The following is a 130,481-nucleotide window of genomic DNA, read 5'->3' on the forward strand; positions in this document are numbered from 1 at the left end:
CCAACGGGAGAAACCAAGTTATTAATGTCCTGAAATACTTTCAGTGATTGCTGTAATATTCGAGAGAGAAAATTCTATCAGCTCCGGGCTTTGATTCAGTTTGTTTCTCTCTCTCTCTGTTTGTGTTTAGACTGGGTGACAATAAACTGGGAGATTCAGGAGTGAAACTATTGTCTGTGGCTCTGAGGAACCCGGACTGTAAAATACAGACACTGCAGTAAGTACCAGACTGTGTGAGATTGTGTTTATAATAACTGGATGTCTGACACTGTACATTATTATTAGTATCAGTAACACTGTTATTAATAAACTCTGGGGATTTACTCTGATTCCTGTTATTTCTCTCTCTGATCCCCAGGCTGGGTAGTGTCGGTCTCACAGATTCTTGTGCCGAGGATCTCGCCTCCGCTCTCAGTACAAACCAGTCACTGAGGATTCTGACCCTGGGATCAAACTCCTTCACTGTCCCCGCTCTCCACTGCCTCATACTGACCTGCAGGAGTCTGGAGTGGATCGGATGAGTGTTTGTGTTAATGTTTAATATAATAAATAAAATATCAATGGGATTCAGTCACTTTTCTGGGTAATATTTGTCTGTAATTATTATTGAAATATTAACCCCTGTCTCGTGGTTGTTCACACTGATGTTCAATCTGTTTATTTCCTGTTTAATCTTTAATCTGTTTCAGGCCATAGAGGTATCAGTTCAGTTCATCTGGAGAGAGGCTCCTGAGGGTGCTGCAGGAAACAAGACCCGGACTGAGTGTGGCGTGTGACCATTCCAAGTGATGACATCACTGCTCCCATTGTGTGACCATTACAAGTGATGACGTCACTGCTCCCATTGTGTGACCATTACAATTGATGACCTCACTGCTCCCATTGTGTGACCATTTCCGGCCATTGATTTGATTTTAATATAATTTAAGGGTTTCCAGCTCGAGCTGATCACGTCATCTCCCATTGTGAGGTCAGAGGCCCAGCCACAGGGTCACATGACTCAACCGCTCCCAGGCTGCACCCCTTTCAAAATGGATGTGTGAATGTGAGTGTCTGCAAATTGCAGAGTCTGTCTGAGTGTGTCTGTATGTGAGTGAGTGTCTGTGTGTCTGCAAATTGTAGAGTCTGTGTGAGTGTGTCTGTATGTGAGTGGGTGTCAGTCATCGATGACAAAGTCCAACACCACCTTCAGTGTGCCAGTGCAGCCTTCGGTCGCCTGAGGAAGAGAGTGTTTGAAGACCAGGACCTCAAACCCAGCACTAAGCTCATGGTCTACAGAGCAGCAGTGATACCCACCCTGCTGTATGACTCAGAGACATGGACCATGTACAGCAGGCACCTCAAAGCACTGGAGAGGTACCACCAATGCTGCCTCCGCAAGATCCTGCAAATCCATTGGCAGGATAGGTGCACCAATGTCTGTGTTCTTGCTCAGGCCAACATCACCAGCAGCAAAGCTTTGACCACGCTCGATCAGCTCCGATGGACGGGTCACATTGTCCGCATGCCCGAAACGAGACTCCCAAAACATGCACTCGACTCGGAGCTCTGGCACTGCAAGGGAGCCCCAGGTGTGCAGTGGAAACGCTTCAAGGACACCCTCAAAACCTCCTTGAAAAAGTGTAACATCCCCACCGACACCCGTGAATCCCTGGCCCAAGACCGCACAAAGTGGAGGAGAAGCATCCGGAAATGTGCCAAACACCTCGCGTCTCATCACCAGGAGCAAGCGGAAGCCAAGCACAGGCAGCGCAAGGAGCACACATCAACCCAAGCACCCCACCCACCCGCCCCTTCAACCACCGTCTGCCCCATTCAGCTCCTTGAGCCTGCTCCGCCATTCAATGAGATCATGGCTGATCATACAAATTCAGTACCCTGTTCCTGCCTTCTCTCCATATCCCTTTAGCCTTAAGAAATATATCCAACTCCTTCTTGAATACATTTAATGAATTGGCCTCTACTGCCTTCTTTGGTAGAGAATTCCACAGATTCACCACTCTCTGGGTGAAGAAATTCCTCCTCATCTCTGTTCTAAATGGCTTACCCCTTACCCTTAGACTTTGACCCCTGACACGAAAACAGTAAAATTGTAAAACTATATAACAGGGGGTTGCAGACGGCGAAAATGAGGGATACAATGGCTACAATGTTATTTAAACAATCTTAGCCATTCCCTTAAATCACCATCCCCCAAACTCCTTAACTAGGTTGCCTTGTTGAGGAGTCAGAACACCCTGCTCACCTTTGGTCCAGTGAAGTAAGAGAGAGAGCGAGAGAGAGAGAGAGGCTCACCTATGGTCCCAGGAAGTCAAGCGAGAGCTGGCTTCTCAGCCCTTATCTTTATACCTGGTGAGCCCCTGCCGTTCTGCCTTGCAAGGGCTGTGTGCAAAATTCCCCACCCAAAAGGGTCAATACACAAGAGAAAGCTGTGATAGGCTAACTCAAAGTGGTTAGACTGAGTTCAAGTGATTTTCGGAGCTCCCTGGGCTGAAACAAAAGGTAGATACACCTGCTCTATTGTCCAGTACTGGATGATTTAAAATCCATTCAAATCCTAAACGTTTCCCATTCAAGGTGCAAAAGTCTCTTCTGCAGTTTAGATGTATCCACTCGATATACAAACAAATGCAAATAGCATTCAATTGCTTTGTAAACAAAGCATTGTCCTTTGTCTTCGGCCATGTGGTGTCAGCCATTTTTATCCCTGGAAATTTAAAAGCACATCGCCCAGGGATACTTTAATCAAAAAAATGAATCTTCAGGACTGTAAATTATTGCGAATTCTTACACGGATAGTGAATTTGGATGATCAGCCATGATTGCATTGAATGGTGGAGCAGGCTCGAGGGGCCAAATGGCCTACTCCTGCTCCTATCTTCTATGTTTCTACGTATGTTTACTATTTCTGGGGCCACTTCCTTAAGTACCCTAGGATGTAGATTATTATGTCCTGGGGATTTATCGGCCTTCAATCCCGTCAATTTCCCTAACAACATTTCCCTACAAATACTGATTTCATTCAGTTCCTCCCTCTCATTAGACCCTATGTTCCCGATATCTTTGGGAGGTTATTTGTGTCCTCCTTTGTGAAGACAGAACCAAAGTATATATTTAATTGGTCAGCCATTTCTTTGTTCCCCATTATAAATTTCCCTGATTCTGACCGCAAGGGACCAACACTTGACTTCACCAATCTTTTTCTCTTCACATATCTATAAAAGCTTTTACAGTCAGTTTTTATGTTGCCTGCATGCTTACTCTCATACTCCATTTTCCTCCTCTTAATTAATCCCTTTGTCCTCCTTTGCTGAATCCTAAACTGCTCCCAATCCTCAGGTTTACTGCTTTTTCTGGCCAATTTATATGTCCTCTCCTTGGACCTTATGCTATCCCTAATTTCCCTTGTTAGCCACGGTTGAGTCACCTTTTTTGTTTTATTTTTATGCCAAACAGGGATGAACAAATTCTGTAGTTCATCCATGCGATCTTTGAATGTTTGCCATTGCCTATCCACCGTCAACCCTTTGAGTAACATTCCCCAATCAATCCTACCCAACTCGCGCCTCAGACCATCGTAGTTTACTTTATTTAAATTCAGGACCCTAGTCTCTGAGTCAACTACTTCACTCTCCATCTTAATGAAGAATTCTATCATATTATGATCGCTCTGACGCAAGGGGCCTCGCACAACAAGATTGCTAATTAATCCTTTCTCATTACATAATACCCAGTCTAAGATGGCCTGATCTCTAGTTGGTTCCTCAACATATTGGTCCAGGAAACCATCCCGTATACACTCCAGGAATTCCTCCTCCACAGTATTGTTACTAATTTGGTTAGCCCAATCTATATGTAGATTAAAGTCACCCATGATAACTGCTGTGCCCTTATTGCACGTGTCTCTAATTTCCCGTTTAATGCCATCCCCAACCTCCGCATTACTGTTTGGAGGTCTGTATACCACTCCCACTAACGTTTTCTGCCCCTTGGTATTTCTCAGTTATATCCACATCATCAGAGCTAATATCCTTCCTTTCAATTGTGTTAATCCCCTCTTTAACCAGTAATGCTACCCCACCTCCTTGGTCACCCTGGAGCCATGTTTCTGTAATCCCAATCATATCATAGCCATTTACCTCTATTTGTGCAGCGAATTCATCCACTTTATTATGAATGCTCCTCGCATTAAGACATAAGGCCTTCAGGCTTGTTTTTTTTAACTCTCTTAGACCTTTTAGAATTATTATTTACTGTGACCATGTTTGATTTAAACTCTTGATTTCTCTGACTGCCACCTTTGTTTTTCTCCTTCCTGTCTTTTGCTTCTATCCTTCTTTCCCTTTCCTCTGTCTCCCTGCTCAGGTTCCCAACCTCCTGCCATTTTAGTTTAAACCCTCCCCCAGAGCACTAGCAAACACTCTCCCTAGGACATCAGTCCCGATCCTGCCCAGGTGCAAACCGTCCGGTTTGTACTGGTCCCACCTCCCCCAGAACCGATTCCAATGTCCCAGGAATTTGAATCCCTCCCCCTTGCACCATTCCTCTAGCCACGTGTTCACCTGAAATATCCTTCTATTTCCACTCTGACTAGCACGTGGCACTGGTAGCAAGCCTGAGATTACTACCTTTGAGGTCCTATTTTTTAATTTACCTCCTAACTCCCTATATTCAGCTTTTAGGACCTCATCCTGCTTTTTACCTATATCGTTGGTACCTATATGCACCACGACAACTGGCTGATCACCCTCCCCTTCCAAAATGTTCTGCAGCCGCTCTGAGACATCCTTGACCCTTGCACCAGGGAGGCAACACACCATCCTGGAGTCTCGTTTGCGGCCGCAGAAACGCCTATCAATTTCCCTTACAATAGAATCCCCTATTACTATAGCTCTCCCACACTTTTTCCTCCCGTCCTGTGCCGCAGAGCCACCCCTGGTACCAGGAAGTTGGCTGCTGCTGCCTTCCCCTGATAAGCCATCTCCCTCACCAATATCCAAACAGATCAGGACTACAGGAGGTCAAACAAGACAAGTGCATTCCTGACCAGAATGGCTGGTGGCTCAGCCTCAGGCCCATTCTGACTTTGTGTCCTTTCTGTTAGGACTCGTCCTTCTCATATTCAACACATATTCCAGGGCCATGTGATAGAAATGTTTAAAATGATGGAAGATGGGATGGGGTCGATAGAAGCAGGCTGTTTCCAGTGATTGAGGGATCAAGACAAGGAGCCATAGATACAAGATTAAATGTAGGAGATTTAGAACAGTGATCAGGAAAACCTTCTTCACACGGAGAGTTGTGAGGCTGTGGAATTCACTTCCAGGGTCAGTGGTTGGGTAACAAGGTTCTGTGCTGACAAGTGGTCCTCATGTTTTTATCCAGGACAGGCCTCAGCCCAGTCACTTGCTCCAAATGTTGATGCAATGGTTCAAGCTGAGAGGTGCCAGGGATCGGGAGCAGCAGCAGCTGTGAATAAAATCTAACTGTAAATCATCACCGATATAGTTTATCTTCATTTATTCCTATTTTAATAACTTTTGCTGAATGTGGCCAATGCCAAGTGCCAGGATATCGGATCACACCCATCATAGAAAATGAGTTTGACACCCCTGAGTTCGACAACATCAACTGGATTCCCCTCTGGACCTGGATTTTATCCAAGATGACAATCCCTTTCTATTTTAATATTGATGATGTTATTTTGTCGCCAGCACATCCCAAAGCTGGAATCTGAGCATCATCCACAGGAGTGTAGACTGACGTGAAATAGTCATTCAACAGCTGTCACAGCCTGGGAATCTGTTTCACTCTGTCCTGAACTGTCTTTCAGTGGCCTTAAACCATCTTTAATGGTCTTCTGACTCCTGACGTAGCTGGAAAAGCTTTTGCAATTATTACCACAATTGGGCAGCTTCTTCTTTTCCAAAGATCTCTGAGCTTCTCTAATGGCTGCTTTTGTCTCCCTCAATTCTGGGTGATCTTTGTCCCCATTCTCCTGTAAACTGAATTCATCTTGATCCAAACTGGGTTCAATGTAAGACAGTTCAGGGAGTCAGACATCATTCTCCCCTAGACCTACGCTGACAGGTAAAACCCCAGACGGTTCCTCAGTAAGGAGTCCTCTGGTTCCTCAGCATATATTTGTCAGGATACTGAAGCCCAGCTTCCCTACACTTCACTCCTGGAGGCCCCACTCCCTGAGCCTACAACCTTCAGCAGGGTCAGTGCTGGAGTTCCACAGCACGAGTGATCGCAGAGTAACTGTCGGGATCACACCCCCGTGGATGTTCCGGGTCATGTATTTTTAGTTATCCTGGTGTCTAACACACACACATCAATAAAACAGGGAATTCCTGGAAACATGCTGCAGGTCCTTCTTTATCTGGAGATCAAATGTCTGTTGTATAATTGCACCAGCAGTTAACAGGCTCCTGTGAACCCCTCCCTCTGCTATTATTAATGCTGACTTTAACCAATTTATTTTAAATGGTTTTTTTTTTAAATGAGTTAATGCCTGCCTTAAAATGGTAGACTCAGGACTGTCACACAAACATGTTGGGGCAGAAATTAGGATTGGGGGCTTGCCGTGTGTGCAAGCCCCCGATGTGCACTTACCCGACGCACCGGCCGTTGAGCTTCAGGGACGCCTGGAATTCCTGTTTTAAAATGATGACTCCCGGGCAGCGTCTGACGTCACGCCACCCAGGAGTGCAGCCAACGCGAAGCCTGGAGCGTGCAGTGCAAGTGAGACACGCCCCTTGAGGTCTCAGTGTATTAGGACACGCCCCTTGAGGTCTCAGTGTATTAGGACACGCCCCTTGAGGTCTCAGTGTATTAGGACACGCCCCTTGAGGTCTCAGTGTAATAGGACACGCCCCCAATGTTTCTCACAAGCTGCAAAGCATTTTTACATGTAGAGCAGCATTTTAAATAGGTTTTTGGTATTTTTATGAAGCTTTTGGTAACTTTTATAAACTTTTAAAAACGTTTACATTATTTTGAAGAATCTGAAGTCGTTTTAAACAGAATTAAAGCAATTTAAAGACTTTTAAAAGCATTTTTCTCATTCCATTTATTTAATTAGCAACGTCGTCGTCATACGTGTCTTCACACTGTTCCCTTTGGGGAACTGTATGAAGTGGTGGAAGGATTTATGGCCGTGGTTAACGCTCATTCTGTGACCGTAACCATCTTTGAACCAGCCATTAGGGTGGTTAGTCCTATGGCAGGAGGGTTTTATGGGCTCCCACAACCACGGACGCAAATATCCCACTGGATGTCAACCCAGAATTTAGAGCTGGAGCTCTGACTCCACTTGCCGGGACTGTCTGGAGCGGGGTTCGAAACCCTACCCCGTCTGGCCCAGCGGCGGGGATCCTACCGCTACGCCAAAGGCCCACTCCGATTAGCAACGTGAAATGGCTGGAATGAGCACAATTCACGGCATTAAAGGAACTCACAATTGAGCTGATGATGACCTCAGCAATCTCCTCAACGAGGTGGAGGCGCAGCGCCTGCTCATCATTGGTAATGAGAAGTCCAAGGTGCCGCAAAAAGGACAGATGATAGCTTGGTCTTTCAAGTGGCAGCATAGGGCTCCAGTCACGGGGAGGGAAAAGGCACAGGAAACGTATGGGTGTCATCTTTAGCGCGGAGTGGGCCTTTTGCGTAGCGGTAAGCATCCCCGCCGCTGGGCCAGAAGGAGTAGGGTTTCAAACCCCACTCCAGACAGTCCCGGCAAGTGGAGTCAGAGCTCCAACTCTAAATTCTGGGTGGACATCCAGCAGGATACTTGCATCCGTGGGTGTGGGTGGCCCCCCCCTCAGATGGGTTGTGGGAGCCCATAAAACCCTCGCGCCATAGGACTAACCACCCTAATGGCTGGTATGAAGATGGTTATGGTCACGGAAGGAGCGTTAACGTGGCCAGAAATCCTTCCACCACTTCATACAGTTCCCGAAAGGGAACAGTGTGAGGATACGTACGATGATGACCTCTTGCGCAATGCACCTCCTTGGACCCTCAGTTGCAGATGCGAGGGGGCAAATCGTGCAATTGTTAAATTTTTCATTTTATTGACATGTAAAATGTTGTGTTTGCTGTTTTCATTGAAATGTTTATTTGTGACTGAAAGGATATGTAACCTTTTCCTTTAAACAGTGCAGCCTGTAGTCAGTTTGAAAAAAATTAGCAACTTTTATTGGAGCCCAAGTATTTTTACAACAATTATTTGAAAATTAGAACATAGCTAGTTTCCACCTTGAATGTCTTTATTGCACTAAGAAAACAGAAAAAGTCACTTTAAAATGTTAACACATTTTTTTCTGAACTATTCATGTTTACAAATGTTTGAAAAGCAGGAAATAGCTAGTTAACATTTAAAAGTTATAAACTATCTACATCAATACTGACCCTGAAAACTGTTTTATGATGCAATAAAAGTTCACTGCTTCACTTTAAATTGTGTCGGCTCCTTTCTTTGCCTTGCGGGGGGAGGGGGAGGAACAAGGCGCCACTAGCTCGTGAAGGTGTTGGCTACTAGCAGTTCCCGGGCATTTTTCTCACTCACAGGCCTCCTGCTTACACATACGTCCTTGCAAGGAAGAAATGGAAAGAGTTGTTAAAGTAATTTTAATGAAGTGACTGGCTAGAAAATCACCCCGGCCTATGGCAGGAGAAACGCGTTATCGTCTTGGTAATACATCATACCCGCCTGATCAATTTCACAGCCCGAGATGATTTTCCAATGGCCCAGTAATTCCGTTCCAAATGCGTGAGTACGGTCGGGGTACTCACGCGTCTGACCAGAGGAAATGCCAGTTTTCAGCATGCACAGCGCATGTGGGGAAAACCGGCATTTCCTGTCCTCTGAACGAAGGGGTTCAGAGGCAGAACGCGTGCGACTGCACAGGCAATGCGTGCGCAGTAAAATTCGCCGGTTTCATTCATACTTTCAGTGAGATTAAGTCCTTACAACTTACACATGAAAAAAGCATGAGTACAGTTGCTCCAGAGGCTGCGGAGGAAGATATATTTTATCGTGGAGCTTCTGAAAGGCAATATTTTTGTTTGGGAAAGGGAGGAAAGTTATTTTAAGAAATGCTGAGGTAAGTTTTAAAGTTTAATTTTTTTTTTTTAAACGGGTTTTCAGTACTGTAGGTAGAAGGAGCAATTGTGGCTGTGTGAATTGAATTTGCTGTGTTTATTAAATGTGAAAATGACTGTTCTAAAATGAATAATGTAACATTGCCAACATTTTTAAGAAAGAAACTTTTCATCAGTAATATATTCTTTTAAGTAATTATGTATGTATGCCCATATATATTCCTTTATGTATATGTATGTATGTATATATTCCTTTACTTATGTGTATGAATGTATGTATTTAATTATGATTTTCCAATAAGTTACTTTCTCTGAAAGTCATAATTAAATACATACATTCATACACATAAGTAAAGGAATATATACATACATACATATACGCAAAGGAATATATACAGACATACATACATAATTACTTGAAAGAATATATTACTGATGAAAAGTTTCTTTCTTAAAAATGTTGGAAATGTTACATTATTCATTTTAGAACAGTCATTTTCACATTTAATAAACACAGCAAATTCAATTCACACAGCCGCAATTGCTCCTTCTACCTACAGTACTGAAAACCCGTTTAAAAAAAAATAATTAAACTTTAAAACTTACCTCAGCATTTCTTAAAATAACTTTCCTCCCTTTCCCAAACAAAAATATTGCCTTTCAGAAGCTCCACGATAAAATATATCTTCCTCCGCAGCCTCTGGAGCAACTGTACGCATGCTTTTTTCATGTGTAAGTTGTAAGGACTTAACCTCACTGAAAGCATGAATGAAACCGGCAAATTTTACTGCGCACGCACTGCCTGTGCAGTCGCACGTGCTGTGCCTCTGAACCCCTTCGTTCAGAGGACAGGAAATGCCGGTTTTCCCCGCATGCGCGCTGTGCATGCTGAAAACCGGCATTTCCTCCGGCCAGACGCGTGAGTACCCCGACTGTACTCATGCATTTGGAATGGAATTACTGGGCCATTAAATCTACATAGAATAATTACCACAGTCATTCTTAGACTGGAAACTTAAACCTGCCATTTCACTTTCAGTCAGGAATAGATCGCAGTTTTACACCAAACTCTGATTTGACAGCACGTTTCCAGCATTCACTGTTGTTCTTCCTGACTCTAAACACAGTTGTAAAGGAGTCTTCTGTTCCATGCCTAGGAGCTCTGAACCATGGGAGGGAGCGGCTGGGACACATTTCTTACACGCCTCAAGATTAACCCACATGGTGACTTTGCTGTCAGTGAAGAGAGATGAGGAATCCACACCAAGGTGTTTAAACCAAAGCTGATTTATTTGACAAATATCCAGAATATTAAACTCCAGCCCAGTTACAGGGGTTATTAACGTCAGCAGAAACAAACCCCAACTGTCAGAATGAATACAGTTCAGTCCTGGATGTGATTAACAGCAGCAAAAACAACAGAATCCAACCCCTGCTGTGACTTGTGAACTCGCTGGCGCCTCAGCAGATCATTTCTGCTTTTAAAGCTCTTCTCACAGACAGAACATTGAAAAGGTCTCTTATTGGTGTGAACATACTGGTGTGAAGTGAGGTGGGATGAGCGAGTGAATCCCTTCCCACACGCGAAGCTGGTGAATGGTCTCTCCCCAGTGTGGGTGCGCTGGTATACAGTGAGGTCAGATGATTGCTTGAACCCAGTCCCGCAGCGAGAGCACCTGAATGGTCTCTTGTCAGTGTGAACACGTTGATGGCATGTCAATTCCCCAGAACCTTTAAAGCACTTCCCATAGTCTGGGCATTTAAATGGTCTTTTATCAGAGTGAACAAGTTTGTGTTTCCGCAGGGTGGAAGAATGAGTGTATCTCTTCCCACACATGGCGCAGGTGAACGGCCTCTCCCCAGTGTGAACACGTTGATGGCATGTCAATTCCCCAGAACTTTTAAAGCACTTCCCACAGTCCGGGCATTTAAAAGGTCTCTCATCAGAGTGAACTCGCTGGTGTCTCAGCAGGTGAGATGACTGAGTGAATCCCTTCCCACACACGGAGCAGGTGAACAGCCTCTCCCCAGTGTGACTGCATTGATGAGTTTCCAGCTCAGTCAGGTAATTGAATCCCTTTCCACAGTCCCCAGATTTACAGTCCTCACGTTCCTCCATGGTGTGGGTGTCCTTGTGCCTCTCCAGGTTGGACGATCAGTTGAAGCCTCATCTGCACACAGAACACATGTACAGTTTCTCCCCGTTGTGAATGGGGTGATGTTTTTTCAGGCTGCGTAACTGGTTAAAGCTCTTTCCACACTCAGTGCACTGGAACACTCTCACTCGGGTGTGTGTGTCAATGATTGTCTCTCCTGGTCACTGGGACCTTGAAGCTCCGCCCACTCATTGTTCCGGCACAAGTCAGCCCTGCATGCGCTGTGATCCCGCCCTGTCCAAGATGGCGGCCAGTGACCCCTTGACCCAGGCGGCCGGGCCTGTCACCACGGTGCAAACACGGGGCCTGTGGGCTCTTATTCAGGGCCTGAGGCCTACCCTGGGTGTTTATGAGGCTACCCAGCCCACCAGCGGGTCCAATTCCTCCCCGAGCCCACAATCTCCTACCGCCTGCCAGAAGGGCATGCTCAGAGCAAGCCCTGTCCTGCGCCTGCACACTGGGCTCCTGTAGTCATTGATAGGGCACATTCTGCCATGCAGTGGATTCTGGGTAAACGCCCCGCCATTGAAAATCCCCATTGGTGACAGAAATAAATTTTTGTCATCCCATCAAGCTTGTGGGTGAAGAGGCAATAAACTAAGTCAATCAAGAAATTATACAGAAACCTGACTGGGCACCACTTTTCCGTCACCAACATCTTTCTCTGGCCCGCTTCTCGCAGCCTGGTTTAGTCACTAAATGTTTCCTAACTGTTTTCAAATCGAATTCAGGCCTGTTGTTCAAAGGAAAACTCTAGAGGCTTCATTCTTTGTGTGCCCTATCTGAGAGACTGTTAACGGGTTAAATAAGCTGGCAACAAGAGTTTATAAAAGACGGAAAGGGTTTAAAAATACCACTGGCAATGCCTCTAAACACACGGGACAGAATAATCCACTTCGTCAGCGCCCCTACCACATGTCTCAATATCCAACTCCTCCACCACTGGTGCCATATGTCTGCAGTATATACGGTTTACAAGATGAGCAAGATGGAGTCAAGGGCTGGGTAGCAGAATGGATGGAAAGATGGCTACAAAACAGAAATCAGAGGTTGAAGTTTAAGAACATTTCTCGGTGTGGCAGAAAGTGAGAAGTGGTGTCCCGCAGCAATCTGTGCTGCTGGGACTAGTGTTGTTTACCATGACACAGAAGCAAAATACTGCGGATGCTGGAAATCTGAAATAAAAACAAAATGCTGGAAATACTCAGTGGGCCAGGCAGCATCTGTGGAGAGAGAAACAGAGTTAACGTTCCAGGTCGGTGACCCTTCATCAGAACTGGGAAAAGCTGGAGATGGAACAGGTTTTTAAGCAGGTGTAGGGGCAGGGAAAGGGGGGAGGGGAGGAAAGGACAAAAGGGAAGGTCTGTGATAGGATGGAAGGCCGGAGAGATTGAGAGACAAAAGGGATGATGGTGCAAAGCAAAAGGAGATGGTAATGGGACAAGTTAAGCAACAAAAGATGGCTCTAGATGAAGTGTAAATGGCAATGGCAGGAAGATCAACAGCTGCCTTGTGAGAGAGGGGGGAAATGAAAAAAGAGATAGGGGCCGAGGTTATAGTCTGAAATTGTTGAACACGATGTTGAATCCGGAAGGCTGTAAAGTGCCTGATCGAAAGAAGAGGTGCTGTTCCTCGAGCTTATGTTGAGCTTCATTGGAACAATGTAAGAGGCCGAGGACAATGAGGTCAGAGTGGGAGTCGAGTGGAGAATTAAAGTGACAGGTGACCGGAAGCTCGGGGTCACGCGTACGGACTGAGTGGAGGTGTTCCACAAAGCGGTCACCCAATCTGCGTTTGGTCTCCCCAATGTTGAGGAGACCACATCGTGAGCAGCGAATACAGTTTACTAAATTGCAAGAAGTACAAGTAAATTGCTGTTTCACCAGGAAGGAGTGTTTGGGGCCCTGGACGGTTGGAAGGGAGGAGGTAAAAGGGTAGGTGTTGCAACTCCTGTGCTTGAACGTGAAGGTGCCAGGTGAAGGGGTGTTGGGGGTGATAGAGGAGTGGACCAGAGTGTTGCGGAGGGAGCGGTCCCTTCAGAATGCTGAAAGGGGGGGTGAGGGGAAGATGTGTTTGGTGGTGGGATCATGCTGGATGTGGCGGAAATGGCAGAGGATGTTCCGTTGCATGTGGAGGCTGGTGGGGTGAAAGGTGAGGACAAGGGGAACCCTAGCATGGTTCCGGGAGGGAGGGGATGGGGTGAGAGCAGAAGTGCGGGAAATGGAATGGACACAGTCAAGGGCCGTGTCAACCACAGTAGAGGGAAATCCTCGGTTGAGGAAAAAGGAAGACATGTCGGAAGCACTGGTATGGAAGGTGACATCATCAGAGCAGATGCGGCAGAGATGGAGAAACTGGGAGAATGGAATAGAGTCCTTACAGGAGGCGGGGTGGGAGGAAGTGTAGTCCAGGTAGCTGTGGGAGTCAGTGGGCTTATAGTGAATGTTTACCATGATTTGGACTCAGAACTTGGAGTATGGTGTCAGAGTTTGCAGATGGCTCCAAATTGGGTGGTGTAACTAATAATGTTGGGGACTGCACCAAAATACAGGAAAACATAAACAGGCTTGCAGACTTGGCAGATAAATGGGGAATGAAACTCAATATTGCAAAATGTGAGCTGGTTCATTTTGGTAGGAGGAATAAGGAGGCCACTTATTCCCTGTGCTCACTGACCTACATTGGCTCCCGGTTAAGCAGCGCCTCGATTTCAAAATTCTCATCCTTGTGTTCAAATCCCCACATGGCCGCGCTCTTTCCTATCTCTGTAATCTCCTTCAGCCCCACAACCCCCCGAGATATCTGCGCTCCTCTAATTCTGCCCCCTTGAGCAACCCTGATTATAATCGCTCAACCTTTGGTGGCCGTGCCTTCTGTTGCCTGGGCCCTAAGCTCTGGAATTCCCTCCCTAAACCTCTCTGCCTCGTTATCTCTCTCTCCTCCTTTAAGACGCTCCTTAAAACCTACCTCTTTGACCAAGCTTTTGGTCACCTGCCCTAATTTATTATTATGCAGATCAGTGTCAATGTTTTTTGTCTTAAAATACTCCTGTGCAGCACCTTGGGACGTTTTACTACGTTAAAGGCGCTATATAAATACAAGTTGTTGTTGTTGTTAGAAGGGAATGAATTAAATGGAATAAAAGTGCAAAGGGATCTGTGATTACAGACACATAAAAGTAGCAACACAAGTTGAAGAGGCCATAAAGAGTGCAAAGAAAGGACTGGGGCCCATTCCTAGAATAGAATACAAAAGCAGGGAGGTAATGTTGAATTAATATTGAACCTTGGTGAGACCACAGTTGGAGCACTGTGAGTGGTTCTGGTCTCCACTCTACAAAAGGATATTGAAGCACTGGAGAAAATGCTGAAAAGATTGACAAGAACGTTACCAGAATTGAGAGGATGCGACTCTCGGGCACGATTGAGCAGGTTTGGGCTCTTTTCTCTGGAAGAGAAGACTAAGAGGAGTCCTGATTGATATGAAGGGTTTATAGGGTTGATGTGGAGAAACTGTTTCCACTGATGGATGAGTCAGACAAGGGGGCAGAAATATAAGATCGTCACTAACAGATCAAATAAAGAAGTTCGGAGGAAGTTCTTCACACACAGTGTGGTGAGAATGTGGAACTCGCCGCCACACTGAGTGGCTGAAGCAGATAGCAATGGTGCATTTAAGAGCAGGGTTGATGTATCTATGAGAGAAGGGAATAAAGGAATATGAGGGCAGGGTAGGAAGAGGCCATTAGAGTGGGCGGAGGCTCGTGTAGAGTATAAACACTGGCACAGACCAGTTGGGCCAAATGGCCTGTTTCTAGGCTGTCAATTCTATGTACGTACAGCAGGGGTGGATTAATATTCGGGCCCTCGGGGCCCTGGGGTGGATTAATGCTCAGAGCTATGTGGCCCTTGCCCATGGGGTGGATTAATATTCAGGCCCTCGGGGCCCTGGGGTGGATTAATGCTCAGAGCTATGTGGCCCTTGCCCATGGGGTGCTTTAAGAACATACATAAGAACATAAGAATTGGGAGCAGGAATGGGCCATATGGCTCTTCGAGCTGGCTCTGCCATTCAATAAGATCATGGATGATCTTCGACCTCAACTCCACTTTCTCACCCGATCCCTATATTCCGTGATTCCCCTAGAGTCCAAAAATCTATCTATTTTAGCCTTGAATATACTCAAAGACTCAGCATCCACAGCCATTTGGGGTAGAGAATTCCAAAGATTCAGAACCCTCTGAGTGAAGAAATTTCAACTCATCCTTAAATGGCTGACGCCTTATCCTGAGACTGTGCCCCCTAGTTCTAGACTCTCCAGCCAGGGGAAACAACCTCTCAGCATCTACCCTGTCAATCCCCTTCAGAATCTTGTATGTTTCAATGAGATCACCTCTCATTCTTCTAAACTCCAGAGAGTATCGGCCCATTCTACACAATCTCTCATCATAGGACAGCCATCTCATCCCAGGAATCAATCTAGTGAACCTTCGTTGCACCGTCTCCAAGGCAAGTATATCCTTCCTTAGATAAGGAGACCAAAACTGTGCACAATACTCCAGGTGTGGTCTCACCAAGGCCCTGTACAATTGTAGCAAGACTTCCTTACTCTTATACTCCATCCCCCTTACAGTAAAAGCCAACATGCCATTTGCCTTCCTAATTGTTTGCTGTACCTGCATGCTAACATTCGGTGTTTCCTGTACGAGGACACCGAAATCTCTCTGAACACCAACATTTAATAGTTCCTCAATATTTAAAAAAAAACTGTTTTCCTATTTTTCCTATCAAAGTGAATAACCTCACAATTCTCCACATTATACTCCATCTGCTGTCTTATTGCCCCCTCACCTAACCTGTCTACATCCCTTTGCAGGCTGCTTGTGTCCTCCTCTCAGCTTACTTTCACACCTAGCTTTGTATTGTCAGCAAACCTGAATACATTGCACTCGGTCCCTTCACCTAATCATTGATATTGATTGTAAATAGCTGAGGCCCAAGCATCCTTGTGGCACCCCACGAGTTACAGCCTGCCAATCGGAAATTGACCTGTTTATTCCTACTCTCTGTTTTCTGTCAGTCAACCAATCCTCTCTCCAAGCTAATACATTACACTCAATCCCACGAGCTCTTATCTTGCTTAGCAACCTTTTATGTGGCACCTTATCGAATGCCTTTTGCAAATCCAAATATACTACATCCACTGGTTCGCCTTTATCTACCCTGCCAGTTACATCCTTAAAAAACCTAATACATTTGTTAAACATGATTTCCCTTTCATAAAACCATGTTCACTCTGCCTAAGTGCCCTGTTACCACTTCCTCAGTAATGGATTCCAGCATTTTCCCCACGACTGATGTCAGGCTTGTAGTTCCCTGTTTTTGCTCTCCCTCCTTTCTTGAATAGAATGCTTGGGCCGATGGGCCCTCCCTAGAGGAGGATTAATGCTCGTGCCTATGGGGCCCTCCCCTATGGATGGATGAATGCTGCTGATGGCCCACAGCGCCTTATGGGTACCCAGTTTTGAGCTGCTAGGTCTGTTCAAATTCTATCGCACTTAGCACAATGGATCATTTGCACAGTGTGAAGACACTTGGTGTAATCTGTTAATTCCAGCAACATGCCTCTAGTTTCTGAGTCCAAATGATAGTGAACACCAGTGGTCCCAGCACGGATCTGTGTGGTACACCAGTTCTCACTTTTTGCCAGTCCGAGAAACTCCCCTTAACTTCCACCCTCTGATTTCTGTTTTGTAGCCAGCTTTCCATCCATTCTGCTGCCTGGCCCTTCACTCCACACGGCCTGACCTGGGTCATCTTGTCGATCTTACATACTGTTTATGGATAGCAAGCTGGTCACAAAACAGAAAACAGAGAGTAGGGGTTGGGAGTAGCTACTCAGACTGGCAAAAGGTGGGAAGTGGTGTTCCACAGGGATCGGTGCTGGGATCACTATTGTTCACCATTTATATAAACGATTTGGACTCGGGAATCAGAAGAACAATTTCAAAGCTTGTCAATAACACCAAAAAAGGTAGAGTTAATACTGAGGAAGACAAAATGCAAGAAGATATTAATAAATTTCAGAATGGACGTGTAATTGGCAAATTAATTTCACTATAGATCAGTGTGAGGTGGTGTGTTAATGAATTTCACTATAGATCAGTGTGAGGTGGTGTGTTAATGAATTTCACTATAGATCAGTGTGATGTGGTGTGTTAATGAATTTCACTATAGATCAGTGTGAGGTGGTGTGTTAATGAATTTCACTATTGTTCAGTGTGAGATGGTGTGTTAATGAATTTCACTATAGATCAGTGTGAGCTGGTGTGTTAATGAATTTCACTATAGGTCAGTGTGAGGTGGTGTGTTTTGGTGGGAAGAATAAGGAGGCCACTCACTACTTGGACAAGGGGGTGAAATTGGGTTGCTTTGTGCCTCCTGTGATATTCAGCGGGAGGTTAGCGGTGGCGGTAGATGGTAGCTCCCTGCGGCACTGCACTGCCGGCAATGATGTCATCGCCATGCACAGCACCCTGGCTGCAACCTTGGGTATGCAACCCCTGACCTATCACCGGACGATATGTCAGAAAGGGTCAGGGGTCCTTCCTGCAGCCGCGGCGACGCCACTTAAAGGGCAGGTGTCGGGCGGCAACTTTTTATTTTGGCCGACTGCCAGCACCTGCTGACTTCCGCTTTCTTCTTCGGGATGTTGGCCACGATCGCTCAGCCCGGCGCTCCTCTTGATCCAACACCCCGCTCCCCAGTGGTCCAGCAGGGCCCGGTGTGCGCAGTGCTAGGCCCCTCCCCTTTCATCAGGGAGGGAGGTCTGCTATGACGCTATGTGCCGACAGGCATGGCTCTGTTGCACAAAGTGCCGCGGAATTCACTGGTCACACCCCAAGAGGGAGGGGAGCGCTTCCACTAGCACCCCTCCTCCTGCTTGGGGTGCCACCACTGAATTTAATGCGCAGGGGTGCTAACTTAGCCCCGGCGACGTTAGCAACCCAAATAGGCACCACCAAATTTTTCCCCCTAAGCGTCTAAATGGGCTGGAGGAGCAGAAGGATCCAGGGATACAGATAAACAAATCACTAAAAGTAGCGACACAGGTTAATAAGGCAATTAAAAAGAAAGCACTGAGTACATTCCTAAAGGAGCCTTCTGTTCCATGCCTAGGAGCTCTGAACCATGGCAGAGCGCGGATGGGACACGTTTCTCACATGCCTCGAGATTACCCGCACGGCGACTTTGCTGTCAGCAAAGAGAGACGAAAAAGACCAAAGTACCGTTTGCCCCTCTCAGTGTGGCCCTGAAGGACTGTGTCCAGGCTGCGGTTCTGTTCCCACCGTACGATCCTTCCCCAGGTTGTCCTTTCTGAGCTCCATCCAGGTGATGCTAAACACTCAGGTGGGAAGGAAGAAAATCTGCAACAAGGTGCTTAAAATAAAGCTGGGTTATTTGACATCTATCCAGAATATTAAATTCCAGCCCAGTTACAGGAGTTATTAACATCAGCAGAAACAAACCCCAACTGTCAGAATGAACATGGTTCAGTCCTGGATGTGATTAACAGCAGCAATAACAGCAGAATCCAACCCCTGCAGTCACTTGTGAACTCGCTGGTGTCTCAGCAGGTTGGATGACTGAGTGAATCCCTCCCCACACACGGAGCAGGTGAACGGCCTCTCCCCAGTGTGAGTGCGCTGATGTACAGTGAGGTCAGATGATCGCCTGAACCCAGTCCCACAGTAAGAGCACCTGAACGGTCTCTCATCAGTGTGAGCTCGCTGGTGTCTCAGCAGGTGGGATGAGCGAGTGAATCCCTTCCCACACACGGAGCAGGTGAACGGCCTCTCCCCAGTGTGAGTGCGCTGGTGTACAGTGCGGTCAGATGACTGCCTAAACCCAGTCCCGCAGTGAGAGCACCTGAATGGTCTCTCGTCAGTGTGAACACGTTGATGGCATGTCAGTTCCCAGGAACTTTTAAAGCACTTCCCACAGTCCGAGCAGTTAAAAGGTCTCTCGTCAGTGTGAACTCGCTGGTGATTCAGCAGGTTGGATGACTCAGTGAATCCCTTCCCACACACAGGGCAGGTGAACGGCCTCTCCCCAGTGTGAACTCGCTGGTGTCTCAGTAGGTGGGATGACTGAGTGAATCCCTTCCCACACACAGGGCAGGTGAACGGCCTCTCCCCAGTGTGAACTCGCTGGTGTCTCAGTAGGTGGGATGACTGAGTGAATCCCTTCCCACACTCAGAGCAGGTGAACGGCCTCTCCCCAGTTTGAACACGCTGGTGTGTCTGAAGGTCAGATGACTGAGTGAATCCCTTCCCACACTCAGAGCAGGTGAACGGTCTCTCCCCGGTGTGAACTCGCTTGTGTCTCGATAGGCCAGATGGTTGGCTGAAGCCGCGTCCACACACAGAACACGTGTACGATTTCTCCCCGCTGTGAACGGTGCTTTTTGCTTCCATGTTCAGAGGCCGATGATATTCAGATTGGATGAGTCGAGTGACTCTGTCAGATCTTGAAGTGATGTTTGGTTTGAGCTTACCATCTGTAAATCCTCCCCTTCCAGTGCCCTGTAAAATTAATTTAAAACAGGGAGCGTGAGAGACAACCCACAAGAAAACAAAGGCAGGTTGTGAAATTGAGCTCAACGAATCTGGTCAATTGTGGGGCCAGCACTAGAGAAAAGTGACCATGAAAGCTGCCGGATTGTCATAAAAACCCAACTGATTCACTGATGTCCTTCAGGGAAGGGAATCTGCCACCTGGTCTGGGCCTACACAAGACTCTGGCCTCTATGGGAGGAGAGAGAGAGAGAGGTGGGTGTGGGAGGGGGAGGGGGCGAAGGATAGGAACTTTATACATCTGCAACTCGACCAGAAATTTGATAGAACCTCCAAAACCCGCAACCTCCACCACCTGGAAGGACAAGGGCAGCTGTTGTATGGGAGCACCATCACCTCCAAGTTCCCCTCCAAGTCACACACCATCCTGACTCAGATATATTCATCGTTGCTGGGTCATAATCCTGGAACTCCTTACCGAACAACATTGTGGGAATACCTTCACCACACGGACTGCAGTAGTTCAAGAAGGTGACTCACCACCCCCTTCTCAATGGGAAACTGGGGATTGGCAATACAGGAAACTTTCGTTTAAATGGAGGTTAAATATCCGGAATGCTCTATCCACCGGCAAAATTCAGGAGTGGGTTCAGATAACATTTTTTACTTTTAGCTGCTTTTTTTCTCCATTTGTGGCTCTGCAAGCGTCTAGCTGAAGCTGTTGCTTAGCTACAGAGACGCTTGCAAGCTGCGCCGACTGTTTTGAAGCTGTTGCTAAGCAACAGGGTTTGTTGCTTCAGACAGAGCTCAAAAGCTCCGTATCTTTTAACTATAGCGCTCGTTTCTCCGGCAGTGTTGATTGACCGGCACCAGCTCAGTCCCGTCAGTGCCAGATACCAGAAAGTTTCCTGTACTTGCTGCTCTTGCTAGCTACGCCCACATCCCAAGAATGAATTAAAACAAACCTGTAGACGTAAACTGGATTAAAAGCCTGTACAGAAATACTGGTTCCTAAAACAATACTCTTTTACATTGTACGGACAGTGTCTGTGTAACAACCTAATCTCCCCTAGAATGCACCTCCCTTGACAGTCTCACATTGGAAATTGTTGGGTCCTCCTGGGCTCAGAAGTACTGGGGGTTAAACCCAGCAGCTTCTCCTCCATCTCCACTCCAGCTCAAACTGAAACATAGAAATATACAAACATAGAAACATAAAAGATAGGAGCAGGAGTCGGTTATTCAGCCCCTCAAGCCTGCTCCGCCATTCAATGCGATCATGGCTGATTATCCAAATTCAGTACCTGGTCCCTGCTATCTCCCCATACCCCTTGATCCCTTTAGCTTTAAGAAATATATCCAACTCCTTCTTGAATATATTTAATGTATTGGCCTCTACTGCCTTCTGTGGTAGAGAATTCCATAGGTTCACCACTCTCTGGGTGAAGAAATTCCTCCTCATTACTGTCCTAAATGGCTTTCCCCCTAACCTTAGACTGTGACCACTTGTTCTGGACTCCCTGACCAGCGGGAACATCCTTCCTGCATCTAGTCTATCCAGTCCTGTCAGAATTTTATAAGTTTCAATGAGATCCCCTCATTCTTCTAAACTCCAGTGAGTACAAGCCCAATCGTCCCAATCTCTCCTCATACGTAATTCCTGCCATCCCAGGTATCAGCCTGGTAAATCTTCGTTGAACTCCTTCCACGGCAAGAACATCCTTCCTCAGATAAGGCGACCAAAACTGCACACAATACTCACAATGTGGTCTCACCAAGGCCCTGTACAACTGCAGCAAGACATCCTTGTTCCTGTACTCAAACCCTCTCGCTACGAAGGCCAACATACCATTTGCCTTCTTAACCGCCTGCTGCACCTGCATGCTTACCTTCAGCGACTGGTGCACAAGGACACCCAGGTCTCGTTGCACTTCCCCTTCTCCCAATCTATTGCCATTCAGATAATAATCTGCCTTCCTGTTTTTGCCACCAAAGTGGATAACCTCGCATTTATCCACATTATACTGCATCTGCCATGCTTCTGCCTAATCACCCAACCTGTCCAAATCATCCTGGAGTTTTTCGGCATCCTCCTCACACACGCCCACCCTGCTTTGTGTCGTCTGCAAACTTGGAGATGTTACATCGAGTTCCCTCGTCTAGATCATTATTATATATTGTGAATAGCTGGGGTCCTAGGACCCATCCCTGCGGTACCCCACTAGTCACTGCCTGCCACTCGGAAAAAGACCCGTTTATTCCAACTCTTTGCTTCCTGTCTGCCAACCAGTTCTCTATCCAAGTCAGTACCTTGCCCCCAATCCCATGTGCCTTAACTTTACACGCTAATCTCTTATACGGTACCTTATCGAAAGCCTTCTGAAAGTCCAAGTACACCACATCCACTGGTTCTCCCTTATCTATTTTACCAGATACATTCTCAAAAAGTTCCAGTAGATTAGTCAAGCATAATTTACCTTTTGTAAATCCATGTTGACTTTGTCCGATCCTGTCACTGTTTTCCAAGTGCTCTGCTATTACATCTTTTATAATGGACTCTAGCATTTTCCCCACTATCGATATAATTCCCCGTTTTCTCTCTACCACCTTTTTTGAATAGTGGGGCAATATTAGCTGCCCTCCAACCCATGGGAACTGTTCCAGAGTCTATCGAATTTTGGAAGATGACCAGCAATGCATCTACTGTTTCTAGGGCTACTTCCTTAAGTACCCTAGGATGTCGATTATCAGGCCCTGGGGATTTGTCGGCCTTCAATCCCGTCAATTTCCCTAACATCATTTCCCTACAAATACTGATTTCTTTCAGTTCCTCCCTCTCATTAGACCCTATGTTCCCCGACATCTCTGGGAGGTTATTTGTGTCCTACTTTGTGAAGACAGAACCAAAGTATGTATTTAATTGGCCTGCCATTTCTTTGTTCCCCGTTATAAATTCCCCTGATTCTGACTGCAAGGGACGTATACTTGACTTCACCAATCTTTTTCTCTTCACATATCTACAGTTAGTTTTTATGTTCCTGAAAGCTTACTCTCATACTCTATTTTCCCCCATAATCCCTTTGTCCTCCTTTGCTGAATCCTAAACTGCTTCCAATCCTCAGGTTTACTACGTTTTCTGGCCAATTTATATGTCCTCTCCTTGGATCTTATGCTATCCCTAATTTCCCTTGTTAGCCACAGTTGAGTCACACTTTTTGTTTTACTTTTATGCCAAACAAGGATGAACAAATTCTGTAGTTCATCCATGCGATCTTTGAATGTTTGCCATTGCCTATCCACTGTCAACCCTTTGAGTAACATTCCCCAATCAATCCTACCCAACTCGCGCCTCATACCATTGTAGTTTCCTTTATTTAAATTCAGGACCCTAGTCTCTGAGTCAACTGCTTCACTCTCCATCTTAATGAAGAATTCTATCATATTATGATCGCTCTTACCCAAGGGGCCTCGCACAACAAGATTGCTAATTAATCCTTTCTCATTACATAATACCCAGTCTAAGATGGCCTGATCTCTAGTTGGTTCCTCGACATATTGGGTCCAGGAAACCATCCCGTATACACTCCAGGAATCCCTCCTCCACAGTATGGTTACTAATTTGGTTAGTCCAATTTATATGTAGATTAAAGTCACCCATGATAACTGCTGTGCCCTTATTGCATGCATCTCTAATTTCCTGTTTAATGCCATCCCCAACCTCCGCATTACTGTTTGGAGGTCTGTATAACACTCCCACTAACGTTTTCTGCCCCTTGGTATTTCTCAGCTCTACCCATACAGATTCCACATCATCAGAGCTAATATCCTTCCTTTCAATTGTGTTAATCTCCTCTTTAAAAAGCAATGCTACCCCACCTCCTTTTCCTTTTTGCCGATCTTTCCTGAATATTGAAAACCCCTGGATGTTGAGTTCCCAGCCTTGGTCACCCTGGAGCCATGTTTCCGGAATCCCAATCATATCATATCCGTTTACCTCTATTTGCGCAGATAATTCATCCACCTTATTACGAATGCTCGTTCTCCAATAAGGGATCACTCAAGCCCTTTTGGTTTGACCATGATCTGGTCTTCAGTCTGGCAGGCAAGTCCTGACTTGCCTCACTGCTGTGGGCACCGAACAATGGCTAGTCAGTCATTCTCTAGTCAGCAGTTAGGCTTTTTCAGTGGCCCTGATCTGGTCGTTAGCACTTCGTTAACACTTGGCCTCAGGCTGAGGCAAATTCTCTCTGTTCTGCTAGCTTTTGCACTTTGCAAAGCTGGGGCTGCTTTTTAATCTAATCTAGACTTTTCTTGTGTGAAGCCATTTTGTGAGCCAATTCATTGCCCATTTTATTCCCATTTCCAAATCCAAACCATTTTTGTAAGCCAATTCATTGTCCATTTTATTCACGTTTCCACACATAATACCCAGTCTAAGATGGCCTGATCTCTAGTTGGTTCGTCGACATATTGGGTCCAGGAAACCATCCCGTATACACTCCAGGAATCCCTCCTCCACAGTATGGTTACTAATTTGGTTAGTCCAATTTATATGTAGATTAAAGTCACCCATGATAACTGCTGTGCCCTTATTGCATGCATCTCTAATTTCCCGTTTAATGCCATCCCCAACCTCTGCATTACTGTTTGGAGGTCTGTATAACACTCCCACTAACGTTTTCTGCCCCTTGGTATATCTCAGCTCTACCCATACAGATTCCACATCATCAGAGCTAATATCCTTCCTTTCAATTGTGTTAATCACCTCTTTAAAAAGCAATGCTACCCCACCTCCTTTTCCTTTTTGCCGATCTTTCCTGAATATTGAAAACCCCTGGATGTTGAGTTCCCAGCCTTGGTCACCCTGGAGCCATGTTTCCGGAATCCCAATCATATCATATCCGTTTACCTCTATTTGTGCAGATAATTCATCCACCTTATTACGAATGCCCCTCGCATGAAGACACAAGCCTTCAGGCTTGTTTTTTTTAACACTCTTACACCTTTTAGAATTATTATTTACTGCGGCCATGTTTGATTTAAACCCTTGATTTCTCTGACCACCACCTTTGTTTTTCTCCTTCCTGTCTTTTGCTTCTATCCTGGTTTCCCTTTCCTCTGTCTCCCTGCTCAGGTTCCCAACCCCCTGCCATTTTAGTTTAAACCCTCCCCCACAGCACTAGCAAACACTCCCCCTAGGACAGCGGTCCCGGTCCTGCCCAGGTGCAAACCGTCCAGTTTGTACTAGCCCCACCTCCCCCAGAACCGGTTCCAATGTCCTAGGAATTTGAAACCCTCCCCCTTGCACCATTCCTCTAGCCACGCAGTCATCTAAAATATCCTTCTATTTCTACTCTGACTAGCACGTGGCACTGGTAGCAATCCTGAGATTACTACCTTGGAGGACCTATTTTTTAATTTACCTCCTAACCCCCTATATTCAGCTTTTAGGATCTCATCCCGTTTTTTTACCTATATCGTTGGTACCTATATGCACCACGACAATTGGCATTCTTGACCCTTGCACCAGGAAGGCAACATACCATCCTGGAGTCACGTTTGCGGCCGCAGAAACGCCTATTTATTCCCCTTACAATAGAATCCCTTATTGCTATAGCTCTCCCACTCTTTTTCCTCCCGTCCTGTGCAGCAGATCCACCCACATTGCCAGGAAGTTGGCTGCTGCTGCCTTCCCCTGATAAGACATCCTCCCCAACTATATCCAAAGCAGTATATCTGTTTGAGAGGGGGATGGTCACAGGGGAACCCTGCACTACCTGCCTGCGTCTATTGCTCTGCCTGGTGGTCACCCATTCTCTTCCTGCCTGTGTAGCCTTTACCTGCGGTGTGACCAACTTCCTAAACGTGCTATCCACGATGTCCTCAGCATCGCGAATGCTCCAGTATGTATCCACTCGCAGCTCCAGCGCCGCAATGCGGTCTGTCAGTAGCTGCAGCTGGATACACTTCCCGCACACATGGTTATCAGGGACACAGGAAGTGTTACAAGAATTACAGACACCCAATAAACTCCGCCGCCTCGCTCTTTATATCACCGCCGCCGCTCCTCACAGGTCCGCTGCTGTGGGGCTTACCTGCTCCACCACCTCACTTTATATCACCACCGCCGCTCCTCGCAGGTCCGCCACTGCCGTGAGGCGTACCTGTGCCTCAGATAATAGATACATGGAAGATAGGAGCAGGAGTTGGCCATTCGGCCCCTCGAGTACCTGAAGGAAATAAATTTGCAGGGTTACGGGGAAAGGGCGGGGAGTGGGACTTGCTGAAGTGATCTTGCAGAGAGCTGGCATGGGCTCGAGGGGCCGAATGGCCTCCTTCTGTGCTGTAACCATTCTATGATTGTATAAAATATTAGAAAGTTTGTTCCACAGAAGCACGAGGTTTATCTGCTTTTATTGATGAATTTAAAAAGTCTCTATTAAAACCTGAGCCAGTGTGTTGTGAGACAAAGAGCCTTGTGTCCAATGCGGGGAATAAAGGCCCACAGCCTCCCCGGGCCCCGGGCCCTGAACAAGGGACTGGAGAAACTCGCTGCCCTGCGGATCAGACAATCAGCCGGCGCTAGTCCCGCCCCTCGGGCTCCCCGATTGGTTGGAGGACCCGCCGCCGGCTCGCTCCTCCAGCCCCGCCCACTGGGTGCCGCTAGTCCCGCCCCTCGGGCTACCCGATTGGTTGGAGGACCCGCCGCCGGCTCGCTCATCCAGCCCCGCCCTCTGGGTGCCGCTAGTCCCGCCCCTCGGGCTCTCCGATTGGTTGGAGGACCCGCCGCCGGCTCGCTCCTCCAGCCCCGCCCACTGGGTGCCGCTAGCCCCGCCCCTCGGGCTCCCCGATTGGTTGGAGGACCCGCCGCCTTCTCGCTCCTCCAGCCCCGCCCACTGGGTGCCGCTAGTCCCGCCCCTCGGGCTCCCCGATTGGTTGGAGGACCCGCCGCCGGCTCGCTCCTCCAGCCCCGCCCACTGGTTGCCGGTAGTCCCGCCCCTCGGGCTCCCCGATTGGTTGGAGGACCCGCCGCCGGCTCGCTCCTCCTGCCCCGCCCCGCTCGCTCCCTATTGGTGGGAAGCTGCCGTCAATCAGGCGGCGGGCCCGGGTGACGTGTCCCCGAGGAGATCACGTGCACCGTCCGCCGCCGCTCGGTCCGGGGCCTCGCGGACTCTGAGGTTTTTCTATTTCTCTCGATTCTCTCCCGATCCACCCCGCGCCATTCTCCACCCAATCGGAGCGGAGAAAACTCACTTCGCGTCACCGATCGTGACTCTGGAACCGACACCAAGGCCTTTCCCCGGAATGGCCCTGCGCCGACTCCGTCCGGCAGGATCCGAGTGCGCAGGCGCAGCTCCGAGTGGGGGCGGGGTGTTGGTCTCCTCTGGGCATGCGCGGTCATTACCCGTGGTGACCGGGAGGGGTCGCTGTGCCGGACTCGGCCCGAACTCTGCTCCGTGTGCGCATGCGCGGGCTTTCGGCTGTCAATCCACCAACCGCCAGAAGAGGGCGCTGGTGAGACCAGTGAAGGAAGAAAGACTTGCATTTATATAGCGCCTTTCACCACCACCGGACGTCCCAAAGTACTTTACAGCCAATGAAGTACTTTTGCAGTGTAGTCACTGTTGTAATGTAGGAAATGCGGCAGTCAGTTAGCGCACAGCAAGCTCCCACAGACAGCACTGTGATAATCACAGAATCACAGAATCCCCACAATGCAGATAGAGGCCATTTCGGCCCATCGAGCCTGCACCAACACATATCCCACCCTATCCCCGTAACCCCACGTATTTAATCCCCGAACACTAAGGGTCAACTTATCATAGCCAAATCAACCTAACCCGCACATCTTTGGACTGTGGGAGGAAACCGGAGCACCCGGAGGAAACCCACACAGACACAGGGAGAATGTGCAAACTCCACACAGACAGTCACCCGAGGCTGGATTTGAACCCGGGTCCCTGGCGCTGTGAGGCAACAGTGCTAACCACTATGCCACCGTGACCAGATAATCTATCATTTTTTATGTTGATTGAGGGATAAACATTGGCTCGGACACTGGGGATAATTCCCCTGCTCTTTCCCACATTACAACAGTGACTACTTCATTGTAGTACTTCATTGGCTGTAAAGCCTTTAGGATATCTGGTGGCACTATATAAATGCAAGTCTTTCTTTCCTGAAATAATGCCATGGGATCTTTTACATCCAACTGAGAGAGCAAACAGGGCCTCAATTTAACATCTCATCCGAAAGACGGCACCTCCGACAGTGCCGCACTCCCTCAGCACTGCACTGGAGTGTCAGCCTGGATTTTTGTGCTCAAGTCTCTGGAGTGGGACTATGAACCCACAACTTTCTGACTCAGAGGCGAGAGTGCTGCCCACTGAGCCACTGGCTGACACTAAAGAGCAAGCAGTTCTGACGAATGGTCATCGACCTGAAACGTTAACTCTGTTTCTGTCTCCACAGATGCTGCCTGACCTGCTGAGTATTTCCAGCATTTTCTGTTTTTATTAAAGAAACGAGGGAGTGATTGCTGATGGGAAGAATGTTGGGTCGTCCTGCGCATGCGCACCTCCCTGGCGGCTGAGGCGAAACACCGACTCGCCCCCACCTGAGCCGCTCACGCGTACCAGATGTTGCGGCTCCGCATGCACGCCCGATGTTCCAACCGCGGGGTTTTGTGTGCTGAGCATGCGTGTTGCGGACTGATCGGGATGGGCGATTGTAGAGCAGGAGGGAGAGCGCGGGGGCCAAGAGCACCTGCGCGGGACTCAGAGTCAACAGAGCACTTTCTGCAGAGCCGGGGCCTTGTGGGTATTACAGCCGCCATTACTGCTGATCCTTTCAACCAACCTGTGCAGCAGCTGGGGCCTGAAAATCAGCTTCACTGCCCCTAGGTTCGGAAAGGGGAAAATTAAACAACAGTTTGCCTCTGATCCTTTTCTGATCTCAATTTCCAGGGTTATAGAAGTGGAGCAGTTACAGGCGGGAAGCTCAGACCAAACATCACGTCAAGATCTGCTCTACAAAGGTATGATCAGTAAGTTCGCGGATGATACAAAAATTGGTAGGGTGGTAAATAGCGAGGAGGGTAGCCTCAGTCTGCAGGACGATATAGATGGGTTGGTCAGATGGGCGGAACAGTGGCAACTGGAATTTAACCCGGAAAAGTGCGAGGTGATGCACTTTGGGGGGACTAACAAGGCAAGGGAATACACAATGAATGGTAAGACCCTAGGCAAGACGGAGGGTCAGAGGGATCTGGGTGTGCAAGTACACAGATCCCTGAAGGCGGCGGAACAGGTGGATAAGGTGGTAAAAAAGGCATATGGGATACTTGCCTTCATTAGCCGAGGCATTGAATATAAGAGCAAGGAGGTTATGATGGAGCTGTATAAAACACTGGTTAGGCCACAGCTGGAATACTGTGTGCAGTTCTGGTCGCCACACTACAGGAAGGATGTGATCGCGTTGGAGAGGGTGCAGAGGAGGTTCACCAGGATGTTACCAGGGCTGGAGCGCTTCAGCTATGAAGAGAGACTGGGCAGATTGGGTTTGTTTTCCTTGGAGCAGAGGAGGCTGAGGGGGGACATGATTGAGGTGTACAAAATTATGAGGGGCATAGATAGGATGGATGCTGAGGAGCTTTTTCCCTTAGTAGAGGGGTCAATAACTAGGGGGCATAGATTCAAGGTAAAGGGCGGGAGGTTTAGAGGGGATTTGAGAAAGAACTTTTTCACCCAGAGGGTGGTTGGAGTCTGGAACTCACTGCCTGAAAGGGTTGTGGAGGCAGGAACCCTCACAACATTTAAGAAGCATTTGGATGAGCACTTGAAATGCCACAGCATACAAGGCTACAGACCAAATGCTGGAATATGGGATTAGATTAGACAGGGCTTGATGGCCGGCGCAGACACGATGGGCCGAAGGGCCTCTATCCGTGCTGAATAGCTCTATGACTCTATGCGAGTCGCTGGATTCATCAGGACCTGAATATCATCGGCCTTTGCACATGGAAGGAGAGAGCAGGGATCGCAACGCAGACAAACCGCACACGTGTTCAGTGTGTGGACGCGGATTCAGCCGATCGCCTGACCTGGTGAGACACGTGCACCGTCACACCGGGGAGAAACCGGGTAAAGGTGGGGACGGGGGGAATGGATTCAGTTCCCCGTCTGCATTGGAAGTTCAACGGCGCAGTCACACCAGGGACAGTCTGTTCACCTGCTCCGTGTGTGGAAAGGGATTTGTTTGTTCATCCCACCTGCAAACTCACCAGGGAGTTCACACTGAGGAGAGACCATTTCAGTGTCCTGACTGTGGGAAGAGCTTTAAAAGCGCTCAGTATCTGAAGGGACACCAACTTGTCCACACTGATGAGAGACCATTTCAATGTTCTGACTGTGGGAAGAGCTTTAAAGGCCCCAGGGAACTAAAGCAACACCAACTTGTCCACACTGATGAGAGACCATTTCAATGTTCTGACTGTGGGAAGAGCTTTAAAAGCCCCAGGGAACTAAAGCAACACCAACTTGTCCACACTGATGAGAGACCATTTCAATGTTCTGACTGTGGGAAGAGCTTTAAAAGCGCTAAGTATCTGAAGGGACACCAGCTTGTTCACACTGATGAGAGACCATTTCAATGTTCTGACTGTGGGAAGAGCTTTAAAAGCGCTAAGTATCTGAAGGGACACCAGCTTGTTCACACTGATGAGAGACCATTTCAATGTTCTGACTGTGGGAAGAGCTTTAAAAGCCCTGGGGAACGAAAGCAACACCAACTTCTCCACACTGATGAGAGACTCGTTAAATGTTCTGACTGTGGGAAGAGCTTTAAATGCGCTCGGTATCTGCAGAGACACCAGCTTGTTCACACTGATGAGAGACCATTTCAATGTTCTGACTGTGGGAAGAGCTTTAAAAGCTCCCGGGAGCTGAAGGGACACTGGCTCCTACACACTGGGGAGAGGCTGTTCACCTGCTCTGTGTGTGGGAAGGGATTCGCTCATTTATCCAACCTGCTGACACATCAGCGAGTTCACACTGGGGAGAGACCCTTTAAATGTTCTGACTGTGGGAAGAGCTTTAAAAGCTCTGGGGAGCTGAAGGGACACCAGCGAGTTCACACTGGGGAGAGACTCTTGCAATGTTCTGAGTGTGGGAATAGTTTTAATAGCTCCGGGGCGCTCAAGAAACACCAACACCTACACACTGGGGAGAAGCCGTTCACCTGCTCTGTGTGTGGGAAGGGATTCACTCAGTTATGCCACCTGCTGACACATCAGCGATTTCACACTGATGAGAGGCCCTTTAAATGTTCTGACTGTGAGAAGAGCTTTAAAAGCTCCAGGGAGCTGAAGAGCCACCAGCGAGTTCACACTGGGGAGAGGCTGTTCACCTGCTCTGTGTGTGGGAAGGGATTCACTCAGACATCCCAGCTGCTGAGACATCAGCGAGTTCACACTGACGAGAGACCCTTTAAATGTTCTGACTGTGGGAAGAGCTTTATAGGCTCCGGGGATCTGAAGAGACACCAATACCTACACACTGGGGAGAGGCTGGTCACCTGCTCCATGTGTGGGAAGGGATTCGCTCGGCCCTCCTACCTGCTGGTACACCAGCGAGTTCACACTGACGAGAGGCCCTTTAAATGTTCTGACTGTGGGAAGAGTTTTAAAAGCTCCTGGGAGCTCAAGAGACACCAACACCTACACACTGGGGAGAGACCGTTCACCTGCTCCGTGTGTGGTAAGGGATTCAATCAGTCATCCTACCTGCTGGTACATCAGCGAGTTCACACTGGGGAGAGGCCGTTCACCTGCTCCGTGTGTGGTAAGGGATTCAATCAGTCATCCTACCTGCTGGTACATCAGCGAGTTCACACTGGGGAGAGACTGTTCACCTGCTCCGTGTGTGGGAAGGGATTCACTCAGTCATCCAACCTGCTGACACACCAGTGACTTCACACTGATCATAGAATCTAACAGCACAGAAGGAGGTGATTCGGCCCATCGTGTCTGTGCCCATCGTGTCTTTGAAAGAGCTGTCCAATTTAGTCCCAAACCCCAGCTTTATCCCCAGAACTCTGCAAACTAGTCCTCTTCAAGGACTCGTCCAATTACTGTTTGAAAGTTCCTGTGGAACCTGATTCCAGCATCCTTTCAGATGGTGCATTCCAGATCTGAACAACCCTCTGTGTGAAAACAATTCTCCTCATTTCACCTCTAGTTCTTTTAGTAACTATTTTAAATCTGTGACCTTTGGTTACCGACCCACTTGCCAGAGTGAACAGTTTCTCTCTACTTGCTCGATCAAAATCCCTCATCATTTTGAACACCTCCATTAGGTCTCCTCTTAACCTTCTCTGCTCTAAGGGGAACAATCCCAGCTTCTCCAGTCTCTCCACATAACTGAAGTCCCTCATCCCTGGTACCATCCTGGTCAACCTCCTCTGCACCCTCTCCATGGCCTTGACATCCTTCCTAAAGTGTGGTGCCCAGAACTGTACACAAGACTCCAGCTGAGGCCAAAACCCTGCAGCTGTACAAAACCCGGGTTAGACGACACCTGGAGCACTGTGAGCAGTTCTGGGCATCGCAACTTAGGAAGGATATATTGGCCTTGGAGGGAGTGCAGCGTAGGTTTACCAGAATGATACCTGGACTTCAAGGGTTAAGTTACGAGGAGGGATTACACAAATTAGGGTTGTTTTCCCTGGAATTTAGAAAGTTAAGGGGTGATTTGATTGAAGCTTTCAGGATATTAAGGGGAACAGATAGGGTAGATAGAGAGAAACTATTTCCGCTGGTTGGGGATTCTAGGACTGGGGGCAGAGTCTAAAAATTAGAGCCAGACCTTTCAGGAGTGAAATTAGGAAACACTTCTACACACAAAGGGTGGTAGAAGTTTGGAACTCACTTCCGCAAACAGCAATTGATGCTCGATCAATTGTTAATTTTAAATCTGAGATTGATAGGTTTTTGTTAACCAAAGGTATTAAGGGATATGGGCCAAAGGCGGGTGTATGGAGTTAGGTCGCAGATCAGCCATGATCTCATTGAATGGCGGAACAGGCTCGAGGGGCTGAATGGCCTCCTCCTGTCCGATGTTCCTAACCAGTGATTTGTAAAGGTTTAGTGTAACTTCCTTGTTTTTGTATTCAATGGCCCTATTTACAAAGCCAAGTATCCCATACACTTTCTGAACCGCCTCACCAACTTGCCGTGGCACTTTCAAAGACTTGTGAATATGGACCCCCAGGTCCCTCTGCTCTTGCACCCCCTCAAAATAGTCCCATTTAGATTATACGGCCTCTCCCTGTTGTTTCTCCCAAAGTGCATCACTTCACACTTATCCTCATTTAATGTCATCTGCCTTGTGTCTGCTCATTTCACAGTCTGTCTCTGTCCTTCTGAAGTCTGCTACTACTACACTCACAAAACTTGGCAACATAGTAAATAGTATCATCCATAAACTTTAAAATTGTTCACCTATACCCAAGTCCGCGTCAGTTATATCTAACAAGAAAAGCAATGGTCCTAATCCTGACCCCTGGGGGAGCCACTGCATACTTCCCTCCAGTCAGAAAAACATCCCTCAGCACTGCTCACTGCCTCCTCTCCCTTAGCCAATTATATACCCAAATTACCATCAGCCCTTTAATTCCCTCTGCTTCTATTTTCAGAGTAAGTCTCTTATGTGGTACTTTATCAAGTGCCTTCTGAAAGTCCATATATACAACATCTGATGCACTACCTTCATCAACCCTCTGTTACTTCATCAGAGAACTCAATCAGGTTAATCAGACACGATTTACCTTTAACAAATCCATACTGGCTGCCCCTTATTAATCCATGCTTCTCCAAGTGAGAATTAATTTTGTCCTTGACAATGGTCTCTAGTCGTTCACCCACCACTGACATTAGACTGATTGGCCTGTAGTTACCAGGTTTATCCCTCTTCCCTTTTTTTAAACAGGGTGTAACATTTGCAATCCTCCAGTCCTCTGGCACCACTCCCATATATCTGAGGGAGATTGAAAGATTGTGGTCGGAGCTTCTGCTATCTCCGCCCTAGCTTCCCTCAGCAATCTAGGATGCATCCACCTGGACTGGGTGACTTGTTAACTTTGAGTGATGACAACCTGTTTAGCACCTCCTTTCTATCCATTTTTATCAAATTTCTCTACTCCCCCCTCTTCTACTGCGACATTAACTTCATCCTCTTCTTTTGTGAAGACAGATGCTAAGTACTCATTCAGTACCTCAGCCACGCCCTCTGCCTCCGTATGATGAGCTCCTATTTGGTCCCTAATCGGCCCCACCATTCCTTTAACTATCCTTTTACTTTTCATATGTTTATAAAAGATTTTTGGGTTCCCTTTTACATTACCCACTAATCTTTTTTTGTATTCTGTCAGCTGTGGCTCAGTGGGTAGCACACTTGTTCTCTGAGTCAGAAGGTTGTGGGTTCTAGTCCCACTCCAGGGACTTGAGCACATAAAGCGAGGCTGACACTCCAGTGCAGTGCTGAGGGAGTGCTGCACTGTTTCTGATGAGACTTTAAACAGAGGCCCTGTTTGCTCTCTAAGGTGGATGTAAAAGATCCCATGGCACTCTTTTGAAGAAGAGTAGGGGAGTTATCCCCGGTGTCCTGGCCAATATTTATCTCTCAACCAACATAACAAAAACAGATTACCTGGTTATTATCACAATGCTGTTTGTGGGAGCTTGCTGAGCACAAATTGGCTGCCGTGTTTCCCACATTACAACAATGACTCCACTTCAAAAGTACTTCATTGGCTGTAAAGCGCTTTGAGATGTCCGATGGTCGTGAAAGGCGCTATATAAATGCAAGTCTTTCTTTCATATATCCTTTTTCAATTTCCCCCCACTCTCTGTATTCTCCTGGTTTTTGACTGTATTCTGTACCTGACATTTGTCGTAAACCTCCTTTTTCTGTTTTATTCTAACGTCTACATCCTTTGTCATCCAGGGAGCTTGAGCTTTGGACGCCCCATCTTTCCTCCGTATGGGAATATGCTTGGTTTGTACCTGGTGTCAAATTTTGTTTTATAACGCTCCCGTGAAGCATGTTGGGACATTTTACTACATTAAATACATTCTATAAATACAAATCGTTGTTATTGTCTGAAACTAACAAATTCCACAGAGGAAAAATAACAGTATTTTTACTCCCAAATATTAAATATTTTGTTCCACGAGATTTATCTGCTTTTATTGATGAATTTAAAAAGTCTCTATTAAAACCTGAGCCAGTGTGTTGTGAGACAAAGAGCCTTGTGTCCAATGTGGGGAATAAAGGCCCACAGCCTCCCCTGGCCCCGGGCCCTGAACAAGGGACTGGAGAAACTCGCTGCCCTGCAGATCAGACAATCAGCCGGCGCTAGTCCCGCCCCTCGGGCTCCCCGATTGGTTGGAGGACCCGCCGCCGGCTCGCTCCTCCAGTCCCGCCCTGCTCGCTCCCTATTGGTCGGAAGCTCCCGTCAATCACCCTGGCATTGTGAGCTGAGCATGCGTGGACCTTGGCAGCTGCCACTGACACATCAGGTGAGAGAGCTGAGGGAGCGGGTTAATGAACCCCAGGGGAGGCTGTGAGCTTCTCAGCAGCTCAGCTCTGGTCGGTGCTGTGTGAACGGGCTGCTCCACACCCCGGCTGCTCACGGGGAATGTCAATGTGGAGGGCCCAGTGCAGCAGGCCCAGGGTGGAAGGCCCAGAGGAGAGTGTCCTAGGCGGGAGGCCCAGCACGGAGGACCCCAGGCAGGGGGCCCAGCACGGAGGACCCCAGGCGGGGGGCCCAGCACGGAGGACCCCAGGCAGGGGGCCCAGCACGGAGGACCCCAGGCGGGGGGCCCAGGGTGGACGACCCCAGGCGGGGGGGCCCAGGGTGGAGCGGCTGGTCGACAGAAGCGGAGCCGGGAGATGCTGTGGGTGAGCATGCTGCACGGTTTCTAAAGTTGAAGAACGGTCTCCGGCCCGAATGAGTTCCAGCGGCCCCACCTGTGCTTCGTCTGGTGGCAGCTGTGAGGCTTTGTTTCGGTGATGGGATTGGGTTTGTGCGCTGCCATTTTGGTGGAGGAAAGACAGACTGTTCCTGTCTATAGTATGGTGTTCCTGGGACTAGGGACAGGGTCAGGGTCACTGGCAAGGCTTGGAACCTAAACAGAGCCAGGCCTGGTTAGTACCTGGAGGGGTGACCATCAGGGAAGACCAGGTGCAGAAGGTCACGGAAGGAGCCCCGAGGAGGGGCGGTTGGTGAGAAGGTCACGGAAGGAGCCCTGGGAGGGGCGGCTGGTGAGCAGGCCCGGGCTTTGGGCTGAAGATTGTCAGACAGGAGGAATGGTGGAAATGTAATGGCGGCGCTCACCGATGCAGCGGCTTTGCTTCTCCCAGGACGGTGCTATTTACGTTTAATGTTATTTGTACTGGACTCATGGGAGCTTGCAAGATCACATTTCGTTGTTCATGTACTTGTGCATTGTACAATGACAATAAAGTTGAATTATTATTATTATTATTGAACAGCCATAAGATGGGAAAAGAGAACGGGATACAAGTGAAAAAGGAAAATAAAAGACAAAACAAGGTATATCGGCAAGGAATAACCAATGTCTTGATGGCTGGGTCCTGTGAGTGATAACAGCAAGAAGAAGGACATTTGAGTACTCATTTTCCTCTTTTACGGGATTTGAGAAAGTGGTTGGCTTCTTTTCTGTGGAAACATTGAAGATTGTGGATAAGGATTATGACATTATATGGTTGGATAACATCACGTGAAGACGAGGAGTTATTAGAGTGCCAATAGGACTGGCGTTGAACTGGTATTGCTTGTTTTTTGAAGAAGTTTCAGGTTCTGGTTAAAAGTAGTTTACTTGAAGTCTTAAGTGATTTTTTGATATGGTTGTAGGACTTTGTATATTGTGGTGTTATTTAGTGTTAAAGCCTTCCTTAATCGAATGAACGAATGCTCTAGTGAACGCATGCATGCGGGTACAAATATATGCACGCACGCACGCATACACAGTGGAACTTACGTTCGACCGAATGAAGGGCCCGCTCCCCAGGACGGGGGTCACTCGGTGAGCGTGAGGCCTGCCGGACGGATGAACGAACGCACGCATGCACACAGGTAGACAAATGATATGCACGCATACACAATGGAACTTACGTTCGACTGAATGAAGGGCCCGCTCCCCAGGACGGGGGTCACTCGGTGAGCGTGAGGCCTGCCGGACGGATGAACGAACGCACGCATGCACACAGGTAGACAAATGATATGCACACATACACAATGGAACTTATGTTCGATCGAATGAAGGGCCCTCGCTCCCCAGGATGAAGGCCCGCTTGGTGAGCGTGAAGCCTGCCGGACGGATGAACGAATGCACGCATGCACGCAGATAGAAATGACACACATGTACGCAGTCATGCACAATGGAACTTACGCTTGAGCAAACGAACGGACGAATGGAGGAATGAATGATTGAACGATGCCAGTTGGACTGGTGTGTACGGATTCTTGGTTTATTAAATAGTTGCAGTTTGTACTGTAAACATTATTCATTTACCTGTAAAATTTATTTTTGTATTTATATTGTTGACCATAATTGGTCAATGAATGTAATGGATTTACTATGTAACTGATGAGTTGTATAAGTACTGTTGTACTTGAATGTTAAAATTTTAAAAAGGACAACAGGTTATACCAAGCAAAAATGAAGAGTTACTAGATTGCCAGTAGGACTGGGATGTATGTTTTTTACTACGGGTACCTGTATTGTTGACATTGGTTTTGTCTGGAAAAATTTATTATTGTATTTGTACTGTTAATCTTAAAGCTGTTTTTTAAGGCTTAGCCTTATTGTGGTTAATGAATGTAATGGATTTATCATGTAATTAATGAGTTGTAACAAGTACTACCAGATTTAAATAACAGAGAAAAAATGAACCTCGGGATCCCTGATAGCCAGCCAGGAATCTTGTGCTGCTGCTGTGCCAGAAGAGAAGAGAGGAGAGGAGAGGAGAGGACAGGTGAGGTCTCTCTCTCTCTGTCCAGGAGGAGAGACCACATCTGTTGCTGCTGCAGCTACTATTGGGGTGCCAGAGGAGAGGAGAGACCAGGAGACCAGACCAGAGCTAACAACAAAGGGAAGCTATTCCATCACTGTTTCCCCGACTGGTCTCCATTACAGGAGAGGGAGAGAGGTGAGAAAAACGAACATCCTACATCTGTTAAGAAGGAGGGAGAGCCGTTGGAAAACTTCTACAGGTGGGTGTTTCATGGTGCACTCTCATAAAGACTGTATTTAAATGGGGGGGAGGAAAGAAGAAGGAGAAGAAAACATCTAGGGGTGTGTGTGAGTGTGTGTGGCTCTTGTAAAAACTAGGCCACACACACCACCAGCAAACACCCCTCCCTATTGCTTGACCTGGGACAGCTGGAGCTACCCAGGCAAAGTCATCATTTAATTATCACATCGTTAAGACCTGGTGGTGGACTGAGCCTGGGCATCTCCAGCTTTATTTTCCCAGGTGAAGACATCTTCTCCCTCCACAAGAAGACCATCAATAGAGCCTTATTTTTCAGAGAGTGCACCCCTGCGAGCACCCACCCACCAGCTTGAGTGGAGACCCAGCCCCTGCGGCCTCCCTCCTTCCCAGCCCCCTTTCTCTCTCTCTTAACTGTCTTAACTGGTTGCTGAAATCAAACTTTTGTTTGTTTCACATTTACTGTGTACTGTTTACTGTTTAAAATCTAAATTTCCCAGCTTTAAGCAGGGTTAAAAAGGGATAAACAAGTCCTACAACTCAGAGCCGCTGAAGGCAGTTAACAAGGGAAACTGGAGTAATCTGGTTAACCTGGTTCTCCTGTAGCTGGACTCAGCAAGTCTTTGTTTCAGGGCCTATAAAAACACGCTTTGAAGTGCGATGTTGCGCTGAGTGCGGTTTCAACAGAGTGCTGAGAGTTGGGTGAGTCAGGGAGTCAGGTGAGGCAAGGCCTCAGAGCTTCGGCGGGTGCTTCAGCGGTAGAGCGGGCCTGCAAAGGGCTCCAGAGACCAGGTAAGGCTTACCTTACTGGTGGTATTGAATTAATTTAATTTAAATTGATTAAAGGGGTAGGTCATGCCAGGAGAGCCCAGCCCCGTGATATGCTCCTCTTGCTCTATGTGGGAATTCAGGGACGCTGCCAGTGTCCCTGACCAACACGTGTGCCAGAAATGCATCCAGCTGCAGCTACTAACGGGCCGTCTTGGGGCGCTGGAGCTGCGGGTGGATGGGCTGTGGAGCATTCACGATGCTGAGAGGGTCGCGAATTACTCATACAGTGAGTTGGTCACACCGCAGGGTAGGGCTGCACAGGCAGAAGGGAAATGGGTGACCACCAGGTGGAACAATAGAAGCAGGCAGGTAGTGCAGGAGACCCCTGTGGCCATTCCCCTTTCAACCAGGTATACCGCTTTGGATACTGTTGGGGAGGATGACTTACCAGGGGAAGGCGGCAGCAGCCAACTTCCTGGCACTGGGGGTGCTCCTGCTGCCCAGGAAGGGAGGAAAAAGAGTGGGAGAGCAATAGTGGTAGGGGATTCTACAGTAAGGGGAACAGATAGGCGTTTCTGTGGCCGTAGACGTGAATCCAGGATGGTTTGTTGCCACTCTGGTGCCAGGGTCAAGGATGTCACTGAGCGGCTGCAGGGCATTCTGGAGGGGGAGGGCGAACAGCCAGAGGTCATGGTCCACATTGGTACCAATGACATAGGTAAAAAGAGGGATGAGGTCCTGGAGCAAGAATTTAGGGAGCTAGGTAGAGGATTAAAGAGCAGGACCTCAAAGGTTGTAATCTCTGGATTACTCCCGGTGCCACGTGCTGGTGAGTATAGGAATAGGAAGATAGAACAGATGAATGCGTGGCTAAAGGGATGGTGCAGGAGGGAGGGCTTTAGTTTCCTGGATCACTGGGTCTGCTTCTGGGAAAGGTGGGACTTGTACAAGTCGGACGGTTTACACCTGAACCAGGGGGGGACCAATATCCTTGTGGGGAGGTTTGCTAGCACTGTTGGGGGGGGTTTTAACTAACTTGGCAGGGGGATGGGATACAGAGTGGAGCTAGAGTAGGGGGTGATTTACAGCCAAATACGGAGGAAAAAACAAGTCAGCTGGGAAGGCAGAGCAAATATGTGAAGGCAAAAGGGAATATGGCAAGGCTGGAAGGCATTTATTTTAATGCAAGGAGTCTTGCAAATAAGGTGGATGAACTGAAGTTGTTGTTGAACACATGGGAGTATGATATTGTTGCTATCACGGAGACATGGTTGAGGGAGGGTCAGGACTGGCAGCTCAATATTCTGGGGTATAGAATCTTCAGGCGAGACAGAGGGGGGTGTAAAATGGGAGGGGGTGTTGCAATATTAATTAAGGAGTCAATTACTGCTGTAAGGAGGGATGATATATTAGCGGGTTCCTCTAATGAGGCCATATGGGTAGAACTTAAAAACAAAAAGGGGGCAAGCACTTTGCTGGGAGTGTACTATAGGCCACCAAACAGTCAGGGGGAGATAGAGGAACAGATATGTAGGCAAATCTCAGAGAAGTGCGAAAATAATAGGGTAATAATAGTGGGGGATTTAAACCTACCCAATATTAATTGGGATAGTCAGAGTGTGAAAGGCTTAGAGGGTGCAGAATTCTTAAAGTGCATCCAGGAGAGCTTTTTGAGCCAACATGTAGAAAGTCCTACAAGAGAGGGGGCGGTACTGGACCTAATTCTAGGGAATGTAGCCGGGCAAGTGGTGGAAGTGTCAGTAGGAGAGCATTTTGGCGACAGTGACCATAATTCGGTGAGATTTAAGGTGGTCATGGAAAAAGACAAAGACGGCCCGGAAATAAGGGTTCTAAATTGGGGGAAGGCCGATTTTAATATGATAAGGCAGGATCTGGCCAAAGTGGACTGGGAGCAGCTACTTATAGGAAAATCCACATCAAAGCAGTGGGAGACTTTCAGAAGGGAAATAGAGAGAGTACAACGCCACCATGTTCCCGTAAAGGTCAAGGGTGGGACCAACAAGCAAAGGGGACCTTGGATGACAAGGGATATACAAAAATGCATTAGGAAAAAAAGGGGGACTTTTGGCAGTTACAAAAGACTAAAGACGGAGGAAGCCCTAGAGGAGTATAAAAAGTGCAGGGGGATACTTAAAAAAGAAATTAGGAGAGCGAGGAGAGGCCATGAAATAACACTGGTGAGCAAAATAAAGGAAAATCCTAAGATGTTTTATAAGTATATTAAGGGCAAGAGGATAACCAGGGAAAGGGTAGGGCCCATTAGGGACCAAAGTGGCATTCTGTGTGTAGAGCCAGATGATGTAGGCAGGGTTTTAAATGAATTTTTTGCATCTGTGTTCACTATGGAGAAAGACGATGTAGACATAGAAATCGGGCAAGGGGACTGTGATATACTTGAACATATTAGCATCGAGAGGGAGGAGGTACTAGCGGTTTTAGCAGGCCAAAAAGTGGATAAATCCCCAGGCCCGGACGAGATGTATCCCAGGCTGCTGTGTGAGGCAAAGGAGGAGATTGCAGGGGCTCTGACACAAATTTTCAGAACCTCTCTGGCCACAGGGGATGTACCAGAGGACTGGAGAACAGCTAACGTAGTACCATTATTCAAGAAGGGTAGCAGGGATAAACCAGGGAATTACAGGCCAGTGAGCCTAACATCTGTGGTAGGGAAATTATTGGAAAAAATTCTGAGGGACAAAATTAGTCTCCACTTGGAGAGGCAAGGATTAATCGGGGATAGTCAGCATGGCTTTGTCAAGGGTAAATCATGTCTGACCAATCTGATAGAATTTTTCGAGGGGGTGACTAGGTGTGTGGATGAGGGAAATGCTGTGGATGTGGTATACATGGACTTCAGTAAGGCTTTTGACAAAGTCCCGCATAGGAGACTGGTCAAGAAGGTAAGAGCCCATTGGATCCAGGGTGCCTTGGCACGTTGGATCCTAAACTGGCTGAGTGGCAGGAGGCAGAGGGTGATGGTCGAAGGTTGCTTTTGTGACTGGAAGCCTGTGTCCAGTGGGGTACTTCAGGGATCGGTGCTGGGTCCCTTGCTGTTTGTGATAGAGTCATAGAGTAATACAGCACGGATAGAGGCCCTTCGGCCCATCGTGTCTGCGCCGGCCATCAAGCCCTGTCTAATCTAATCCCATATTCCAGCATTTGGCCCGTAGCCTTGTATGCTGTGGCATTTCAAGTGCACATCCAAATGCTTCTTAAATGTTGTGAGGGTTTCTGCCTCCACAACCCTTTCAGGCAGTGAGTTCCAGACTCCAACCACCCTCTGGGTGAAAAAGTTCTTTCTCAAATCCCCTCTAAACCTCCCGCCCTTTACCTTGAATCTATGCCCCCTAGTTATTGACCCCTCTACTAAGGGAAAAAGCTCCTCAGCATCCATCCTATCTGTGCCCCTCATAATTTTGTACACCTCAATCATGTCCCCCCTCAGCCTCCTCTGCTCCAAGGAAAACAAACCCAATCTGCCCAGTCTCTCTTCATAGCTGAAGCGCTCCAGCCCTGGTAACATCCTGGTGAACCTCCTCTGCACCATCTCGAACGTGATCACATCCTTCCTGTAGTGTGGCGACCAGAACTGCACACAGTATTCCAGCTGTGGCCTAACCAGTGTTTTATACAGCTCCATCATAACCTCCTTGCTCTTATATTCAATGCCTCAGCTAATGAAGGCAAGTATCCCATATGCCTTTTTTACCACCTTATCCACCTGTTTCGCCGCCTTCAGGGATCTGTGTACTTGCACACCCAGATCCCTCTGACCCTCCGTCTTGCCTAGGGTCTTACCATTCATTGTGTATTCCTTTGCCTTGTTAGTCCCCCCAAAGTGCATCACCTCGCACTTTTCCGGGTTAAATTCCATTTGCCACTGTTCCGCCCATCTGACCAACCCATCTATATTGTCCTGCAGACTGAGGCTACCATCCTCGCTATTTACCACCCTACCAATTTTTGTATCATTCGCGAACTTACTGATCATACCCTTTACATTCATATCCAAGTCATTAATGTAGACCACAAACAGCAAGGGACCCAGCACCGATCCCTGTGGTACCCCACTGGCCACAGGCTTCCAGTCACAAAAACAACCTTTGACCATCACCCTCTGCCTTCTGCCACTAAGCCAGTTTTGTATCCAATGTGCCAAGGCACCCTGGATTCCATGGGCTCTTACCTTCTTGACCAGTCTCCTGTGCGGGACTTTATCGAAGGCCTTACTGAAATCCATGTATACCACATCCACTGCGTTACCCTCATCCACACACCTAGTCACCCCCTCAAAAAATTCAATCAAATTAGTCAGACATGATCTTCCCTTGACAAAGCCATGTTGACTATTCCTGATTAATCCTTGCCTCTCCAAGTGGAGACAAATTTTGTCCCTCAGGATTTTTTCCAATAATTTTCCTACCACTGATGTTAGGCTCACTGGCCTGTAGTTCCCCGGTTTTTCCCTACTACCCTTCTTGAATAATGGTACTACATTAGCGGTTCTCCAGTCCTCTGGCACATCCCCTGTGGCCAGAGAGGTCCTGAATATATGTGTTAGAGCCCCCGCAATCTCCTCCTTTGCCTCACACAGCAGCCTGGGATACATTTCATCTGGGCCTGGGGATTTATCCATTTTTAGGCCAGCTAAAACCGCCAATACCTCCTCCCTCTCGATGTTAATATGTTCGAGCATATCACAGCCCCCCCGCCCTTTTTCTATGTCTACATCATCCTTCTCCATAGTGAAAACAGATGCAAAAAATTCATTTAGAACCCCTCCTACATCTTCCGGCTCCACACACAGATTGCCACTTTTGTCCCTAATGGGCCCTATGTTTTCCCTAGTTATCCTCTTACCCTTAATATACTTATAAAACATCTTCGGATTTTCCTTTATTTTGCTCGCCAGTGTTATTTCATGGCCCCTCCTTGATCTCCTAATTTCTTTTTTAAGTATCCCCCTGCACTTTTTGTACTCCTCTAGGGCTTCCTCCGTCTTTAGCCTTTTGTATCTACCAAAAGCCCTCCTTTTTTTCCTAATCCATTCTCGTATATCCCCTGACATCCAAGGTTCCCTGTGGTTTTTGGAACCACCCTTGACCTTTACGGGAATATGTTGCCATTGTATGATCTCAATCTCCCTTCTGAAAGCCTCCCATTGCTCCGATGCGGATTTTCCTACAAGTAGCTGATCCCAGTCCATTTTGGCCAGATCCTGCCTTATCCTATTAAAATCGGCCTTACCCCAATTTAGAACCTTTATTTCCGGCCCATCCCTGTCCTTTTCCATGACCACCTTAAATCTTACCATATTGTGGTCACTATCACCAAAGTGCTCACCTACTAGCACTTTTTCCACTTGGCCGGCCACATTCCCTAGAATTAGGTCCAGTACCGCCCCCTCTCTTGTAGGACTTTCTACATGCTGGCTCAAAAAGCTCTCTTGGATGCACTTTAAGAATTCTACACCCTCTGAGCCTTTCACACTCTGACTATCCCAGTTAATATTGGGGAAGTTGAAATCCCCCATTATTATTACCCTATTATTTGCACATTTCTCTGAGATTTGCCTACATATCTGTTCCTCTATCTCCCCCTGACTGTTTGGAGGCCTATAGTACACTCCCAGCAAAGTGCTTGCCCCCTTTTTGTTTTTAAGCTCCACCCATATGGCCTCATTAGAGGACCCTGCTAATATATCATCCCTCCTTACTGCAGTAATTGACTCCTTAATTAATATTGTGACACCCCCTCCTCTTATACCTCCCCCTCTGTCTCGCCTGAAGATTCTGTACCCTGGAATATTGAGCTGCCAGTCTTGCCCTTCCCTCAACCATGTCTCCGTGATAGCAACAATATCATACTCCCATGTGTTTATCAACACCTTCAGTTCATCCACCTTATTTGCAAGACTCCTTGCATTAAAATAGATGCCATCCAGCCTTGCCCTTATATATTTGCCCTGTCTACCAAGCTGACTTGTTTTTTTCTCTACAATTGGCAGCACATCCCCCCCTATTTCAGCTCCCCTCTGTATCCCATCCCCCTGCCAAGTTAGTTTAAACGCCCCCCAACAATGCTAGCAAACCTTATGATCTACATAAATGATTTGGATGAGAATGTAAAAGGTATGATCAGTAAGTTCGCAGATGACACGAAAATTGGTGGGGTGGTAAATTGCGAGGAGGAAAGCCTCAGGCTACAGGACGATATAAACGGGTTTGTCAGATGGGCGGAAAAGTGGCAAATGGAATTTAACCCTGAAAAGTGCGAGGTGATGCACTTTGGACGGACAAATAAGGCAAGGGAATACACAATGAGTGGCAGGACCCTAGGAAGTACAGAGGGTCAGAGGGACCTTGGTGTACATGTACATAGATCCCTGAAGGCAGCAGAACAAGTAGATAAGGTGGTTAAAAAGGCATATGGGGTACTTGCCTTCATTAGCCGAGGCATAGAATATAAGAGCAGGGAGGTTATGATGGAGCTGTACAAAACGCTGGTAAGGCCACAGCTGGAGTACTGTGTGCAGTTCTGGTCGCCTCACTATAGGAAGGATGTGATTGCTTTGGCGAGGGTGCAGAGAAGATTCACCAGGATGTTACCTGGGATGGAGCGCCTCAGCTATGAAGAAAGACTAAACAGGCTGGGGTTGTTTTCCTTGGAGCAAAGAAGGCTGAGGGGGGACCTGATTGAGGTGTACAAAATGATGAGGGGCATAGATAGGGTAGATAAAGAGGAACTTTTCCCCTTACTAGGGGGGTCAATAACAAGGGGGCATAGTTTCAAGGTAAGGGGCAGGAGATTTAGAGGGGATTTGAGGAGGAACTTTTTCACCCAGAGGGTGGTTGGAGCCTGGAACTCACTGCCTGAAAGGGTGGTAGAGGCAGGAACCCTCACAACATTCAAGAAGCATTTGGATGAGCACTTGAAATGCCATTGCATACAAGGCTATGGACCAAATGCTGGAAAATGGGATTAGATTGGACAGGGCTTGATGGATGGCACAGACACAGTGGGCCGAAGGGCCTCTTTCTGTGCTGTATAACTCTATGACTCTATGACTCTTTGCCTCTCTCTCTGTCTCTCTCTAAAGAGGCACCTCATATCCATTAATTGCCCGTTGAGCAGAGGAGAGAAGGCCCCTCTCCCAATTTAATCAACAAGGGGAGAGGTGTGCCTTCACTTTTAAAGCTCCCTCTGCTCAGGGAAAACAACCACTGAGGGCATTAACATCACCAGGCCTGTGACTTGGGTAGGTGTAGCCCTTTATAATAAGCGCCCCATGATGGTGACCACATCATCGCTGGTGACGGGGCCAGCAAGGTCATACGCAAGTGTGGCAGCCACGGCCACAGCTGCTCCCGCTGATTCTGCTGCCCCATCACCATTCCACCTCATCACTAAAAAACACGGGGTGAAGAGCTACACTCACCCCAACATGACTATCAAGGCGTGCGTGAAGGCCATGGCTGGGGTTGTTGGCCCTTCAGCCATCATCGCCGCCTCGAAAATGTACGGCAAAGTGGTGTTCTTCCTGGCATCGGAGCGAGCGGTGTCCCTGGCTGTAACCAAGGGGCTCACCGTGGGCGGGACCTTCCTGCCGGTGGATCCTCTCGAGGCCACCGCGCAAAGGATCCTCTTGTCAAACATCCCGCCCTTTGTTTTGGCTGAGCTCCTCCTACCCCCCACCTACGTCAACTGGGGGAGGTGAGGTCGGGGATCAGACCCATCCTGCTCGGATGCAGGGAGGCCAGCCTCCGGCATGTCGTCTCCTTCCAGCACCAGCTTTTTGTTCAGCTGGCCCGGGAGGAGGACACCGAGGGCACTTGTATCATGTGGCACGAGGGAGCTGCCCACCGTGTCTTTTGGACGTCGGACGGTGTGCACTGCCACGCCTGTAAGGAGGTGGGGCACGTTCAAAAGAACTGCCCTGCCTCCAAGGCCCTAGACAGATGGTCGGATCTGGTGCTGCTCGTCGGCTCCGTACGTGCCGCTGTCAAATCCACGGGCGCGGGGCCACGGGAGCAGCGTCGGATCAACAAGTTCTTCGCTGGGCTGCTGAGGGAGTGGCGGTCGAATAACAGCTGCTCTCCCTCCTCCCGTGAGGTTAACTAGAGGTTGCACTATGCTCTTGTCATGAAGATAACCATAGCCAGCCTCAACATCAACGGCAGCAGAGATGTGCGCCATAGATTTAATAACTTCTTGGTCCTTCGGGATGGAAGGTATGCGGTGTGCTTCCTGCAAGAAACCCACACCGTTCTGGAGGATGAGGCCACGTGGCTCCTGGAGTGGCAAGGAGGGGTCAGCATGAGTCACCTCTCCAACTATTCCAGCGGGGTGGCTATCTTGCTGGCCCTGTATTTTCAGACGGAGATCGTGGGGGTCAAGGAGCACGTGCTGTGCTGCTTGCTCCAGGTCACTGTTCACCTGGGGGGCATGCCGCTCCAACTAGTGAACGTGTACGTCCCCACGGCCCGTGTGCAGCAAGTGCGCTTCTTTGAAGAAGTGTCCGCTCTTCTGGGCTCCATCGACGTCGGCGAGTGCGTCATCCTCAGGGGGGATTTTAATTGCACCCTCGAGGCGAGGGACCATTCGGGTCCCCCGCGCAGCCTGGCATCAGTGGAGAAGTTGAGGGACCTGGTCGGGTCCTTCGACTTGGTGGATGTCTGGCAAAATCTTCATCCCAACTCCAGCGCCTTCACTAGCGTGAGGTCTGGAGGAAGAAGGTCCAGAATCGACCGCCTTTACATTTCCCGGGCGTAGGTCTCCTGCATTCTGGCGGCTTCCATGCGGCCGGTGCCGTGCACGGACCACCACCTGGTGTGGGCGGAGCTTGTTCCATTACGCAAATGGGGGGGGTCTGCGTACTGGCATTTTAACAACCTGCTGCTGGAGGACGAGCGGTTCCAGGATTCGTTTCGTTGGCTCTGGGCCGACTGGAGAAGGAAGCGGGGGGGCTTCCCCTCCTTGAGGCCATGGTGGGACGTGGGCAAGGCTCTCGTCCATCTCTTCTGTCAGGAGTATGCAAGGGGGTCGACCAAGAGGTGGGAGGCCCAGGTCGGGCGGTTGGAGAGGGAGGTGCTCGACCTGGAGTCCCGTCTCGGTCAAGTTGTCGATGACATGGCCCTGCGGAAGGTGTATGAAGAGAAGAAGGGCATGCTGAAGGACCTGCAGCTCGTCGGGTCCCGAGGCACGTACGTGAGGTCGTGGATCCACTTCCTCCAGGACCTGGACCATGGCTCCCCCTTCTTCTACTCGCTGGAAAATAGATGGGGGGTCCGTAAGCAGCTCTTGGGGCTGCTGGCCGATGACGGATCTCTGGTCTTGGATCCGGAGGGGATCAGCGCAGAGACCCAGGACTATTATGGGGCTCTGTTCTCTCCGGATCCGTCCAGCGAGGATGCGCGCAGTGTTTTGTGGGAGGCGTTGCTGAAGGTTGGCCCGGAGGGCGCCAATAAATTGGATGCTCCGCTAAGCCTGGCGGAGCTGACCGGCGCCCTCGGCCAGCTCTCGAGGGGAAGGTCCCCGGGGCTGGACGGGCTGACCGTGGAGTCCCACAGGACATTCTGGGATGTCCTGGGGGCGACTACGTGCGGATCCTGGGGGAAAGTCTGGTGACCGGGGAGATGCCCCTCTCGTGGCACAGGGCGGTCATTGTCCTGCTGCCTAAGAGGAGCGATCGCCGACTTTTAAAAAACTGGCATCCGGTTTCCCTCCTCAGCACGGATTATAAAATTTTTGCCAGGGCCATGTCTGCCTGCCTTGGCACCATGCTGGCCCACATGATCCACCCCGACCAGTCCTACATGGTCCCGGGCCTTCTGCAGGGCTCTCTGCATCGCCGAGCGGAGCCTCCCGCTCTCCCAGCCGAACACGTGGATTGTAAAGAAACTTAAAATACTGAAATTAAGTTTAAGACCTATCATAGAAACATAGAAACATGGAAGAGAGGAGCAGGAGTAGGCCAATCGGCCCCTCGAGCTTGCTCCGCCATTCAATGTGATTATGGCTGATCATCCAAATTCAGTACCCTGTCCCTGCCTTCTCCCCATATCCCTTGATCCCTTTAGCCTTAAGAAATATATCTAACTCCTTCTTGAATATATTTAATGAATTCGCCTCTACTGCCTTCTGTGGTAGAGATTTCCACAGGTTCACCACTCTCTGGGTGAAGAAATTCCTCCTCATTTCTGTCCTAAATGGCTTACCCCTTATCCTTAGACTGTGACCCCTGGTTCTGGACTCCCCGACCATCGGGAACATTCTTCCTGCATCTAGTCTGTCCAGTCCTGTCAGAATTTTATAAGTTTCAATGAGATCCCCTCTCATTCTTCTAAACTCCAGTGAGTATAAGCCCAATCGACCCAATCTCTCCTCATACATCATTCCTGCCATCCCAGGTATCAGCCTGGTGAATGTTAGCTGAACTTCTTCCATGGCAAGAACATCCTTCCTCAGATAAGGCGACCAAAACTGCACACAATACTCAAGATGTGGTCTCACCAAGGCCCTGTACAACTGCAGCAAGACATCCTTGTTCCTGTACTCAAACACTCTCGCTACAAAGGACAACATACCATTTGCCTTCTTAACTGCATGCTTACATTCAGCGACTGGTGCACAAGGACGCCCAGGTCTCGTTGCACTTCCCCTTCTCCCAATCTATTGCCATTCAGATAATAATCTGCCTTCCTGTTTTTGCTACCAAAGTGGATAGCCTCACATTTATCCACATTATATTGCATCTGCCATGCTTCTACCCAATCACCCAACCTGTCCAAGTCATCCTGGAGTTTCTCGGCATCCTCCTCACAGCACACACGCCCACCCAGCTTTGTGTCATCTGCAAATTTGGAGATATTACATCTGGTTCCCTTGTCTAGATCATTAATATATATTGTAAATAGTTGGGGTCCAAGGACCGATCCCTGCGGTACCCCACTAGTCACTGCCTGCCACTCAGAAAAAGACCCATTTATTCCAACTCTTTGCTTCCTGTCTGCCAACCAGTTCTCTATCCAAGTCAGTACCTTGCCCCCAATCCCATGTGCCTTAACTTTACACGCTAATCTCTTATGTGGGACATTATTGAAAGCCTTCTGAAAGTCCAAATACACTTCAAGAAGCATTTGGATGAGCACTTGAAATGCCATTGCATACAAGGATATGGACCAAATGCTGGAAAATGGGATTAGACTGGACAGGGATTGATGGACGGCGCAGACACGATGGTCCGAAGGGCCTCTTTCTGTGCTGTAAAACTCTATGACTCTATGACCACATCCACTGGTTCTCCCTTATCTATTTTACCAGTTACATCCTCAAAAAATTCCAGTAGATTAGTCAAGCATGATTTACCCTTTGTAAGTCCATGTTGACTTTGTCCGATCCTGTCACTGTTTTCCAAGTGCTCTGCTATTACATCTTTTATGATGGACTGTGGCATTTTCCCCACTACCGATGTAATTCCCCATTTTCTCTCTACCACCTTTTTTGAATAGTGGGGTAACATTAGCTACCCTCCAATCCATGGGTACTCTTCCAGATTCCTTCGAATGTTGGAAGATGACCAGCAATGCATCTACTATTTCTAGTGCCACTTCCTTAAGTACCCTAGGATGTAGATTATCAGACCCTGGGGATTTATCGGCCTTCAATCCCATCAATTTCCTTTATACCATTTCCCTACAAATATTGATTTCTTTCAGTTCCTCCCTTTCATCAGACCCTATGTTCCCTGACATCTCTGGGAGCTTATTTGTGTCCTCCTTTGTGAAGACAGAACCAAAGTATGTATTTAATTGGTCTGCCATTTCTTTGTTCCCCATTATAAATTCCCCTGATTCTGACTGCAAGGGACCTACGCTTGACTTCACCAATCTTTTTCTCTTCACATATCTATAAAAGCTTTTACAGTTAGTTTTTATGTTCCCTCCAAGCTTACTCTCATTCTATTTTCCCCTTCTTAATTAATCCCTTTGTCCTCCTTTGTTGAATCCTAAACTGCTCCCAATCCTCAGGTTTACTGCTTTTTCTGGCCAATTTATATGTCCTCTCCTTGGATCTTATGCTATCCCTAATTTCCCTTGTTAGCCACGGTTGAGTCACCTTTTTTGTTTTGTTTTTTGCCAAACTGGGATGAACTAATTCTGTAGTTCATCCATGCGATCTTTGAATGTTTGCCATTGCCTATCCACCATCAACCCTTTGAGTGACATTCCCCAATCAATCCCACCCAACTCGCGCCTCAGACCATCGTAGTTTCCTTTGTTTAAATTCAGGACCCTAGTCTCTGAGTCAACAACTTCATTCTCCATCTTAATGAAGAATTCTATCATATGATCGCTCCGACCCAAGGGGCCTCGTACAACAAGATTGTTAATTAATCCTTTCTCATTACACAATACCCAGTCTAAGATGGCCTGATCTCTGGTTGGTTCCTCGACATATTGGTCCAGGAAACCATCCCGTAAACACTCCAGGAATTCCTCCTCCACAATATTGTTACTAATTTGGTTAGCCCAATTTATATGTAGATTAAAGTTACCCATGATGACTGCTGTGCCCTTATTGCATGCTTCTCTAATTTCCCTTTTAATGTCATCCCCAACCTCCGCATTACTGTTTGGAGGTCTATATGCCACTCCCACTAACGTTTTCTGCCCCTTGGTATTTCTCAGTTCTACCCATACAGATTCCACATCATCAGAGCTAAAATCCTTCCTTACAATTGTGTTAATCCCTTCTTTAACCAGCAATGCTACCCCACCTCCCTTTCCTTTTTGCCTATCTTTCCTGAATATTGAATACCCCTGGATGTTGAGTCCCAGCCTTGGCCACCCTGGAGCCATGTTTCCGTAATCAAATTAAACTTAAATCACCCCGGCCGGGGTGACAATGCACTCCAGTCCCCGTGGCACCCACCAGTCTCGGAAGGCCTCGAGTGTGCCGGCAGACACCGCGTGCTCCATCTCCAGTGCCACCCGGGCAGGAACATAGCCACGGAAGAGAGGCAGGCAATCGGGCCGAACAACTGCCTGCAGCCTGGACCTATTAATGGTCACTTTGGCCAGGCCCAGGAGCAGTCCTACAAGGCGGTCCTCCGACCTGCCCACTCCCCTCCGCACCGGGTGACCAAAATCAGGAGCGTGGGACTGAAGTGCAGCCAAAAATCGAGGAGCAGCCCCTTCAAATGATGGAACAGGGACTGCAACCTCTCACATTTCACATAAACATGAAACACGGACTCCTCTAGGCCACAAAAATGGCAAGCAGCCTGGGAGTCTGTGAACTTATCTAAAATCTTATTGCACATGACTGCTCCATGCAACACCCTCCAGGCCAAGTCCCCAATAGATAAAGGGAGGACTCCCACATAGAGAGCCCCCCATTGGGGACCGCCGCCGGATGGCAAGATGGCACGCCAAGGCATGTCCAGATGACAGGTGAAGATGACAAAGTGGAGAGTGTGCAGGAGCAGCCCGTACAGGAAACCCCTCCGCGCGGAACTAAAAGGCATGGATGGCATTTCCCCAAGACGGCTGAAGCTGTGAGGTGCCAGTTCCTGAGAGGGGTTTCGGGGCCATGCGCTGATGAGGAATTCCTTTCGAACAGGGGTCAGTTCAGACGGGATCGCCCCACGTGCCTGAGCCTCCTCGATACACCTAGTGGAGTCAGGGCCCAGTGCCACTTTCAGCGTCTCGATGGCTTTGGCCGTGAGCCGGGCATTGGCCCAGTAGAGGCGCTGCATCAGCTCCGCTGGCACCATCCAGCCCGCTCCTCCGCCATCGAGCAGGTCCCCGACCCTGGTCACCTTACCAGACACAGCCCTGCCATCCGCCAGCTGCCCGATCCAGCGGTCACGGAGGTGTGGATTCCTGAGCAGCGGCTCCTGAAGGAGAGCCACCACTCCTGATGGGGGAGAACTCCGCCTGGAGGTGATGCTGTTCCATACCCATAGCAGTTCCTGGTAGAAGACAGGCAACTCCCGCAGGTAGGCACGCATACAGCCCAATTCCACAAACAGGAGCTGCATGTCATAGTTGAGGCCATGCAGCTGGCGGAAGAAATAGGTCACCAGCGCACACCATCGAGGAGGATTCTCGACGTACTGGTATCTTTGCAGGGTCTGAAGATGGAAAGTCGCTGCCCGAGTGTGAAGGCACACCAGCGCCTGACCGCCCTCCCTAAGCAGGAGACTCAGAACTATGGCAGAGACCCAGTGCTTCCCTTTGTCCCAGAAGAAGTCGATGAGCTTCTTCTCAATCTTGGCGACAAACGCAGGGGGCGGGATCAAATTGACCAACCGGTACCACAACATGATGGCCACCAGCTGGTTTATGACCAGTGCTCGACCCCTGTCGGACAACAATCGGAGCAGTCCTGTCCAGCGTCCTAGGCGAGCGGTGACTTTGGCCTCCAGCTCTTGCCAGTTCACCGGCCAGGCATCCTCGGCAGGGCTGAGGTAGACTCCCAAGTAGAGGAGGTGCGTGGTGCTCCAGGTGAAGGGCCTGAACTCCTCCGGCCACCACTGGCCCACCAGGAGTCCAGAACATTTCTCCCAGTTGATCCTGGCGGAGGTTGCGTCTGAGTAAATCTGCTGGCATTCTCGCATCCTCCGCATGTCAGCGGGATCCGTGACCATGAGGAGCACATCATCGATGTAAGCCAAGAGGAGGACTTCCACACCCGGCCCTTGCAGAGCCAGTCCCGTCAGCCTCTTCCGCAAGAGGCGCAGGAAAGGCTCCACACAGACGGCATATAACTGGCCGGACATGGGGCATCCCTGACGCACCCTCCTCCCGAAGCAAAGCAGCGCCGTCAAAGACCCATTAACTTTAATCAGACACTCCGCGGCAGCATACAGAAGTCGGATCCGGGCGACAAAATGCGTCCCGAACCCAAATGTGCGTAGAGTTCCGAAGAGATACTCGTAATCCACCCTGTCGAATGCCTTCTCCTGATCCAGGGAAAGGAAGGCGACCGACAGACCAGATCCCTGGGAATGGTGGACCAGGTCCCGGACCAGATGGATGTTATCGTCGATAGTCTGGCCCAGGACCGTGTAGGACTGGTCGGGTGGATCATGTGGGCCAGCACAGTGCCAAGGCAGGCAGACATGGCCCTGGCAAAACTTTTATAATCCGTACTGAGCTGGGAGACAGGGCGCCAGTTTTTTAATAGGCGGAGATCGCCCCTCTTAGGCAGCAGGACAATGACCACCCTGCACCAAAAGAGGGGCATCTCCCCGGTCGCCAGGTTTTCTCCCAGGCCTCGCAGGTAGTCGCCCCCCAGGGCGTCCCAGAATGCCCTGTGGAACTCCACGGTCAGCCCGTCCAGCCCCGGGGACTGTCCCTTCAAGAGCTGGCCGAGGGCGCCGGTCAGCTCCGCCAAGCTTAGCGGAGCGTCCAATTTTTCGGCGCCCTCCGGGCCGACCTTCAATAAGTCCTCCCACAAAACTCTGTGCGCATCCTCGCTGGACAGATCCAGAGAGAACAGAGCCCCGTAGTAGGCCCGGGTCTCCGCGCTGATCCCCTCCGGATCTGAGACCAGAGATCCGTTGTCGGCCAGCAGCCCCAAGAGCTGCTTACGGAACCCCCATTTTTTCCAGCGAGTAGAAGAAGGGGGAGCCGTGGTCCAGGTCCCGGAGGATCTGGATCTGCGGCCTCACGTACACGCCTTGGGACCTGACGAGCTGCAGGTCCTTCAGTGTGCCCTTCTTCTCTTCGTACACCTTCTGCAGGGCCGGGTCATTGTCGACTTGACCAAGACGGGACTCCAGGTCGAGCACCTCCCTCTCCAACCGCCTGACCCAGGCCTCCCGCCTCTTGGTCGACCCCCTTGTGTACTCCTGACCGAAGAGATGGACGTGAGCCTTGTCCACGTCCCACTATAGCCTCAAGGAGGGGAAGCCCCCCCGCTTCCTTCTCCAGTCAGCCCAGAACCGACGAATCAAATCCTGAAACTGCTCGCCCTCCAGCAGCAGGTTGTTAAAATGCCAGTAGGTGGACCACCCCGGCGTGTGCAACGGAGCGAGCTCCACCCACACCAGGTGGTGGTCCGTGCACGGCACTGGTTGCATGGAAGCCAGCGGGACGCAGCAGACGTACGCCCGGGAAATGTAAAGGCGGTCGATTCTCGACCTTCCTCCTCCAGACCTCACGTAAGTGAAGGTGCTGGAGTCGGGATGGAGATTTCGCCAGATGTCCACTAAGTCGAAGGACCCGACCAGGTCCCTCAACTTCTCCACCAACGCCAGGCTGCATGGGGGACCCGAATGGTCCCTCACCTCGAGGGTGCAATTAAAATCTCCCCCGAGGATGACACACTCACCGACGTCGATGGAGCCCAGAAGAGCAGACACTTCTTCAAAGAAGCACACTTGCTGCGCACCGGCCGCAGTGACCTAAAGCAAGTGGCCCGGCATGTGCTCCTTGACCCACAAGATAACCGGCCTAAAATGCAGGGCCAGCAAGATAGCCACCCCGCTGGAATAGTTGGAGAGGTGACTCATGCTGACCCCTCCTTGCCACTCCAGGAGCCACTTGGCCTCATCCTCCGGAACGGTGTGGGTTTCTTGCAGGAAGCACACCGCATACCTCCCGTCCCGGAGGACCAAGAAGTTATTAAATCTACGACGCGCATCTCTGCTGCCGTTGATGTTGAGGCTGGCTATTGTTATCTTCATGAGGAGCATAGTGCAACCTCTACTTAACCTAACGGAAGGAGGGAGAACGGCCACTATTCGACCGCCACTCCCTCAGCAGCCCAGCGAGGAACTTGTTGATCCGACGCTGCTCCCGTGGCCCCGTGCCCTCTTCCCGCCCATGGATTTGACAGCAGCATGCACAGAGCCGATGAGCAGAACCAGATCCGACCATCTGTCTAGGGCCTTGGAGGCAGGGCAGTACATTTGTACGTGCCCCACCTCATTACAGGCATGGCACCGCACACCGTCCAACGTCCAAAAGACGCGGTGGGCAGCCCCCTCGTGGCACACGATAAAAGCGCCCTCGGTGTCCTCCTCCCGGGCCAGCTGAACAAAAAGCTGGTGCTGGAAGGAGAAGACGTGCCGGAGGCTGGCCTCCCTGCATCCGAGTGCGATCGGTGTGATCCCTGGCCTCACCTCCCCCAGTTGACGTAGGTGGGGGGAGGAGGAGCTCAGCCAAAACAAAGGTTGGGACGTTTGACAAGAGGATCCTTTGCGCAGTGGCCTCGAGAGGATCCACCGGCAGGAAGGTCCCGCCCACGGTGAGCCCCTTGGTTACAGCCAGGGACACCGCCCACTCCGATGCCAGGAAGAACACCACCTTGCCGTACATTTTCAAGGCGGCGATGATGGCTGAAGGGCCGACAACCCCAGCCATGGCCTTCACGCACGCCTCGATAGTCATGTTGGGATGAGTGTAGCTCTTCACCCCGTGTTTTTTAGTGATGAGGTGGAATGGTGACGGGGCAGCAGAAGCAACGGGAGCAGCCATGGCCGTGGCTGCCACACTTGCGTATGACCTTGCTGGCCCCGTCACCAGCGATGATGTGGTCGCCATCGTGCGGCGCTTATTATAAAGGGCTACACCCACCCAAGTCACAGGCCCTGGTGATGTTAATGGCCTCAGTGGTTGTTTTCCCTGAGCAGAGGGAGCTTTAAAAGTGAAGGCACACCTCTCCCCTTGTTGATTAAATTGGGAGAGGGGCCTTTTCCCCTCTGCTTAATGTGCAATTAATGGATATGAGGTGCCGCTTTAGAGAGAGGCAAAGAGAGAGAGAAAGGGGGGGTGGGAAGGAGGGAGGCCGCAGGGGCTGGGTCTCCACTCAAGATGGTGGGTGGGTGCTCACAGGGGTGCACTCTCTGAAAAATATGTCTCTATTGATGGTCTTCTTGTGGGGGGAGATGTCTTCACCTGGGAAAATAAAGCTGGAGATGCCCAGGCTCAGTCCACCACCAGGTCTTAATGATGTGATAATTAAATGATGACTTCACCTGGGCAGCTCCAGCTGTCCCAGGTGAAGCAATAGGGAGGGGTGTTTGCTAGTGGTGTGTGTGGCCTAGTTTTTACAAGAGCCACACACACTCACACACACCCCTGGATGTTTTCTTCTCCTTCTTCTTTCCTCCCCCCCCCACTTAAATACAAAGTCTTTATGAGAGTGCACCATGAAACACCCACCTGTAGAAGTTTTCCAACGGCTCTCCCTCCTTACTAACAGATGTAGGATGTTCGTTTTTCTCACCTCTCTCCCTCTCCTGTAATGGAGACCAGTTGGGGAAACAGTGATGGAATGGCTTCCCTTTGTTGTTAGCTCTGGTCTGGTCTCCTGGTCTCTCCTCTCCTCTCCTCTGGCACCCCAATAGTAGCTGCAGCAGCAACAGATGTGGTCTCTCCTCCTGGACACAGAGAGAGAGACCTCACCTGTCCTGTCCTCCCCTCTCCTCTCTTCTGGCACAGCAGCAGCACAAGATCCTGGCAGGCTATCAGGGATCCCGGGGTTCATTAACCCGCTCCCTGAGCGTTCCAGATCCCAACAACTCTCTGAGTGAAAACATTTCTCCTCATCTTTGTCATCCGTTTGAGATTGGGCCATTTTTCACCACCTGTAGGCGTGACTCTGAGTTGCCCCAGTGACACCAGATGGGAGCAAAACCCCTGAAGGCAAGTGCCCCAGTGCCCCCCAGATAATAAACAACCAATAACCGGTTACTTGGGTTTAGAAACAGAGGAATAGAATATAAAAGCAAAGAGATGATGCTGGAACTTCATAAATCACAGGTTAGGCCTCAGCTGGAGTGTTGTGGACAAGTCTGGGCCCCACACTTGAGGGAAGGTGTAAAGGCCTGTAAGGGGTTTTCTCTCCGAGGTCGCAGAGGTTTCTCTCTCTAGAGGCCTCTCTCTCCCTCTTGCACAGTAAAACCTTGAGTGGTTCGACCCACTCACCCCTTAGGTTCTAGACACTGGTTTAGGTGCAGGAACTGCAATGCAGAGAATACTCTTATAGACCAAGTTTAATGAAACAAAATGAAATTTTATTGCATAAGGAAAAACAAATCAAATGCAAGCAAATAAGAGGGTACATGGGAGGGAAAAACAAATCAAAATACAGTACTAACTAAAATAGATACAGGCATATTATACTTTATGAAGATCATCATGAAATGGGGAAAACACACGGAACATCGAGGGACAACAACTCATGTTAATTATACCCAAAAATGTCCACCCCCTTAAACCTATCTAGATCCGATTATGAAGGGCCAGAAACATGCTCACCTATCCAGCTAGAAATTGCAAGGTTTTGAAACAGGTCTGCGTTTTGATCCTTTCAGGTGTCCTGTTTCCTCGTGGTCAGCGCTGCGGGCTGCGAGCTGCGACACACCTTCTCTCCCTCGAGGTGAAGGTCACGGACAGGCTGGACCTCAGCAGGCCTGGACATCGATGTGGGGGAAGGCCAACTGTTTGACCATTTTCAAATAGGTCTCTTCATGCAGTCTAGCTAGTTACCATTTTCAGCTAGGTTTCTTCTGTAGGGCTGCTGCCCTTTTGTCTCGTCAACAGCCCGGGGTTTGTTGATGGTCTGCAAGATGGTTACCCCGGGGTGGGACGCAGACTTGAACCCCCTTCTTGGTCTCTGGATCGAAGTTTCATCCTGATCGCTCCTTCAGATGGCTACTTTAGATCACTACTGAGATTCCTCCTGAGATTTCTCTCTAAATCGCTACTGATGGTTACCCGGGGACTCCAAATATACTTCTCAAGAGAAGCCTTATCTCCCACCGAGATCATGGTTAGTCTTTGTTTAACTTTTGGCGGGCTTGTATCACAACGGGGAGTTATTATATTTTAAAGTACTTTCGGGATGGCCGGTAAAGGGCCATCTCTGGTCTGGAATGACCTGTATTGTTTTTAATGTCTTCTTGATGTCTTTAACGTGTCTTTGATGCTCTCCTCATGAATGTGTAACTGTTTCCCTTTGTCTGGGTAAATGTTTCGATGGCCTTTATCTGCAGGCCGATCTGACTGGATCTGAATCCAATCTATATGTATGTGTTTGTGTCTGGTTTTGTTTTCTCAGAAATGGCTTCCAGAACTTACTGTGGGCTGAATCCACAAAGGCTGTCTGGGGGCTGCAGGAACCATTTTAAAGTGTCCCAATAAGTCGGTCACGGGGTCTGGTGGCCATTTTGGATGCCCCTTTTTCCTGGGCTTCTTTTAAAACAGTCTTTAAAAACAAGGCCTCTTCTGCCATTAGACCCTTATGATACAATATTCAATTTTGCGAATCCTACAGGCCTTAGAAAGGGCCCAGAGGAGGTTTACCAGGATGAGGGACTTCAGTTATGAGGAGAGGTTGGAAAAGTTCGGACTGCCCTCCTTGGAACAGGGAAGGTTCAGAGGTGATTTAATAGAGGTTTTCAAGATGGTGAGAGATTTTGACAGAATAAATAGGGAAAGAAACATTCCCTCTGGTGAGTGGGTCAATAACTAGAGAAGATTCAAAAAAATTGGCAAAAGATCTAGAGGAGAGATGAGGAGAAATGTTTGTACTCAGAGTTGTGGGGATCTGGAACTCTCGACCTGAAAAGATGGTGGAAGCTGATTCCGTTAATAATTGTAAAGCAGAGTTGGATGGGAACTGGAGCAACTGACAGGGTTAGGGACAAAAAGTGAGGATGTGGGACTAAACACGACGACTCTTTCAAAGAGCTGGCACAGGCACGATGGGCCGAATGGCCTCCTTCTGTGCTGTAAGTCTCTATGAATCTATTCTATGAATAACTGTGTACAATACAGCAACACTCACAAATAATAATTCAATCATAATGTGATTGTGAGGATCGATTATCGCCTCTTAGAATCATAGAGAGTTACAGCATGGAAGGAGGCCATTTCAGCCCATCGTGTCCGCGCCGGCCAACAAAGAGCTATCCAGCCTAATCTCACTTCCCAGCTCTTGGTCCGTAGCCCTGCAGGGTAAAGCATCCCAAGTGCACATCCAAGTACTTTTTTAATGTGGTTAGGGTTCCTGCCTCTACCACCCTTTCAGGCAGTGAGTTCCAGACCCCCACAATCCTCTGGGTGAAGACATTTCCCCTCTAAACCTTCCCCCAATTACTTTAAATCTGTGCCCCCTGGATTTTGACCCCTCTGCTGAGGGAAATAGGTCCTTTCTATTCACTTTATCTAGTCCCCTCATAATTTTATACACCTCAATACAGTCTCCCCTCAGCCTCCTCTGTTCCAAGGAAAACAGACCCAGCCTATCCAGTCTTTCCTCATAACTAGATTCTCTACTCCCAGCAACATCCTTGTAAATCACCTCTGTACCCTCTCTAGTGCAATCATATCTTTCCTGTAATGTGGTGACCAGAACTGCACGCAGTACTCTAGCTGAGGCCTAACTAGTGTTTTATACAGTTGAAGCATAACCCCCCAGCTCTTGTATTCTATACCACGGCTAATAAAGGCAAGCAGTCCGTATGCCTTCTTAACCACCTTATCTACCTGGCCTGCTACCTTCAGGGATCTGTGGACATGAACTCCAAGGTCTCTTTGTTCCTCTACACTACTCAGTGTCCTACCATTTAATGTGTATTCCATTTCCTTGTTAGCCCTCCCCAAATGCATTTCCTCACACTTCTCTGGATTGAATTCCATTTGCGACTGTTCTGCCCACCTGACCAATTTATTGATATCTTCCTGCAGTCTACAGCTTCCTTCTTCAGTATCAACCACACAGCCGATTTTAGTATCATCTGCAAACTTCTTAATCAAATCCTCTTTAAGCTGAGGTGCCCACCAGTCACAGAAGGCATCAAGCATACCGGTCAAGACACCGCCTGCTCCCTCTCCAGGGCCACCTGGGCAGGGACAAGACCACGGGAGAGAGGCAGGCAGCCAGAGCGATCCCCCCATGGGCCCCACCCATTCTGGGCCTACAAATTGCTGTTTTCGCCAGGCCCAAGAACAAGTCCAGGAGAAGATCCTCCGACTTACCCACCCCACCTCTGCACCGGGCGGCCAAAGATTAGGAGCGTGGGGCTAAAGTGTTACCAAGAGTTGAGGAGCAGCCCCTTCAGGTAACTATACAGGGGCTGCAACCTCTCACACTGAATATATACACAGCCCGTGGATTCCTCTAGGCCACAAACATCACATCACATCTGGACTTGCAATGGTGCAGGAAAGGACCCCCGCATAGAGAGCCCTCCACTGGGGAACCTCGCCTCCGCCAGACAGCAAGATGAACCGCCAGTCTGATTGAGGTTGGCCAATAAACAAAATTAATCATTAAGTTATTCAGAAACCCGAGTCCCCCGGGTCCTCAGCCCTGGTGTGAAGTACGCTGGCCGCCACTTTTCCATTACTAACTCACACCTCAGGCCCCGCCCAGTCTAGTTTAATTACTAAATGTTTTCTAACTCAAGTTCAGGCCTGTTATTCTGACAGAAACTTAACAGACCTCATTTTTTTGTGTAACCTACCTGAGAGGCTTTAATAAACTGGCAATAAAAGAGGAAAGAGGAAAGAGGTGAAAAACGCCACTGGCGATGCATCAAAACTCAGAGAAATCCACTTCATCAGCGCCCCTGCCACAGGACTTAATATCCACCCCCTCCACCACTGGTGCACTGTGTCTGCAGTATGTACGGTCTACAAGATGACCACGGTCAGGCCGTGTGGCATCAAGGGCCAGGCAGCAGAATGGATGAATAGATCGCAACAATCTTCCCTTAACTCCAACCCTCTGATTTCTGTTTTGTAGCCAGCTTTCCATCCATTCTGCTGCCTGGCCCTTCACTCCACACGGCCTGACCTTGGTCATCTTGTCGATCGTACATACTGTTTATGGACAGCAAATTGGTTACAAAACAGGAAACAGAGAGTAGGGGTTGGGAGCAGCTACTCAGACTGGCAAAAGGTGGGAAGTGGTGTTCCACGGGGATCGGTGCTGGAATCACTGTTGTTCATAAATGATTTGGACTCGGGAATCAGAAGAACAATTTTAAAGTTTGTCGATGACACCAAATTGGGAGGTAGAGTTAATACTGAGGAACACAAAATGCAAGAAGACATTAATAAATTTCAGAATGGGCGTGTAATTGGCAAATGAATTTCACTATAGATCAGTGAGAGGTGGTGTGTTAATGAATTTCACTATAGATCAGTGTGAGGTAGTGTGGTAATGAATTTCACTATAGATCAGTGTGAGGTGGTGTGTTAATGAATTTCACTATAGGTCAGTGTGAGGTGGTGTGTTAATGAATTTCACTATTGATCAGTGTGAGGTGGTGTGTTAATGAATTTCACTATAGATCAGTGTGAGGTGGTGTGTTAATGAATTTCACTATAGATCAGTGTGAGGTGGTGTGTTAATGAATTTCACTATAGATTAGTGTGAGGCGGTGTGTTAACGAATTTCACTGTAGATCAGTGTGAGGTGGTGTGTTAATGAATTTCACTATAGATCAGTGTGAGGCGGTGTGTTAATGAATTTCACTGTAGATCAGTGTGAGGTGGTGTGTTAATGAATTTCACTAAAGATCAGTGTGAGGTGGTGTGTTAATGAGTTTCACTGTAGATCAGTGTGAGGTGGTGTGTTAATGAATTTCACTATAGATCAGTGTGAGGTAGTGTGTTAATGAATTTCACTATAGATCAGTGTGAGGTGGTGTGTTAATAAATTTCCCTATAGGTCAGTGTGAGGTGGTGTGTTAATGAATTTCACTGTAGATCAGTGTGAGGTGGTGTGTTAATGAATTTCACTGTAGATCAGTGTGAGGTGGTGTGTTAATGAATTTCACTATAGATCAGTGTGAGGTGGTGTGTTAATGAATTTCACTGTAGATTAGGGTGAGGTGGTGTATTAAAGAATTTCACTATAGGTCAGTGTGAGGTGGTGTGTTAATGAATTTCACTATAGATCAGTGTGAGGTGGTGTGTTAATGAATTTCACTGTAGATTAGTGTAAGGTGGTGTGTTAATGAATGTCACTGTAGGTCAGTGTGAGGTGGTGTGTTAATGATTTTCACTATAGATCAGTGTGAGGTGGTGTGTTAATGAATTTCATGATAGATCAGTGTGAGGTGGTGTGTTAATGAATTTCACTATAGATCAGTGTGAGGTGGTGTGTTAATGCATTTCACTATATCTCAGTGTGAGATGGTGTGTTTTGGTGGGGAGAATAAGGAGGCCGCTCACTACTTGGACAAGGGGGTGAAATTGGGTTGCTTTGTGCCTCCCGCGATATTCAGCGGGAGGTTAGCGGCGGCGGTAGCCGATAGCGCCCTGCGGCACTGCACCGCCGGAAATGACGTCCTCGCCATCAAATTGTTGGGTCCTCCTGGGCTCAGGATTACTGGGGGTTAAACACAGCAGCTTCTCCTCCATCTCCACTCCAGCTCAAACTGAAGCAACAAAAAGACCTACACAGGCGGCCAGGCACCGACTTCTGCATCCAGCACCCGCCCTGATACAAGCCAGCTCTGGATTGGCGGCTCTGTTGTGTCGATCCAGTTGTGGTTTCTCCTGTCTGGGTTTCCTGGTGCCACGCTCATCAGCCACCTGACAACCCATTGTTTGCGGAAGCGCGTCATCCTCGGGCCCAGGGACCGCCTCAGGAGGAGAGAAGATGGCCGCGCATACGCTGTGCTGCAGGGGGAACCGGTCCGTCTTTCCTCCACCAAGATGGCGGCACGTAACCTGGGCCTTTCACCGAGAAAAAGCCTCACCGCTGCCGTCCGGTGGAACACAGACCGGGCTGCGGGATCACATTCGGGCCTCAGGCCGTTCTCCAACTTTATAAACCCTGCGGCGCTACCTACCCGCAGTTTATTAATCTACCGACCCCGCTCCCACCGACCTGCAGCTCCGCCCGGCGACCGCACGGGGCATTCTTTGTAAAGTCGGTGAGGGAGACGTGACCCGGGCCTGATTAATGGGAGCTTCTGACCAATAGGGAGCGAGCGGGGCGGGGCTGGAGGAGCGAGCGGGCGGTGGGTCCTCCAACCAATCGGGGAGCCCGAGGGGCGGGACTAGCACCGGCTGATTGTCTGAGCCGCAGGGCAGCGAATTTCTCCAGTCCCTTGTTCAGGGCCCGGGGCCAGGGGAGGCTGTGGGCCTTTATTCCCCGCATTGGACACAAGGCTCTTTATCTCACAACACACTGGCTCAGGTTTTAATAGAGACTTTTTTAATTCATCAATAAAAGCAGCTAAATCTCGTGCTTCTGTAGAACAAACTTTTTAATATTTGGGAGTAAAAGTACAAGTTTTTTTCCCTCTGGGGAATTTGTTATTAGTTTCAGGAAACAACAACAACCACTTGTATTTATAAAGCACCTTTAATGAAGTGAAACATCGCAAGGCTCTTCACAGGAGTGTTATAAAACAAAATTTGACACCGAGCCACATAAAGCGATATTCGTGCAGATGACCAAAAGCTTGGTCAAAGAAGTAGGTTTTAAGGAGCATCTTAAAGAAGGGGAGAGGTAGAGAGGTTTAGGGAAGGAATTCCAGAGCTTAGGGCCCAGGCAACTGAAGGCACGGCCGCCAATGGTGGAGCGATTAAAATCGGGGATGCCCAAGAGGCCGGAATTAGAGGAGCGCAAATATCTCGGAAGGTTGTAGGGGCTGGAAGAGATTACAGAGATAGGGAGGGGCGAGGCCATGGAGAGATTTGAAAACAAGGATGAGAATGTTAAGGATGAGACACTTGAGGAAAAGCAGGGAGTGGGGGAGGGTCAAGCCCTTATGGTACAGGGTCGCTTATTCTGTTCTGCAACAGTTACTGGGACAGACTGTATCTCCCCCTCTCCTCCACACAGGGATTTGTGGTAGTTAAAGGGACAGTGATTCTTCTTGTTCTGCAAGACTGTAATTAAAGGGACACAACTCTGAGATGGGTGCGAACTTTTAGTGCCACCAGCCTTTCTAAAACATCTTCCTGTCTTTGAGGATCTGTGTGAACTCGCTGGTGACTCAGCAGGTTGGATGAACTCTGAAACCTCTTTGCACAGTCAGAACATTTAAAGGGTCTCTCATCGGTTCTGGGGCAGGAGGGATCTGGTTAACAGTGATCACAATATCATTAGGTTTAAAGTAGTTGTGGAAAGGGACAAAGAAAAGTCAATGGTGAAAATACCCAGCTGGAAGAGAGCCAATTTCAGTGATTTGAGAAGGGATTGAGCACAGGTGGACTGGAAACAAAGATTGTCCAGGAAAACAGTGAATGGCCAATGGCAGGCCTTCAAGGCTGAGATAGTTCAGGTACAAACCAAGCATATTCCCATAAGGAGGGAAGATGGGGCATCCAAAGCTAGAGCTCCTGATGACAAAGGACATCGAGGTTAGAGTAAAACAGAAAAAGGAGGTTTACAACAAATGTCAGGTACAGAATACAGTCAAAAACCAGGAGAATACAGAGAGTGCGGGGGAAATTGAAACAGGATTTTAGGGCAAAGAGAGAATATGAGAAAAGATTAGTGGGTAACATAAAAGAGAACCCAAAAATCTTCCATAAACATATGAAAAGTAAAAGGATAGTTAAAGGAATGGTAGAGCCGATTAGGGACCAAATAGGAGCTCATCATACAGAGGCAGAGGGCATGGCTGAGGTACTGAATGAGTACTTAGCATCTGTCTCCACAAAAGAAGAGGATGAAGTTAATGTCACAGTAGAGGAGGGGGGAGTAGATAAATTGGATAGGATAAAAATAGAAAGGAGGTGCTAAATAGATTGTCATCACTCAAAGTTAACAAGTCACCCGGTCCAGATGGGATGCAACGTAGATTGCTGAGGGAAGCTAGGGTGGAGTTAGTAGTAGCTCCGACCACAATCTTTCAATCTCCCTCAGATATACGGGAGTGGTGACAGAGGACTGGAGGATTGCAAATGTTACACCCCTGTTTAAAAAAGGGGAGAGGGATAAACCTGGCAACTACAGGCCAATCAGTTTGATGTCAGTGTGGGTGAACGACTAGAGACCATTGTCAAGGACAAAATTAATTCTCACTTGGAGAAGCATGGGTTAATAAGGGGCAGCTAGTATGGATTTGTTAAAGGTAAATTCTGTTTGACTAACCTGATTGAGTTCTTTGATGAAGTAACAGAGGGTTGATGAAGGTAGTGCAGATGTTGTATATATGGACTTTTAAAAGGCATTTGATAAAGTACCACATAAGAGACTTACTCGGAAAATAGAAGCACAGGGAATTAAAGGGCTGATGGTAATTTGGGTATATAATTGGTTAAGGGAGAGGAGGCAGTGAGCAGTGCTGAGGGATGTTTTTCTGACTGGAGGGAAGTATGAAGTGGGTTCCCCCAGGGGTCGGAATTAGGACCATTGCTTTTCTTGTTATATATAAATGACCTGGACTTGGGTATAGGTGTACAATTTCAAAGTTTACGGATGATAGTTTTTACTATGTTGCCAAGTTTTGAGAGTGTAGTAGTAGCAGACTTCAGAAGGACAGAGACAGACTGTGAAATGAGCAGACACAAGGCAGATGACGTTAAATGAGGATAAGTGTGAAGTGATGCACTTTGGGAGAAACAACAGGGAGAGGCCGTATAATCTAAATGGGACTCTTTTGAGGGGGTGCAAGAGCAGAGGGACCTGGGGGTCCATATTCACAAATCTTTGAAAGTGCCACGGCAAGTTGGTGAGGCGGTTCAGAAAGCGTATGGGATACTTGGCTTTGTATATAGTGCCATTGAATACAAAAACAAGGAAGTTACACGAAACCTTTACAAATCACTAGTTAGGAACATAGGACAGGAGGAGGCCATTCAGCCCCTCGAGCCTGTTCCGCCATTCAATGAGATCATGGCTGATCTGCGACCTAACTCCATACACCCGCCTTTGGCCCATATCCCTCAATACCTTTGGTTAACAAAAACCTATCAATCTCAGATTTAAAATTAACAATTGATCCAACATCAATTGCCATTTGCGGAAGAGAGTTTCAAACTTCTACCACCCTTTGTGTGTAGAAGTGTTTCCTAATTTCACTCCTGAGAGGTCTGGCTCTAATTTTTTGACTATGCCCCCAGTCCTAGAATCCCCAACCAGCAGAAATAGTTTCTCTCTATCTACCCTATCTGTTCCCCTTAATATCCTGAAAACATCGATCAGATATAAAACCTTCTAAATTCCAGGGAATACAACCCTAATTTGTGTAATCCCTCCTCGTAACTTAACCCTTGAAGTCCGGGTATCATTCTGGTAAACCTACGCTGCACTCCCTCCAAGGCCAACATGTCCTTCCTAAGATGTGGTGCCCAGAACTGCTCACAATGCTCCAGGTGTGGTCTAACCAGGGTTTTGTACAGCTGCAGGGTTTTGGCCTCAGCTGGAGTCTTGTGTACAGTTCTGGGCACCACACTTTAGGAAGGATGTCAAGGCCTTGGAGAGGGTGCAGAGGAGGTTGACCAGGATGGTACCAGGGATGAGGGACTTCAGTTATGTAGAGAAATTGGAGAAGCTGGGATTGTTCCCCTTAGAGCAGAGAAGGTTAAGAGGAGACCTAATAGAGGTGTTCAAAATGATGAGGGTGAAGTGGATTTTTAGTGAAGGGTAACATAGGTGCCCTTCAGGACTTAAGGGGTTAACAGTGCAGCTTGCACATTGGATGACAGCAGAGACAGAAGCACCAGCCACGAACTAGGGAAGTAAAACCACGTGGGGAACAACATATAAGATCATAAAGATCATGTGACAATCAGCAATTGTGCATGCGGGCTTCAAGCCAATTAAAACAATGTAACGAATTGTGCATGTGGGCTTTAAGCCAATTAGAAAAATGTCATGAGCTGTGCACGAGGTATCCATGGCTTTTGTACACTTAAATAATAGAAATTGAAGTCAATTGAGGAGACAGCCAGGAACCAGCTAAAGGAGCTCTAGCTGTACTCCCTGATCAGCCTTTAGTTACCTCCGCGGACTGTTTGTATTGTACTGTTGAATAGTTTTGTGTTTTAAATAAACTGCTTGGCCCTTTACCATTTACAGACTAGTGTGCGGACTTAATTATTTAATTTCGCCACAACATTTGGCGTAGTCGGCAGGATATGTCAGAATGTAGATGGACAACGGCCACAAGGGGGTGAGTAGATTTGAGACACCACCCGGAAAAATTACGTGATCCAGGCGGTCACCCATCTGTCTGCGGAATGAGTATCCAAATCGTGATGTGTCTATAAAGCGGTAAAATGACGGACGCGTTTGGACGTGTAGTGAGTATAATCTTGATATATTACGTGTAAACATTAGACAAAGTATTGGAAGAGACATTGTCATTGTGATAAAAGCCAGTCAGTCAGAGTGAAAGGTAAATGCACGAGTGTTGACATCGAGTCTTTTACTATGCATATTATTGTGTACATTTTGGGATGGGATTTAAGTCGCGTGGAGAGGCCGAATGGACATAAACTCAAGTAGAAGTTGTATGTAAAGCCGGGGAAGGTCAGACCACAAAATGGCATCGGGGAAAGAATTAGACTCGGATGTGGAAGGAACCCTTCATAGATTCTATGCAGAGGACCGGAAGGGCTTAATCGACAAAATGTTAAGAGACAGATGGGATCCAAGTCAGGACCCCGTCATTCAAAAGTCTTGGTGGCAAAAAGAGAAAACTAAACATACCCAAAAGGCCGGTGTAATAATAGTACGACAGCTTTTACAATGTACCCCCTTAAACAAACGAAAAATAGAGAAATTAAAAGCAGCCAGAGCAGAAATAAAAAACAACTGAGAGAAATTCAGGCGAGTCAGAGTGAAAGGGGACTCTTTGGTCCCCGATCATGTACACCTACCGCTCCACCACCTCCTCCGTATAATAAAACAGAGGAAGGAGATGATGCTGATAGTGAGGAGGGAGAAGGCCTCGCCATTGCTACTTTGACGGTGACACAAATTGCACAGGCAGCAAATCAATGGGCAGTTTTGATCACCGGGGTTGGGGGATCTGCCACAAGAACGCATTTAAGTGAAGTAATATTATTGGAGGTGGCAGGGATTCTAACCCCTGCACAATTTTATGTTTGTCCCAATAAGGAGGGTACAATATTAGGAATCGACATTCTCGAACAATTAGGAGCGTTAATCGATCCACAGGGCTTGGTGGAGGGGACAAACCAAAGATAAAGAGGGATTTGGAAAGCCAGGAAAAGCTGCTGAGTCACCGATTTAAAAAGAAAAAAAGAGAAACTTAAAGCTTTACCAACATGGAAGTTATCACCTGTGCCGAGACAAATAAAACACAAGATTTGCTGAGTGAAAGGAACCTTAAAAATATGCTGGAATTTCAGTTTGTATGAGAGTGTGTGTTAAAGTGTGAAGCTTTTCCTGACTATGAATGTTTAAGAATTACAGTATTTCTTTTGTCTGAAAGTCTGTCTTTAAAAGAAAGATTCTGTCATGTTTGTTTTAACTCCACTCACTTCTGTGTTAAAAAAGCATTTAACCCTTTTGTCGTCTTGGATTTTGGAAGTTTTAAGAATGTGTGAATAAGATTGTGCCCCCAGAATTGATAAAAAATACTTTGAACTAATTTAAGTTAAGCTGGTGTGTAAAAACTGAAGACCAACAGAAATACTGCATACAGTTTTGGTGTCCATACTTCAGAAAAGACATACTTGCTCTCGAGGCAGTACAAAGAAGGTTCACTCGGTTAATCCCAGGGATGAGGGGGGGGACATATGAGGAGAGGTTGAGTATATTGGGACTCTACTCATTGGAGTTCAGAAGAATGAGAGGCGATCTTATTGAAACATAAGATTGTGAAGGGGCTTGATCGGGTGGATGCGGTGAGGATGTTCCCAATGATGGGTGAAACTAGAACTAGGGGGCATAATCTTAGAATAAGGGGCTGCTCTTTCAAAACTGAGATGAGGAGAAACTTCTTCACTCAGAGGGTGGTAGGTTTGTGGAATTTGCTGCCCCAGAGAGCTGTGGAAGCTACATCATTAAATAAATTTAAAACAGAAATAGACAGTTTCCTAGAAGTAAAGGGAATTAGGGGTTACAGGGAGTGGGCAGGAAATCGGACATGAGTCTAGGTTCGGAATGGTCATGGCCCTGTGGGTAGTGGAGCGGGCCCAGGGGCCGTGTAGCCTGGTCCTGCTCCTACTTCTTGTGTTCTAATTCTGTGTTAGATTTCAGGAGATGGTTCTATTCACAGGGATTAGTGGAGACCTCGGGAACAGGCTGCCAGCTAGGAGTCCTTGAAGAGTAAATTGAGCCTGTTCCTGGCTGGGGTGGAGATCACCTTTTACAGAAGGTAAGTACTAAAGGAAATACAGGGACAGAGTGATCTCCTGGACGAGTTTCGATCGCCGAGATGGGTCGGAGAGGAATTTCCCAGATTTTTTCTCCCAAATTGGCCATTGGGTTTTTTATCTGGTTTTTCGCCTCTCCCGGGAGATCACATGGGTTCAGGTGGGATGGAGAGTGGAAGTAGATTTGAGGTTAGGATCAGATCAGCCATGATCTTATTAAATGGCGGAGCAGGCTCGAGGGGCCTACTCCTGCTCCTATTTCTTATCACAGAAATCACAGAAACCCCACTGTGCAGATAGAGGCCATTTCGGCCCATCAAGCCTGCACCAACACATATCCCACCTGATCCCCGTAACCCCTACACCAACACATGTCCCACCCTATCCCCATGTCTTTAATCCCCCTAACACTAAGGATCAATTTATCATAGCCAATCAACCTAACCGCACATCTTTGGACTGTGGGAGGAAACCGGAGCACCCAGAGAAAACTCACGCAAACACGGGGAGAATGTGCAAACTCCACACAGACATTCACCCGAGGCCGGATTCGAACCCGGGCCCCTGGCGCTGTGAGGCAACAGTGCTAACCACTATGCCACCGTGCTTGTCTTATGTTCTTAAAGTTTGTTTAACAAAAGATTAAGTTTCAGTATAAGGTTTAACCTTGGAGTTGCGGTTGTTATGGTGAAATCTTCCAAAGCAGTTTGATTTGATTTGTTTAAATGTGAAAAACTAATTTTTCTCCAGTTATATTCAATGTTGTTACAGTATTTTGGAAAGATATCTGAAGAAAGGACAATAAGAAATACGACGTAATTTACTGTTTTCTGCAAGAATGTGCTATTTTGTTTTGTTTTATCTGTTCACTGTTTTACAAAAGATAAGCTTCAGCCTTGAAGTTACAGTTGCCAATGTGCTTGGAAGAAAATTGTTTCTTTGTCAATGTGGCTTCTTGCTTTGTTTTCCAAGTTAGTTTAAAAGAAATTGATCTGGATTAAATTGGAGTTATGAGGTTAATTAATCTACTAAAACCAGACTTCCATTGTGGCCATGGTGAAATTCTGGTTGGTGTAAATTGGTGTAGTCTGAATTGAAGAAGATAACTCTGCTCCGCAAGAACATCCGATAGTGACAGGTCCCTCTACAATATTTAATTGACTACGGTACTGGGAGCCCTACAGAATGCGGGACTAAAGGTAAACCCTAGAAAGGTACAGGTAGGGAAGGATGAAGTAATCTACCTAGGATACATAATAACACAAGGGAAGAGGCAAATGCCCGAAGACAGATGGGAGGGGCACTAGGACCAAGAGGAAAGCTAGCAGGAAGGGACCGCGCCAGAGACGGGAGGGGGTCAAGCAGGTACTAGGGCTATTTAATTATTGCCAGAACTTTATCCCAGAATATGCAGAAATGGCCCAGCCTATACAAGATCTGATCAAAGGGGGGAAACCATCCCAGGAGCTGGTGGACTGGGGCCCCGACCATGAAACAGCTATTGATCAGTGGTGATACGTGTGCATGTGTGGATATGAATGGTGTGGGACGATGGAAACACTGGTCCCAACTGAAACGAATCTAACACACCCCATTCGGGGGCCGATATCGAATTAACAGAATGAAGGAACTATGCGGAAGACTTGTGATCCTAATACTTTGCAGAGCAACCCCAATGAAAAAAAAAAGAAGCGATGCATCTCAACAGGGGGCGAGAAAAGTTCAAACCCAGCATGGCCGTGGAAGGACACTACCGAGTCCAAAGATCTGAATACCGGGATGACATCCTCTCCCCGATACATGGCCAAGGGGGTCAGGAGGAGAAGACAGACATGGGGAAATGGATAATCTGTACGGGCGGACATTCTTAGAGACACGGTCAGAAAGCTGCTGCAGGGGCAGGCAGACACAAAGGAGCTGTGCGGGAAGGTGATGGGGCAGCAGGGAGCTTAGCCAAAGGGATTATAGTCCTGGAGGGCCATGCTGCCACCATTAATCGCCTAATCGATCGAGAATTTGATTCTGAAAGAATGGAGGTCCAAAGGGATCTCTGCCATGCTTACGGGGGATGGATGGTTGAACCTCGACCAAATACACCGAGGCGAAGTCCCAGATCGGAAAAACAGTACCCACCTGTTCCACCTAGCACAACACCCAGGGTCGCTAGATGCGTGCACCTTGAAGGGAATGACTCGGGTCTTTCCCGTGACAGGTGCGTGCACAGACTCACATTCGGCCCTGGTGAGAATGGTCCTAATGATTCCGGTGATGGCAAGGGGAGAATCGGGACCATATCTCCAGGTTGAGGTAGAGAACTTGGGACTCATCCGGGGCGAGGACTACATGCGGTACTACCCTATGGGATCAAACGGAACGGAACCATGAGAGGGGTCTCATAAACAGGGCGCCACAGGGTCGGAAGCCTAACTATATGTCCACATCCAGTAGGCTGGGGAAGTGAGGATGGGTGCGGATTCAACCAAACAATCGGTTGTGCCCTTGAAATAAGCCCATCAGAGTGCAAACGCACACACTCAGCCTACTACGGAAAGGGGGAATACTGCGTAGTCACAAATCAGTGAACATATGGCTATGATGGTCTGGAATGTAACATTACTAATCCTAATTTCTGTTTGACCCCGAGGCTACCAGTCACGATCGGACAATCGCGAATGGCATACATATGTGCACGGCAAACCACTATCTTGACTGTAACAGATGATTTGAAATACGATTTGTACCAGAATGAGTGTGAATTGGCTGCACCAATACCCCAGCTGCCCAAGAATAAGAAATACCACGTTCTCAAGAAGGAGCTGCGCCAGCTGGGCAAGGACATTGAGACAGACCTTCGCTACATTCCGTGGTATATGAAGGCGTGGAATTGGGGACTAAATGTTAATATCCACCCGTGGATACGTATCATATCACACATATTGGTGGCAGCACAATTAGTCTTAGTTCTTGGTTATGCTTTCATGTTTTGCTCATCCTGCAGAAGACGCCACGCCCAGCAGATAGTAAAGGTACTTGAGGAAAGGAAGCATCTGATGAGTAGTGGAATTTAACTGCTGACATCACGCACCTATTCCTCCCTAACCCATCGGCTGATCACCAAATAGGGGGCGGGACAAATTGGCATAACTTAGTTTAGTGTGGTCTCATGGGCTGGGGTAGCCAAGGACCAAAGGGGGGTTTGAAGTGGATTTTTAGTGAAGGGTAATATAGGTGCCCTTCAGGACTTAAGGGGTTAACAGTGCAGCTTGCACACAGGATGGCAGTGGAGACAGAAGCACCAGCCACGAACTAGGGAAGTAAAACCACTTGGGGAACAACAGATAAGGTCGTAAAGGTCATGTGACAATCAGCAATTGTGCATGCGTGCTTCAAGCCAATTAAAACAATGTAACGAATTGTGCATGTGGGCTTTAAGCCAATTAGAACAATGTCATGAGCTGTGCACGAGGTATCCACGGCTTTTGTACTTAAATAATAGAAATTGAAGTCAATCGAGGAGACAGCCAGGAACGAGCTGAAGGAGCTCTAGCTGTACTCCCTGATCAGCCTTTAGTTACCTCTGCGGACTGTTTGTATTGTACTGTTGAATTGTTTTGTGTTTTAAATAAACTGCTTGGCTCTTTACCATTTACAGACTAGTGTGCAGACTTAATTATTTAATTTTGCCACAACAGAGGGGTTTTGATCGAGCAAGTAGGGAGAAACTGTTCACTCTGGCAAGTGGGTCGGTAACCAAAGGTCACAGATTAAAATAGTTGCTAAAAGAACTAGAGGGGAAATGAGGAGAATTGTTTTCACACAGAGGGTTGTTAAGAACTGGAACGCACCATCTGAAAGGATGCTGGAATCAGGTTCCACAGGAACTTTCAAACGGTAATTGGACATGTACCTGAAGAGGACTAGTTTGTAGTTATGGGGTTAAAGCTGGGGTTTGTGACTAAATTGGACAGCTCTTTCAAAGAGCCGGCACAGACACGATGGGCCGAATCACCTCCTTCTGCGCTGTTAGATTCGATGATCAGTGTGAAGACGCTGGTGACTCTTAAGGATCCTAGAGCTTTTAAAGCTCTTCCCACAGTCAGAACATTTAAAGGGTCCCTGTGAGCTCGCTGGTGTGCCTTCAGTTCCTGGGGGCTTTTAAAGCTCTTCTCACAATTAGGACACTGAAATGGTCTCTCATCAGTGTGAGCTCGCTGGTGTCCCTTCAGATCCTGGGGGCTTTTAAAGCTCTTCTCACAGTTAGGACACTGAAATGGTCTCTCATCAGTGTGAACTCGCTGGTGTCCCTTCAGTTCCTGGGGGCTTTTAAAGCTCTTCTCACAGTTAGGACACTGAAATGGTCTCTCATCAGTGTGAACTCGCTGGTGTCCCTTCAGTTCCCCGGGGCTTTTAAAGCTCTTCCCACAGTTAGGACACTGAAATGGTCTCTCATCAGTGTGAACTCGCTGGTGTCCCTTCAGTTCCCCGGGGCTTTTAAAGCTCTTCCCACAGTTAGGACACTGAAATGGTCTCTCATCAGTGTGAACTCGCTGGTGTCCCTTCAGTTCCTCGGAGCTTTTAAAGCTCTTCCCACAGTCAGAACATTGAAATGGTCTCTCATCAGTGTGGACAAGTTGGTGTTGCTTTAGTTCCCCGGGGCTTTTAAAGCTCTTCTCACAGTCAGGACACTGAAATGGTCTCCCATCAGTGTGAACTCGCTGGTGTGTTTGCAGGCGGGTTGAACAAACAAATCCCTTTCCACACACGGAGCAGGTGAACAGACTGTCCCTGGTGTGACTGCGCCGTTGATCTTCCAATGCAGACGGGGAACTGAATCCCTTCCCGCCATCCCCACCTTTACCCGGTTTCTCCCCGGTCTGACAGTGTATCGCCAAGTCAGGCGATCGGCTGAATCCGCGTCCACACACCGAACACATGTGCGGTTCGTCATCGCTGCGATCGCTGCTTCCTCCTTCCATGTGCAAAGGCCGATGATATTCAGGTCCTGATGAATCGAGTGACTCTGTCAGAGCTTGACGTGATGTTTGGTTATGAGCTTCCCGCCTGTAACTGCTCCACTTCTATAACCCTGTAAATTGAGATCAGAAAAGGATCAGAGGCAAACTGTTGTTTAATTTTCCCCTTTCCGAACCTAGGGGCAGTGAAGCTGATTTTCAGGCCCCAGCTGCTGCACAGGTTGGTTGAAAGGATCAGCAGTAATGGCGGCTGTAATACCCACAAGCCCCGACGCTCCAGAAAGTGCTCTGCTGACGCTAGTCCCGCGCATGTGCTCATGGCCCCCGCGCTCTCCCTTCTGCTCGACAATCGCCCGTCCTGATCTGTCTGCAACGCGCATGCTCTGTGCACAAAACCCCACGGTTGGAACATCGGGCGCGCATGCGGAGCCACAACATCTGGTACGCGTGTGCGGCTCAGGTGGGGGCGAGTTGGTGTTTCGCCTCAGCCGCCAGGGAGGTGCGCATGCGCAGGACGACCCAACATTCTTACTGTCAGCAAACACTCCCTCATTTCTTTAATAATAACAGAAACTGCTGGAAATACTCAGCAAATCAGGCAGCACCTGTGGAGACAGAAACAGAGTTAATGATTCAGGTCGATCACCCTTCATCATAAACATAGAAACATAGAAGATAGGAGCAGGAGTAGGCCATTCGGCCCCTCGAGCCTTCTCCGCCATTCAATGTGATAATGGTTGATCATCCAAATTCAGTACCCTGTCCCTGCTTTCTCTCCATATCCCTTGATCCCTTTAGCCTTAAGAAATATATCTAACTTCTTCTTGAATATATTTAATGAATTGGACTCTACTGCCTTCTGTGGTGGAGAATTCCAGAAGTTCACCACTCTCTGGGAGAAGAAATTCCTCCTCATCTCTGTCCTAAATGGCTTACCCCTTATCCTCAGACTGTGACCCCTGGTTCTGGACTCCCCCACCATCGGGAACATCCTTCCTGCATCTAGTCTGTCTAGTCCTGTTAGAATTTTATAAGTTTCAATGAGATCCCCTCTCATTCTTCTAAACTCCAGCAAGTATAAGCCCAATCGACCCAATCTCTCCTCATACGTCATTCCTGCCATCCCAAGTATCAGGTTGGTGAATCTTCGCTGCACTCCGTCCATGGCAAGAACATCCTTCCTCAGATAAGGCGACCAAAACTGCACACAATGCTCAAGATGTGGTCTCACCAAGGCCCTGTACAACTGCAGCAAGATATCCTTGTTCCTATACTCGAACACTCTCGCTACGAAGGCCAACATACCATTTGCCTTAACCACCTGCTGCACCTGCATGTTTACCTTCAGCAACTGGTGCACAAGGACACCCAGGTCTCGTTGCACTTCCCCTTCTCCCAATCTATTGCCATTCAGATAATAATCTGCCTTCCTGTTTTTGACACGAAAGTGGATAACCTCGCATTTATCCACATTATATTGCATCTACCATGCTTCTGTCCAATCACCCAACCTGTCCAAATCATACTGGAGTTTCTCGGCATCCTCCTCACAGCACATACGCCCACCCAGCTTTCTGTCGTCTGCAACCCTGCAGATATTACATTTAGTTCCCTCATCTAGATCATTAATATATATTGTGAATAGCTGGGGTCCGAGGACCGATCCCTGCGGTACCCCATGAGTCACTGCCTGCCACTCGGAAAAAGACCCGTTTGTTCCAACTCTTTGCTTTCTGCCTGCCAACCAGTTCTCTATCCAAGACAATACCTTGCACCCAATCCCATGTGCCTTAACTTTACACGCTAATCTCTTATGCGAGACCTTATCGAAAGCGTTCTGAAAATCCAAATACACCACATCCACTGGTTTTCCCTTATCTATTTTATCAGTTACATCCTCAAAAAATTCCAGTAGATTAGTCAAGCACGTTTTACCTTTTGTAAATCCATGTTGACTTTGTCCGATCCCGTCACTGTTTTCCAAGTGCTTTGCTATTACATCTTTTGTAATGGACTCTAGCATTTTCCCCACTACCGATGTCAGGCTTACCGGTCTGTAATTTCCCGTTTTCTCTCTACCACCTTTTTTGAATAGTGGGGTAACATTAGCTACCCTTCAATCCATGGGTACTGTTCCAGAGTCTATTGAATTTTGGAAGATGACCAGCAATGCATCTACTATTTCTAGGGCCACTTCCTTAAGTACCCTGTATGTAGATTATCAGGCCCTGGGGATTTATCGGCCTTCAATCCCGTCAATTTTCCTAACACCATTTCCCTACAAATACTGATTTCATTCAGTTCCTCCCTCTCATTAGACCCTATGTTCCCCGACCTCTCTGGGAAGTTATTTGTGTAATTTGTGAACCGAAATATGTATTGAATTGGTCAGCCATTTCTTTGTTCCCCATTATAAATTCCCCTGATTCTGACTGCAAGGGACCTATGCTTGACTTCGCCAATCTTTTTCTCTTCACATATCTATAAAAGCTTTTACAGTCAGGTATTATGTTCCCTGCAAGCTTACTCTCATACTCTATTTTCCCCCTCTTAATTAATCCCTTTGTCCTCCTTTGCTGAATCCTAAACTGCTCCCAATCCTCAGGTTTACTGCTTTTTCTGACCAATTTATATGTCCTCTCCTTGGATCGTATGCTTTTTAAAAATTCATTGATGGGATGTGGGCGTCGCTGGCTAGGCCTGCATTTAGTGCCCATATCTAATTGCCCTTGAGAAGATGGTGGTGAGCTGCCTTCTTGAACCGCTGCAGTCCATACGGTGTAGGTACACCTACAATGCGGTTAGGAAGGGAGTTCCAGGATTTTGGCCCAGCGACAGTGAAGGAACAGCGATACAGGTCCAAGTCAGGATGGTGTGTGGCTTGGAGGGGAACTTATAGGTGGTGATGTTCCCATGCGTCTGCTGCCCTTGTCCTTCTAAGTGGTAGAGGTCGCGGGTTTGGAAGGTGCTGTTGAAGGAGCTTTGGCGAGTTTCTGCAGTGCATCTTGTAGATGGTGCACACTGCAGCCACAGTGCGCCAGTGGTGGAGGGAGTGAATGTTGAAGGTGGTGGATGGAGTGCCAATCAAGCGGGCTGCTTTATCCTGAATGGTGTCGAGCTTCTTGAGTGTTGTTGGAGCTGCACTCATCCAGGCAAGTGGAGAGTATTCCATCACACTCCTGACTTGTGCCTTGTAGATGGTGGAAAGGCTTTGGGGAGTCAGGAGGTGAGACACTTGCTGCAGAATTCCCAGCCTCTAGCCTGCTCTTGTAGCCACAATATTTATATGGCTGGTCCAGTTCAGTTTCTGATCAATGGTAACCCCCAGGGTGTTGATAGTGGGGGATTCAGCGATGGTAATGCCATTGAATGTCAAGGGGAGATGGTTGGAGTCTCGCTTGTTGGAGATGGTCATTGCCTTGTGTGGTGCGAATGTTACTTGCCACTTGTCAGCCCAAGTCTGAATGTTGTCCAGGTCTTGCTGCATATGGACACGGACTACGTCAGTATCTGACGAGTCTCGAATGGTGCTGAACAGTGTGCAATCATCAGCGAACATCCCCACTTCTGACCTTATGATGGAGGGAAGGTCATTGATGAAACAGCTGAAGATGGTTGGGCCGAGGACACTGCCCTGAGGAACTCCTGCAGTGATGTCATGTGATTGAGATGAATGACCTCCAACAACCACAGCCAATTTCCTTTGTGCTAGGTATGATTCCAACCAATGGAGAGTTTTCCCATTGACTTCAGTTTTGCTAGGGCTCCTTGATGCCACACTCGATCAAATGCTACCTTGATGTCAAAGGCAGTCACTCTCACCTCACCTCTTGAGTTCAGCTCTTTTGTCCATGTTTGGACCAAGGCTGTAATGAGGTCAGGAGCTGAGTGGCCCTGGCGGAACCCAAACTGGGCGTCAGTTAGCAGGTTATTGCTGAGTAAGTGCTGCTTGATAGCACTATCGATGACACCGTCCATCACTTTGCTGGTGATTGAGAGTAGACTGATGGGACGGTAATTGGCTGGGTCGGATTTGTCCTGCTTTTTGTAGACAGGACATACTTGGGCAATTTTCCACATTGCCGGTTAGATGCCAGTGTTGTAGCTGTACTGGAACAGCTTGGCTAGGGGTGCAGCTAGTTCTGGAGCACAAGTCTTCAGTACTATTGCCGGAATGTTGTCAGGGCTATCCCTAATTTCCCTTGTTAGCCACAGTTGAGTCACCTTCTTTGTTTTATTTTTATGTCAAACAGGGATGAACAAATTCTATAGTTCATCCATGCAATCTTTGAATGTTTGCCATTGCCTATCCACCGTCAACCCTTTGAGTGACATTCCCCAATCAATCCTACCCAACTCGCGCCACATACCATCGTAGTTTCCTTTATTTAAATTCAGGACCCTTGTCTCTGAGTCAACTACTTCATTCTCCATCTTAATGAAGAATTCTATCATATTATGATCGCTCTGACCCCTCAGAACTGCTTGTTCTTTAGTGTCAGCCAGTGGCTCAGTTGGTAGCTGTTAACCTGTACATGCCTGTGTGGTAAACCACTGTTAACCCTGTACAAGTCCAGGCATGTCTCAGCCCCTGGCTCCACCCCTAAGCCCGGGTATAAAGGTGACTCACCACCCTTCCCCCAGGAGCTCTTAGGATGGATTCACTAGCAGAGGCATGCTCTAGTTCTTAGTCAATAAAAGCCTACTTCATATAAGTCCATCTCGTAGCTTTTGGTATTGTTGATAGCGCATCAATTTTATTGACTAATTTTCAACATGGAGCAAATCTTGAAGCCGGAACGTTTAGACCTGGATCCTCAAGCAGCAGATGCAGCCAATAACTTTGAACACTGGCTGAGCTGTTTCGAAGCCTTCCTGGAGGCCTCCAGCACTACTGTCACTACAGATGTCGCGAAACGGCTTGTCTTGAACTCACGGGTGAGCCACCGAGTCTACTCGATCATCCGAGACGCCACTGCTTACGCGGCCGCCATCGCGACGCTAAAGGAACAATACGTGAGGCCTGTTAACGAGGTCTACGCCAGACACCTCCTGGCTACCCGAAAACAGCGCCCCGGGGAATCGGGCGCTGAATATTTACTGGCACCGAGAGTCCTCGGCCGGGACTGTAATTGCAAAGCGGTGACGGCCAAGGAATGCATGGAAGACCTGATCCGAGACGCCTACGTAGCCGGCATCAGGTCCAACTATACTCGGCAGAGGCTGCTGGAACAGAAGGGGCTCGACCTGCAGAAGACGGTGGCCCTCGCTAACTCGTTAGACGTGGCCCTCCAGAACATTGACGCCTACCCCCCTGACCGGATGGCCACGTGGATGCCACGGGAGCAGCCAACTTGGGACCTGGTAAGGCCACAAGCCGCCAGCAGCCCAACTACAGCTGCAATGACCAGAGGCCAGAAATGCTACTTCTGCGGCCAGGCCAAGCACCCCAGACAGCAATGCCCAGCAAAGGACGCGACCTGCTCCAAATGCGGCAAGAACGGCCACTACGCGAGAGTGTGCAAGGCGAAATCGACCCCCAATTCCAGCAGCGCCGCGTGTGAACCGTACAGGCCGCCATTTTGGACCCCACCAACCACGTGTGAGCCATGCGGGCCGCCATTTTGGACACCACCAGCCGAGGGGGAGCCGCCATCTTGGACACCATCTCGGGACCAGGCCCTCGGCGCGGGCGAATACTACAGCGACCCACTGACCTCGACGATGGCCTCCATCACCCTGGACCAATCTAGGCCCCATCAACTAGCCAGGTCCACGATGAACGTAAAGGTAAATGGCCATGCCACAAATTGCCTTTTCGACTGCGGAAGCACGGAGAGCTTCATCCACCCCGACACGGTGCGACGCTACTCCCTATCGGTTATGCGCACACGCCACCAGGTCTTTATGGCCTCAAAGTCCCATACGGCGGACGTCAGCGGCTACTGTGTAGTGACTCGGACAGTGAACAGCGTGGAGTACAGTTTAAATTCCTCGTCCTGCCACAGCTCTGCGCTCCCGTACTGCTAGGATTAGACTTCCAGTGCCATCTGGAGAGCGTCACGATGGCATATGGCGGGCCCCTGCCCCCACTTACAGTCTGCAGCCAGCAGAATTTAAACACGGCGCCGCGCAAAGTATGCAGCCTGTCCACCCTGAAGGTCAAACCCCCCCCCCGTTGTTCGCTAATCTCGCCAAAGACTGCAAGCCAATTGCTACTAAAAGCAGGCGGTACAGTGCCGGGGATAGGAGCTTTATTAAATCAGAAGTACAAAGACTCCTGAGGGAAGGGATTATCGAGGGCAGCACCAGCCCATGGCGAGCCCAAGTGGTGGTAGTAAAGACCGGCGAAAAACAGCGCCTGGTTATTGATTACAGCCAGACGATCAATCGATACACGCAATTAGATGCATACCCACTTCCCCGCATATCTGACATGGTCAACCAGATAGCACAATACCAGGTATTCTCGACGATTGATCTGAAGTCGGCATACCACCAGCTCCCCATCAGGCCTGAGGACCACCAGTACACGGCCTTCAAGGCTGACGGTCGCCTCTACCACTTCCTCCGAGTCCCCTTCGGCGTCACCAACGGGGTCTCGGTCTTCCAAAGAGAGATGGACCGGATGGTTGACCAGAACGCACTGCAGGCCACCTTCTCCTATCTAGACAACGTCACCATCTGTGGCCATGACCGGCAGGACCACGACGCCAACCTAGAAAAATTCCTCCGTACGGCCCAACGGCTGAATCTGACATACAACAGAGAAAAATGTATGTTCCGCACCGCGCGCCTCGCTATTCTTGGCTGCGTGGTGGAAAACGGAGTCATAGGCCCCGACCCTGACCGAATGCGCCCCCTCCTGGTACTACCCCCCCCCACTGCCTAAAAGCCCTGAAGAGATGCCTAGGGTTCTTCTCTTACTACGCCCAGTGGGTGCCCAACTATGCGGACAAAGCCCGGCCCCTCATCAAGTCAACCTCCTTCCCCCTGACGGCAGAGGCCCGTGCGGCCTTCACCCTCATAAAAGAGGACATTGCGAAGGCCACAATGCATGCAGTGGATGAGTCCGTCCCTTTCCAAGTGGAGAGCGATGCATCCGACTTCGCCCTAGCCGCAACCCTTAACCAGGCGGGGAGACCCGTGGCCTTCTTTTCACGGACCCTCCAGGGCCCCGAAATTCGACACTCGTCAGTCGAGAAGGAGGCCCAGGCGATAGTGGAGGCTGTACGGCACTGGAGGCATTACCTGGCTGATAAACGTTTCACCCTGCTCACTGACCAACGGTCAGTAGCATTTATGTTTAACAACAGACAAAGGGGGAAAATCAAAAATGATAAGATTTTGCGGTGGAGGATCGAGTTATCCACCTACAACTACGATATCTTATGCCGGCCCGGGAAACTTAATGAGCCCCCAGACGCCCTATCCCGTGGGACATGTGCCAACGCACAAGTCGATAGGCTACGGACCCTCCACAATGATCTCTGCCACCCGGGGGTCACCAGGTTCTTCCACTTTATTAAAGCTCGCAACCTGCCTGAAATAAAGAATAGATTTGCCTTCCAAAACTAGGCTTTATTAACTTTAAAATCTGCAGCACATCTTCCCACATCCAGTCCCAACCAAAGCTGGAAAAGAACTGAATTTAAGGCGGCCACAACACATCATGTGATCATCAACTACCAATGAGATTACAACATATATCCCAAGGCAGTTAACAAACAACCAATCACAATACTTTTACTAAACAAGGAATAATCACCACATTCACCCCTCCTTTTAAAATATACTCCAACCTAAATAACCTTTACAATTTATAATTAATTATTTACAACTAAAACTATGCACAAGAATAAAACTGTTCACATGACACAATACTAAGTGAACAACAACAAATAGTAACATTGTACATAAGTATTAAGTATCTCTCAACTAAAACAATATACTATAATATTTCAACAATTTTAAAACATTACTATCAATTTAAAAGTCCATTTTCAATCGGTCGACCGGATATCTTGTTCGTGTCGACCTTCTTAACCTTGGTGAAATTCCTTGCCCTCCCACACCAAAAGGCACAGAAGTATCTTCAGCAGGAAGGCTATCCATATCCCGATTTTCAACGGTTTCCGGATTAGAAATCCCATCAGAAGGTAAACTGGGACGGTCATGAACATCCATCGAGGGCTGACTAATAGAAGTATAATTATCTGCAATCGGATTGGAAATATTCGTAGTATCTGTAACAGCATCCACATTATCTGAATCATGACTATTGTTAATATCCTCAGAAGAGGGCTGGCCCCCACAAGGAGCCAAGTCTTTAATTGAAACAGTACTTTCTTTCCCATCTTGGAATCGAATATGAGCATATTGGGAATTTGCCTCCAACAGCTCCACCTCCTCCACCAAAGGATCATATTTTGACAATCTAACATGGCGTCGAAGCAGCACAGGTCCCTGCATAGTAAGCCATGAAGGTACCGAATATCCCGTAGTAGATCTCCGCGGATAGTTAAAGAGCCTTTCATGGGGGGTCACATTAGTAGCCGTTGAAAGCAATGATCTAATGGAATGCAGGGCATCAGGCAGTACCATTTCCCACTGTGTATTCTTAAGGTTCCGGGATGTCAAAGCCAACATAACTGCCTTCCAGATCACCCCATTGGAGCGTTCGCACTGTCCATTACCCTGGGGATTATACAGGGTAGTTCTACTAGTAGAAATTCCCCGACTCTGAAGGTATTCCTTCAACTGGGAAGACATAAAAGAACTTCCCTGATCCGAATGGATATACGCAGGCATCCCAAAGATGACAAAATGTTGAGTCAGACATTTAATAACTGTAGCAGCTGATACATCTGCACAAGGAAAAGCAAAAGGGAACCTTGAAAACTCATCCACAACAGTAAATATATATCGGTTTTGAGTAGTTGAAGGAAGAGGCCCCTTAAAATCGATGCTCAAACGTTCAAAAGGAGAAGTAGCCTTTATAAGATGAGCTCGTTGAGGCTTAAAGAAATTCGGTTTACACCGAGCACAGATAGAACATGATGAAGTCATCCGCTTGACGTCTTCAACTGAAAAAGGCAAGTTCTTACTGCGTACAAAGTGTATCATCCTCGTAACCCCAGGATGACATAAGGCATTATGAAGATTAATAAGCGTATCTCTGTGAATGACAGAACAATAAGCCCTCGACAGTGCATCAGCAGCAACATTATCCTTCCCCGGACGATAAACTATGTCAAAATGGTAACATGCCAACTGTGGTAAACCACTGTTTGTATTCCACTGTGTACATGCCTGGACATGCCTCGGCTGACTCCTCCCACAAGTCCTAGTATAAAGGTGACTGCTCCCCAGCCCTTTGTATTTCTGGACCGGTCGACCACTCGAGGCAGACCTTCATTCTTTTGTTAATAAAAGCCTTTAGTTACTTTCTTAACTCTCAGTCTTTTATGAGTAATTGATAGCGCATCAATTTTATTAACAAAATTTTTATAATGGAGAAGATCCTCACACCAGCATGCCTGGACTTAGATCGGGAGGCGGACTCATCCACCAAGTTTACTCACTGGCTTAAGTGTTTCGAAAAATTCCTGACCGCCTCCGCAGCAATCAAATCGGACGAGCACAAACTGGATGTCCTGACCTCCAAAGTGAACGACCGAGTGTACTCAGTCATCCAAGACGCGACCTTGTACGCGGACGCTATCAAGCTCCTCAAGGACCAGTACATGCGCCCAGTGAACGAAGTGTACGCCAGGCACCTTCTGGGGAGTCGTAAACAACAACCTGGGGAATCGACCGTGGAATACCTTCAGGCACTGTCTGTGCTTGGCCGGGCCTGTGGATGTAAGGATGTAAAGGCCGCCGTGTACACAGAGGAACTTATCCGGGAAGCTTTTGTAACGGGCCACAGATCCAATTACACCCGACAGCGACTGTTGGAGCAGAGTGACCTCGACCTCAACAAGGCCTCTGAACTCGCACTATCATTGGATGCAGCCTCCCGGGGCATGGATGCCTACTCCTCTGCACCGTGGACGCCGCGGGGAATGACAGCCTGGGACATGGTAGGACCGCCTCATAGCGCCGTGCCACCCCAGCCACACCCCAGCAACGGCCCAACTACCGCAGCAGTGTCCCAAGGCCCTACAGCAGTGCCCCAAGGCCAGAAATGCTACTTCTGTGGCCAGGCAAAACACCCCAGAGCGCGCTGCCCAGCGAAAAACGCGATCTGCTCGGGCTGCAGGAAGAAGGGACACTACGCTAGTGTCTGCAGGGCCAAAGCCACCCCGAACCCCAGCAGCACCGCGTGTGGGCCATGCGGGCCGCCATCTTGGGCCTCCCCGGCCATGTGCGAACCACCGGTACAGCAGCCATTTTGGACGCCTCCAGCCACATGGGGATCATGGATGCCGCCATCTTGGACAACAGCTGGAACGCAGCAGGCCCCCAACACCACCTCATCTGTTACCCGCAGCGACACACCGACCCCTACGCTGGCATCCGTTACACTGGACCAAGCGAGACCGCACCAGCTGGCCAGTTCCACAATGGACATTAAGGTAAATGGTCACGATACAATCTGCCTTTTTGACTCTGGGAGCACGGAGAGCTTCATCCACCCCGACACGGTGCGGCGTTGCTCTCTCCCAGTCCTGCCTGTGCAACAGCGGATTTCTATGGCCTCCGAGTCCCAGTCGGCGGACATCGGCGGCTACTGCGTGGTGACACTCGTAGTAGACGGAACTGTGTACGATCATTTTAAACTTCTGGTCCTGCCCGACCTCTGCGCTGCCGTCCTGCTGGGGTTAGATTTTCAGTGCCACCTTAAAAGTGTTACGATGGCGTACGGTGGACCCCTACCCCCACTCACAGTCCGCAGCCAGCAGCTTCCAAATTGCCCGCCGCGCACCAGGTGCAACCTCTCCACACTCAGAGTCACCCCCCCCCCACTGTTTGCTAACCTCACCCCCGACTGTAAGCCCATCGCCACAAAGAGCAGGCGATACAGTGCCGGGGACAGGGTTTTCATTAAAACCGAAGTGGAGCGGCTCCTGAAGGAAGGGATTATTGAGGGCAGCACCAGCCCCTGGCGAGCCCAGGTTGTGGTCGTTAAGACCGGCGAGAAGCAGCGCCTGGTCATCGACTACAGCCAGACAATAAATCGCTACACCCTGCTGGACGCCTACCCACTCCCCCGCATAGCTGATATGGTCAACCAGATCGCGCAGTACCGCGTCTTCTCGACCATTGACCTGAAATCAGCGTACCACCAGCTCCCTATCCGCCCTGAGGACCGCCAGTATACCGCCTTCGAGGCAAACGGCCGCCTCTATCACTTCCTTAGGGTTCCCTTTGGCGTCACCAAAGGGGTCTCCGTCTTCCAAAGGGAGATGGACCGGATGGTAGATCAAAATGCGTTGCAGGCCACTTTCCCATATCTGGACAATGTGACCATCTGCGGCCGTGACTTGCAGGACCATGACGCAAACCTCGAAAAATTCCTCCGCACCGCCCAACTCCTGAACCTGACATATAACAAGGAGAAGTGCATATTCCGCACAAACCACCTCGCCATCCTTGGCTGTGTTGTGGAACACGGAGTCATCGGCCCCGACCGGATGCGTCCCCTTATGGAACTCCCACTGCCCCACTGCCTCAAGGCCCTGAAGAGGTGCCTAGGGTTTTTCTCCTATTACGCCCAGTGGGTCCCCTACTATGCGGACAAGGCCCATCCGCTGATCAAGTCCACCTCTTTTCCCTTGACGGCAGAGGCCCGCTTAGCCTTCCACCGTATCAAGGAGGACATTGCCAAAGCCACCATGCACGCAGTGGACGAATCCATCCCCTTCCAGGTGGAAAGCGACACGTCCGACTTTGCCCTGGCCGCTACCCTCAATCAGGCGGGGAGACCCGTGGCCTTCTTTTCACGAACCCTCCAAGGCCCGGAGACCAGACACTCCGCTGTTGAGAAGGAGGCCCAGGCGATTGTGGAGGCTGTGCGTCATTGGAGGCACTACCTGGCTGGAAAACGATTTACCCTGCTCACTGACCAGCGTTCAGTTGCTTTCATGTTTAACAACAAGCAGAGGGGCAAAATCAAAAATGACAAGATCTTGAGGTGGAGAATCGAGCTTTCCACCTACAATTACGAGATCTTGTACCGGCCCGGGAAGCTCAATGAACCCCCGGATGCGCTATCGCGTGGCACCTGCGCCAGCGCGCAGTTCGATAGACTGCGGGCCCTCCACAATGACCTCTGCCACCCGGGGGTCACCAGGTTCTTCCACTTCATCAAGGCCCGCAACCTGCCTTACTCTATTGAGGAGGTCAGGACCATGACCAGGAACTGCCAAGTCTGCGCTGAGTGCAAACCGCACTTTTATAGACCAGACAGGGCCCACCTGATAAAAGCCACTCGCCCCTTCGCGCGCCTGAGCGTTGATTTTAAAGGGCCTCTCCCCTCCTCCGACCGCAATGTGTACTTCCTCAATATTATTGATGAGTACTCCCATTTCCCGTTCGCCATCCCCTGCCCGGACATGACCAGTGCCACGGTCATTAAATGTCTGAACGACCTCTTCACCCTGTTCGGTTTCCCCAGCTATATCCATAGCAACCGGGGCTCATCGTTTATGAGCGACGAACTCCATCAGTACCTGCTAACTAGGGGTATTGCCACAAGCAGGACCACCAGTTACAACCCCCGGGGGAACGGACAGGTGGAAAGAGAAAATGCGACAGTTTGGAAGGCTGCCCTGCTAGCCTTAAAGTCTAGGGGCCTTCCAACCTCCCGCTGGCAGGATGTGCTCCCCGATGCGCTCCACTCTATTTGGTCACTGCTCTGCACTGCCACTAACGCCACCCCTCATGAGAAAATGTTTGTCTTCCCAAGGAAGTCCACATCGGGGACATCGCTACCGCCATGGCTGACGTCCCCAGGGCCGGTCCTACTGAGAAGACACGTGAGGACCCATAAAACGGACCCCCTGGTCGAGAGGGTCGACCTCCTCCACGCCAACCCCCAGTATGCTTACATTGCATACCCGGACGGGCGGGAGGACACAGTCTCCATAAGAGACCTTGCACCCTCGGGGGCCGCAGTAACCCACTACTCACTACCACCCCCCCCCACGATCCGATATCCAGCCCCAGCAGACGGCAGGCCTGGGCCCCGCGACCCGCTCGACATCTACGAGGACGACACGCCTGTGCCACAGCCTACGCAGGACTCAACGCCGGAAGCTCCACTACCCCTGCCGTCGCCACGCCGATCACAGCGGCAGACAAGACCTCCGGAGAGACTCCAATACACTAACTTTTAATACACTTCACCCCGCCGGACTCAATTTTAAACAAGGGGTGAATGTGGTAAACCACTGTTTGTATTCCACTGTGTACATGCCTCGGCTGACTCCTCCCACAAGTCCTAGTATAAAGGTGACTGCTCCCCAGCCCTTTGTATTTCTGGACCGGTCGACCACTCGAGGCAGACCTTCATTCTTTTGTTAATAAAAGCCTTTAGTTACTTTCTTAACTCTCAGTCTTTTATGAGTAATTGATAGCGCATCACCAACTCAATCCTCCATCTCATTATTTTATCATTTTTGATCTTTCCAAAATGTTTAACATCAAACATAAAGGACACAGATTTTTGATCAGTTACCAACGTGAAATGTCGCCCCGATGAATAATGTCTCCATTTACGCAATGCTTCTACTATTGCGTATGCCTCTTTCTCTATTGAAGAATGTCTTTTTTCACTATTGTTCAAAGTACGTGAGAAAAAGGCCACAGGTCTTCCATTTTGGTTCAGAGTAGCCCCAATTGCAAAATCCAAAGCATCCGCCTCAATCACAAAGGGAACCTGCTCATCAATAGAATGCACAACTACTCCTAAAATATCCTTTTTAAAATTCTCAAAACATGTCCTGGCCTCCCATGATAGAGGATATGTTGTAACCCGAATAAGAGGCCGGATCTTCCGTGAAAAATTTGCAATCCAATTAGAATAATAAGAAAACAGTCCAACAACTCGTTGCAAAGCCTTAGAATTAGTAGGACAAGGTAAATCAATCAATGGTCGCAGACGTTCTGGATCTGGTTTAATCTTGTTTCCCGAAATAATAAACCCCAATAGATTTACCTCAGTAGTCGAAAAGATACATTTCTCTTTGTTAAAAGTTAAACCAACTTTTTCCGCAGCTTGAAGGAATCTTTTTAAATTAGAATCATGCTCCACCCTTGATTTGCCACACACTGTGATGTCATCTAAGTATGAAAAGGTGTCAGAGAGGGAGTTATCACTTCTAAAAGCATCCATTGCCCGTTGAAAACAAGCAACACCATTAGTAACACCAAATGGTATTCGGCAAAACTGATACAGCTTTCCACCAGCCTCAAAGGCCGTATATGGTTGATCCTTCTTAACAATAGGAATCTGATGATAAGCACTCTTTAAATCAATAGTGCTAAAAACCTTATACTGAGATACTTTGTTGATAAGCTCATCAATCTTAGGCAAAGGGTACGCATCTAATTGAGTATACCTATTAATAGTTTGGGAATAGTCTATCACCATTCGTTTCTTGTGTCTCTCATTAGTCGTGACAACTACCTGTGCTCGCCAAGGCGAACAACTAGGTTCAATGGTTCCTTCCAATAAGAGACGTTGAACTTCAGAATTAATAAATTCTCTATCCTGACTACTATATCTTCTTGACTTGGTAGCAATTGGCTTACAATCCGACATCAAATTGGAAAAAAGTGATAATGGAGAAATAGATAAAGAGGTTAATCCACAAATAGATAAAGGTGGCTTAGTCCCTCCAAATGAAAGACTAAGAGACTCGTGTAACTGAAGCACATCATGTCCAATCAAAATATCCGCACAGAGATTAGGCAAAACAGATAGGCGTATATCAGTATACGTATTACCTAGAAGAACCATTTTCACAAAGCAACAACCAGCTATTTGTGAAGTAAGGGTTGTCTGAGCCATACACACCTGATACGTAACAGGCGAAATTTTCAAATGCTTCTCCTTCGCAAACTGAAGACTTATAAAACTCTCAGTACTGCCCGTATCTATAAGGGCCTTCACTTCCAACCCATTAACTTGAGCCGTAACTATAGCTTTGTTTAGGCCATGAGCAAATGCAGCAGAAATTGATGCAATAAACGCCCTATCTAAAGGCTGAATAGTCACAGAGGAGGTAGTGGAGGAGGACCCTCCCACACCAGGAGAGGAGGAGGTAATTAAACCTGATGATTTGCACACGCGTGCATAATGACCTCTCTTGCCGCATTTACTACACACAGCCTCCCGAGCAGGACACTTCAGACGAGGGTGCCGGATATTCCCACAAAAATAACACTTCTGAATCCTAGAGGCAACAGCCGCCGAAGTAGAAACTGTTTCAGAATCTAGTAAACCACTCCCATTAAGTCCACATAATTCCTTTTCATCCGAAACTGCTGAAACCATAGTCGCAGGCCGATTAAAAAGAGCATAAGAATCCGAACTTCTCTGAGCCACATCCAATGTAGAAGCTTGCTCAAAAGCACTTTTAAGATCCAAAGTCTTATTTTCTAACAACCGCTGACGAATTGATCTAGACAGTAATCCATTAATAAAAGCATCCCGTACCGATTCTTCCTTATATTCTTCAGCCGTCACGGCCTTATAATTACAGTTAACACTAAGGCACCGAAGTGCTTGTAAATAAGTATCCAAAGATTCTCCCACCTGCTGCCTACGGGCAGATAGAAGGTGACGTGCAAATACCTCATTCTTTGGTTTAACAAAAATCTTTTCCAATGTAGAAATAGCCAGTTCATAAGTTTTACAGTCCAAAATATATTTGTATACATCTGGAGCAATGTAGTTGATCAGCATATTCAGCTTATTTAGAGACTCTTGATCCAACACGCCCAAAAAGTTTTTTAATGTACAATACCAATGTTTCCATTTATCATCCACTCCAGCAGAATTGGGGTCAGCCTTGAATCATTCTGGTTGGAGATATCGCTCCATTCTAACATAAAGTTAATAAATTGAAATAAAGAATAGATTTGCCTTCCAAAACTAGGCTTTATTAACTTTAAAATCTGCAGCACATCTTCCCACATCCAGTCCCAACCAAAGCTGGAAAAGAACTGAATTTAAGGTGGCCACAACACATCATGTGATCATCAACTACCAATGAGATTACAACATATATCCCAAGGCAGTTAACAAACAACCAATCACAAAACTTTTACTAAACAAGGAATAATCACCACACTGCCTTACTCCATCGAGGAGGTCAGGACCATGACCAGGAACTGCCAGGTCTGCGCCGAATGCAAACCACATTTTTATAGGCCAGACAGGGCACACCTGATTAAAGCCACCCACCCCTTCGAACGTCTCAGCGTCGATTTCAAGGGGCCCCTTCCCTCCTCTGACCGCAACACGTACTTCCTCAATATTATTGACGAGTACTCCCATTTCCCCTTCGCCATCCCCTGCCCGGACATGACCAGCGCCACAGTCATCAGGTGCCTCCACGACCTGTTCGCCATATTTGGCTTCCCCAATTACATCCACAGCGACAGGGGCTCGTCGTTCATGAGCGACGAACTGCGCCAGTACCTGCTCGAGAAGGGCATAGCCACGAGCAGGACTACCAGCTACAACCCCCGGGGTAACGGACAGGTAGAGAGGGAGAACGCAATGGTGTGGAAGACCGCCATGCTCGCCCTAAAATCCAAGGGCCTCCCAATCTCCCGCTGGCAAGATGTCCTCCCCGATGCGCTCCACTCCATACGATCACTGCTCTGTACTGCCACAAACGCCACCCCTCACGAGAAGATGTTCGTCTTCCCCAGGAAATCCACCTTGGGGACATCACTACCGCCATGGCTGATGTCTCCGGGACCCGTCCTGCTCAGGAAACACGTGAGGAGCCATAAGACGGACCCCCTGGTCGTAAAGGTTCACCTCCTCCACGCCAACCCACAGTACGCCTACGTGGCGTATCCCGACGGGCGGGAGGACACAGTCTCAATTCGAGACCTCGCACCCTCAGGTACCACCCGAAACACCATCGATCACCATCCACTACCTCCACCCACCACCACTACCCACGAGTCACCACCGGGGTGTCTACCATGAACTGACGACATGCCGGTGCCATCCCTACCCCGAGAGGACGACACGCCAGTGCTCCGTCCCACGCGAGAAGTGGCCGCGGGCAAAGAACCGCTGCAACCGGCACCACGAAGATCATTACGGCAGACAAGACCCCCGGAGAGACTTTCGTATACGAACTTTTGAAACACTTCACCCCGCCAGACTCTTTTTTAAACGAGGGGTGAATGTGGTAAACCACTGTTAACCTGTACATGCCTGTGTGGTAAACCACTGTTAACCCTGTACAAGTCCAGGCATGTCTCAGCCCCTGGCTCCACCCCTAAGCCCGGGTATAAAGGTGACTCACCACCCTTCCCCCGGGAGCTCTTAGGATGGATACACTAGCAGAGGCATGCTCTAGTTCTTAGTCAATAAAAGCCTACTTCATATAAGTCCATCTCGTAGCTTTTGGTATTGTTGATAGCACATCAGTAGCACTCTTGCCTCTGAGTCAGAAAGTTGTGGGTTCAAGTCCCACTCCAGAGACTTGAGCACAAAAATCTAGGCTGACACTCCAGTGCAGTGCTGAGGGAGTGCTGCACTGTTGGAGGTGCTGATTTATGGAGTAGACATTAAACCGAGGCCCCATCTGCTCTCTCAGGTGGACATCAAAGATCCCATGGCACTATTTGAAAGAAGAAAAGCAGAGAGGGCATGAAAAAATATTGGCAAGGAAAACAAGTGGAGCCTATTAGGGACTATAAAGGTAACCTGTGTGTGGAAGCGGAAGACATGAATATGGTTCTTAATGAATACTTTGCGTCTGTTTTCACAAAAGAGAGGGACGATGTAGACATTGCAATCAAGGAGGAGGAGTGTTGCAGTGGGGAAAGAGTTAAACGGACATCGCTGGCAGTTTCACTGAATGGTGTAATAAAGACCATACTTTGCAGTAATAAGCTTTTTCTAAGTTGCTGAATTGGCAGTGGAGATAACATAGCCAGACATGGAACCAACAGAGGTCAGAGGTGCAACAACAGCTTGACATATACTTTTCCGATAATAAGGCGGTACTTTAATGTAACCAATCAGTGAAGATGCATGCGGGCCACGGTCCAATCGGGTGGCAGGAATGAATTGTGCATGAGATGGCCATGTGTATTGTAATGTATAAAAATGTAGTGTTTGCTGTGGCAATTTGGAAAGGTCTGGCTAAGACAGAGCAGACTGTCTCCCGACCGGGGCAATAAAGACAACTTGACTATCGATCTAAAACCTTGTGTCGAGTGTTGGTTTAAAATACTCCACAACAATTGGCGTCACAAACGGGATTCGAACCTGTGTGGGGATAGACAGTATACATGGACCAGGGGTTCCACAACAGTCCAAATATATTCCACCGTGTACTGAGTCAAGCCTTAGACGGGTTAGACCTATCAAAGTACCAGAGCGCCCTACTCCAATATGTCGATGACATAATGATTGCATCAGAGGATGCCAAAGGATACATGGGAGCATTACTAGCCACCCTCCAGACACTTAAGAAAGCTGGCTTTAAACTGAACCCCCAAAAAAAAGGCAAAGGTTGGACTGTCCAAAGTCAAGTATCTAGGGCACGAAATTAGCCAGGGCTATAAGGCACTCCCGCAGGAACAAAAGGCAGCCATAAAAGACATGCCAAGGCCAGTGACCGTCCGGGGAGTAAGGAAAGTGTTGGGACTGTTTAACTACTGCAGGAATTTTATATCAGACTTTGCAGGGAAAGCAGAGCCGATTTAACGGTTAGTTAAAGGGGGAGACCCGCCACTGATAAGATAGAATGGGAATCGGAGCATGACAAGGCTTATGTAAAGTTAAAAGCAGCCCTGACATCCGCACCCGCACTAGGATTGCCAAATATAGTCAAACCATTCCATATATATTATAATATAGACGGGAACTTCTATAATGTTGTAGTCACCCAAGAGTACGGGGGAGATATGAGGCCAATTGCCTATTACTCCACCCAACAAACCCCCGTGGCAAAAGGAATGGCGAGATGTGTGGCGGCCCTTGACTGCGCCGCATGGGTGGTGCGGATATGCGAGCCCGTCACTATGTCAGGACAGCTGATATTACACACACAACACAGTGTGGACCTGCTAAACACAGGCAAAATGAAGGCTGCATCAGACAGAAGGAGGGCGGCTTGGGAAGCAGTATTGATACCCAAGGACAGATTAGTCCAGATCATAAGGGAACACAGAGTCAACCCCGCAGAGGGAATGCTAACAGAGGGTGAGGCACACGAGTGTCAGTTAGTAATCGAAGAAGAGGTCAGAGGAACCGTATCAGAATCGCTCCTTGAAAATCCCCAAAACACCTTTTATGTAGACGGATCGCGCCGAGATATAAATGGGGAGCCACACACGGTTGGGCAGTAGTATCCGAGAACGGAGAAACAGTCGCAAAGGGAGGGCTTGAAGGGGGAACCTCAGCTCAGGTAGCAGAACCAGTGGCTCTCACAGAAGCATTGAAATTGGCAAAGGGAAAACGAGTAAATATATACACCGATCGTGGGTATGCGTTTGGGGTAGTGCATGTTTATATGATAGCGTGGAATAGGAGAGGATATGTAACCTCCAGAGGACAAATACAGCATGAGGAGGTAGTGAGAGACCGAGTAGAAGTGGTAAAAGGAGCAGAAGAGGTAGCAGTGATTAAAATAAAGGCACACCGCAAGATAGTGAGCGAGCAACAAACAGGAAATATGCTAGCTGATCAGGCAGCAAGAGCAGCAGGTAGAATAACAGCAGAGGAAGTGAACATTGAAAGAATCCAAGAGGAGACCGAAATGGAGCAGCAGGAGCAGTGGACAAAGAGAGGCACAGCCAGAGGTAGAGATGGAATATGGAAAAAGGATCACGGGGTGACCGAACTGACACCATCTGAACTCAGGACTGGATGAGCAATGTGTCTGCTGGAAGGAGTAGCATCTGGTAGCGAGGGACTAGGACCCTTAAAAGATAAAATTAGGAAATACGTACAAACATTGGATAATCAATTGAAGGAGCTCAAAGAAGAAGTTAAAGAACAACAAGACATCAGAGATAAAAATACACAAAAGCAGGGGCCCTCGGAGCCCCTACCCAAGGTGGGCGAGCAGGTATTTGTTAAAATATTGCCAGAGAGATCGGCATTCTCACCTAGCTGGACCGGACCATTTGAGGTTATCATGACCAGCGATACGTGCGCATGTATAGATATGAGGGGAAAGGGTAGATGGAAACATTGGACCCAATTAAAACAATAAAGCAATAACTCATCGGCTCTTAAATCCCACAGGAACAATGGAATAAACACCGGAGATAAACTAACCTCTGGTGACAGCCAGGCTTCTGCTTAATTTACAGGGAAACTTCACCATGAGGGTGGGATTACTGCTGGGACACGAAATAAGCGAAGGGACATCCCACATTACACGACAAGTACATGATGAAGAAGCACCATGTTTTAATGGAACAATCACATTCGGAGTCTCATCCGCGGCTCCCAATACACAGAAAGAAGAGACAAGCGAACCGAGGATGCTACAATGTCCAGATATGAAACCTGGACCCATGAATGGACTAGTATTATTTACCGAGGGAGAACAATTGTATGGTAACGGGAGACACAAAATTGTACCGGTACTAATGAACTTAACCATGTTACAATGGCCAGGATATTGTGAAAGGTTTACTAAAACTAGAGAATTGTAAGCATATATGATGAAGAATGTAATTAACCAAGCTGATGATCCGACAGGGGCCTCTAGTTTCAGGGGACATGCTGCATTCCACCAAAGGATTAAGAGGAGCTTAGGAACCGATATACTCACGGGAATAAACACGGGGATATCATTCATTAATGCCCTAGATATACAAGGAGTCCAGAGCCATGTGGAACGACTACAAAGGGTAATACAACAGATTTTAGAGAAGGAAACTGGTTTGGTTCGACAAGAATCAGAGTTGGGAGGACATACGATAAGGAAATTACTCGAGGGAATCAAGGTTTTAGAGGACCATGCTAGCATTATCAACAAACTAAACCATAGAGATGAGGAACAGGCAAAAGACGGGGTAGGGAGAGGCTTGTGTCATGCCTATGGCCAATGGATCACCGGACAGTTAAAACATAATCTGTCACAGATACAGCGAGGCGAGGTACCAGACTGGATTAACAGCACACAGCTCCATGGCCTGAGCCATAATCCAGGCCCTCAGAGTGCTTGTACCCTCAAAGGGATAACCAGAGTATATCCAGTGATACAAAAATGTAAAGCAGAAGTGACAGCAATGATAGGCATGGTACTCCTGATACCAGTGGTGGGACTAGACACGACTCCATACCCACAGTACCAGGTAACAAACATAGGCATAGTGAGGGGTGAGACATACCTCCAATACTATCCAACTGATACCTATGCCATCAGGAAGAATGGTACTATGAGAGGAGTCTCCCTAAACGGATGCCACGGGAAAGGCACGCTTACGATATGCCCACATCCGGTAGGAGAAGGCCGTAAGGATGAGTGCGGCTATAATAAGACAGAGGGATGTGTGTTGGAATTATCACATGTTGATCACCATCACACCCGCTCGAGATATAGAGGCGAAGGGGAGTATTGTATAGCCACCACAGAGACCGAGTACCAATATAGTAACCTTGTATGTGCAATCACAATGCCTAACTTTTGCTTTACGCCAAAGGTCCCTGTGACAATTGGACACACCAGATTGGTGTATGTACATTCAAGGGAGGAGATAAAACTAAATGTGCCAGATAGTCTAAAGGACGAGTTGGTTAATTATGAAGATTCAGTCAGGGCCCCAATACCCCACCTGCAAGAGGATCTGCAAGAAATGAAAGAGGATTTAAGTAAGATGGTGAAACAGTACATAGTGCTGCAAAGGGATCTTGGGGAGTTAGAAAGTGTGGAAATGTACCTTTTAAAGCTGAATATAGTTACATGTGCCCCTTTTTGACAAACAAAATGGAGTCCCGGTCCTCCCAGAAGCCTCTGCAGAAATGTCCTCTATTCCTTCCTTAAACATATTAACCTTGACTAAACACTGTAAACTGTTGCTTATCTGCGTTGCAAACAAAGACCATTTACATGAGTAAAGGGAACCTTACGCAAGCCACCTGGCCAGAGGCTTGACCAGCAGATAACAAAAGAAACATACTGTATGAAGTATCTACATTCCATTCAATACTGATGGTCTTAATTAAATAGTCTAGAATAAATAACTACCCATTGTATTATCAATAGTCTTTCACTACGCCAGACTTTAGAAATATGTAGAAACTTAGTTAAGGATTGAAGAACTCTTTGTCCCTTTGTCTGACTTGAAAGACACATGAAGAAACCATAACCTGTTTACTTTACTGTATAAATGTGTTGTTAATCTGTAATTCTGGAGAGTCTCTGCTAGCCTTTGACTGAGCGGGACGCTCTCCTTGCGACAAGTAAAAATTTATTAAAAAAGAACATCTACCGGAGCTGATTGTTTCAGAGTCCCACTGAGAGTCGAGATTTCGACAAAAGGGACATCGAGGTAGAGCTACAGGACGTCCCGTGGTATGAGAAGCTGTGGGATTGGGGAGTGAACGTCAACATACACCCATGGATCCGCATCATTTCTCATATATTAGTGATAGTACAGTTAGTCATGGCTATAAGATGGGGAATAGCAGCATGCACCACTTGTAAAAAGAAACGGACCAAACAAAGAGCTAAAGCGAGTCGGAAAACACAAGATTGCTCTAAACATGATGGGTATGCAGGGCCTCCCGAACCAGCGCCTGATCACCGCATGGAGCAGGAGGCACAGCGATGCTTATTCATGTGGTTTAACTTGGGCAAGGGCCAAGTACCAAAAGGGGGGATTGCAGTGGGGAAAGAGTTAAACTGACATCGCTGGCAGTTTCACTGAATGGTGTAATAAAGATAATAATCTAATGGGCCTTTTGCAGTAGTAAGCTTCTTCTAAGTTGATAACATAGTCGGATGTGGAAACCATAAGAGACCTAAGAGGATGTAAGTTCTGTTCTGGCAGGGAAGTAAACCAATGAAAGAGGCCGAGAGAGGCAGGAAAGGAGGACAATGAGTCAGAAGTACATGTTGATTAGACCCATCTGGCATAAACAAAGGTCATGGGTGCAACAACAGCTTGTGGGATAACGGCCGATGATAAAGGTGGTGCTTTAATGTAACGCAGCATAGGCAACCAATCAGTGAAGGTGCATGCGGACCAAGGTCCAATCGGGTGGCAGGAATGAATTTTGACATGTGTATTGTAATGTATAAAAATGTAGTGTTTGCTGTACCAATTTGGAAAGGTCTGGCTAAGACAGAGCAGACTGTCTCCCCACCATTGCAATAAAGACAACTTGACTATCGATCTAAAACCTTGTGTCGAGTGTTGGTTTAAAATACTCCACAACAGTGTAGTCACGGACAAATTATTCTAAAGAGCTTTTAAAAGCTACAAGATACGGGACTGAAGACGTTCCTCAAACGGAGGGGGGACAAATCCCAGGGACATGATGGTTTCCATCTGAGGATTCTGAGGGAAGCCAGGGGAAGGAATAACGGAGGGTCCCCGAGTATAAATTGGCTGGCACCTTTCCCCACATTACAACAGCGACAGCAATTCAAAATCAATGAATTGGCCCTGAAGTGTTATGGGCATCCTGGGGTCGTGAAGGGCAGCGAGTAAATGCACCCTCGCCTCTGAGTCAGAGGTTGTGGGTTCAAGTCCCACTCCAGAGACTTGAGCCCAAAAATCCAGGCTGACACTCCAGTGCAGTGCTGAGGGAGTGCGGCACTGTCGGAGGTGCCGTATTTCAGATCAGACGTTAAACCGAGGCCTCGTCTGCTCTCTCGGGTGGACGTAAATGATCCCAGGGCACTATTTCGAAGAAGATTAGGGGAATTATCCCCGGTGTCCTGGCCAATATCAACATCACTAAAAAAAAAACAGATTATCTAGTCATTATTACGTTGCATAGAAACATAGAAAAATAGGAGCAGGAGTAGGCCATTCGGCCCTTCGAGCCTGCTCCACCATTCAATATGATCATGGCTGATCCTCTATCTCAATACCATATTCCCGCTCTCTCCCCATACCCCTTGATGCCTTTTGTGTCTAGAAATCTATCTATCTACCTTCTTAAATATATTCAGTGACTTGGCCTCCACAGCCTTCTGTGGTAGAGAATTCCACAGGTTCACCACCCTCTGAGTGAAGAAATTTCTCCTCATCTCAGTCCTAAATAGCCGACCCCATATCCTGAGGCTGTGACCCCTCGTTCTAAACCCCCAGCCAGGGAAAACATCCTCCCTGCACCCAGACTAGCCCTGTCAGAATTTTATACATTTCAATGAGATCCCTTCTCATTCTTCTAAACTCTCGTGAATACAGGCCTAGTCGACCCAATCTCTCCTCATACGACAGTCCTGCCAACCCAGGAATCAGTCTGGTGAACCTTCGCTGCACTCCCTCTATGGCAAGTATATCCTTTCTTAGGTAAGGAGACCAAAACTGCACACAGTACTCCAGGTGTGGTCTCACCAAGGCCCTGTATAACTGCAGTAAGACATCCTTGCCCCTGTACCCAAATCCTCTTGCAATGAAGGCCAGCATACCATTTGCCTTCCTAACTGCTTGCTGCACCTGCATGTGTGCTTTCAGTGACTGGTGCACAAGGACACCTAGGTCCCTTTGTACATCAACATTTCCCAATCTATCACCATTTAAATAATACTCTGCCTTTCTGTTTTTTCTACCGAAGTGGATAACTTCACATTTATCCACGTTATACTGCATCTGCCATGTATTTGCCCGCTCACTCAACTTGTCTAAATCGCCTTGAAGCCTCTTTGCATCCTCCTCACAACTCACAATCCCACCTAGTTTCGTGTCGTCAGCAAACTTGGAAATATTACATTTGGTTCTCTCATCCAAATCATTGATATATATTGTGAATAGCTGGGGCCCAAGCACTGATCCCTGCGGTACCCCACTAGTCACCACCTGCCACCCAGAAAAAGACCCATTTATTTCTATTCTCTGTTTCCTGTCTGTTAACCAATTTTTAATCCATGCCAGTATATTACCCCCAATCCCATGAGCTTTAATTTTGCACACTAACCTCTGATGTGGGACTTTAATCAAAGGCCTTCTGAAAATCCAAATACACCACATCCACTGGTTCTCCCTTATCTATTCTACCAGTTACATCCTCAAAAAACTCCAGTCGGTTTGTCAAACTCGATTTCCCTTTCATCAATCCATGTTGACTCGGTCTAATCCCGTTGATATTTTCTAAGTGTTGTGTTATCACATCCTTTATAATCGAGTCTAGCATTTTCCCTACTACTGATGTTAGGCTAATAGTGGGGTTACATTTGCCACCCTCCAATCTGCAGGAACTGTTCCATAATCTATAGAATTTTGGAATTGCTTTTTGTGGGAGCTTGCTGTGCGCTAATTGGCTGCCGCTTTTCCTACATTACAACAGTGACTCCACTTCATTGGCTGTAAAGTGCTTTGGGACGTGCGATGGACGTGAAAGGCGCTATATAAATGCAAGTCTTTCTTTTCTTTCTTTAAGTTCTTTGTTTTTCTTTTTCACTCCATTTTGACCCAGACTGTCGAGCAATGGAGGGGTTATCATAGAATCACAGAAATTTAGGGCACAGAAGGAGGCCATTCGGCCCATCATGCCTGAGCCGGCCAAAAAACAGCTTTCCAGCCTAATCTCACTTTCCAGCTCTTGGTCCGTAGCCCTGCAGGTGACAGCACTTCATGTGCATATCCAAGTACTTTTTAACTGAGATGAGGGTTTCTGCCTCTACCACCCTTTCAGGCAGAAAGTTCCAAACCCTGACCACGCTCTGAGTGAAAAAAGTTCTCCTCAACTCCCCTGTAATCCTTCTACCAATTACTTTAAATCTATGGCCCCTGGTTATTGACCTCGCTGCTAAGGAAAATAGGTCCTTCCTACCCACTCTATCCAGGCCCCTCATAATTTTATACACCTCAATCAAGTCTCCCTCAGTCTCCTCTGTTCCAAAGAGCAGTTAGTAACAGAGATTGGAGAAGTTTGGGGCTTTTCTTTGCACTGAAGCAGCGAAGGATGAGGGCCAGCCTGTTGGAGGTCCTCAAGACCATGAGGGTTATTGATCAAAGGCAAATGACAGATACCTCTCTGGGCACCTCAAGGTCAGCATGCTTGTTGGGGTTTAGAACGCACATGCTCAGGGGCAGCGGAGTCCCAGGTCCAGCTGCTAGTGCACATGCTCAGGGGCAGAGTCCCAGGACCAGCTGCTAGTGGGCATGCTCAGGGGCAGAGTCCCAGGACCAGCTGCTAGTGGGCATGCTCAGGGGCCCAGAGTCCCAGAACCAGCTGCTAGTGGGCATGCTCAGGGGCAGAGTCCCAGGACCAGCTGCTAGTGGGCATGCTCAGGGGCAGAGTCCCAGGACCAGCTGCTGGTGGGCATGCTCAGGGGCAGTGTCCCAGGACCAGCTGCTAATAGGCATGCTCAGGGGCCCAGAGTCCCAGGACCAGCTGCGAGTGGGCATGCTCAGGGGTAGCAGAGTCCCAGGACCAGCTGCTAGTGGGCATGCTCAGGGGCAGCGGAGTCCCAGGGCCAGCTGCGAGTGCGCATGCTCAGGGGCCTAGTCCCAGGACCAGCTGCTAGTGGGCATGCTCAGGGGCAGAGTTCCAGAACCAGATGCTGGTGGGCATGCACAGGGACAGTAGAGTCCCAGGACCAGCTGCTAGTGCGCATGCTCAGGGGCAGAGTCCCAGGACCAGCTGCTAGTGGGCATGCTCAGGGGCAGAGTCCCAGGACCAGCTGCTGGTGGGCATGCTCAGGGGCCCAGAGTCCCAGGACCAGCTGCAAGTGCGCATGCTCAGGAGCAGAGTCCCAGGACCAGCTGCTAGTGGGCATGCTCAGGGGCAGCAGAGTCCCAGGACCAGCTGCTAGTGCACATGCTCAGGGGCAGGGTCCCAGGACCAGCTGCTAGTGGGCATGCTCAGGGGCAGCAGAGTCCCAGGAACAGCTGCTAGTGGGCATGCTCAGGGGCAGAGTCCCAGGACCAGCTGCTAGTGGGCATGCTCAGGGGCAGTGTCCCAGGACCAGCTGCTAGTGGGCATGCTCAGGGGCAGCAGAGTCCCAGGACCAGCTGCTAGTGGGCATGCTCAGGGGCAGCAGAGTCCCAGGACCAGCTGCCAGTGGCCATGCTCAGGGGAGCAGAGTCCCAGGACCAGCTGCTAGTGGGCATGCTCAGGGGAGCAGAGTCCCAGGACCAGCTGCAATTGCGCATGCTCAGGGGCAGAGTCCCAAGACCAGCTGCTAGTGGGCATGCTCAGGGGCAGCAGAGTCCCAGGACCAGCTGCCAGTGGGCATGCTCAGGGGCAGCAGAGTCCCAGGACCAGCTGCCAGTGGCCATGCTCAGGGGAGCAGAGTCCCAGGACCAGCTGCTAGTGGGCATGCACAGGGGCAGCAGAGCCCCAGGACCAGCTGCTAGTGCGCATGCTCAGGGGCAGAGTCCCAGGACCAGCTGCAATTGCGCATGCTCAGGGGCAGAGTCCCAGGACCAGCTGCTAGTGGGCATGCTCAGGGGCAGAGTCCCAGGACTAGCTGCTAGTGGGCATGCTCAGGGGCCCAGAGTCCCAGGACCAGCTGCTAGTGCGCATGCTCAGGGGCAGAGTCCCAGGACCAGCTGCTAGTGCGCATGCTCAGGGGCGACACTCTGGGTGACGGTCGTTAACGGTTGAAGAGTCGGAATTACCGGCGGAAAGCGAGTTTTTTCAGCTGGACGGACGAGCGCGGAGAGACGGGGAAATAAATGACGGGAAACACAAACCTGGGAGATTTAGGGTCCCGGGAATCGAACGGACCGCATTCAGCCTCGGGTCAGCGGGTCAGAATTCCTCAGAGACACGTGACCGGGGCCTCAGTGACGTCATCGCATCAGGGGCTCGTGACCCGGGCCCACGGCCTGATTGACGGGAGCTTCCGACCAATAGGGAGCGAGCGGGGCAGGGCTGGTGGAGCGAGCTGGCGGCGGGTCCTCCAACCAATCGGGGAGCCCGAGGGGCGGGACTAGCGCCGGCTGATTGTCTGATCCGCAGGGCAGCGAGTTTCTCCAGTCCCTTGTTCAGGGCCCGGGGCCCGGGGAGGCTGTGGGCCTTTATTCCCCACATTGGACACAAGGCTCTTTGGCTCACAACACACTGACTCAGGTTTTAATAGAGACTTTTTAAATTCATCAATAAAAGCAGATAAACCCCGTGCTTCTGTGGAACAAACTTTCTAATATTTTATAGAATCATAGAATGGTTACAGCACAGAAGGAGGCCATTCCGCTCGTCGAGCCCATGCCAGGTCTCTGCAAGGCCACTTCAGCGAGTCCCACTCCCCGCCCTTTCCCCGTAACCCTGCACATTTCTTTACTTCAGATACTTATCCAATTCCCTTTTAAAAGCCATGATTGAATCTGCCTCCACACCCTTTCAGGCAGTGCATTCCAGATCCTAACCACTCGCTGCATAAAGTTTTTCCTCATGTCGCCTTTGGTTCTTCTGCCAATCACCTTAAATCTGTGTCCTCTGGTTCTCGACCCTTCTGTCAATGGGAACAGTTTCTCTCTACTCTTTCCAGACCCCTCATGATTTTGAACACCTCTATCAAATCTCCTCTCAACCTTCTCTGCTCTGAGGAGAACCACCCCAGTTTCTCCAGTCTATCCACATAACTGAAGTCCCTCATCCCTTATCCCTGGAACTATTCTTGTAAATCTTTTCTGCACCCTCTCTCTGAGGTCTTCACATCCTTCATAAAGTGCGGTGCCCAGAATTGGACACAATACTCCAGTTGTGGCCGAACCAGTGTTTTATAAAGGTTCATCATAACCTCCTTGCTTTTGGACTCTATGCCTCTAAAGCCCAGGATCCCGTATGCTTTTTTAACCGCTTTCTCAACCTGCCCTGCCACCTTCAACGATTTGTGCACAGATACCCCAAGTCTCTCTGTTCATGCACACATTTTAGAATTGTACCCTTTAGTTTATATTGCCTCTCCTCGTTCTTCCTACCAAAATATATCAGTTCGCACTTTTCTGCGTTAAATTTAATCTCCCACGTGTCCACCCATTCCACCAGCCTGTCTATGTCCTCTTGAAGTCTATCACTATCCTCCTCACTGTTCACTATACTTCCCAGTTTTTTGTCATCTGCAAATTTTGAAACTGCCCTGTACACACAAGTCCAAGTCATTAATATATATATCAAGAAAAGCAGTGGTCCTAGTACCGACCCCTGGGGAACACCACTGTGTACCTTCCTCCAGTCCAAAAAACAACCGTTCACCACTACTCTCTGTTTTCTGTCACTTTGCCAATTTCATATCCATGCTGCCACTGTCCCTTTTATTCCATGGGCTTCAACTTTGCTGGCAAGCCTATTATGTGGCACTTTGTTGAACGCCTCATCAACACTGTCTGTTACCTCATCAAAAAACTCAATCAGAATCAGAGCGGCCGGGCCTGGCGGACGTGCGGCCAGGGTCCCAGCACTAGGAAACCCAGGGTGCAGCGCCTCCCCCAGACAGGAGAAACCACAACTGGATCGACACAGCAGAGCCGCCAATCCAGAGCCGGCTTGGATCAGGGCGGGCGCTGAATGCAGAAGTCGGTCCCTGGCCGCCTGTGTAGGTCTTTTTGTTGCTTCAGTTTGAGCTGGAGTGGAGATGGAGGAGAAGCTGCTGGGTTTAACCCCCAGTACTTCTGAGCCCAGGAGGACCCAACAATTTCCAATGTGGGACTGTCAAGGGAGGTGGATTCTGGGGGAGATTAGGTTGTTAGACACTGTCACTACAATGTAAAAGAGTATTGCTTTAGGAACAAGTATTTCTGTAGAGGCTTTTAATCCAGTTTACATATACAGATTTGTTTTAATTCATTCTTGGGATGTGGGCATCACTAGCAAGAGCAGCAAATATTGCCAATCCCCAGTTGCCCGTTGAGAAGGTGATGGTGGGCCGCCTTCTTGAACTGCTGCAGTCCATGTGGTGAAGGTACTCCCACAATGCTGTTGTGTAAGGAGTTCCAGGATTTTCACCCAGTGATGATGTAGCAACGGCGATATATGTCTGAGTCAGGATGGTGTGTGACTTGGAGAACTTGGAGGTGATGGTGCTCCCATGCAACTTCTGCCTTTGTCCTTCTAGGTGCTGGAGGTTGTGGGTTTTGGAGGTTCTGTCAAAGTTCTGGTCGAGTTGCAGATGTATAAATTCCATCTCCTTCGCCCCCTCCCACTCCCACATCTCTCTCTCTCTCTCTCCTCCCAAAAGGGCCAGAGGCCCAGACCAGGTGGCAGATTCCCTTCACTGAGGGACATTAGTGAACCAGTGGGATTTTATGACAATCCGGCAGCTTTCATGGTCACTTTTTTCGAGTGCCGACCCCACAAATAACCAGATTCATTGAGCTCAATTTCACAACCTGCCTCTTTAGTGGGTTCTCTCTCACGCTCCCTGTTTTAAATTCATTTTACAGGGTATTAGAAGGGGAGGATTTGCAGACGGGAAACTCAAACCAAACATCACGTCAAGATCTGACAGTCACTCGATTCATCAGGAACTGAATATCATCGGCCTTTGAATATGGAAGCAAAAAGCAGCATTCACACCGGGGAGAGGCCATTCACCTGCTCTGAGTGTGGGAAGGGATTCACTCAGTCATCCCACCTACTGAGACACCAGCCAGTTCACTCTGGGGAGAGGCTGTTCACCTGCTCTGAGTGTGGGAAGGGATTCACTAATTCATCCCACCTGCTGAATCACCAGCGAGTTCACACTGATGAGAGACCTTTTAAATGCTCGGATTGTGGGAAGTGCTTTAAATGTTTCGGGGAAATGATACACCATCAACGTGTTCACACTGACGAGAGACCGTTCAGGTGCTCTCACTGCGGGACTGGGTTCAGGCAGTCATCTGACCTCACTGTCCACCAGCGCATTCACACTGGGGAGAGACCGTTCACCTGCTTCGTGTGTGGGAAGGGATTCACTCGCTCATCCACCCTGCTGACACACCAGCGAGTTCACTCTGATGAGAGACCTTTTAAATGCTCGGACTGTGGGAAGTGCTTTAAAAGTTCCGGGGAAATGATACGCCATCAACGTTTTCACACTGGGGAGAGACCGTTCAGGTGCTTTCACTGTGGGACTGGGTTCAGGCAATCATCTGACCTCACTGTCCACCAGCGCACTCACACTGGGGAGAGGCCGTTCACCTGCTCCGTGTGTGGGAAGGGATTCACTAATTCATCCAACCTGCTGACACATCGGCGAGTTCACTCTGAGAGACCTTTTAATGGCCTGGGCTGTGGGAAGTGCTTTAAAATTTCCGGGGAAATGACACACCATCAACGTGTTCACACTGACGAGAGACCGTTCAGGTGCTCTCACTGCGGGACTGGGTTTAGGCAGTCATCTGACCTCACTGTACGCCTGCGCAGTCACAGTGGGGAGAGGCGGTTCACCTGCCCTGAGTGTGGGAAGGGGTTCACTCAGTCATCCCACCTGCTGAGACACCAGCGAGTTCACACTGGGGAGAGGCCGTTCACCTGCCCTGAGTGTGGGAAGGGATTCACTCAGTCATCCAACCTGCTGACACACCAGCGAGTTCACACTGGGGAGAGGCCGTTCACCTGCCCTGAGTGTGGGAAGGGATTCACTCAGTCATCCCACCTCCTCACACACCAGCGAGTTCGCAAGTGACTGCAGGGGTTGGATTCTGTTGTTGTTGCTGCTGTTAATCACATCCAGGACTGAACCATATTCATTCTGACAGGTGGGGATTGTTTCTGCTGATAATAACTCCAGGAACTGGGCTGGAGTTTAATATTCTGGATATATGTCAAATAAATCAACTTTGTTTTAAACACATTGTTGTAGATTTTTGTCTATCCCACCTGAGTGTTTAGCATCACCTGGCTGGAGCTCAGAAAGGACAATCTGGGGGAGGATTGTACGGTGGGAACAGAACTCCAGCCTGGACACAATCCTTCAGGGCCATACTGAGAGGGCAAATGGCACTTTGGTCTTTCTCGTCTCTCTTCACTGACAGCAAAGTTGCCGTGTGGGTTAATCTCGAGGCATGTGAGAAACGTGTCCCAGCCACGCTCTGCCATGGTTCAGAGCTCCTAGGCATGGAACAGAAGGCTCCTTTAGGAATGTACCCCAGTGCTTTTTTTTTAAATGGCCTTATTAACCTGTGTTGCTACTTTTAGTGATTTGTGTATCTGTATCCCGGGATCCCTCTGCTCCTCCAGCCCATTTAGACTCTTGGGGGGAAATTCGGTGGCGCCCCCTTTGGGTCGCTAACGTCACCAGGGCTAATTTTAGCCCCCTCAAAAAGTTAGCGCCCCTGCACATTAAATTCAGTAGTAGCGCCCCAAGCAGGAGGCGGGGTGCTACTGGAAGCGCTCCCCTCCCTCTTGAGGCGCTACCAGTGAATTTCACAGTGCTTCGTGTAACAGCGCCATGCCCGTTGGCACATAGCACCGTGTCATAGCAGACCTCCCTCCCTGGTTAAAGCGGAGGGGCCTAGCACTGCGCACACCGGGGCCATGCTGGACCACCGGGGAGCGGGGTATCAGATCAAGAGGAGCGCCGGGCTGAGCGAGTGTGGCCGCCACCCCGAAGAAGAAAGGGGAAGGGGGCAGGTGCTGGCAGTCGGCCAAAATAAAAAGTTGCCGCCCGACACCTGCCGTTTAAGTGGCGCCGCCATGGCTGCAGAAACGACCCCTGACGCTGTTGGACATATCGTCCGGTGATAGGTCAGGGGTCACAACCCAAGGTTGCAGCCGGGGTGCTGCGCACAGCGATGATGTCATTGCCAGCGGTGCAATGCCGCGGGGCGCAACCGGCTGCCGCCGTCACTAACCTCCCACTGAATATCAAAGGAGGCACAAAGCAACCCAATTTCACCCCCTTCTTGGCCTCCTTATTCTTCCCACCAAAACACACCACCTCACACTGATCTACTGTGAAATTCATTAGCACACCACCTCACACTGATCTATAGTGAAATTCATTAACGCACCACCTCACACTGATCTATAGTGAAATTCATTAACACACCACCTCACACTGACCTATAGTGAAATTCATAACACACCAACCCACACTGATCTACATAAATTCATTAACACACCACCTCACACTGATCTAAAGCAACATTCATTAACACACCACCTCGCACTGATCTATAGTGAAATTCATTAACACACCACCTCGCACTGATCTATAGTGAAGTGCATTAACACACCACCTCACACTGATCTACAGTGACATTCATTAACACAGCACCTCACACTGATCTACAGTGAAATTCATTAACACACCACCTCACACTGATCTCCAGTGACATTCATTAACACTCCACCTCGCACTGATCTATAGTGAAATTCATTAACACACCACCTCACACTGATCTATAGTGAAATTCATTAACACACCACCTCACACTGATCTATAGTGACATTCATTAACACAGCACCTCACACTGATCTACAGTGAAATTCATTAACACACCACCTCACAATGATCTACAGTGAAATTCATTAACACACCATCTCACACTGATCTATAGTGACACTCATTAACACACCACCTCACATTCATCTATAGTAACATTCATTAACACACCACCTCACATTGAAACATAGAAGATAGGAGCAGGAGTAGGCCATTCAGCCCTTCATGCCTGCTCCGCCATTCAATGAGATCCTGGCTGATCACCCAAATTCAGTACCCTGTCCCTGCCTTCTCCCCATATCCCTTGATTCATTTAGCCTTAAGAAATATATCCAACTCTTTCTTGAATATATTTAATGAACTGGCCTCCACCGCCCTCTGTGGTAGAGAATTCCACAGGTTCACCACTCTCTGGGTGAAGAAATTCCTCCTCATTTCAGTCCTAAATGGCTTACCCCTTATCCTTAGACTATGACCCCTGGTTCTGGACTCCCCGGCCATCAGAAACATCCTTCCTGCATCTAGTCTGTCCAGGCCTGACAGAATTTTATAGGTTTCGATGAGATCCCCTCTCAATCTTCTAAACTCCAGTGAGTATAAGCCTAATTGACACAATCTTTCTTCATACGTCATTCCTGCCATCCCAGGTATCAGCCTGGTGAATCTTCGCTGCACTCCTTCCATGGCAAGTACGTCCTTCCTCAGGTAAGGCGACCAAAACTGCACACAATACTCAAGGTGCAGTCTCACCAAGGCCCTGTACAACTGTAGCAAGACATCCTTGTTCCTGTACTCGAACCTTCTTGCTACAAACGCCAACATACCATTTGCCTTCTTAACTGCCTGCTGCACCTGCATGCTTACCTTCAGCGACTGGTGCACAAGAACACCCAGGTCTCGTTGCACTTCCCCTTCTCCCAATCTTTTGCCATTCAAATAACAATCAGCCTTCCTGTTTTTGCCACCAAAGTGGATAACCTCACATTTATCCACATTATAGTGCATTTGCCATGTTTCCGCCCAATCACCCAACCTGTCCAAATCATACTGGAGTTTCACGACATCCTCCTCACAGCATACCCTCCCACCCAGCTTTGTGTCATCTGCAAACTTGGAGATATTACATCCAATTCTCTCGTCCAGATCATTAATAGATATTGTGAACAGCTGGGGTCCTTGGACCGATCCTTGCGGTACCCCACTAGTCACTGCCTGCCACTCAGAAAATGGCCCGTTTATTCCAACTCTTTGCTTTCTGTCCGCCAACCAGTTCTCTATCCAAGTCAATACCTTGCCCCCAATCCCATGTGCCTTAACTTTGCATGCTAATCTCCTATGCGGGACCTTATCGAAAGCCTTCTGAAAGTCCAAATACACCACATCCACTGGTTCTCCCTTATCTATTTTACCAGTTACATCCTCAAAAAATTCCAGTAGATTAGTCAAGCATGATTTACCTTTTGTAAATCCATGTTGACTTTGTCCGATCCTGTCACTGTTTTCCAAGTGCTCTGCTATTACATCTTTTATAATGGACTCTAGCATTTTCCCCACTACCGATGTCAGGCTTACCGGTCTAGAATTCCCCGCTTTTTCTCTACCACCTTTTTTGAATAGTGGGGTAACATTAGCTACCCTCCAATCCATGGGTACTGTTCCAGAGTCTATCGAGTTCTGGAAGATGACCAGCAATGCATCTACTATTTCTAGGGCCACTTCCTTAAGTACCCTGGGATGTGGATATATCGGCCTTCAGTCCCATCAATTTTCCTAACACCATTTCCCTACAAATACTGATTTCTTTCAGTTGCACCCTTTCTTCAGACCCTATGTTCCCCGGCATCTCTAGGAGGTAATTTGTGTCCTCCTTTGTGAAGACAGAACCAAAATATGTATTTAGTTGGTCTGCCATTTCTTTGTTCCCCATTATAAATTCCCCTGATTCTGACTGCAATGAACCTACGCTTGACTTCACCAATCTTTTTCTCTTCACATATCTATAAAAGCTTTTACAGTCAGTTTTTATGTTCCCAGCAAGCTTACTCTCATATTCTATTTTCCCTTTCTTAATTAATCCCTTTCTTAATTAATCCCTTTGTCCTCCTTTGTTGAATCCTAAACTGCTCCCAATCCTCAGGATTATTGCTTTTTCTGGCCAATTTATATGTCCTCTCCTTGGATCTTATGCTATCCCTAATTTCCCTTGTTAGCCACGGTTGAGTCACCTTTTTTGTTTTATTTTTATGCCAAACTGGGATGAACAAATTCTGTAGCTCATCCATTCGGTCTTTGAATGTTTGCCATTGCCTATCCACCGTCAACCCTTTGAGTGCCATTCCCCAAGCAATCCTACCCAACTCGCTCCTCAGACCATCATAGTTTCCTTTATTTAAATTGAGGACCCTAGTCTCTGAGTCAACTACTTCATTCTCCATCTTAATGAAGAATTCGATCATATTATGATCGCTCCGACCCAAGGGGCCTCGTACAACAAGATTGCTAATTAATCCTTTCTCGTTACATAATACCCAGTCTAAGATGGCCTGATCTCTGGTTGGTTCCTCGACATATTGGTCCAGGAAACCATCCCGTAAACACTCCAGGAATTCCTCCTCCACAGTATTGTTACTAATTTGGTTGGCCCAATCTATATGTAGATTAAAGTCACCCATGATGACTGCTGTGCCCTTATTGCACGCTTCTTTAATTTCCCTTTTAATGCCATCCCCAACCTTCGCCTTACTATTTGGAGGTCTATATACCACTCCCACTAACGTTTTTTTCCCCTTAGTATTTCTCAATTCTACCCATACAGATTCCACATCATCAGAGCTAATATCCTTCATTACAATTGTGTTAATCCCTTCTTTAACCAGTAATGCTACCCCACCTCCCTTTCCTTTTTGCCTGCCTTTCCTGAATATCGAATACCCCTGGATGTTGAGTTCCCAGCCTTGGCCATCCTTGAGCCACGTTTCCGTAATCCCAAACAAATCATATTCGTTCACCTCTATTTGCACAGCCAATTCATCCACCATATTACTAATGCTCCTCGCATTAAGACACAAAGCCTTCAGGCTTGTTTTTTTAATGCTCTTAGACCTATTAGAATTATTATTTACTGTGGCCATGTTTGATCTAACCCGTTGATTTCTCTGACTGCCACTTTTGCTTTTCTCCTTCCTATCTTTTGCTTTTATCCTTGTTTCCCTTTCCTCTGTCCCCCTGCTCAGGTTCCCAACCCCCTGCCACTTTAGTTTAAACCCTGCCCCAGAGCACTAGCAAACACTCCCCCTAGGACATCGGTTCCAGCCCTGCCCAGGTGCAAACAGTCCGGATTGAACTGGTCCCACCTCCCCCAGAACCGGTTCCAATGTTCCAGGAACTTGAATCCCTCCCCCTGGCACCATTCCTCTAGCCACGTATTCATCTGAAGTATCCTTCTGTTTCTACTCTGACTAGCACGTGGCACTGGTAGCAATCCTGAGATTACTACCTTTGAGTGCGCATAGGACTCTTGTACCCCAACCTTAACTTATAACTTATAACTCATTTGTACATTGCACACTGCATTTTAACTTATATTTATTTATTTATATAAAATATATATATTATACTTATACTACCATATACTTATCATATTACATTACTATTACTTCCAGTGGTAATAGAGGCTTTTTGCACTATTCATCATATCCTGCAACTTGGACTGTCATTGCTATACTTTCTGCTTATTTGCTTATTGTTTCTATATTTATACTTGTTTTTACTTTTGCTTTTTATATTTATATGTATATTGTGGGAGTGAGTGGGGAGTAAGCATTCCATTGTACCAGTTACATATAGCAAATAAAATAATCTTGAATCTTGTTTTTTAATTTATCTCCTAACTCCCTATATTCCACTTTTAGGACCTCATCCCGCTTTTTACCTATATTGTTGGTGCCTATATGCACCACGACAACTGGCTGTTCACCCTCCCCTTCCAAGATGTTCTGCAGCTGCACAGAGACATCCTTGACCCTTGCACCAGGGAGGCAACACAGCATCCTGGAGTCTCATTTGCGGCCGCAGAAATGCCTATCTATTCTCCTTACAATAGAATCCCTGATTACTATAGCTCTACCCCTCTTTTTCCTCCCATTCTGTGCAGCAGAGCCACCCCTGGTGCCAGGAAGTTGGCTGCTGCTGCCTTCCTCTGATAAGCCATCCCCTCCCAACAGTACTCAAAGTGGTGTATCTGTTGGAGAGGGGGATGGCCACAGGGGACCCCTGCATTACCTGCCTGCTCCTAGTACTCTGCCTGTTGGTCACCCGTTCCCTTTCTTCCTGTCCAACCTCTACCTGTGGTGTGTCCAACTCCAAAAACATGATATTCACGATGTCCTGAGCATCGTGAATGCTCCAGTATGCATCCAATCGCAGCTCCAGTGCCGCAATGCGGTCTGTCAGTAGCTGCAGCTGGATGCACTTCCTGCACATGTAGTTGTCAGGGACACAGGAAGTGTCCCTGAGTTCCCACATATCGCAGGAGGAGCATATCACGTGGCCGGGCTGTCCTGCCATGACTTACCCTTTAATTAATTGAATTTAAATTAAATCAATCAATCCCACTAATTACACTACAGTTAACTGGTTTACCAACAGTCCCCGTTACACCAGAGAGACCTTAGAAACTATAAACCAGAGATAAAGTTTAAAAAAAGAGAGAAATACTCACCAACCAGTCAATTACCTGCTTCCGGGTGACGTCACACTTTGATTACTTTTTACCTCTCTCCCCCGCTGTTGACTTGGTCGGGCCTCGCCTCTCTCGCTGCAGCCGGTTTTAAACTCGCCGCGCTCCTCACTGCTCCCACACAGGTCCGATGCTCTGGTCGGGCCTCACCTCGCTGCCGCTGGTTTTAAACTTGCCGCGCTCCTCACTGCTCCCACACAGGTCCGATGCTCTGGTCGGGCCTCACCTCGCTGCAGCCGGTTTTAAACTTGCCGCGCTCCTCACTGCTCCCACACAGGTCCGATGCTCTGGTCGGGCCTCGACTCGCTGCCGCTGGTTTTAAACTTGCCGCGCTCCTCACTGCTCCCACACAGGTCCAATGCTCTGGTCGGGCCTCGCTGCTGCCGCCGATTTTAAGCTCCTCCGCTCCTCACTGCTCCCACACAGGTCCGATGCTCTGGTCAGGCCTCACCTCGCTGCAGCCGGTTCTAAACTGCTGCTGCTCCTCACTGCTCCCACACAGGTCCGATGCTCTTTAATGATGTAGCTTCCACAGCTCTCTGGAGCAGCAAATTCCACAGAACTACCACCCTCTGAGTGAAGAAGTTTCTCCTCATCTCAGTTTTGAAAGAGCAGCCCCTTATTCTAAGATGATGCCCCCTAGTTCTAGTTTCACCCATTGTCATGTCTCCTATGAGACTTTGGTGTTGTGTTTTTGTCTCCCCCTAGTGTTCTACTACTTACCTCCTTATTGTTGATTTATGTCATGTGACAATATTAGAAAGTGAAAGTGAAACAGAACCACAAGGGGGCTCTTGAATTCATGGCTGGTGATGTCTACAGTATCTAACGCCATCCTTCTCAGTTTCCCCCTTGATTGGCATTGTCTGTAAGTAGCCTTTTATCAGATGTTCTTTACGTTTGATCCATGTCACCATTTTTTGATATTTGTGGCCAGATGAGTTAATATATTGCACTTTGTGGAGCTCAGTGGTAGCCAGCTACTAATCTATCCCCTGGCATTCTTGTGTTAGACTTTTGATTGTTGTATCATACTGTGGTAAACCACTGTTATAACCTGTCTGTGTTTTCCACTAGGTACAGGTCTGGACATGCCTCGGCTGACTCCTCCCACTATTCCAGGTATATAAGTGACTACCTCCCAGTCCCTTAGTATTCTGGACAGGTCGACCACTCGAGACAAGACCTTCATTCTTTAGTTAATAAAAGCCTGATTGTTACTCGCTCAACCTCAGTCTTTTGAGTAATTGATGGCGCATCACATACTTACCTCAAATTGTAATAGAACCGTTGAGTTATAGTAGTAACATTTCATTCTACTATCCTAGGTTTATTTTGTGTATTCAGATTGTGATTGTGATACCAATCAGCCTTATTTGATGTTGTAATTTCTTGTTCCCTCTGTAGTTTCACCCTGTGTCATTAAACTGGATAAAAAAGTATCAACGCCTCCTGTTTGGTGATGAGGGTTTAGCTGTCTGTCGAATCATAGTCATGGGGAGGACAGAATAGTGAAAAGACACATTTCCCATGGGCGAAGCTACTAAAGGTACAGATACTCTACGTCATCATCCTGGGTACACACTCAACACCAACACGAGTCAATGCATCTCTGAAGCCACACATTCCAGACACCAGTCCCGCAAGCTAGAATGGAGGAACAGTCACCATTGAAACAAGCAGAGGAGGCCAGATCTCACTGTTCTGGCTCCTCCAAGCATTCAAGTAGGTCTGTTACTGGTGCAGCAGCAGCAATGGCCAGAGCCAAGGCCGAAGCAGCCAAAGCAAAGATGTCCTTTGCTCAAAAGGAAATGGACATATAAATGGAAAAGGCATGTATTGAAGCAACATTAGCCGTATTGGATATGGAAAAAGGGGCAGCAGCAGCTCTAGCGGAGGCAGAAGTCCTTGAAGCAGCTGTTGAAGGTGAAGCAACAGGCAGCAACCTTAACCTTCATCTCCCTCATCAAGATCCAGTGCAACGCACCACAGAGTACATACAAAGCCACTCCAGGTCACAAGCTGTTAACTCTTCAATGCCCGACATGGAGCCTGTTCCAGAGTTAATACACGAACAGGAAGAGCCTGGCCATGCATCTCAGCGCCGTTGTGAGCTCAACAAAAACACTGTGGAAGAGGACGAACCAGAAGACCAAAGGCTAACCCATCATTATCGTTCACAACATCTGCAGACCTATCAGAGTCCAGCTGCTCTACCTCACCACGAACAGACCCAAGGCATGTCAGATTTCGTGAGGTTCTTCGCACGTCGTGAACTCGTCACCACGGGGCTGCTACAGTTCAACGACCAACCTGAAGACTTTAGAGCATGGAGGTCTACTTTTCGGAACACCATAAGAGGGTTAGACCTGTCAGCAAGCGAAGAAATCGACCTACTTGCTAAATGGCTGGGTAAGGAATCCTCTGAGCACGCCAAGAGAATTTGAGCTGTGCACATTAACCTCCCGGAAAGGGGGTTGAAGATGATATGGGATCATCTGGACGAGAGCTATGGCTCCCCGGAGGTGGTTGAGAATGCATTGTTTAAGAAGCTGGAGAACTTTCCCAAGATCCTCAATCGAGACCACCTGAAGCTCAGAGAGTTTGGTGATGTCCTAATGGAAATTGACTCAGTGAAAACTGAGGGAAATCTGCCAGGTCTTCTGTACCTTGACACGGCACGTGGGATAAATCCCATTGTTGAAAAGTTACCATTCAACTTGTAGGAAAGATGGATAACTCAGGGATCAAAGTATAAGGAAGATCACAACGTTCCCTTCCCACCTTTCTCCTTTTTTGCCAAGTTTATCTGCCAGCAGGCTAAAACAAGAAACGACCCAAGCTTCTTCTTCTCCACTCAAAGCCCTGGGCCACCGAAGACAGCACAGTCTGCTACAAGCTACAACCAGAGAACTCCAGTGTCAGTTCATAAAACTGAAATGTCACTGTCCACCACTTCCTCCAGTGATGACGCAGATGGGAAAACGGATGACCCCGTCAAGCAATGCCCCATTCACAACAAACCACACCCGCTCAGGAGGTGTCAGAGCTTCAGAGGATGGACTTTGGAGGATCGCAAATCGTTTTTAAAGGAACGTGCCATCTGTTATAAATGCTGTTCCTCTTCAACTCACCTGGCACGGGACTGTATCACGGCTGTCAAATGTGCAGAATGCAATAGCGAAGGCCACAACACAGCACTCCACCCAGGTCCAGCCCCCTGGGTCTCAACAGCCTCTACCGCCGCAGCAGAGCATGGCGGGGAGGAAGAGGAAGACATTCTGACACCTGAAGTAGCCTCACATTGCACCAAGGTCTGCGGAGCACACATCAGCGGCAAATCCTGTTCCAAAATCTGTCTTGTGATGGTGTACCCTGAAGGACAGCAAGAGAAAGCCATAAAGATATACGCCATGCTGGATGATCAGAGTAACAGCTCACTCGCCAAGTCTCAGTTCTTTGACCACTTCAACATAGAAGGAAACAGCTCCCCATATTCACTGAAAACTTGTGCCGGCCTAGTGGAGACATCAGGAAGGAGGGCCAGTGGTTTCGTAGTGGAGACCCTTGATGGAAAGACGAGCCTGCCTCTGCCCACACTAATAGAGTGTAACCAGGTGCCTGATAACAGGTCAGAGATCCCTACACCTGAGGCAGCGCTTCATCATGCTCATCTCAAACCAGTGGCTTACCAGGTTCCACCGTTGAACCCTCAATCTCCCATCCTGCTTCTACTAGGCAGAGACATACTGAGAATCCACAAGGTACGTGAACAGATAAATGGGCCACACGACACACCTTATGCTCAGAGACTTGACCTAGGGTGGGTCATCATCGGTGATGTTCGTCTGGGAAACGCCCACAGACCTGCCAAAGTGAACACATTCCATACAAATGTGCTGGAGAATGTTCGCCCCTCACTCTTTGATCCGTGCCCCAACAGCTTTCAAGTGAAAGAAAGATACGGCAAACAGGTTCCAAGCTCTCTCTCTGATGATCCTACTGACCAACCAGAACACGGAAAGCAAGAGGATCGTCTTGGCCAGGCAGTCTTCAAAGGGATGAGTGACGATGACAAGTTAGCTCCTTCCATTGAGGACAAACTCTTTATAAAGAACATGGATGAAGAGGTCGTCATGGACAGTAGCAATAGCTGGGTCGCTCCTCTACCATTCAGAACTCCAAGACGACGGCTTCCTAACAACCGAGGACAGGCACTCTATCGACTCATCTCTCTCCGCCGCATGCTGGAAAGAAAGCTGGATACAAAGGACCACTTCATTTCATTCATGCAGAAAGCCTTTGCCTCAGAAGACCACGCCAATGACCTAAAGGACCTGGACCTTGGAGTTGACTCACCTCCTCTACAGCGCAGCCTTGGGCTCAGTTGGGACCTGAATATGGATACCTTTACCTTCCAAGTTGAAGACAGCGAAAAGCCCTTCACTCGTCGTGGTGTCCTTCCTACAGTGAATGGTCTGTTCGACCCCCTTGGTTTTGTGGCACCAGTCATCATCCAAGGAAAAGCTCTGCTTAGAGACCTCACAGCAGACACAAACGATTGGGATTCACCACTACCTCGAGAAAAGGAGGGATCTTGGCACACTTGGAGAAACTCTCTCCAAGACCTCAGAAAGCTTCAAATTCCAAGACCCTATACTCTCATCTCTCCCTCTGAAGCTCAACACAAAGAAATATGTGTATTTTCTGATGCTTCAAACAATGCCATAGCTGCAGTTGCTTACCTCAAGGTCACAAACCCCAATGGAGATTGTGAATCAGGCTTCATCCTCGGCAAGGCAAGGTTAACACCACGTCCCAAACACAGCTTTCCATGACTGGAGCTCTGTGCTGCCGTTCTGGCTGTAGAGATGGCAGAACTGATCACCTCCGAGATTGATCTCAAGCCTGACTCTATCCAGTTCTACACAGACAGTAAGGTGGTGCTGGGCTACATATGCAACCAGACTAGAAGGTTTTATGTGTACGTCAATAACAGAGTCCAACGCAGCAGAAGGTCAACACAACCTGAACAATGGCACTACGTGCCTACTCACCTGAGTCCAGCCGATCACGCCACCAGATCTGTCACTGCAGCTCGCTTAAGGGATACCACATGGCTTATAGGACCTGAATTCCTGTGTCGACCCCAGCAGAAAGTCACAGAAGTGTCATTCTTCTCCATACATGGACCGGCCAAGCAGCTTCGGTCTGACTGTGGCACCTGTTATGTTCATTTATAACTAGACATTCTTATTATGAACACTGCTAGCTTCTAGCTAGTCATTTATTCAGTACACGTTCTCTAGGTACAGTATCTGTAGAGATGCAGCATGTGTGCTCCTGTGTGCAGGCTGCCATCTTGACTTTTGCCTTGTGGGTAGCCTAGTGCCTCATGGGTAATGTAGTCTTAATATATATACAGCTGGGTAGTGTAGTCTTATACATACAGCGATATACAGCTCTACGGCTCCACCTAGTGTCCACTATAGAATGACATGTTATTGATCGTTACAGTACCAACTTCATCGGAGCCTGCAAGGAGCTTGATATTCCTTCTTCTAATGATGACAACACAGTTAAGAGATACCTCGCAGACCAAGGTTGCACCTGGATCTTCAATCCACCACATTCCTCACATATGGGAGGTTCATGGGAACGAATGATCGGCATCACACGCCGCATATTGGACGCAATGCTTCTGGAACATGGATTTTCCAGACTCACTCATGAAGTCCTCACCACATTCATGGCTGAAGTGGTAGCCATCATCAATGCAAGAGCACTCGTCCCTTTGTCATCAGATGCAGAGTTCCCACTCATCCTGATGCCGGCCACCCTCGTCACTCAGAAAGGAGAAGCCATTCCTACACCTCCAGGAGAGTTCGGCAGCAAGGACCTCTACAGACGTCAGTGGAAGCAGGTACAGAGTCTGGCCAACACCTTCTGGAGCCGTTGGCGATGCGAGTACCTGTCAACTCTCCAAGCACGTAGCAAATGGCAGTCATCAAAGACCAACGTCCAGACGGGGAACATAGTTTTAATGAAGGACAGTCAGAACAAAAGAAGTGAATGGCCGATGGGGGTCATCTCAAAGGTTTTCCCCAGCAAAGGTGGTAGAGTTCGGAAGGTAGAGGTCAAGATCCCAATCGGTGATGGGACAAAGCTCTTCTACAGGCCAATCACAGAGATTGTGCTTCTTCTCTCCAAGGAAGACCAGACGGTTGCTCCCTGATAAGTTGTATTTTCTTTATTATGTGGCATCTTAGAGATACCAGACGGGGAGTGTTATGTCCCCTATGAGACTTTGGTATTGTGTTTTGTCTCTCCCTAGTGCTTTTACTACTTACCTCCTTATTGTTGATTTATGTCATGTGACATGATGAGAAAGTGAAAGTAAAACACAACCACGAGGGAGCCAGAAATCATGGCTGGTGATTCTGCAGCATCTTATGCCATCCTTTTCAGTTTCCCCCTTTGATTGGCATTGTCTGTAAGTAGCTTTTTATCAGATGTCTTTATGTTTGATCTATATCACCATTTCTTGATATTTGTGGCCAGATGAGGTAAAATATTGCACTTTGTGGAGTTTCCATGTAGCTGGCTATTAGTCTTTCCCCTGGCATTCATGTGTTAGACCTTTGATTGTTGTATCAGATTTACCTCAAATTGTAATAGAACCATTGAGTTATAGTGGTAACGTTTCATTCTACGATCCTAGGTTTATTTTGTGTATTCAGATCGTGATTGTAATACCAATCGGCCTTATTTGATGTTGTAATTTCTTGGTCTCTTTGTAGCTTCACCCTATGTCATTAAACTGGATTAAAAAGTAACAACGCCTCCTGTTTGGTGATGAGGGTTTAGCTGTCTGTCGAATCACAGTTGTGAGGAGGACAGAACACTGGGCACTGGGGCTTTCAGGTCCATTCAGCCAGAAACTGAGGTGCACATGCAGGGATGAAGAGGATAGTGGAAAGAGTACTCACCCTGACAACCCGAGTGAGGTCGTTGAACTTTTTCCTGCACTGAAATGGAGTCCTGGCAACCAAGCTGTTGGTGGTAACCCTGTATGCAACCTCCCTCCAGGCTTTTCGGTATTCGCTTGGAAGTGGCCTCCTCCCACCGTCAGGGAAGAGGGCAGGGCGCCTGCGATCCACAGCGCCAACCAGAAGCCTCAGGGCATCCTCACTGAAGTGCTCTGCTCGCTCATGAGCCTTCTCCATTGTCTTGGGGGGTGTAGAGCTGATGAATCACCAATGCTCAGGCCTTGTTTGAGGGCTGCAGTGTGCAGGGCATGGCAGCCAAACAAGTTGACCCTCCCCCTTTAAGAGCTGACCGGCGCCGCCGTGTCTGCCGTCAATCAGCAACTCGCCGCACCTGCGCTGTGCCCGCCCTTGGTGTTAGCGCCTCGGCTCGCCAGTTTAGCGCCTTATGATAGTCGTGCATCGCCTGCTTTAGCGCCGCAGCAACCTCTTGGGGCGAAGCAACTGAATATCGGCGAAGGTGGTGCTAAGTTGCACCGGGTGCTAAATTTAGCGAACGCCTGGCTGTAGCGCCCCAAACGCAGCGATACTGAATTTCTAGGCCAGAATGCTTCCACTTGTGGGGAAGAGCAAAACTGGAGGCCATCAAAATTGTAAAAAAATGTGTTGATTTTGATATCCTTTGCAAGCTTCTTTTCATACTCTTTGAAGGATCTTTTTTTCTTTATATATATTTTATCTTCCTCTTCGACTGAAAGTTTTGAACTATTTATTACTAGAGCCATTTGTGATCATTATTCCTGCTGGTCCCATTTTAATGGGATTGTTTGAAATCCCTGATTCTCAGCAGCTCATTGAGACTAAACTCTATCGTTCTTCTTTTCAGCCGTCTTTCAGATGAGACGCTAAACCGAGGCCCCGTCTGCCCTTTCAAGTGGACGTTAAAGATCCCATGGCACTATCAAAGAAGAACAGGAGTGTCCTGAGGCCAATATTTATCCCTCAACCAACATCACTAAAGCAGATTATCAGATCATTCTCGCATTGCTGTTAGTGGGAGCTTGCTGTGCACCAATTGGCTGCCACATTTCCCACATTACAACAGTGACCACCCTTCAAAAGTACTTTGTTGGCTGTAAAGCGCTTTGGGACATCCTGAGGTAGTGAAAGGCGCTATATAAATGCAAGGTCTTTCTTTCTCTCTTTCTGTAACTCTCACTGTCTGTTTTGACACCCTTTGCTGATCTTTGTATCTTTCCCATTCGCCAGGAGCCGTGCCACTTTTTTCTTTTTCTTTTAGTTTTACGCTGTCTCTTGCCTCTTCAGTCGTCCCTGGCTGTTTTTTGGCAAGTCGAGCTCTTTCCCCTTAGGGGTATAAACTGCTGCTGTATCACATTCAATTATATTTTGATCACCTCCCACTGATCTTGTCATTTTACACGTTAACAGATTTGCCCAGTTTACTGTGGACAGTCTCTGTCTCATTGCATTGAAGTCGGCCTTACCTAAATCTAGAATCTTAGTAGCTGTTTCACGTTTTTCCCTTTCAAACACTACTTTGAACGCGATCATGTTATTATCGCGATTGGATAATTGTTCACAGAAACATAGAAGATAGGAGCAGGAGTAGGCCATTCGGCCCCTTGAGCCCGCTCCGCCACTCAATGCGACCATGGCTGATCATCCAAATTCAGTACCCTGTCCCTGCTTTCTCCCCATACCTCTTGATCCCTTTAGCCTTAAGAAATATATCCAACTCCTTCTTGAATATATTTAATGAACTGGCCTCCACCGCCTTCTGTGGTAGAGAGTTCCACAGGTTCACCACTCTCTGGGTGAAGAAATTCCTCCTCATTTCAGTCCTAAATGGCCTACCCTTTATCCTTAGACTATGACCCCTGGTTCGGGACTCCCCGACCATCGGGAACATCCTTCCTGCATCTAGTCTGTCCAGTCCTGTCAGAATTTTATAAGTTTCAATGAGATCTCCTCTCATTCTTCTAAACTCCAGCGAGTATAAGCCCAATCGACCCAATCTCTCCTCATACGTCATTCCTGCCATCCCAGGGATCAGCCTGGTGAATCTTCGCTGAACTCCTTCCATGGCAAGAACATCCTTCCTCAGATAAGTCGACCAAAACTGCACACAATACTCAAGATGTGGTCTTACCAAGGCCCTGTACAACTGCAGCAAGACATCCTTGTTCCTTTACTAAAACCCTCTCGCTACGAAGGCCAACATACCATTTGCCTTCTTAACCGCCTGCTTCACCTGCATGCTTACCTTCAGTGACTGGTGCACAAGGACACCCAGGTCTCGTTGCACTTCCCCTTCTCCCAATCTATTGCCATTTAGATAATAATCTGCCTTCCTGTTTTTGCCACCGAAGTGGATAACCTCACATTTATCCATGTTATATTGCATCTGCCATGTTTCTGCCCAATCACCCAACATGTCCAAATCGTCCTTGAGTTTCTCGACATCCTCCTCACAGCACACACGCCCACCCAGCTTTGTGTCGTCTGCAAATTTGGAGATATTACATCTAGTTCCCTTGTCCAGATCATTTATATATATTGTGAATAGCTGGGGTCCAAGGACCGATCCCTGTGGTACCCCGCTAGTCACTACCTGCCATTCGGAAAAAGACCCATTTATTCCAACTCTTTGCTTTCTGTCTGCCAACCAGTTCTCTATCCAAGTCAATACCTTGCCCCCGATCCCATGTGCCCCAACTTTACACGCTAATCTCTTATGCGGGACCTTATCAAAGTCCCCCTGAAAGTCCAAATACACTACATCCACTGGTTCTCCCTTATCTATTTTACCAGTTACATCCTCAAAAAATTCCAGTAGATTAGTCAAGCACGATTTACCTTTTGTGAATCCATGTTGACTTTGTCCGATCTTGTCACAGTTTACCAAGTGCTCTGCTATTACATCTTTTATAATGGACTCTAGTATTTTCCCCAGTACCGATGTCAGGCTTACCGGTCTGTAATTCCCCGTTTTCTCTCTACCACCTTTTTTGAATAGTGGGGTAACATTAGCTACCCTCCAATCCATGGGTACTGTTCCAGATTCCATCGAATGTCGGAAGATGATCAGCAATGCATCTACTATTTCTAGGGCCACTTCATTAAGTACCCTAGGATGTAGATTATCAGGCCCTAGGGATTTATCGGCCTTCAGTCCCATCAATCTCCCTTACACCATTTCCCTACAAATACTGATTTCTTTCAATTCCACCCTTTCATCAGACCCTATGTTCCCCGGCATCTCTGGGAGGTTATTTGTGTTCTCCTTTGTGAAGACAGAACCAAAATATGTATTTAGTTGGTCTGCCATTTCTTTGTTCCCCATTATAAATTCCCCTGATTCTGACTGCAAGGGACCTACGTTTGACTTCACCAATCTTTTTCTCTTCACATATCTACAAAAGCTTTTACAGTCAGTTTTTATGTTCTCTGCAAGCTTACTCTCATATTCTATTTTCCCCTTCTTAATTAGTCCCTTTGTACTCCTTTGTTGAATCCTAAACTGCTCCCAATCCTCAGGATTATTGCTTTTTCTGGCCAATTTATATGTCCTCTCCTTAGATCTTATGCTATGCCTAATTTCCCTTGTTAGCCACGGTTGAGTCACCTTTTTTGTTTTATTTTTATGCCAAACTGGGATGAACAAATTCTGTAGTTCATCCATGCGGCCTTTGAATGTTTGCCATTGCCTATCCACCGTCAACCCTTTGAGTGACATTCCCCAATCAATTCTACCCAACTCACACCTCAGACCATCATAGTTTCCTTTATTTAAATTCAGGACCCTAGTCCCTGAGTCAACTACTTCATTCTCCATCTTAATGAAGAATTCAATCATATTATGACCGCTCCAACCCAAGGGGCCTCGTACAACAAGATTGCTAATTAATCCTTTCTCGTTACATAATACCCAGTCTAAGATGGCCTGATCTCTGGTTGGTTCCTCAATATATTGGCCCAGCAAACCATCCCTTAAATCCTCTAGGAATTCCTACTCCACAGTATTATTACTAATTTGGTTAGCCCAATCTATATGTAGATAATTAAAGTCACCCATGATAGCTGCTGTGCCCTTATTGCACGCTTCTCTAATTTCTCTTTTAATGCCATCTCCAGCCTCCACATTACTGTTTGGAGGTCTATATACCACTCCTACTAATGTTTTCTGCCCCTCGGTATTTCTCAGTTCTACCCATACAGATTCCACATCATCAGAGCTAATATCTTTCCTTACCATTGTGTTAATCCCCTCTTTAGCCAGCAATGCTACCCCACCTCCCTTTACTTTTTGCCTATCTTTCCTGAATATTGAATACCCCTGGATGTTGAGTTCCCAGCCTTGGCCACCTTGGAGCCATGTTTCCGTAATCCCAATCAAATCATATTTGTTTAGCTCTATTTGCGCAGCTAATTCATCCACCTTAATACGAATGATCCTCGCATTAAGACACAAAGCCTTCAGGCTTGTTTTTTTAACACACTTAGACCTTTTAGCATGATGTATGATAGCAAAATACTGCAGATGCTGGAAATCCGAAATAACAACAGATAATGCTGGAAAAACTCAGCAGGCCAGGCAACATCCGTGGAGAGAAATTAGAGTCGACGTTTCGGGTCAAAACCCTTTGACAAGACTAAAGAGGCACAGGGAATGAAATAGATTAAGAGGTCGGCTGGGAGAGAACAAAAGAGAAGAGACATGGAGAGGCCTGCCTGGCCTGCTGAGTTTTGCAGCATTGTCTGTGGTGATTTTAGACCCTTTAACACCATTGTTCACTGTGGCCATGGAGAGGCCTGCCTGGCCTGCTGAGTTTTGCAGCTTTGTCTGTGGTGATTTTAGACCCTTTAACACCATTGTTCACTGTGGCCATGGAGAGGTCTGCCTGGCCTGCTGAGTTTTGCAGCATTGTCTGTGGTGATTTTAGACCCTTTAACACCATTGTTCACTGTGGCCATGGAGAGGCCTGCCTGGCCTGCTGAGTTTTGCAGCTTTGTCTGTGGTGATTTTAGACCCTTTAACACCATTGTTCACTGTGGCCATGGAGAGGCCTGCCTGGCCTGCTGAGTTTTGCAGCATTGTCTGTGGTGATTTTACACCCTTTAACACCATTGTTCACTGTGGCCATGGAGAGGCCTGCCTGGCCTGCTGAGTTTTGCAGCATTGTCTGTGGTGATTTTACACCCCTTAACACCATTGTTCACTGTGGCCATGGAGAGGCCTGCCTGGCCTGCTGAGTTTCCCAGCATTGTCTGTGGTGATTTTAGACCCTTTAACACCATTGTTCACTGTGGCCCCGCCCCTCAGCAGCCGCAGGGGGCGGGGCTATGACGTCACCGCGCGGCGGCGGGTGCGCGGCTGTTCGGGGGGGCGGGGTCAGTTCAGGAGCCACGTGACCCCGGAGCCGGCCGCGGCCTCTACACACGGTGGGCGGGACCCCGAGGCGTTCCGGGCAGTGATTGGTGGAGGCGGCTGTCAATCCACCAGCCGCAGCCAATAGAAGAGCCGGATTCAGTCAGGGACTTTAATTGGGCGCTGTGAGGCCGCAGTGCCCGGATGAGGCTCCGGTTTGAGGCAGGAGGTAAAATGGCGGCGGGGTTGAGGATGGAGCCGGAGTGGGAGTGAGTGGGCGTGGGCGGGCGGACATGGTGCGGGGATTAGGGAATCTCCGACATTTACAGCAGCGCCCGCCTCTCCCGGGCAGGCCTTGGGAACCGGGCGGGAGGAGTGTTTGGGTCGGAGGGAGGGAGCGTTTGGGTCGGAGGGGCCGGGGGCGGGGGAGCGTTTGGGTCGGAGGAGCCGGGAGGGGCGTGCGTCCGGGCCGGGGGGGCTGTGCGTCCGGGGCGGGGGGGGCTGTGCGTCCGGGGCGGGGCTGTGCGACCGGGGCGGGCGTCCGGGTCGCGGGGGTGGCGGGGGGTGTGCGTCTGGCCCGGGGGGGGCGTCCGGGACAGGGCGGGCGGGCATCCGGGTCGCGGGGGGGCGGGCGTCCGGGTCGCGGGGGCGGCTGGGCGGGCGTCCGGGTCGCCGCGGTGGGGGGGGAAGGTTCACCTTCACCTGACGAAGGAGTAGCGCTCCGAAAGCTTGTGATTTCAAATAAAGCTGTTGGACGATAACCTGGTGTTGTGTGACTTCTTACATTTGTCCACCCCAGTCCAACTCCGGCATCTCCACACCAGTGCGATCAGACAGTGTGTAACATGGCAGGATGGGCCCAGTGAGATCAGCCAGTGTGTAACCCGGGGAGGATGGGCCCAGTGAGATCAGACAGTGTGTAACCCGGGGAGGATGGGCCCAGTGAGATCAGACAGTGTGTAACCCGGGGAGGATGGGCCCAGTGAGATCAGACAGTGTGTAACCCGGGGAGGATGGGCCCAGTGAGATCAGACAGTGTGTAACCCGGGGAGGATGGGCCCAGTGAGATCAGACAGTGTGTAACCCGGGGAGGATGGGCCCAGTGAGATCAGACAGTGTGTAACCCGGGGAGGATGGGCCCAGTGAGATCAGACAGTGTGTAACCCGGGGAGGATGGGCCCAGTGTGATCAGACAGTGTGTAACCCGGGGAGGATGGGCCCAGTGAGATCCGACAGTGTGTAACCCGGGGAGGATGGGCCCAGTGAGATCCGACAGTGTGTAACCCGGGGAGGATGGGCCCAGTGAGATCAGACAGTGTGTAACCCGGGGAGGATGGGCCCAGTGAGATCCGACAGTGTGTAACCCGGGGAGGATGGGCCCAGTGAGATCCGACAGTGTGTAACCCGGGGAGGATGGGCCCAGTGAGATCAGACAGTGTGTAACACGGGGAGGATGGGCCCAGTGTGATCAGACAGTCATAGAGTCATAGAGTTTTACAGCACAGAAAGAGGCCCTTCGGCCCATCGTGTCTGCGCCGCCCATCCATCCCTGTCCAGTCTAATCCCATTTTCCAGCATTTGGTCCACAGCCTTGTATGCATTAGCATTCCAAGTGCTCATCCAAATGCTTCTTGAATGTTGTGAGGGTTCCTGCCTCTACCACCCTTTTGGGCATTGAGTTCCACATTCCAACCACCCTCTGGGTGAAAAAGTTCCTCCTCAAATCCCCTCTAAATCTCCTGCCCCTTACCCTGAATCTATGCCCCCTTGTTATTGACCCCCCTACTAAGGGGAAAAGTTCCTCTTTGTCTACCCTATCTATGCCCCTCATCATTTTGTATACCTCAATCAGGTCCCCCCTCAGCCTTCTTTGCTCCAAGGAAAACAACCCCAGCCTGTTTAGTCTTTCTTCATAGCTGAGGCGCTCCATCCCAGGTAACATTCTGGTGAATCTTCTCTGCACCCTCTCCAAAGCAATCACATCCTTCCTATAGTGAGGCGACCAGAACTGCACACAGTACTCCAGCTGTGGCCTCACCAGCGTTTTGTACAGCTCCATCATAACCTCCCTGCTCTTATATTCTATGCCTCGGCTAATGAAGGCAAGTATCCCATATGCCTTTTTAACCACCTTATCTACCTGTTCCGCTGCCTTCAGGGATCTATGTACATGCACACCAAGGTCCCTCTGACCCTCTGTACTTCCTAGGGCCCTACCACTCATTGTGTATTCCCTTGCCTTATTTGTCCGTCCAAAATGCATCACCTCGCACTTTTCAGGGTTAAATTCCATTTGCCACTTTTCCGCCCATCTGACCAACCCGTTTATTACGTCCTGTAGCCTGAGGCTTTCCTCCTCGCAATTGACCACCCCACCAATTTTCGTGTCATCTGCGAACTTGCTGATCATACCTTTTACATTCTCATCCAAATCATTTATGTAGATCACAAACAACAAGGGACCCAGCACCGATCCCTGAGGTACCCCACTGGACACAGGCTTCCAGTCACAAAAGCAACCTTCGACCATCACCCTCTGCCTCCTGCCACTCAGCCAGTTTAGGATCCAACGCGCCAAGGCACCCTGGATCCCATGGGCTCTTACCTTCTTGACCAGTCTCCTATGCGGGACTTTGTCAAAGGCTTTACTGAAGTCCATGTAAACCACATCCACAGCATTTCCCTCATCCACCCCCCTAGTCACCCCCTCGAAAAATTCAATCAGATTTGTCAGACATGATTTACCCTTGACAAAGCCATGCTGACTATCCCTGATTATTCCTTGCCTCTCCAAGTGGAGACTAATTTTGTCCCTCAGAATTTTTTCCAATAATTTCCCTACCACAGATGTTAGGCTCACTGGCCTGTAATTCCCTGGTTTATCCCTGCTACCCTTCTTGTATAATGGTACTACATTAGCTGTTCTCCAGTCCTCTGGTACATCCCCTGTGGCCAGAGAGGTTCTGAAAATTTGTGTCAGAGCCCCTGCAATCTCCTCCTTTGCCTCCCACAGCAGCCTGGGATACATCTCGTCCGGGCCTGGGGATTTATCCACTTTTTGGCCTGCTAAAACCGCTAGCACCTCCTCCCTCTCGATGCTAATATGTTCAAGTATGTCACAGTCCCCTTGCCCGATTTCTATGTCTGCATCGTCTTTCTCCATAGTGAACACAGATGCAAAAAATTCATTTAAAACCCCGCCTACATCATCTGGCTCTACACACAGATTGCCACTTTGGTCCCTAATGGGCCCTACCCTTTCCCTGGTTATCCTCTTGCCCTTAATATACTTATAAAACATCTTAGGATTTTCCTTTATTTTGCTCGCCAGTGTTATTTCATGGCCCCTCCTCGCCCTCCTAATTTCTTTTTTAAGTATGCCCCTGCACTTTTTATACTCCTCCAGGGCTTCTTCCGTCTTTAGTCTTTTGTAACTGCCAAAAGCCCCCCTTTTATTTCTAATGCATTTTTGTATATCCCTTGTCATCCAAGGTTCCCTTTGCTTGTTGGTCCCACCCTTGACCTTTACAGGAACATGTTGGCGCTGTACTCTCTCTATTTCCCTTCTGAAAGTCTCCCACTGTTTTGATGTGGATTTTCCTATAAGTAGCTGCTCCCAGTCCACTTTGGCCAGATCCTGCCTTATCATATTAAAATCGGCCTTCCCCCAATTTAGAACCGTTATTTCCGGGCCGTCTTTGTCTTTTTCCATGACCACCTTAAATCTCACCGAATTATGGTCACTGTCGCCAAAATGCTCCCCTACTGATACTTCCACCACTTGCCCGGCTACATTCCCCAGGATTAGGTCCAGTACCGCCCCCTCTCTTGTAGGACTTTCTACATGTTGGCTCAAAAAGCTCTCCTGGATGCACTTTAAGAATTCTGCACCCTCTAAGCCTTTCACACTCTGACTATCCCAATTTATATTGGGGAAGTTGAAATCCCCCACTATTATTACCCTATTATTTTCGCACTTCTCTGAGATTTGCCGACATATCTGTTCCTCTATCTCCCCCTGACTGTTTGGGGGCCTATAGTACACTCCCAGCAAAGTGCTTGCCCCCTTTTTGTTTTTAAGTTCTACCCATATGGCCTCATTAGAGGAACCCGCTAATATATCGTCCCTCCTTACAGCAGTAATTGACTCCTTAATTAATATTGCAACACCCCCTCCCCTTTTACACCCCCCTCTGTCTCGCCTGAAGATTCTATACCCCGGAATATTGAGCTGCCAGTCCTGACCCTCCCTCAACCATGTCTCCGTGATAGCAACAATATCGTACTCCCATGTGTTCAACAACAACTTCAGTTCATCCACCTTATTTGCAAGACTCCTTGCATTAAAATAGATGCCTTCCAGCCCTGCCATATTCCCTTTTGCCTCCACATATTTGCTCTGCCTTCCCAGCTGACTTGTTTTTTCCTCTGTATTTGGCTGTAAATCACCCCCTACTATAGCTCCACTCTG

At 48.4% G+C, this 130,481-nt stretch overlaps 2 protein-coding genes across 2 annotated transcripts; both read right to left on the reverse strand.

The window, feature by feature from the left end:
• Positions 1 to 17,090: 17,090 nt before the first annotated feature.
• LOC147090062 (uncharacterized) lies at positions 17,091 to 19,838 on the reverse strand. Its single transcript, XM_085977228.1, has one exon. It carries the CDS (start codon positions 19,739 to 19,741, stop codon positions 18,872 to 18,874), a length of 870 nt encoding a protein of 289 aa, XP_085833354.1. The 5' UTR covers positions 19,742 to 19,838; the 3' UTR covers positions 17,091 to 18,871.
• Positions 19,839 to 46,878: 27,040 nt separating this feature from the next.
• Positions 46,879 to 103,357, reverse strand: LOC147090063 (uncharacterized). The gene is made up of 6 exons (XM_085977029.1): positions 103,220 to 103,357; positions 74,548 to 75,294; positions 61,747 to 61,772; positions 61,415 to 61,432; positions 48,136 to 48,195; positions 46,879 to 46,992 (listed from the first exon to the last, which is right to left on the reverse strand). The coding sequence occupies exons 2-6, from the start codon at positions 75,182 to 75,184 to the stop codon at positions 46,879 to 46,881; spliced, it is 855 nt and encodes a 284-aa protein (XP_085833155.1). The 5' UTR covers positions 75,185 to 75,294; positions 103,220 to 103,357.
• Between the last annotated feature and the right edge of the window lie 27,124 nt (positions 103,358 to 130,481).

This window comes from Somniosus microcephalus, unplaced genomic scaffold, assembly GCF_052327205.1.
Source record: "Somniosus microcephalus isolate GS21.2 unplaced genomic scaffold, FLI_Smic_1.0 unresolved_chr4, whole genome shotgun sequence".
NCBI classification, from domain to species: Eukaryota; Metazoa; Chordata; class Chondrichthyes; order Squaliformes; family Somniosidae; genus Somniosus; species Somniosus microcephalus.

Coding starts and splice junctions, on each gene's coding strand:
- LOC147090062 (XM_085977228.1), bottom strand. CDS start 19,741: ATGGAAGCAAAAAGCACCGTTCACAGCGGGGAGAAATCGTACACGTGT.
- LOC147090063 (XM_085977029.1), bottom strand. CDS start 75,184: ATGGAAGGAGGAAGCAGCGATCGCAGCGATGACGAACCGCACATGTGT. Junction 61,773..74,547: donor ACCATTTCAGTGTCCTAACT/GTGAGAAGAGCT, acceptor GTCCATAAACAG/TATGTACGATCGACAAGATG. Junction 46,993..48,135: donor AAGTGGATCCACGACCTCAC/GTACGTGCCTCG, acceptor CCACTCCCTCAG/CAGCCCAGCGAAGAACTTGT.